The sequence below is a fragment of the Strix aluco genome, chromosome 39, assembly GCF_031877795.1.
Source record: "Strix aluco isolate bStrAlu1 chromosome 39, bStrAlu1.hap1, whole genome shotgun sequence".
NCBI lineage: Eukaryota > Metazoa > Chordata > Aves > Strigiformes > Strigidae > Strix > Strix aluco.
The window spans coordinates 70,899-213,680 of NC_133969.1; the positions used below are offsets into that span (position 1 = coordinate 70,899).

Here is a 142,782-nt window from a genome sequence, read left to right on the forward strand (position 1 = left end):
AGGGGGCGGGTTGGGAGGGGGGAGGGAGAGTTTTGGGGTCTTTGGGGGGGATTTGGGGGTGTCCGGGGGGGGCAGTTCCGAAGGGAGAGCGGCTGCCGCGGGAGGGGGCGTGGCCTGGTCGGGTTTGGGGACGGGGCCTGGGGAAGGGGCGGGGCCTCAGGAGCTGGCTGCGTCCTCCGCCCTGTCCTGGGGGGATGTGGGGGGTGCTGACCCCGCCCCTCCCCCCCGCAGTAGCCCCCCCCGGGCAATATGTCAGAGGACTGGGGGGACTGCCCCGCCCTGGGGCCCGGCTGGAAGCGCCGGGTAACCGTCCGCAAATCCGGAGCCTCCCGCGGCCGCGTGGACATCCAGTACCAGAGGTACCCCTCCCCCCGGGGGGGGCTGGGACCCCCATCCCCCCCATCCCCCTCCAGCCGAAGATCCCCCCCTTCCCCCCAAAATTAGACCAGGGAGTCCCCTCACAAGCTGCCCTTGGGGGTAAGCCCCGCCCCCCACTCTAGGTCCCGCCTCCTCCCAGTCTTGGGGCTCCCCCCTAAGCTTGGACCACCCTGTTACCCCCCCCCCGCATCATCCTTCCAGTCCCAGATGCCACTTTGAGCCCCCTGCCACCATTCTGGGGTTCCCTCCCCCTCCCAGCAGTGCCCCACCCACTCCTCAATATCAGCTTCAAGTCCCCCCCAGCCCTCAATATCAGTTTCAAGCTCCCCCCCAGTCTTTCAAACGCCTCGCAGGCCATTTCGGGGTCCCTGGTGTTACTTTGGGGTCCCCTGGGGTCTGCTGGCCCCCCCCTCCAATCTTGGGGGACACCCCCCTCCCCATTTTCCCTCCTTGATTTCACCCCCCACCCTCCTCTTCCTGTTCCTCCCGCTGCTTCCCCTTGGCTTTGGAGGTCCCTCCCTGAGTCAGCAACCCCCCCTCGGGATGTCGGGGACCGCTCCCCGATTTTAGGGTCCCCCCTGCAGCCCCACAGGGGAGATCCTGCGGAGTAAAAATGAGCTCAGCTGGTTCCTGGGCCCCAGCCACGACCTCAGGAACTTTGATTTTAAGCGAGGGCTGGAGTGCTCCAGGCCCCCCAAGGTACGGGGGGGTCCCCCAAAACCCCAGAGAGGTCCCCAAAACTCTGGGGAGTCCCCCAGACTCGTGGGAAAGCCCCAAAAAGTCAAGAGACCCCAAAATTGTGTGTGGGGTGAACCTCCCGTAGAGCAACACAGGGGGGTGGGGGGGATTGGGGGGGGCACCCCCGTATTGGAGAGTAACCCAAAATTGGGGGGGGCGGGGGTTATTGGGGGGGCCCAAATTAAGGGGGGGATGGCGGGTCCCCAAAATAAGGGGTCAGCAAAATGGGGAAGGGAAGGGGGGTCCCCCAAACTGGCAGGGAATGAAGGGGGGAGGGCAAATTGGGGGAGGGGTCCCCAAAATGGGAGGGATTGAGGGGGTCCAAGCTGGGGGGGACACCCCAAAATTGTGGGGGTCTTCAATATGGGGGTGAAATAAGGGGGCCCCCCAAAATGGGGGGGAGTGGGGGGCCCTAAATTAGGGTGGACAACAGGGGGGTTGTCAGTATGGAGGGGGTGATCACGTTAAATTGGGAGGGTGGGGGTTCCCCAAATTGTTGGGGGGGATATTGGGGGGTTGTTGATGGGGGTTGTTGATGGGGGTTTGACAACGGGGGGTCCCCAAAATGTCCCATCCCCCCATAACCCCTCATTTTCTCTCCCCCCCGGGCAGGAATCACGCCAAATGGCACCTGCTGGCAGAGCCCCCTGCGGAGCGCCCCCCCCCCGGCCCGGAGGAGCAAGTGGGCGGGGCGACAGCGGCCGAGGCCCCGCCCCCACGGGCTCAGACCCCACATCCCCCCCTCCCCCGGCCCACCTGCAAGCGGTCCCCCCCGGACCCCCCCCAGGAGGACATGGCAATGTGAGTGGAGGAGGGGGGCTGGGGGGAGGTGGGGTGTCCCCCAAGATGTTGGGGCCCTTTTCTAGGGGGTTCCAACCAGTTGGGACCCCCCAAAAGGCCTGGGAATAACCCCCACCCCACATTCCCCCCAGGTGCGACCCCCCCCTGCCCCGGCGCACCCACAAGTGGTTCCCCCCGGACCCCCCCCAGGAGGACATAGCAGTGTGAGTGGGGGAGGGGGCTGGGAGGGGGCTGGGGGGGGTGTCCCCCAAGATCTTGGGGCCCTTTTCTGGGGGGTTCCAACCGTTTGGGACCCCCCAGAAGGCCTGGGAATAACCCCCCCCCTCCCCCCCTAGGTGCTGCACCGGCTGCCAGAGCCTCTTCCTGGGCGTGTTTCTCCCCACCGGGTACCGCTGGCTCTGCCCCACCTGCCGCCAGGAGCCATCCCCCTCCTCCTCCTCCTGCGGGCCTTCATCTCCTCACCCTCCGCCTGCTCGCCTTCCGCTTTCTCCTTATGTTTTAATTCGTCCTCTTCCTCCTCCTCCTCCTCCTTCCCCTTCTACTCCTGCTCCTCCTCCTTCCACTCCTACTCCCCCTCCTCCTCCCCCTCCTACTCTCCCTCCTCCTTCCACTCCTAATCCCCCTCCTCCTCCTGCTCCTCTTCCCCCTCCTACACTCCCTCCTTCCACTCCTACTCCCCCTCCTACTCTCCCTCCTCCTTCCACTCCTCCTCCCCCTCCTACTCTCCCTCCTCCTTCCCCTTCTTCTCCTGCTCCTCCTCCTTCCACTCCTACTCCCCCTCCTCTTCCCCCTCCTCCTCCTGCTCCTCTTCCCCCTCCTACTCTCCCTCCTCCTTCCACTCCTACTCTCCCTCCTCCTTCCACTCCTACTCTCCCTCCTACTCTCCCTCCTCCTTCCCCTTCTTCTTCTGCTCCTCCTCCTTCCACTCCTACTCCCCCTCCTCCTCCTGCTCCTCTTCCCCCTCCTACTCTCCCTCCTCCTTCCACTCCTACTCCCCCTCCTACTCTCCCTCCTCCTTCCCCTTCTTCTCCTGCTCCTCCTCCTTCCACTCCTACTCCCCCTCCTCCTCCTGCTCCTCTTCCCCCTCCTACTCTCCCTCCTCCTTCCACTCCTACTCCCCCTCCTACTCTCCCTCCTCCTTCCCCTTCTTCTTCTGCTCCTCCTCCTTCCACTCCTACTCCCCCTCCTCCTCCTGCTCCTCTTCCCCCTCCTACTCTCCCTCCTCCTTCCACTCCTACTCCCCCTCCTACTCTCCCTCCTCCTTCCACTCCTACTCCCCCTCCTCCTTCCACTCCTAATCCCCCTCCTTCTCCTCCTTCCACTCCTACTCCCCCTCCCCCCTTCCTTCCTCTCCCCATTCCCCTCCCCATTCCCCTCATCCTCCCCTTTATCCTCCCCTTCTTCCCCCGTCCTCCTACTCCTACCCCTCCTCCTCCTACCTCTCCTACTCCTACCCCTCCTCCTCCTCCCCCTCCTCCCCCTCCTCCTCCCGGCCATCCTCCTTCCTCCTCCTCTTGAGGCTGGACACAGGACACCGCTTTGCTCCTCGCCTCTGCAACTGTTCTGATAATTTTTACATTTTTACATCCAGTTGTTCACTTCTTTCAGCCTAGAGCCATTCAGCAGATAGAAATGTTCCGGTACAATTTCCTTATTTCCATTACAACAGCAGTCAATAGTACACTTACATCTCTTGTCAGAGAAGGTACAAACCCAGGCTTGCTGAACTGATCAGAGAAAATCTCCATGATGAGGCTCCAGGTGATCCCACCGCTCACGGAACACTCCAGCAGCATGCCTTGGCTGTGGTTACGAGGAGTTATTTCCACACATGAAATAAAACTGGATGAATTCTGCACTGCGGAGGTTCAAGTCCCCTGTAACTAACATCCGGCTGCAGCCCTTAAAAGCCATGAAAAATACGTTGGCTGGTGTTGACTGGCAAAGTTTATGAACCTAAAAAGTGTCAGACTATGCAGTCTCTATTGTTATAACTTCACGTTGTAAAACCTTCAAAACTGTACAAAATTGCACTAATTGTAACAAAGGTAAAGCTACACCAGAGTAATAAACGTACTTCCCTGTTATGTCCATCTGAGAGAGTCCTGTTGTGCATTTATACACGTTGGTACTCGAACCTCCAGCTTTACAAGAGCTGTATTCCCCTTTCTTCCCAATACGAGAGTTACAAAAATCCGGGCTTCCAGTGGGAAACACCAGGTTTTCCAGGCGGAATTAATGAATCGCTGATGAGGTGCTAATGGCTCCATTTATGCAACCCATCACCAGCTCAGCACCACCATCCATCTCCATGGCTTCCTCTATTCCTCAGCGGTGCCGACTTCGTCCTACGGGAAGGAAGTGGGAATGTCACGTTTCTGTTAATTGTAGAAAACTCACATCGGTTTGAACGTAGTTCTACATTTTCATGGCAGAGATCTACAAGCATCATTTTTACATGTTTCTAAAATGCTATTTTGTCATTTTTATAATCCCGAGGTTATGGGTAAGCAAACTGTAATCCAGCAGCAGCCTGGGTTATTTACCTACGCAGGCAGCTAAACCAGGAAGTTTTACTCTGAAAAAATCCAGCAGTGAATACCTGAAGGACGAGGCTGTGCACAGATGTATTCCCAAGGGCCAAGTGCACGTTATACCCACGCAGGTAGCTGGGTATTAACTCACCTTTGCGGTCTGGCAAGCAGCCGCACCAAACTCTGGTCTCTGGAGGTTCCCAGTGCTATGAGAGGCTGTTGTGAGCGAGTGGAACTGAACGTCTGCACACTTAGACTGGGCTTTAATGGACCAGCTCCACCCCCAGAGGCCCCTCTGTGGCTCCTTTCAGGAGGGACACACGCTCTGCCTCAGGGTTCTGGTGCAGCACGGCCAGGGACAGAGCAGCTGCTTTCCTGGAGTGGTTCTGCCTGGCCCTAGTCTGTAGGAGCTGCTGACTCTGACCTTCAGCTAGGAAAGGACATCAGTCGTTTCTCCATGTTATATGTTTAATATGTAATGCTGATATTTTTTAACACCTTGCTATTTAGTTAACTTTTTAAATCCTTCCCGTTCATACTGCCAGAGGGAGCGAATTGGCCCCCATGCTGAAGTGAAGAGCCCTCGAGAGGCGCCGCCCCGCAGCCTCTGCTCCGTGCGCCCCCGTCCAGCCCCAGCCAGTTCTGGTTCCATGGCGAGCGGCTGCAGTTCTCTCTCAGCTGTGTCGGAAGGGGGGTCTCTGGCTCGTCGCAGCTGCAGAAGAAAACAAATGCAAAATTCAGCTGGCAAAGGCTCTGCACGGAGGTTCCATCAGCGCCACGTTATTCCACATTGAGGTGCCATCTTATTCTGCACGGAGACTGTCTGCATCATTTACTGGCACACAACTGGTATGTGGGGGTTTCAAACATCTGCCACTTTTCGTAGTTAATATGAAACAAAAATGACTTCAGGAAGGTCACGGTTATGTATCGTTCAAGCTGCTAACACAGGGTACACTCCAGCAGGGAGCAGAATCAGTGAAACACATTGTACTTGGATAGATGAACCTAAGAGAATGTGCCAAGCCTAAGAATGTCCTGCTAAAGTTAAATTTTAAGTAAGTGTCTGTAAAATTTGAGTGGATGAATACTTTCCTGTTCTTTATATAGTCTGGTTTTTTTTTCTCCTCTGAAAAAACTTCTTCCAACGTGTCAAAGATTGGCTAACAGCATGGCAATGGGTTCTGCTGCTCTGCAGATCTCACCAGGGAGATCACGCCTTGGTACTTCAGCGCTGGCAGGACAGAGAACAACACGAGAGTATGTCTGTGCTGCAGTGGAACGTATTCCTAACAAACGTAGTCAAAGCACAATTATACAACCGTTTTCCCATTTCTGTTACCATTTGTGGCTGGAAAAAAGCAATACATCCACCTGGAAGGTATTTTTCTGTTGCCAGGCAGACCAAGCTGGGGAGATGTGGTTGCTGTCAGCTTTGCAGGGCTCTGTGTAGGTGCTCTACAGACAGTTTGAGGACCAAGCCAGTCTGCCTCCTCCGGCAAACCCTGCCATGGATCAGAGGCATCAAGCCAACAAACACCAGTCCCAAGGCAAAATCTGGCCTCATGAAGAACAGGCACAATATCCTTTTGCTTCATGGATGCTTCCCACCTCCAGCCCAGGCCCTCTGCACCCAGCACCAGGATGAGGGCGCGGGGACACGGCGTGAAACCCCTCAGCAATAAGGAGGAACCTTCTGGGAAGCTCCAGGACTGTATGTCCCTAGAGGGGTGTTCAAACTCAAGCCAACATGCAGCACAGACAACAGCAGAGGTGATGCCCTGCACTGAGGAAAGGACTGGCAGCGTCGCCCCTGCCGTGTGCACAGGCAGAGGGCTGGCAGAGCCAACCCCCCACTTACCCTTCCTCTCATTATTTCTATTCCCAGGAAGTCCTGGTGCCCTGCTCAGTTTTGACAGCAAAATCCACCTTCCTTTTAAAAATTGTATCAAAGTCTTTCCTGCAAATGTGTTAAAATGACAGCAGAGGGGTGAAATGCTGCAGCGCTGGGCAGGATAGGGGACAAATGGCACTTACACACAGTTGCCTTGTGCAGAGTTCCCATGGCCACGCACACGTCTCTGCAGCCACCCCCGGGGCAGACATCGCCCACGTTTGCTGCTTATCGAAAGGAGCAGGCTGGTGCCAGCGGAAACGAGTTGCTTGAGACCTTTAGGAGAGAAAGAAAAACAGAAAGGTATTATTTCTAGCTAAGCTAATCTTTATTTTGACTGAAAGGAAACATCAATCTTAAGGCTAGACTGCTCCTGGAAGATTTGTTTGATATCAGCACAACCCAGGGCTCGTTCCTGATAACGCCAAGGTCCCCGAAAACCCAACAACAGGGGCCCACATTTTGAGAGCAGGACAAAGCACAGATGCTCAGTAACATGCTGAGAGTGCAGGAGGTGGGAAAGGGATCGCTGATGAGAGCAAAGCAAGTGGGCTGTGGATGGTGCAGTGGAGAAGAGGGTAGGAGGAAGGCAGTATGCCCAAAGGGAGGCTCGGACCAGTCATAATCATGTCCCAGCACAAATCCGGACTTGAGGGATAGCTGGGAGCTGGATCAAGCCAGAATCACCCAAATCCTCCAAGCTTCACCCTGAGCCTGAGTTTTATTGCTTCAGTGCAAGTCAACACACTAACCTAACTGTTTCTCTATGAATTCTCCCACGTGCACTTCGGTAAGAGCATCTCTGGAAAGTGAGTTGGCTCGTAGGCAAGGTGCTGCCATGTACAAATCTACAGGAGAAAGCTGAGCGCACCCATGCAGGGCTTGTGGCGTGACCCTGGTTTTGCCATTTCCTCCCTCCCCTCCATCCAGGGCTTGACGGGAAATGTTAAGAAATGATCTGTGGTGTGATGCTGGCTCCTTTCAGGAAATAATTTTCATTTTGTTGACTAAAGGGGGCTTAGCTCGCTATTCAGACACCTTGCTTTGATGTAGCTGTATGTGAATTAATGTCTCAGCTCCCAAGAGAGATGATGAAAACCAAGCTGAACCAGCCAGGGGACACCAAATAGCTATTCAGATCATGCAGCAGTAGACGTCTATATTTGAATAGCTGTGAGTAGATGAATTTCTGTAACATCAAAAATACCCTTTTAAATTCAAGCTAGTCCATGTTTTGCTGTACAGCACGAGATGGCAGCATTGAACTTTGTGTGGTCTGTTTTCTTGTGAAACTCAAAGGGAAATCACAAGTGTAAACACCAAAGCAAATAAACAGCAAAATCCCCCCAATTTATTCAGTGTAAAAATAGACCTTTTACGGTGAGGTCAATGTTATTATTTGAATTATTTATTTATAAACATGTTACGAGGTGAATGAATAACAAGCTTATCCAAGGAGAGAAACCTTCTGCTGTGCTGTCTAGCTGCTCATCAAAGAGCATTTTTAAAAGAAATGCATAAATTGTGAGGAATTCCTTCAGGAATAAAGACAAGCACCTGTATTTTACACTGCCAGCTTTAGGCACTTCAGTAACAATTTATGGAGATGATGCTCCTGGGAGAAGCTTTGTATTTGCATTTGCATTTTAAAATCAGCTCTGAGCCTAAGCTAAAAGGAAGTGTTCACTGTGTTCTACAGGCCAGAGGTTAGCGAGCACACTGGGGGATGAGCCCTAAAAGGCTACATGAGTGTGGGAGTTGTGAACCAGGCCAAGCTACTGACTGTGTAGCCTGCATGTCCCTAAAACGTACAGGCACAAACAACTGGAGACACACACCTGCTATTAGACAACTTGAAATAATAAAGCGGCATAAAAATTCAATCACATCTGGACTAAAGAGCCCTCTAGCTGCACTATTCCTTATTCTAAGCTTAAAGTCTCCCTTGCTTGTGAGCTAAGGTTGTAGTAACCTCTCTCATGCAATCTCTACCTTAATATCTTTGGGAAATGGTATTACTTGAGCCAACAAATACAGTTATTGGACAGGACAGAAGAGAAATCTTTGCCTCATTAGGGCATCAGACGACTTCTTTTGACATATAATGCTCAAAAATCTTCTGACTCTTAAAATCACAGTTATTTAGGAACCTGAGTTTCTCTCGGGCGGTAGGTTCCTTTCAGGTCCAAATTCAGTTGGTTTGGAACATCAACCCCAGTCCTGATTTATCGTATTCAGCCCCAGAGAGCCTCTCCCGAATACAAATTTACAGACTTTATACAAGAATTGCTGGGGTAAGGGATTTTACAAACAATATGTAGTGAAGCAGCAGGAGATCAGTGCTGGGAACAAGTCCTGGAAAAGTCCCGTTACTTGACATGAAGCACTGCACTGAAGATAGGGAGGAGCAGAGATGCCCCAAATGATTGGGAATAAAACAGGAACTTTTCCACTGCTAGTGACAAAACACGTGACACTGTAAGGGCACTCTCAGTACAATCGCTAAGAAATAAAGGTCTCTGTGTCCAAACTCGTACGTGCCTCAGCTGGCATCAGGATAACAACCTTCTCGAACAGGCACAGGCTCTGCCCACACCGTGGTACTTCTGTGCCACCACATCACTGCAAAACCGCAAGAAGGATGCGAGCTGGAAGGCTCAACTACCCAGTTGTCTGTAGATGGATCTTACCGACAAACAAAACAAAAATCCAGCAGCTTCAGGGCACTGTAGGGAACCGTATAGCAGCACTCCCAATAGCTCTGTCAGTCCCAAACAGCTCCTTCCCTGCAACCTCCCAACAGATCTCATTTGTCTTCCCTCACGGACAAAAGGAAGTCGGAAAGGGAAGAGGAGTAAGGAGGAAAGGTGTAAAAACAATGACAAGAGCATCAAAGCTGAGCGAGACCCAAAGGATACAAGGAGTGCACAGAAAACCAAGAAGCCTGAACAGTTAAAACACCACCTCAGAGCCAACACCAGCCAGCACAGGGCGCAGTGGGGATTCAGCCAGTCCAACCAGCCTCCAAAACAACCAGAACTTAGTGAGGCTGACAATACCATGAGATTCTCTAAAAAGCTCCCCCTGTCCCTCCCCACAACAGGACGGACGAGAATTTCCTATATTTAAATAACTAAGAAAAGTAAATGCACATAGTAGCTTTGCAATTTTTATGCAAAGCAGGATGAGGCTTCATTTACTGATACTTATTTGTTGTTACAGACACGGACCAAACAAAAACGGCAAGGTACAACTACTTTAACACTGTTCATTTATCATGCCTTAATACAGAGGTTGCGTTTATATTTATTCTGCGGCAAACCAGAGGGAGATACCTGGTGTAGGGCGGCAGGGGCAAAGTAACCCGGGTCCACTTGTTGAAAGTGAGAACCCTCTGGCGATGGCACTTGTTGCATTCCGCATCAGTGGGAAGAGTCTCTCAGAACTGGGTGCCAGGTCAGCCCGAGGTCCACTGAACACTCCAGTTCAATAGCTAAGGGCGGGAACGTGTTTAGTTACTTATTTCCGAGACTTACCTCCGTAGGTCTACAATAAACTAGTAACCTCGGAGAGCATCAGTCACAAGTTTATGCGAACACAACAACCCCTCAAAACTCTTCAACCCTTTGTCAGAAGCACAAAGCACCCGTGGCAGTGCTGGAGGATACACTCTATGGCGCTGAGCAGGTAGAGCTCAGAGAAGGCTGGAGCGTACTTCTGCATCTGCCACCTACCTCACGGGGCCACGGGTGCAAAGACAAAGTCGTCTGTCAAGTCGCCAGGATTAAGCCAAGCGAGCTCTGTAGCAGCAGCATGCAAGGAAGCGACGTGACAGCATCGTGACCAGCGATCTTTTTTGATTTTCAGGCTGAAGGATGAGACTCGGCTGGATGTAATCATTGTGTAAGGCAGAACAACACTCAAATTCAAACTTCTGGCTCTGTCACAAGATGGTTTAGTCACTCTTCCACCCCGCTCCAGACCAGCTCATCTCATTATCCAGCATAAACAATTTTGAGTTTGTTAGTCGGTGAACTTGGTTTCATTCAAACACAGTCTAGCCACATTAAACTAATGCATTCATTTCTCAGCAAAACCCAGCAATCTCAATGTTTTTATGTTTATGGCTTATAAACTTCTATTATGAAAAAGAGAGGTTAGTCAGGCTCACTCAATACTTCAAGTTAAACTTTTATGCAGCCACTAAAAAGTAAAGAGTGACAGGCACAGAATTGGAACTAAATGCTCCAGCTGCCAGGGATTCCGGCTGTGTAAAACATGGAGCGTGGCTGCAGTGACGGGGTGATCTGTCAATCTTTTTTGATTCCTACAGACCCATTTTTTCTACCCTCACGCACAGAGAATGACCCTTAATCACCCAGTCAGTCCCACTTGGTGTCTCAGCACAGTGCTTCATGAGGAACAAAGAAGGCGAAGTGAATTTTTAGAGAAAATGAAATGCTTTGCTCATCATGACTGGAAGCATGATTAGGTAGTGTCCTGCCTAATTTAATTCTAAGTTAAGATAATGGAAAGTGTAGTAGACACAGAAACCAAAAATGAAGGAACTGATTCTTTGCCAGCATATAGCTAAGCTGCCAAACCACTTTTAAACTGAGCAGGGATGACCTTAGGATGCCCCAGTCTGGTTCACTCTGTGCGTGCACCCTGGCCTCCACTGCACTGAACTAAGTATTTGATTTCTCAGCTAAGCTTCATAAACAGGTATCGTGCCTTGTGTAGAGGACCTGGGATTGTAACTGCTGAATATCATTCTAGTCCTTATCTTTCCAGAGCAGACATACCTTCTGAAGAGAAGTCTCCACTGTCAATCTTTATGACCCTTTTTCCTGTATAAACACATTTTTGAAGAGTCTCACGAGGGAGCAGTGAAGACTGCAAAATCTGAGGGTTTTCTCGGGTTAAAGGAATTACATTTTATTAGAAGGTATGGGTTCAAGCACTTGTTTCTCAGCTCTTTAAGTCTGGGACTTCAGCTGTTTTTTAAAAGCCAGATGTACTTGTCAAACTCAATGTGTAAATTAGTCCCACAGACAGTCCAGTGCACAGATGGTTCACACAGTCCCCAGCACTTTTAAAAGTGGGTACCCAGGTACAGGTACATATCATCGGGCTTTGAAAGGAGCATGGTTTCCTGGGGCCCAAGAACTAAAGATGTTACTCTGCTGTAGTATGGATATATATATCTGATTTTTCTGTCATGTCTATGATAACAACCAAAAAAAATCTGGAGAAAATGGACCACAGTGACATAAATCAAGCAAAAGCAAGAAGAGGACCAGCCCTTAATGTTACATGACATGATATGGCTGTTCTCTTTCATCTTTTGCCTTTATTTGTTCCCCTTTGACAGCTTGGTTTGATGGGTTAAGTGACATGAGGCACACATACAGGCTGGCTGCCCACTGTCACTGAGAATCTCTTCACCCACTCCCAGTGCCTCCTTGGTGCTGTCTTGTTCCTAAATACCAAATAACACACATGTGGAAAACAGTCTGCATTCCCCGTGTGCACTCTAAGTTTCTCCAGGTGAGAAGTGCATGGGCATTCATGACTCCTAAGGCTGATGCAGAGCAGGAGAGCATTCCTCAGAGGTACACAGACGTGAACATCTCGGAAGGAGATGTCTGGGAGGCTTGGAAGAGAGCAGAGGCATAAAGCAGAAATGCCAAAGTACGTGATATCGGAACAGCATCTCGGATGAAACCAAGTTCAGTTCGAGCTCTGATAAAATCCCAGGCAAACCTTGTGCAGCTTTAGACCACCTCACTCTAAAGCTCTCCAGCTTTAGAGCTCAGGTGAGTAGAGCAACGCTGCCTGGTTGTGTAGGGATGGGGTGAGGAAAACCAAGAGGTGGCTTGAGAGGAACTTGGGAAGGGATGCAAAGAATAAGGAGAGCTTCTACAGGTACGTCAGCCCGAAAAGGAAGGTCAAAGAAAGTGCATCCCCCTGATGAGCAACACCGACAAACTAGTAACAGCAGACAAGGAGAAGGCTGAGGTACTCAACAACTTTTCTGTCTCAGTCTTCCCTGGCAGCCTCTCTTCCCACACCTCTCGAGTGGATGCACCGCAAGGCAGGCACTGGGGGAGCAAAGTCCCTCCCGCTGTGAGAGAAGATCAGGTTCAGGACCCTCTGGGGAACTGAACATACCTAAGCCTGTGGGACCTGACGAGCTCCATCCCAGAGTCCTGAGGGAACTGGCTGATGTTGTTTCCAAGCCACTCTCCAGGATATCTGAAAAGTCACGGCAGTCAGGGGAAGTCCCCGCTGCCTGCAAAAAGGGAACCACTGCACCCATCTTTAAAAAGGGCAGAAAGGAGGCCCCTGGGAACTACCGACCCGTCAGCCTCACCTCTGTGCCTGGGAGGATCACGGAACACATCCTCCTCGGAGCTGTGCGGAGGCACACGGAGGACAGGGAGGTGATTCGAGCAGCCAGCGTGGCTTCACCAAGGGCAAGTCCTGCCTGACCATCCTCGTGGCCTTCTAGGACGGGGTGACTACATCATGGACAAGGGCAGAGCTACGGATGTCATCTAGCTGGGCTTCTGTAAGGCCTTTGACATGGTCCCCCACAACATCCTTCCCTCAAAATTGCAGACATCTGGATTTGATGGGCTATTTGGGGCCCATACTGGGACCAGTACTGCTCAATATCCTCCTCAATGACACGGACGGTGGGACCGAGCGCACCCTCGGCACGTTTGCAGATGACACCCAGCTGAGTGGTGCGGTTGACACTCCCGAGGGACGGGATGCCATCCCGAGGGACCTGGACAAGCTGGAGAATCGTGCCCATGTGAACCTCGTGAGGTTCAACAAGGCCAAGGGCAAGGTCCTGCACCTGGGTCAAGGCAACCCCCGCTATCAGCTGCAGAGGACGCAGGGCTACTGGGGGATGAGAAGTGGAACGTAAGCCAACGATGTGCCCTTGCAGCCCAGAAAGCCAACCGTGCCCTGGGCTGCATCAAGAGAAGCGTGGCCGACCTGTCGAGGGAGGGGATTCTCCCCCTCTATTCCACTCTGGTGACACCCCCCTGCAGTGCTGGCTCCAGCTCTGGGGCCCCCAGCCTAAGAAGGACACGGACCTGCTCGAGCGGGTCCCGAGGAGGCCACAAAAATGATCCAAAGGCTGGAACATCTCCCCTGTGAGGACAGGCTGAGAGAGTTCAACCTGGAGGAGAGAAGGCTCCAAGGACACCTTACTGCAGTTTTGCAAAACTTAAAGGGGGCCTAGAAGGAGATGAACAGGGAACCACCGCCCCTCCCAGAGCGGGTCCGCGCTGCCTGTCCACGCTCCTCTCCGGCCCGACACCAAACTGTGCTCTTTGGGGGTCGCTGCTCACGGGAGCCCACCAAGAAGCTGTTTCCTGCTGTGCCTCCAGAACACGGGGTGCCCCGAGGGCTGGCACCGGCTGCCCCTCGCCAGGACACCCCAGTTTGCCCTAAGCTGCCCTTGCCTGGGGCACACGGCGGGTGGGACGGGGATCTCCTCTACAGACCCCCCCGGGCTCCCTCAGACACTCTGCTCATCGCCGAGGGGCAGCCAGAGAGGACGCGGGCGCTGGCAGAGGAGAGGGGACGAGGACACAGCCACGCACACGGCCGCAGAGCGTACCTTTGCTGAAGGGGCTTATTGATCGTTAGAGGGAAACGGCCCAGGGCTGATCATCTCCTCGTGCCGCTGCAGGGGAACAGGACAAGGGTGTCACCACCAGCTCCACTCCTGAAAGACAGAGCCCAAAATGTCACCCCCAGTGTCTGCTGGGACACGGGACGGGCCTTGTCCCCACCGTCTCTCTCTGCAGAGACCTGGGGAAGGAAGGAGAAGGGAACTGGAGCCCTCAAGATACCCAGGACAGGACTTGGCTCTCCTGAGACCCATGAGGCACCCAGAGCCCCTGGCCCAGGGTGTCGTTGCCCCGGGATGCCCCTACATCTCCCAGAGCCCTGCCCAGCCCTCACGGTGATCCCGGGGGTCTGGATGGCACCAGAGCCCCTGCCTGGCCTGCACGGTGACCCTCCGGGGCTGCAGAGCCCCACGCAGCACACGGGAAGGCACGGGGACAGCTCTGTCCAGCTCACCCTGATGGGGACACGGGGCAGGGACAGTCCCCTCTGCCTCCCTCTCCCACACCCAAGGTCTGCCCACCCCTGAGGGCTCAGGGATCCCCCGGGACCCTTGATGGGGGTGGAGACACCCTGATGCTGCTCACCCGGACATCACCAGCACCAGCCAGGCGTTTCTGGTCCGCAGCCTCCACCAGCTCGTCACCCATCAGGGGCTGGGGAGAAAGGGAGGGTTAGGGACACGCCCGAGTGCCCTGGGAGCTATTGGGGAGGAAGGGGACAGCACTGGGGTCCTTGGGGAAGGGGCTTCTGGGACAAACGGCGTATGTGAGTCAGTGGGGTGCTGCGCAGAAAGGAGTGGGGGTCCTGGGGAAGGGACCCACCTGGGTGCGTGGCTGTGTACTGGGGCATCCTGGGGTGTACTGGGGTGTAATGGCATGGATGGGAATGCAATGGGGACCCCGGGGAAGGGGGCCTCCCTGGGAAGACACTGGGGTGCAGGGGTGTTCTCTGGGGTTGCAGTGCGGTGCACTGGGGTGTAATGGGTCACACTGGGATGCCCTGGAGTGTCGTGGCCATGGGAGGGGAGGGTCTGGGGCCAGCAGAACCCGTGGTACCCAGCCCAGCCCTCTTCACTCGCCTGATACCGATCCCCCCCTGGAGAGAGACCACGAGACCTCACTGGTCACTGGGATGTCCCCAGTCCCAGCAAGGGATGGGAGGACCAGTGTGCCCTCCAGTCCCCCACACTGGGTGCCCTCCAAGTCCACCCCACTACCTACCCCCAGGCAAGCACCTCCACTTGCTTCTAATAATGCCTGGGGAAGAAGAGCAAAGGGTGCTCTGCATTGGACCCTGGTGGGGCTGGGGCACAGGTGTCCCCAGTCCCCCCAGGCCCGTGGCTTCCCCCTGCTCTGAGCAGGAACATCCCTTCTGCACCCCCCAGCCCCATTCCTCCAAGTGTCACCTGGGAGAGCTGTCCATGCAGGGACCAGGGGCGGGGACGGCAACAAGGAGAGCGTGGGGAATTCAGGGCCTCCAAACAGGACGGGGCGGCCATGGGGCAGCCAAAGAAGGGCACTGGGGTGAATTAGTGGACCCCAAGGGACTGGGATGGGGATGTTGAAGGGCCAGGACTGTGTCAGATGGAAGTGGGGGGCAAAGAGATTCAAGTGGAGGGGACACGGGGACTTCAAATGCGGTGGTTGGTGGGGACAGAAGGAAGAGGACTGCAGAGGCCAAAAACGAGGGGATTGGGAGAGGGATTGGGAGTGGGGGTTGGAGGAAGGGCATGTGGGGACACCACCACTGTGGACAGGACGAAAGGCAAAGGACTGAGGGGAAAGACAAAATGAAAGGCTTTGGAGGGATCAAAGGGAGGGCATTTGGGTACCCTAGATAGGACACGGAGGAGATCCCGGGGATGAGATGTGTGAGGGGACCAAAAGGATGGCCCGGAGATGCACAGAAGGGATGGAGGGGGGAGCACCGAGACAAGGAACTGGTTGGGGCCCTTCCAGGGAGGACACAGGTCTGACCGTTCAGGGAGGAACTCGGGCTCCAGGCAGAAGAACATTAATTGTGGGGGAAGTGGGGGAAGAGACACAATTGTGGAGGGGAGAAAACTGCACTGCCCGGGGCTGGGGGAGCAGGGGAGCCTGCAGGAGCCCCTCGCTTGGGAAAGGGAGAGGCCAAGGCAAGGGGGTTCGTGCTCCCCACTACGATTCCGTTCTGCAGGAGCTGATGTCCTGCAGCCAAGAGCCAGCCCCAGCCCTGAGCCCCTCCCCGTGGCACTGGGGACTCACCTGAGCATCTCCCGCGGCGCACAGCAGGGTGGGGAAGAGCAGGGCCACGCCGAGCACCGCGACCTTCATCTTCCTCTGCGGTGTGGCGAGTGCTGGGGGAAGCTGGGGAAGGTGAGAATTTCCACTGCCTCACAGAAGTGACGGCAGGAAAAAGAGGGAAACTTCCAGAAGTGCTCTCAGCCCTGTTCAGAGAAGGTGGAGGAAGACAGCACGAGTAGGATTAGCTGCACGTTAGACCAACCTTGTAAAGGTCCTCGTCCATCTCCTTATCAAAACGGAAAACTCATGACATTTTACTTTCTCAATATGCTACTGTTACAAAAACATGAGCACGTCTTTTCAGATGCCGTTAAACCAGCGGACAGGATCTCCCTGAACAGCACCTTCCACGTTAAGTGGCTACCAAACGCCACCCACCTGACTGGCAGCCTGTTTTCAGCGCAGCAAGCACCACCGTAAGCCGGAGGAGTGCCTCCAGCTCCTCGGGGACACTCACACATCAGCACTTACTGACATTTTTCATCTCCTGCAACTGGAATCCAGTGGCTGGGGGCTACGTTGGGCAACCTGCGTCCCTAAACCCGATGCTGCCGCTCGCGGTGGCTCCCGGGCCGAGCCAGCGCAGGGCAGGGCTGTGCCCAGGCTCAGCACCGCGTCCTACCACAGCAGCCCCGCGGAAATACAGCTGCAGCCTCCCGGCAGGGAAAGGAGCAACACAGGGTTCGCTCCCCAGCTCTCCAGGGTAAGTCTGGACCTAAACCGCCCCTCTCCAGCTTTACGCTCAGGCGACACGAGCCAACACCCACCCCGGACCAGGGGAACTCACAGCAGCTCCCGCGGGGACGTCACGGGGCAGCGCAGGGCAAGAGAGAAGGGGCTGGGGAACGCGCACCCGAGCCCCAACTCTGCACGCGGGGCGAGGGCTGGGACTCCTCAGAAAAGCGAAGTCGACCCTTCCCTCCTCACCTCTCCTCGTCCCAAACGCAGCTGTAAGGCCACGCGGTTCTCCAAAAGGAACGGGCCCCTCCTGGTTTGCTCAGCACGTCCCTGCGCGGTGCCACGGCCTGCGGCGCACAGGGACAACCTGGAGGGGTTTCTCCTGGAAGGGAGCGGGGTGGGGAACAAAATCAACATCATGAACAACACCACCACCACATTCAAGCCACCGCTGAGAAACAGGAAAGAAAGTGCTATAAACCCCAGGTGGAACAGTGAAGAACAACAGTGAACTCAAAATTTCCCCCTGTCCCGCTTCTGCTTCCAGCCCACGCAGAGTTTCCTCAAGAATCACCAAGCGCAGGTGACAAAACAAGGGACCTGTGTGTTCAGAGCACAGGAAAGCAAACGGCTCCTCCTCAGCTGGGGCACCCCGCGATAGACCCCCACACCAGCCCAGCCAGTGCCCCTGCACACCGCCGGCTGCTGCGGCGCTGGATCTGCAGGGCCCTGCTGGAGAGCGGCCGGGCCGGGGCCTCTCCCAAGCGCTGGGCACTTTTTCTCCCAAGAAAAGCTCCACGGGAACGACACCGCCAGGGACACGCAGCAGCAGCAGCTCCGAGTCCAAACTCAGCTCCACGGACGCTGCGGGCGCACAGTGACTGAGGGTTTGTGCTGCAGCTTCACAGCGCTGCCTTCGGTCCCGCACAAGTTCTTCAGGCCAGGACAAAATCAGCAGCAACAGCGCTCGACGAGCACAAAAAGCTCTTTTCCCTCCGTCCCCCCCACGAGATGCCTGTCCCAGCCTGCACGGGCGAAGGCCACAGCTCACTGCCCTTCGGCCGCCAGCACAAACCAGCCCTTCGGCGCTGCTGTGACCAGCCCAGCCCAGCGCTGGCAGGCCCAGGGCCCAAAGGTTTCCTTTCTACGGGCAGAACTATTTCTTTCCCAGGCAACAAGAGCCCTGAAGTTTAGAATCTGCCCGAAAGCAACGACACACAACTCCGTCCTTCACCAAACCTCCCGTCTCCTAAACGGGAACCAACACACGTTCAAAGAGCCCGTCCAAGGAACCCTGCCCTCACAGACTCGCCCACGCCAACCCGGGCACTACAGTTTCAAGGTCGAAAAATTGCCCCATTTCTCTCCAGCAAGACACCCGCCTTCTTTCTGCCCATTCCCTCTCTACAGAGAGTCAGCAGTTTCATTTCCGTCAGCAACACGGAGACATCCCAGAAGAATCTGAGGAAAAAACACCACGGTAAAAACAACGGAGGGGCAAAGGTTTTAACAGTTATTTCTTCAAGAAACATCAAAATCCTGGATTTATAGAAGACTGCGCTTAACTGGTTGCAAATACTATTGGGCAAGATCCTTAACGGAAAGCTCGGCTCCCTGCAGTTCAGCTACTGCTATCAAAAACCACGAAGGAGTCGCCAGACAAAGGCGAAGACAACTCCAGGGGAACCCTTCCCTGCTTCCCAACTCCCGCCTCTCCCCCCAACACCACAAGCGGGCTGAGTCAGTTTTACTTTACTTGCACTGGGTCCAACAGCAGAGATCTGATGCCGGGGGAATTCCGTGATGGGGTAACGGCGCCCCGGACTTGCAGACTCGCAGCCTGGGCGCTGCTGCCGTTTGCCCGCGCGCAGGCAGCGCTCCAGCAGCTGCCGAGGAAGAGCGCCTGCAGGCAAAGCTGCCAGCAACGCCGACTGCCAAAGGGCAAGGTTTTTACTGATGGTCCAGTTCGAACACCAGGAGCGAAAAGCAAATTGCAGTAACTTCAGGAAAACAGCACGGGCAAAGGGATTAGACACAAACTGCACAGGGAGGGAAAAGGAAAGCTCTGAGCAGGGAGCACCGAGACTTCTGAGCCAGCCCTGACTTGAGCCGCTGAAGCCCCGTGACACAAGGTCACAGGAACACAACAGCGCTGCTCCTGAGCCCCAGCTGCCTTGAGGGTTTTACTCCTAACACGTGCCATCTGGGAGAAGAGCAATTCAGCAGTTATTATACACAACATCTATGAAGAATCAGACGAATATTCTAGGGGCAACCCTGAAAAACGCCAACCACTTTCATCTCCCAGCCCCAGAGTTCGCTGCAATCTGTATTACAGTCGCCAGCTAAAATTTAAGTCTGGCACAAAGGCTACATGGAACGTACAGCCCCAGCAGAAAATAGATCATCGTTGCTTTTCCGCCTTAAAACGCCGACCTGAACCCGTGCCTGTTAACTGTGACCCGAGGCAGACGTGACCACGGCCCTTCCATCCTTCTGGAGGTGCAGGTGGGACTGAACGGGGTGGGGGCACTCGGAACAGGCTCACCCAGGCAGGCTGGGCACGGTCACCCCCACGTCTCTCCACCAGCACTTGCCAACGCTGTTCCCCTGGGGTATCCAGAGCTGCAGGCAGGGAACGGGAAAGCAGCTCCTCTAACACCAGCGTTCAGCCCAGAACTCTGCCTCCCCAGCGCCCAAACGGGACAAAACTCAAACTGGGCCCTTCTCCTCACGCCGGGTCAGAGTTTGGGACGCCAACGGGATGCCACAGCGTGGGAAAGCTCCAAGGACACAGCCTAAGGGAACCGGAGCTGCCCGGGTCTCAGGGTAATTCTAGAGCTAAAGCGGGGGCAGACATCAACTCCAGGTCAGGTAAGACAGGCCAGCGCTCAGCCCTGGCCCGGGAAGGCAGCCTCCTCCCGCCCGCCCAAGGGGTTCCAACCCAGCACACTTTCTCCCCAAAGCAGGACGCTGCCTTGTTGCGGTGTGACGCCACTCACCCGCTCCTGGGGACGGCACCAGAGGGACACGGCACAAGCCATCAAGCCGCTGTCTGGGAGCACCAGAGCCCTCTGGGGACTCTTCTGCACCACGGGGCCCCTGAGAGAGAAAACAGGAGACAGAAGAGATGGTGAGACATTCCATCCGCGGGGCCCCTGAGAGAGAAAACGAGAGACAGAAGAGATGGTGAGACATTTCATCCACGGCGGAGCTGGCTGGGGGCAGCAAGTTACACTGAGACGGAGCCCTTTTGCCCTGGGGAAAAGCGCACACCAAAGAAAGACCCGCTGAACAGAATTCTCAAGTCAAACAGAGGGAAAAAAAGCAGATTTGAGGAGCACAACATAGGGACAGACTACCACAAGGCCTCTTCTGCGTGGTACTAAAGCGTAAACACCCCCCACACGCCAAAGCTATTCCATAACCGTGTGTTTCATGTCATCGTTCCATCGCTATTTCAACATATTTCAACACGCAGCAATGGCTATTTCTGCGCGGATCAACAGCCAGAGAAGCCAAACCTTTCCTCTCCCTCTGGCCAGACGCACCCTTCACCTCCGCGCACACCGAGAGGCGTTCGGACACCCCAAAGCGATGGGCTACCAAATCCCAGGGGAACCCGCCGCGTTCCCAGCCCTGACACTTCTCAGCAGATGAACCCGAACAGCTCTGCCCCGGGCGGTTTTTCCCCGCCAGGTGCTCATTTAGTTTCTGCCCCTCAGACCGTTCTCGCCGCGTTTCCTCCCCCCGGCCCTGCCGAGGCCGCGCGCACCGAGCTCAGCGCCCGAGCAGAGGCACCGATTCCCCTCCGAGCACCCACCGGTTCTTCCCCCGGCACCCGATCGCCCGCTCAGCCCCGCTGCCGGCTCCCCGCCCCGCTGGGACGAGCGGCCGGGCCCGAAGACCCCCCCGGGCCCAGGCGCCGGCGGCCGCGGCCGGGCCCTTCCCGCCGCAAGGGGAAGAGCGTCCCGGCGCGGGCCGGGGCCGGGGCAGCTGCGGCGAGGACCCCGCTCGAGGGGCCCGTGCCAGCGCCTGACCCGCGCGGGCGCGTTCCAGCGGTGCCGCGGGCGGGCGGCAGCCGGCGGTCGGCCGGGACGCCCTGGGCACGGCAGGACCCCGCCCGGAAGCCGCGGCCCTGAGGAGGAGCCGGGGCCGGAGCCAGCGCCGGGGCGGGGCCGTGCAGCCGCGCTTCCTCTCGGAAATAAACCCTTTTTCTGCCCAATTCAAGCCGTGCGGCCGCGTGCGGTGGGAGCCACCGGTGTTGGGCGCTGCGGGTGTGATCGGTGCCGCGCGGAAACACCCTTTGGGGAGTAGACGGGGCACAGTTTGTGTGACCGGCGGGCGCAGAGCGGTAGGAAATAAGGTCTCTTTGTTTGTCTTTGTCGGGGGGGTATTGGGGGGGCTCTGGCGGAGGGGTTTGAGGCGTTGTGGGGCTGCGTTGGGTTTCTTGAGGGGTTTGTAAGGGGCGGGGGGTGTTTTGTTAAAGTACAGCCGATACTCGTCCCGCAGCAGCTGCCTCCCAGTGCCGGAGGGGCGAGCCTGCCTCTCGGGGGGGGAAGGAGCCTCGTCTCAGCCCGCAGCGGGCACCCAGGGGCTGTGTGCGTCACCCCGAGGGCGGAACTGGCGTTTTCCTCGGTCTGTTTTACATTTGGTTTGTCTTTCGGACATTAGTGATTGCATGCTGGTGTGTCTTCTCTGCTGAAACAGAAAGCTGAAATACGGTGATACTGGAAGCAGATGAGATCAGTTCTTGTTTTATTTTTAACATTGCTTAGTCGAGTTGTATGTGCTCCTGGAAGAGCTGCTTCTCTGCAGGGCGGCCCTGTGAGACTTGGGAGAGTGCTATCCCTTTGTTGCAGAGCACACAAATGAAGGAAGTTTCTGGGATGGCGTCAGTTACACCTGTAGTAACGAAAGAAGCTTTGAGCCCGGTACGTGTAAGGTACATACGGGTCCCCTCGGACTAAAACCAATTAGGTCACTTCAAGAAGACAACTTCCAACTTTTTTCCCATAACTGCAATCCGGTGATTGTAAATTCCAGCGCTGCCTCGTGGTAACAAAGGCTCAGGTTGTCTCAGATACTTGTCTAGATTTTTAAAAAAAGTTCTTGGGTGCTTCTATAATAGTTGCAGTCTCGTCCAGTACGTACTCTTTAAGTAACACCGCTGCTGAGTGAGGAGGACAGCAGCGGAGTGTGGCAGTGCTGTGTTCCCCAGGGCTGCTGAGAGAGAGTTATTTCCAGGCTGGAACAAAAAGATTCACTTCTGCTTTCCAGAAGGAATTATGATGTAGTTCCCGAGCTTCTTTCACCTTGGCAAATAGCTGAACCCGTGCAGTTACTAGTACACCCAAGTAAGCGAGGTTCCCTTAGAACATTTGAAACAAGCAGTGGATTTTTGAGATTTCCCAAGCCAGTTCCAGAAGGAGGTGGTCAAAATCATCTCAGCAGCAGCTGAGGATGTGGCTGCGTACATGCAGCCCTGGCGCTGGGAGCTGCTGGCTCCTTTGAACACAGTAAGCCCAAATCGGTTCAATCGGTTCTTGGCAGACGATGTCATTGTTATAAATGGCCCTACGCTTCCTCTGAGCATTCTGGTGCATTTAATTTTTTTTTTTTTTCCAGGGCTCCTGTAATTGCTGGCATTGTAATACTGTATGAAATGAATTTCTCTTAGAGAGGGAATTGCAATACTTTTTTAAGGTGTCTTCTTCACTAAGCACCCCAAGAGTTGCATGTCTGCACAGCCAGAATTTACTGCAGTGAGAACTTTGTAGATATTTTGCCAGTGTAGATAAAGCTGTAGGTTTCCCATGGAGAGCTGGCCTCCAGTAAACCTTGCTGATTCAATAGTGTGTGCAGCTGCGTCCAGCCCAGCTATTCTGTGGTGGGGTGGCAACATTTCTCTGTTTGTCTTGTTTCAGTTTTGTGTTAGGGTAATTCCTTCATGGTGAAGGACACTATTAAGTGATCAGGTGCTAAAAATGTTAAGGGTAGTTGAAGCTACACAATTAGCAGCAAGAGTTAACTTTCTGAGTTAGAGGTGTTTGGAGTCAAGAGTCTGATTAACACCCAATTCTATCAATTACAGGAAAAAAGAATAATAGTCTATGACCTAACGAAAAGGAAATGAACAGCGCTGGCCCCTGCAAACGTTGAGTTTCACAGCAGATAAAATTAAGAGCAAGCCTGCAGGTTTTCTGTGCGTGAATGGACTCCTATTGCTTTTATCTCTGTGTTAAGCTTACTGAGGAAGCCACATCCTGCCATGTCACATGGAATATTCTGCCCATAAATTACAGTTGTTCAGCACTTTCACTGAGGCATTCTTTAAAGAATGTCCTCCTCCAGGTATCTGAGGAGAGAAGATGGGGTGGTGTTCACACTGTTTGCAGGCACGTTGTCTGCTTTTTCTCTTGATGCAACTGGAGCTTGAAAGAAGTTCAGCACTGGGACTTTGCAGGCTTTGTGCATGCTTTTGGTGGGGATTTTGGTTGGTTGGTTTTGTTTTAAAAAAATAAAGTGTTACATTCACCAGTCTTTATCCCCTTGGTGTTTTGCTAGCAATAGTGGAGATAGAATTTCCAGTCAGCCTGCCAGGTGAAGTCTCTTAAAGAGCAATGTAGTTTTGGAGGGGAAAGAAACACCAAAAATCCCACAACGTGGCTCTTAAAAATAGGTAGAATGTTTGGCTGCACTCCTAGTTTTGTACAGCTCTTGGGGTACAAAACGGTGAAGTAATCTTCTAGTCCTTTTGTAGAATTTAATGTAACTGGAATTCCTTGAGAGAGAGAGATAGGAAAAGAATCTGTTCCTTTTGTTATTTTTCTGGTTTAGGTATCTGTTAGATTACCCCTTCTGGAACTTAAGTATTTGTCTTACATCAGCACTTGTGCTGCTAATCACAGTGCAGCTTTCTAGAAATAAGTATTACAGAAGGGGTAGACATTCAAAAGGCTTTGCATTTCTTTGATTTTTGTCCCTTTTGAAGGCTCTCCCATCACTTATGTAAACAAATAGTCCTATTTAATTCGTTGTTTGACAAAAGGGAATGAATTGATCAGCCTTGGGCAGTCTGATGCTGAGTAACAGAACAACTGATAACACTTTCTTCTGAATTCCGTCTTCTGAAGAAACTCAGTGCTGGGAAAAAGTTAAGGACAAATCTTAGAGTTAAGTTACTGTTTTTCCTGAGAGTCCTGAAGGAATGCCCGACACGCCTGACATCAAAATCATGTTACGTGCTTTTTGATTATTGACTTGGCCTATTAAAACGTGGCCTTACTGTAGAGCTCTGTTTTCATCCCTGTAGCCTGAGAATGATAGGAAGTTTCTGGAAATACTTGTGGTTATGGAGGCTGCAAGTATGTGCTAAGTGGAAACCTCCCTGGAAGGCTTTGGCTGTGTGCACCCAGGCTGTGACTAAAGGAGAGTGGCTTCTTGGGGACTGCCCCCCGCCAGGCTGCAGCTGTGTTCAGCATGAGCCCAGTGTGCAGCAGTCGACGTGCTGGTTGTTGTTTTCAGGAAGAATCACAGATGGATCTTTTTCTGGTCATACTGGACTCCAGAAGATGGAGACATCCACAAGCTGTGCTGACTCAGCCCTTGTACAGCGAATGGATGGAAATCATTAGTAAAGGATGGGAATTTTCTAGAAGAGAGCAGTGGTTGAAAGATTAGGAAGTTTACCTTTAAGCAGCAGGTTGTAATTTTGTTAGGAAGTTCCTTTCTCCAGCTTCTTATTTCCAGTGTTTTTTGGTGCTGAATGCTGAGTTACAGAAAAGCTAACTGGCTTTGCAGATACAGCCAAATCTGTAATTCCTGTTTCGAGCTGCTGAGGAGACTGTAGAAGGGGGGCATCAGAGCTGTTGGGGGGAAGTGGATGGAGACCTGGGCTGTTCTGAGTTTAAGGTACGTTTCTGAGGGGCCAACCCGAGGGAGAAGGCTTGTAGAAACACTTGGGAGAAGTCTGTCCCCGCTCTGACGGATCCAGCCTCTCGGAGGAGTGTGCAAGGAGGGACACACCGAGCCTGACTCAATCCAAGGGCCAGAAATGCTGAAAGCGTTGAGCAGCTGAGTCTGAGCTGGCTCTTCAGAAGAATCTGCCTTTACCAAACTGCCTTGCTGTCTCGGGATTGCCGCTGGGTATGGTACCAGGTGGCAAAGCTTTTCCTGCAGTACTTTAAAAGTAAAAAAAAAAAAGAAAAGAAAAAAGGCTGTGTGAATGTGAACCTAATTCAGAAATATTTCAGCCACTTTGGGAACAGAAGGCCCGTTTGGAATGTACAGCCAGGGTAGCCCTGATGTAGTAACAGGTGATTTTCTAACAAGATGACTTTATCCATTTATCATGCGCCCTGTAACTTAGGGCTGGGGTTGTTGGTCCAGGGCAGCACAGGTGCGGAGCTGGTCGTTACCGAGCTGTGAGGCTGACTGTGATGGTTTGTGTGTTTTCAGTTGGTTGATGTGCACCACTGCATGATTCACAGCAGTGACTGTGCTGCTGACTTCCATGTATAAGCCAAGGTACAATCTGTAAAAAGAAGAAAGTTTTCACTTTCCAGAATGAGTGAAGAAGTGATTTTTTTGTATGAGGGAGAGAGGATCATAACAGGATTGTTTGTAGATGAAGCAGAATGCGTCTCTCGCCATTCCTGGTACTCTTGCAGATACCGGCCAGTGTACAAAAAAAATTACAAATATTCTAGCATACCTTCTAAGAATAAAATGTTGGACTTTTTGTTGTTGTACATCAATTAATACAGCAAACTCTAATAGGGCTTGTGTCATGGAGGAGGTGGAAGAGACAGACAAAACTGTACCAAGTTATCAATAGTAACTTCATACTGCTCGCTGGACTGTGACAGCTATTTCAGAAATGGTGTTTTTCAAGGTTTATTGTGAAGAACTACAGCTTTATGCACTGTCAGGAATATACCAGATCTTCCTTGTTCTAAGACAGTTTTTTGTGGAACAAGGCGTACTTTTCTCTTGTCTTATGCCATATTAATAGCACGTTTCAGATAGTTGTTTGTTATAACAAAGTCAAGGGTTTAACTGAGTGCTTCATTATTTTAAAGACAGAAAAGAAACCCTGCATTTTAAATATAAAAAATGTACTGAAATCAGGTGTTTCTCTTTAATTTTTGTCAACATATCATTGTTTGCTGTGATGATACTACAACTACTTTGGGAAGGAGTGTTCTATACATTGGCTTGCTGCTTTTCAGTCCTCTACGACCCTGATATATTGAGTCAGTATTTCCCTGAGCAGCTGTTGGATGAAGTCCGCAATACGAGTGTATAGGAAGACTAAGAACGTGCCTATATCCAAAGGCCATGCCTGGTTGGAGATGTTTTTCTGTATTCTTAGTATTCTCTTTTTACCAAAGTTTCTTCTTCCTCCTCTTGTGTTTTAGCTATCGAGGAGTGTGAAGATGACTTCTGCAACGGGGGTTGTGTCCATGAGTGGATCAGCATTCCAGGCAACTCCAGGTGTCCGTGCTACGATGGGTTCGTGGGAGCACACGATGGCCACAGCGAGTAGGACATGCTGGCAGGAAGGCTCCTTTCAGGGCTGCGGTAAGAAAGCCTGAGCCGCTCGCTGTGTTTTGTCGTCTGGTAAATTGTTGGGAAAGGCTTGATCCAGATCCCACTGAATAAAGTCAAACCTGTCTGTTGGCTCCGGCGCGGTTTAGACCACACCCTTCAAGTTGGTAGCTGGCCCTGGTAATCCTAACGCACTCAAATCAGTTTGCCCATCTTTAACACTGCTAAAAACCCCCTGAGCTCCAAAGCCTGTGCTGGATGTTTGGGCTGCTTTTTCAAGAAAAGTAATCTGTCCCATCCCCTTAAATATATTTTGTCTGTTTCTGCCAGCTTTTGTAATTCCAGTCATATCTTTAGAGCTCCCCCTCCCTTTTTTTCCCCTTCTAGGGTGACACAGTTCTAGGATACACTGTATGAAGATAAATTACGGGATGTGAAAAGTGCAGGTGGGATGAGGGAATACTGGGGCAATAAAACAGGGCAGAAGTAAACAGCTGTTACTGATAACTGTTTCAAAGGGGAGGGAGGGACACAGTCCACAAACGGTACAGAGCCACATTCGGAGCAGGCTCTTAATTGCGTCAGTGGGCTGAGGATTTGGGGACCTGTTGTTTTGATTCATGTCCATTGCTCTGGTTTCAATAGGTTGGGTTTATCCTATAAGCTACAATAGTATATCTTTTGGGTTGAAATTTCTTCACACCAGTTCCCTGGAAATGAACTTTGACTGCTGTGTCCAGGTTCCCATATTTGCTTACTTGATAGTCATTTTAGGTAAATCCTAGTGCCTAGGGACTGTCTTTCTCAGTATTCCCAATATAAATGCGATGACCAGTGTTTTCTAGAGTCACAAATTCATTTAAAGGTGATGTTTATAAAACAGGGTGGAAAAGGGGTATCTTTTTCTGCGTCACGCAGCCCCTTTACTTTGGTAAAAACTGAGATTCTTTACAATAAAAGTCAAGAAATAAGGTAGTGAACCAGAAATAAAAGTCCAGTAACACCAGTCTGCACTCACTGAAGCTGTGGAACAACTGGAGTTTCTGAGCAAGGCTTTGATTAGCCTTTCAGCAGATGTGTTTCCTTTTCCAATGGAGTAATATTTATTGAGATGGGCTATATATCCTGACCCTTGACAGGCTCTTGACTGAAACTTCCAAATTTCATTTGCTCTAGAACAGACTGAATGGACTTATTCCCCTCAACCTGAGGTGGGCAAATGATTAATTGTGCAAGAGGTATTTCTTATACAAAGAGCAGCCAGCCATTCCTTTAAAAAAGAAAGGAAAACTCTATTTATACTAATGTTCATAAATGTCTCTTAATAAAACAGGACACAAACATAATCAAATAGTTCAACTATTTGGAATTCAAGTAACTGTGCACGTGCGTTGTTTCAGTCAGCCTGCTGTTTTCAACTTTGCTTTCAGATGATTCCCACAGGAGTTGGGAAAGCAGGTTGGCAAGTGTGAACAGCAAGAGGAGTGGCCTGAGAAAGGATGAACCATGCAGGAGATCTGGGGGATTTTTTTTGACCCCTGCTGTCTGTGGTGTTGCTCTCTGATCATGAAGCATACAGGCGGGATCTGCAGAGAGAGCCAAATTCCTCATTTTCATTAGTTTCTATTCAGTGATTTGGGGTTTTTCTGGGGGGGAAGAAAAAAAAAAAAGGCCTACAGTAATAGAAACAGGTGGCTGGGACTGAAAGGGTTGATCCAAAGCTTGCCAAGAGATCTTTCAGGTTTTTTAGCATCGGTGTCTGCCCATATTCATGGCCTACTCTGAGCTGACTTTTTGTGTTACCCCAACAACGTTAGGAACCATGTTGTTCCAGGAAGAGGTTCAGTGAGCAGATGAGTGGGAATGATAGCAAAGGGCTCCCTTTCTCCCACTGTGGAACTTTAGGACACTAGAAGAGGTCGCAGAGGCCTTTCTAATTTGAGATCACGGACTGGGGAGTTTCTGTTCCTCCAGTGCAAATCGAGTATTTGCAGCTAAGGGATGGTCTTTGATATGTCTCAGTAAAACAGCTGCTTTTACTGAAAGACACTGAAAAGGGAATCAAGGCACATTCCTCTTTCGCCCTTCTTTAACATTTGAGTGAGTTTACCAGAGACAAAAGTGTCTGGTTGTGAGGTCTCGGACTGCAGTTTGTAGTCCTGGCAGTGCCCGTGCAAATCTTGCTGTGGCTGCCTGTTGTGTGCGAACTCAGTTTTGGGGCACCATTGCTGGGAAAGGAAAAACTTCATTTTCCTGTCACCATTTGGTCCCTGGCTGGTTGCTGCTGTTCTCAGGTGTCCTGGCTGCTGGGATAGCCTCTTTGTGCCCGTTAGCACGGGGTCAGTTCTGGAAAGGGAGACACGCTAGTCTCTTTGTTCTGGACTAGTTGTGTTTCCCGTCACTTATGCTACCAGCAATGGGTAAATGCAGTTGGCTGTTTTTAACAGGATGCAGTGAGGTCTCAAATCAAAACCAAACTTTGTATTTGCACACATTTAAGTTAGGATTTCTGTAACCTTTTGGGAATCTTTCCTGGCTTGTAAAACTTGGTTAATTTATTCCAAAGATTTATTTATCTTTTCCCCATGAGGAAATAAGGCATTGAAAGGAATTAAAGTTTTGAGGAGTCCACTAGTTTCCACCTGTTCTTGCCTTTTTTTTTTTTTTTCCTTCCTCCTCTCCTCACCCTCCTTCCCCAACCTCTATAGGACTTCCAGAACTGTCAAAATGAAGATTGCTAGTTAGGCAGCATAGCTTATATTCTATGTAACAAGTTCATGTTCCCACTGGAAAAGGCATGTCCTGTTTGATCAGCATGCTGAAATTCAGTCTGTATTCACATTAAGTAGGGCTGTAGTGGATCTTGTATAGAATGATGTGATTTCCATGGAATTTGTAGATAAGCCTATAAAACTCGCAGTAGGTTGATTTTTTGAAAACCCCACCTGCACCATCTTCTCATACAGCCCCAGGGGTGTGTATATGCTTGGATGGAAGATTTCCTAGGAGTGACCCGACATCAGACCACACTGTTCCTACTTCTGCCTCATCCTTTGGCCTCCCGGGCATTACTCTTGGGGTCCATTTTGTCAGCACACAGGGAGCCAGGCAGCAAGAGACCTTAGGGGCCAATTTGGGTGCCTGAACATGGGAGCCTCAGGACAGTGAGAGCACCCTGGGGCTGGGAGATGTAACGTGAGGTCATATAATCATAAAATGTCTCGAGCTGGAAGGGACCTGTAAGGATCATCGAGTCTAGAGACCTACAGGAGCAGATCTGGAGTGTGAGACGGCGGCTAGATGGAATCACATTCGGAATCTCAAATGGCATCTGACTCCGACGTTTAGAGAGCTGAATTGCGCTCTCAGTGACTGGAGCTGCATCTGATCACACGTCACCTGAGGTGTTGTCTGGTGATTTTTAGACAGAAGGCCCAGGGATGGGACCCCGTGGGGGTGCACTGAGAGTCCTGTAGGCCGTCTAGGAAGCAGGTTGTAACGGATGAGACTGTTATATCAGGGTTTCTGCATCTCTTGCTTGACTGGAGCCTATGCAAAATCTTAAGCCATCTCTTCTTGTGAGGGTTTACGTTCCTTTTTAAACCTTCACTGGATGTCTTTCGAGTAACGTCAGTATAGCGTGATTAAAATCTTCTTTATAACTAGCAAAGCTGGAGTATTTGCAACTAATTAGATCAGATGCAGTTGACAGGTTAAGTGTTTTTCCCTGAGTTCTTGTTTTGACATTTATTTCTTTCTAATCAAGTGAAATTTCTTATTTATTTATTTGTTGGGAGGAGGTGTTTGGTTAAGAATTCGTGGTTAAAATTTGTACTGGAAAATGTCCAAAATTGTCCTCAGGGGAACTCAACTTGCTCTCTATTTGACATTTTTATTGAGGAATTTCTCCAATATAGCATGAAATGTCACCACTGGGAATTCAAACTATGATGAGATTCTTGTCTGGCTAAAAATAATTTATTTGAGCACTGTAATCACTTGAAATAGCAGCAGTTCTTTCTCAGAATGGCTCTAAATTCTGCTCAGTGCATGCCAGACTAGTATTTGGTCTCATGCAATAGGTTTTTCTTTATCCTTCATTTGAAACCAGTTATGAAATGTGTTCTCCCCTCTCATATATGAAATACCAGTCTGGGTTTTTTTATAAGCAATTAGCTCACAGGTCCAGATGTTCTTTCTTGTTTGATCATTTTTTCTCCATAATCTTACTGATAAATTGATATTTTTCCCTCTTTGTGTCTTTCACAATGGAGGCACCCTACCAGTTTTCATTGTCTCTTAGGAGAGATGATGGCATAACTGATCATCCTTCCTGTTAGTGCCAAACACTTTACCCATCTCATTTGTAGTAAATCAGAGTCTGTTTGCAGATATCTGGTAAACTCTGTGAATCTGTACTACAGAGTATCAGTGGATAAGACTTAGGCCTTTCAAGCTGGTTATTCAAAATGTGCTTCCTCCCTGCTCTGATTCAGCATGAGACTTAAAGGTGTTCCTAGTCTGCCTAGTTTTTTTCACTTTCTTGGTTGAATGCTAGTAAGGAGACTGGGCTTTTGCATACGTGTGAGTGCATTCTTGATTTGAGGCCTCTTTGGCAGTTGAGTATACTCGTGCTTTGGGAGGCTTTCAGCGGAGAGCAGAGGAGGTAGATGGAGCCTGGTGGTGTCAGCCTGGGTGTTGCACAAAGCGAGGTACGCGATGGATGGGGCTGCCCTGGAGGAGGCTTGAGAATTTGTCTTCCCTTCCAGTCAGAATTTCAGGGGAGCTTGGGATAGCTGCTGCTATGGTGACTCCGGAACATATCTAGGAGGGTAGAAGAGAATTTCCTGGGTTTTTTAGTTTACTTTCAAGCTATTGGAATAGGAGTTGTCATATGGAAAGAAACCCTGTACTCCTTCAGCAGTAAGGCTTCAGTTTAGGGCACTGCACTTGGGTGAAGCCGAAAGAGAGCAGTGAGAATAATGAGTGATCGAGAAAAGGTAGAATCGTAGAACGTCTTGAGTTGGAAGGGACCCATAAGGATCGTGAAGTCTAACATGGCTAATGCCAGAAGAATGAAAGAAAATGTGGTTTTCTTCTAGGGAAGAGAAGATGAAAAAGAAGACACAATAGTCATCAAATCCAAAAAAGGCTGCTGTGAAGAATTAGACTTTTCCTGGTTTGTTTTTGTATCCCTGCACAGAAGTGAATGAGGTAGTGCAGTAGGATTTGGCTACTCCACTTGGGAAGTTCAGAAAGAGCGTTGAATTATTTTTCCTTTCTCCTGGAGGACTCTCGTGTGGAGTACCATGACCTTACATTAATCTCTCTCCTACTGTATAAAGACGTGGCTTCCTGGGAGGGTATTACGTGCTGCGTTGGTCTGAAGCATCACCAAAGAGAGTCCTGAAGCTTATCATGGATTACTAAACCTTGGGATTTATCCAGGAAAAGCTTGCTAGAAACCTTGCTGAAAGCAGTCCTCGCTGGTATTCCTGGCTAAGCGTTACAAATTTATTCAGCATCTGCAAACAGGAATCGGAAGAGAGTGCCATAACTACTGGGATCAGAAAGCGGAGAGCCTTGCTTCGCAAAATTTCCTTGCCAAAGGGCTGGCGTGTCAGCTGATAGCCCAGCTGTTCCCTCCGGGAACTCACCTGCCTCTGACCAGAAGGCGAAAAAATGGGGAATGAAGAGTGTGCAAGAAAAATATGTAGCAACCAAAGCTGACTGTCGTTGGCTCTTGAGAAAACCATGTAATCCCTCCTCCGCACTCTGCTCTTCTGTCCTTTTTTCCTGGAGGTGGACTTTTGTGTACATACAGTTAGGGAATTCTTCCGATAAAACCGTCACAAATCATCGTTTGCTGTTTGTCAGACCAAATCTGGGTGTGACAAATACTTCAGGTTAAAGAATGGAATTGCACGGGGTGATGGTTTTCTTTTGCTTATCTGTTCAGATATATATGAATAGCTATGAAGTGCTGCTCATCTCTCTCTGTTTTGTGTGTTGTGTTTTGTTTTTTTCTTTTCTCCCCAGCTCTGATTTGTGCTGGTTCCTTTCTAATACGAAGGAAGCGTGGCTTTTTGGCAAAAACACTTCTTGCTTCCAGGTTGCACTCATCTCAACTCTTCTTTCTTCTAAAGATTAGCATAGGTTTCACAAAGTCCTCTGCTCTTTATAATTTCTGTAATTAGTAAGTGTGCTCGAGGAGGTTGTAAGTTCTTCTTAGAAACCATCACAAAAGATATGAGAAGCACAGACAAAAAGTTTGTTATCATGTATTCAGAGACGTGTTTATTTTATTTATAGTTTTTTCTGTGGTATTAATTGCTGTAATACAGGAACATATGTGAACACCTTGTAAATACGAGTAGATTTGTCCTCAGCAAATCCTGTAAGGAAAAGAAGTATAATTTTCATTGGTTTATAGATGAGGAACTAGGGCAAACAGATGAAGTTACTTCTCAATCTTCTGGCAGGATGTCTGGATGTCTGCAGCGTAGCCAAGCATAGAATCCTTACCCTTCTGAATCCCAGCTTACATACTCTTATTTCGAATATTCTGTGTAACTTTGGTTGCTCTTACAGAAAAATAGCAACTATTAGATTTGGACATCTATAATATGATATCTCAGTTAATTATCTTGTATGTCAGGCCTCCTGAAGAGAGCTATAGAAGTAGGTTTTGATGATGCAGTGTAGTTTATGGCTCTTCAGCAGTTAATTCTGTGTCTGACTGAGAAGAGTCCTGGGAAGCAGAGTGAACTTCTGATTATAAATTAAGCCAGAAATGCCATTACTAATGTTCATTATGGATTCTGGGGAGCCCTCTGCAAGAGCGGAATGTTCAGTACAGTAGACAAAAGCACAAGCACAGTGTCAGCTGGGAACTTAGTAGCAAAGAATTGAATAGCGAAGCCTTGGTTATGTCCATCCACAGCCTTGAAGGTTGGTACGAAACAGACTGAATGTTTGGTTCTGCTTTTAAAGGCAATCAGTTTTTTTTCTTTTTAAACTTGTTTCATAGGTAATAACCCATCCTATTGTCTAAGATAGTTCAAAAGCACTAACTAAATTTAATAAATAAAACCACCGGTTTGGGGGGAGAAGGAAGCTATGGCTTGTGGAAATGATTTACCAGTCAAAACCAGTATGTGGGCCCTGACGACCCTGAAAGCTGGCTTCAGCGGGCTTGCTTAACTTAGATTGCTTTCGTAATGTTGTGATACTGCCCCAAAGAGTCAGTGCCTCTCCCCTCCCCAGAACATTTCATTACACTCCCTTTCTCCCTCTCTCTCTCTCTTCCATTCTGCAGAAACACGTGCTGTCAGTAACGGAGGCTGTGATTGGACTTGCGAGGATACTGTGATGGGTACGATGCAGTTGCCCAGTTGGATTTGCCCTGCAGCCTGATGGGAAAACGTGCAGAGGTCAGCTTCTGTTTGCTTTGCCATCATTTGCCTTCAGCAGTTCCAGTACTAGAGGTAGATATTCAGTTATTTAATCAAGTTTTAAGTTAAGGCAATACTGCCATAGTGATGGCAGTTGAGTACATTAGCTTTCTCCTTCTGTAATTTTTCCATATTTACCTATTTCATAATTTTTCTCTCTATTTATTAGAGGGTTTTATTACTGCAAAGCAATGAGATACGGAGGTCAAACTGTTCCAATCTGAGCAGAGATTTAAGGGAACAGCTTGGGGCTGCAGAAAGCCTTCAGTTTCAAAGGACAGCCTGATACCCTCGTAAAACTTCAGCCATCTACTGGTATCTGAATTTGTTCATTCAAAGAGCGAGTTAAAATTCTCAAGCAGTACTTTGTTACCTGCAGATAATCAACTGGTTATTACTAAGTGAAGCCAAGCAAAAGATGCAGAAGTATTGCTCAAAAACCCCCAGACAGTTGTCCGCTTCTGCCCCTTCAAAACATAAGTGGCCAGCTACAAAGGAGAACCAAACCAACATTTACTAGGGCTCAGGTCTGAACCAGACAGCTGATGCTCAGGCTCCTGCTCCAAAGGCAGCACAAGAACCGTGGCATTTTGTCCTTCATGAGTCTGTTAAAATGGAAGTCGGGGAAGAGAGAAAAGAGCATCTGATATCACTGTCAGCATCTGTTCTCACTGAGCAGTTAAGTGAAAATAAGTACAGGGCTTGCAGGGCAAGGTTTTGGTAGCGGGGGGCTACAGGGTTGGCTTCTGTGAGGAGCTGCCAGAAGCTTCCCCCATGTCTGAGGGAGCCAAGGCCAGCCGGCTCCCAGAGGGACCTGCCACTGGCCAGGGCTGAGCCCATCAGCCACGGTGGCAGCGCCTCTGGGACCTGTAAGAATGGGAAAACACGTGTGCAACTGCAGCCGGAGAGAGGAGTGAGAATGTGTGAGAGAGCACCTGTGCAGAGCCCAGGGCCGGGGAAGCAGGAGGGCAGGAGGTGCTCCAGGCGCGGAGCAGAGGCTCCCTGGCAGCCCCTGGGGAGGCAGCTGTGCCCTGTGCCCAGGGGTCCCCGGGGCAGCAGAGACCCACCTGCAGCCCGGGGAGGGCCCCACGCCGGAGCAGCGGGATGTGCCCGAAGGAGGCTGTGACCCCGGGGGAGGCCCGTGCTGGAGCGGGGGCAGTGTCAGGAGTCCTCCCCTGAGGAGGAGGAGGGAGCGGCAGAGACAAGGGGTGATGAACTGACCACAACCCCCATTCCCCGTCCCCCTGCGCTGCTGGCGGGGAGGAGGGAGAGAAATCGGGGGGGAAGTTCCCTCCCCTGGGAAGAAGGGAGGGGTGGGGAGAAGGTGTTTCATTAAGATTAGGGTTTATTTCTCATTATCCTACTTTGATTTGATTGTAATAAATTGAACTAATTGCCCCCAGTTGATTCTGTTTTGCTGTGATGGTAATTGCTGAGTGATCTCTCCCTGTCCTTATCTCAACTCACCAGCCTTTTGTTTCATTTCCTCTCCCCTGTCCAGCTGAGGAAGGGAGTGATAGAGCAGCTTTGGTGGGACCTGACGTCCAGCCGGGGTCAACCCACCACAATAAGCCTGATATTTATGGTCTCTAGAGCTGGGAGCTTTCAGAATGCACTTCTGAACACATTATTGAATTAGAGATGGAAACAAATCATTATCCAATTAATAATTAGCAGAATGTTATTCAACCATGATAGAGAAGAGCAAATTACAGAAGTGTGGAGAATTGCGAAGCCCTGAGACATTATTCATGGCAGGTTTTCTTTGAGCAGCTCAGTTTGTCTTGTTCACAATTAGTCTCAGGTGACCTCTTAACATTTGCTAGCCGACCGTATTTCTGGCTAATTAAGCCATTGCCTTACGTAGTGTGCGCCAGTCACTGTCATATGTAGGCATTGTTCTTGCGTTATGAGATGTGGGGGTAAGCAGGTTCCTTTTATTTCTTTCAGGTCTTCTGACTTCTGTTTCCTGCTGTTCTCCTTTTGCAGGACTCTTTCCTTCCTTTCCATTGAACCAGAGAAGTTGTAAGACTTAGACCTCAGTTCTTTGCTGAGTCCTTTTGAAGAACTTTTACAGAATGTAGAAGGACAGATGTAGGGATGCAAACTTTGCCTTGGAAGTAGATTTACGTTTGTCCCAGCCTTGATAATGTCATGACTACAAGGTATAGGACAATGACAGTGGTATAGAATAGGTCGGTTTGTGGCTCTTCTAGAGAGCAAACTCTGGGCTCTTGCCTTCTTGCAGCAATGACTTTCCCTTGCCCTGACTGAAACCTGGCTGTTGAACTTACCGCTGCAGTAGGGTTTAGTTCAGTCGTGTCAGTGTGACTTACGGTGTGAACGTGTCCTGGTTACCAACGAATGTGCTGTGAGTTGGGGTCTGATGCAGAAATTCATCACTGCTGGGAGGGGCTCAGGGTCCGAGACCCTCATCTTACACTGTGTTTTGTGAGCAGTTCTGCGTTTGCAACTCGAGGGGAAGGAAACAAACCAGAAAAAATGAAAATGTATTCATCTGTGTTTGCCATCAGTCTAGACTCCAACTCTCTTAAGCCTATCATCTGCAAATATGTTAACCCTTTAAGCATCCTTTCTCAGCAGGAAATGGATTTTCTCCCCGCTGGCGTAGCTGCCGCATACGGAGTATCCCAAGGTCCAAACCCCGTGCAGACAAAAGCGTTCCAGCTGTGCCTCAATGGAAATGCACTACGGGCCTGCCTGGAGCCCAGACCTGGGCTGGAGGGGCCTCTGCCCTGACCCAGCCCCGCTCAGCACAGCTCCTGTGAATACTCTGGGTCAGCTGTGGTGGGTACACAGGTCACACCCTGACTGAGTTACCGATCTTCACCGAGTCTAGTCTTGGGTTAGCTCATGGTTAGATATGACAAGCTTAAAAATACAAATCCCAGACTTTTCTGAATTCTATCCCTTTCTATACCAAACCTTTTCTCTGATGTCCAGAAAAAACACACTGTAGGGTTTTTTTCCATGACTGGCTCTTGTGATTAGTCTGCTGCTTTATTTTAGTGGTGTCATAATTTTCCTTGATCGCCCATCCAGTAAGGTCAAGAAATGAGTGACCTGCAGTTTCCAAATTGAGCTAATTCTTTTTTCCTGGATTTGGTTCGTTTTTCTTTTCCTTCCTTTAATTTGGAAATGCATTTATGAAATTATGGATAGGGCTAACTATCTCTAACTACATTACAAAAATGTAATTGATAATTTGCCTTAATTTGTCTTCCCACCAGAAGACTGGCTTATATTGCCTTCAGCTCCCTGCTAGTCCAGAGGGTCTCTGTTCTCTGGCTGGTGTTTGCAGCGTCCTCTCTGGACATGAAATGGTCGTCTTAACTGCAGTTCATCCACTTCTCAATCTGTCATCTGAGTTCCTTGTACTATTTTTGAATTTCCACCTCCTTTGTTTTGAATTATTTCGTGTAGTTCCTTTGACTCTCTTTTTTGTGTGCTGTGCCAGTAGGTTTTTGTTTTTTAATCTTAGAGGAACGTAGGGTGCCTCATCTGTTCCAGATCAAAGGCTGGAGATTTCTGTGCTCTTGCACAGAGGTTCTGCTTTTGATCCAACAGGCAGTTGATGGAAAGCAGGAATTTATGAAGAGGGCTTATACTATTCAAATTCTGCTGCGTTCGCAACAACAGGAACCTGGAAGAAAGACACAACAGGCAAAAAGATCCTGGCTTTAAATCACAGAGCAGTGAGCTTCAACCTACAGTCACCTTAAAAAGCTTTAATGATCTCTAAATTTATGAAGGACACGGCAGGGATGCTCATATACCTCCTTATTCCCAACAGCGCTGTGTTTTAGCTGCAGGCGGACAAATCAAAGGGGCCTGGGTTTGCTCAGAGGGTTCCCTGGCACCTGCTGGTGCAGGGGTGTCACCCAGTTCCTCCCAGTCAGGGCAACATAACGCTGCTACTGGGAATGCTGCTGGCAAGGTCGCTCCTTGAAAATGTCCACTCTGATGGCCAGTGGGTGGGATTAGCAAGCAGATGCACCAGGAGGAGTTACAAATTCCGGTGATGTGAAAATTTTGTGGTTGCTGGTGGGATGTTCCCTGCTCTGAGGCACCTCAGGGCAGCGTGTGCCAGCAGTGAGAGTGCTGCTTCTGTCCTGATCAGCCACATCCCCGCGTGGAGAGATTTAGCACAGTATGCAAAGGTCACAGATCAGGATTTCAACTCCTACTGCTGACAGTCTCAGGAAGTTTGATTTTCTGAAAGGCCAGCCCAGAGTAGTGCTGTATTTCTGCCGGGGGCGTTCCTCTGGGGTTTACGCTCCCTCATATGAAAATCCTGGCCACCAGCTTGACAGACATTGCGTGACCTACCTGTGAGTTAACACAGGGGCTGCTCTGAAACCCTGGGCTGTCATTGCAGGAGAAAATGAGCTATTTTCAAGTAGCCTTTAATCACTAGATTTTAAAAATTGTTCTGCAAAATGTTATTTCTGTAGCTTAGAAAACTATAAGCAGAACTTAATAGGTTAAAGAAATGTGAGCCAAGTCTATCCTGGACTGATAGCAAACTTACCCTTCCTACAGGGTAACAATTTTGGAACTAAACCACCTGGAAAACTGACGTTGAATAAATACTTGTTTATTTTTGAAGGTGTATGTATTCTGGCAATTACCATGGTATACATTTTTCCATATCTGGTAAATTTTATTTTGAAGAATGAAATTGCAGAAATCCCTGATTTTGTTTTGAAAATCTTCAGAAATAGAAACTTTTCTGAACAGAAGTTTCACCCGCGTTTTTTGAAATGATTCCTAAGTATTTCATTCTTAGTCTAAATGAAATTTTATGTTGAAACTTCATTTTTTAGCACAAACCATTAATTCCGGAATCCAACTAGTTTAAGTGGCTTCTGTACTTTCATAAACCTCATCCTACAAGCATCTTATGGCGGAGGCCTCATTTCTGGAGGCCTCATTCTTGACAGCCTCTTTTCTTTTGCAAGGAAAACGGGCAGCCCTGTGTAGGCTGTCCTCCTCCCAGCTCCAGGCTCCACACGGGACAGCCTTGGGATGCCTCCTCCTCCCTGGAAGTGTGGCAGCAGTAGGTGGTCTTGGCACTGTGGGTTAATGATAACCTGTAGACCTCGTGTTCAGACTACCCTACCCTTCTTTTGGCACTTGGGTTTAATTAAGTCTTACAACGCTCCTGTTTCTCTCTGTGGTTTCCCCTCTGTGTCTCTGTGGTGTATCTCTCTGTGGCCTTTTTATTACAGGAAAATGACTGTATTGCTTATCGGGACAGAGCTTTTCAAAGACTGCTTGAGGAAAAAGTCTCAGCTAAAAATTGACCTTATTTTCTGCCTATCCCATCCCCTGGCATGGGAATTAAGGCTGGGTTTGGATCACGGGTGGCCGAAAGGTGCTGCCAACTGCAGACAGGGCTGTGCTACCCTTGGGTCCCCACTTCAGGACTCTTCAAGCCACTGTCACCTTTGACTGGTTTTCTGCCATCTCAGAGCTAAAGAGCTTCTAAATTTCGCCCCGAAATCCTGGCTGGGTTCTCCTCTGGACCTCTCTCCGACATTCTACACATCTCCTTGGGTGTGCAGGGACGCTCTTAACTACAGCTGTGGCTGCCAGGGGAGCTGTAAGCACAGAAACGGAGCCTGTAAAGGACCTGCCCTCCTTTTCTTGGGTGACTACAGGATTTTTACATATTGCCGTCATAACAGTGCTAAAATAACATTGATTTATTCCCTTTCTGTTTTCTTTTTTCCAAAATCTCTTTGTGATAAGAACATTTGGCCACAATTCTTCCTTCCTGGATGTTAAAAGATGTATCAGGTGGAATTTGATCACAAGACAACTCTTCAGACGTTGCTGTTCGCTGTGTTTTTTCAGCAACAGAATCACAGGTAAACAACCGTCAAAAACGTTATTTCTGAATGGGTCAAACTGGCTCTCAAAGAAGCTTATTTAAAGCAAGGTAAGACTTTCCCTGAGGCATTAGTACATACAAATGTACATTCTTCTAGATCTTTATCTTCTTACAGAAAGTAAGCATGCATCTTATGAGGAAATATTTAGAGGATTCGCTGTTTGCGCAGCATCCTCTCTAGGTGCTGCAGTTACTCATAGTGATGCCTGTTGTTACTCCTTGGCTTTAAATATAAATCTTTACAGCACGACTTTTTTCCCAGATTTCTTTTATGGTTTTTGCTGCATTCCATAAAATGACCCTTTCAAAGAGGTGGCAGTACCAGACTATGCAAAAGAATGATTTTTTTACTAACCTCAAATGGGCTTTCTTGTGTCTGTTGGTCGTCGTCAGCCTCCACTTGCCAGCCCACCTCTGCCCACCCTTGCTCATGTCCGTGCCTTTTGTTTCTATTATTAGGCTTAGTCACTTTTTCTCTGGTTTTGACAGGTTGATCGAAGCTCTTCCATGGGAGTTGGGAAGGTTGGGAAGTGTAGAAATAGTCTGTTGGAGGTTTAGGAGAGCTTTGGTAGCAAGTCAGTGCACTGGGCAATCTCCTGCCCTGATTTCTGCAGTCGGCTGCACTAAGAGCATCTCTGTGAGGTGTGGCCTGTTCTCTTCGGCCCCAGTAACGCATCTGTCACAAATACAGCCTGCTATGACACCAGGCTCTAATAAAATGTTAGCATACAAAGATGGATTTGGAATTAACATTCTTCTCTCCTTATGTGTCATTCCATTTAATATCTTCTATTGGAAGTATGAAGAAATACCGGTTTAGCCTGAGCCTTTCCATGAATTACATATTCTAGTGTTCAGACCTCTGTGCTCTTCCTGCTTGTGGAGAACTTCATGATCCCTTTGAGACGTGTCACTTCCCAGCCTGGACTGGCGATGACTCACAGTATTCCTCTCGTGTGGGTTTTTTCCCATGTTTTTTAACCTTATTGCCTTTTGTACAGCTCTGATGAGCAGGACTTTCAGGCAAATAAATGGATGACAAATAATTTTTAAGTGGAAAGTCGCAGTTTCATATCTTGACCACTGGTGGGAAGCCCTGTGACAGCTGGACATGGTGTTTTAGTGGATTTCACTGAGGGTTGAAGGGTTTCACATCTGACACATTCTGAAGATCTTCCAAAGCAATGTCATATGTTTCTCCTTGTATGGAACAAGAGTCCTACAAAAATAAGAATTCCAGTTTTGGCACATAGGGCAGTGTCTGAATAAAATGAGCTGACTGCCTGAGCAGCAGTGAGTTTGCTGGAGCTCTGCATGCAGGGATAAAGTTAGAATGGGGGGGCAGATGGGCATGCCCTAGGTATCTTTTAAGGTACCTGACGTAGTCTGCTTGATCAAGGAGTTTGGGAAAGCAGTTCAGAAACATAACAGCTGCATTTAGAAGATTTGAAGAAATGAGCCTGAATTTGGAAACGTGGATAAAATTAAACTTCAGCTCGCCCTGCTCTAAGGGTTATCATAATGGTATTGATGGGTAACTGAGAATTTATCCTACCTTAGTCTACTCCTGCGTCTGAGATATACTTTGAAATCTCTCTGTCCTCCAAGGTTTGCAAATGAGGATGGTGTAAATTAAACTACTGAGAGCCTGGTTTGCAAAACTTCTGGCATTCCTCACTACAGACAGAGATTCCCTCTGTGAAATCTTGGATCTCATTTGTATTTGGTAACATGGAGGAGCGACCATTAAGAAACATATTATTTCCCAAGATTGCTTTGCTTTCTGCTTCTGTCTGAGCTCATTGAAGCCCTCCAGCAGAGGAGATTAAACTACACGACCAGAGTGCTCAAAGTCACGCTGCAAAATTGAACCAAAAGTCGTATCAGGAATTCAGTGTGTCAGTACTCTGTGCTTGGGGCCTGCTACTGTCACAGAAATGTCCCGTTTCCATCTCAAGGTTTTCCATCGTCTAAAGGAGTTGTGCCGCTCTCCCCGTGACATAAGCGGTGGAAAACCAGGACTGTTCCCTTTCTTAAAATCTTGTTTCCATCAGATGTTTTTATCGTACAGCTTGCTTTAAGGATGTGGGATGCGTTTGTACCCCTGCCTCTGTAGCAAGGTGCCCTCTGACAGCAGCAGTGAAGCTCCTTGTCTGAGCAGGCTGGACTTCGTGGCAGCTGCCTGGCGTTTGGAAGAGTGCTCACAGACCTTCCTAATGCTGCTCATGGCCAGTGGCATCTTCAGAACAGCTCCAGTGTAATTACAGCATGTAGTTAGGTTGCTCATTTAGTGTCGACAAGGCGGGAGGAATTGAGGCGGTGTACTGATGTCAGGGTATTGATCTGAGAGGTCACTGTCACTCGCCTCCCGTGGTGGTGGGGAGGGAGGCTGTGGAGGCCGCCACAGGCTCAGAAGCTTCTCCCTGCCTTTCCAGTGCCTTGAACAGAGGCCCTTATACTTGGTAATAAATACTTCTTGAGTTTGTAAATCAAAATACTGGGAACATATATTCAAAGAAAAAAAAAGGGGTTTTTTTGTGTTGTTATGAGCTTTCTTGATAATATTAATTGCATGTGGACTTAATTGCTTTGTGTTCCTTTCTTCTGCAGAGTCATCTAGTGGTTTATTTTGTCTGAAATAAGAGCAGTGTTATCATGCACAGTACATGCTAATTATCAGGATCCAGGGAAACGCATCGGCGATTCCCATTCTGTGAAATGGAAACCATTGCCTTGTTGTCCGAGGGAGTTGTCTGAACGAGGCTTGTCTGTGTTCTGGGGCTGTGGGCTGGCAGCAGAAATGAGATGGCACATTGTGTCGACAGTGCCTAAGGTTGTACCTTTAGAAACTGCAGAGAGATGCTCTCCACAGAGGGCCACAGACTCTGAAACAGAGTTTCTTAGTGAGCTCCAGCAGAGCCTGAAACCACCGACCTTCAGTCCATATGTGATTTACTGATGGGGCAGATATTTTTGGTGACGCTTGGCAGCAGCTTTCTCCCAGTGATGGACCCTGGGCTCTGGAAGACGCTTCTCGCCTGGTCCAAATTGCTCAAGTCTATATTGATCTTCAGAGCTCTCTGCAGCGTACGTCTGGTTTTGGAGCTACTGTGCAGTTGGGCCTCTGAGAGAAGTCAGGTGTAGGAGCAAGAGGGGAACTTGACGGTCTGCGGACAATTTAATTTTGTCTTTGTGATGTATTGTGGAAGACTGTTCAGCCTTTAAAAAAGCCTTATTTTACTATATAAATCTCATAATAATACTAAAAAATAAAGAGACTCTCAGGTTTGTTTTAAAAACCTGCTTTTACTATGAATTGAGTAGCCTGAAGACCTTGTATGCTAAACAACTCAAAGTACAGTGGGATGAGTTTCTTTCCTGGTATACAGAGGATGAGGACACTGATAAACTAAAAAAAAAGCTGCTCAGTTTTGTTTGGACAAAGCAGATGATTTTCCCAGTGGCAGGGTGATGAGCAAAGTATAGATAGAAAACACAGCTGAGCTACTGTCCTAACCGCTGCTGATTGCAGTGGGTGATTTTTTTATTTGAGTAAGGGCTTTCTTAAGACAGGGCTCCCAAGCAGCTGGCCCAGCTGCTGCAGGGGAGCAGCCCTGGAAGAGGGGAATCATTTCTGCAGCTGGTTTTGGACCCCGGACAGATTTGTGCAGTGGATTTCTGGCTGTCTGCATCGGAAGTTCCCTGCGAGGTGGATGCACCTGTGAAGTCCCATTTAGTTGCACTGAGAAGGCAGCAGACGAGTCTCTCTTCTCGGGAAGAGTTCTGGGCTTGTTCTGCAGTCTGTTATAAAGAATGGGCTGATTAATGGAGACTTCCTTATTTAGTTAAAAGATGAAATCTATCAACTATTCTCAGAGTGTAACTCAGAGTGTAAGCTTGCAAGTTCCTTAAGGAAGAGAACTGTAATGCAAAACCAAAAGAAATGAGGAATCATAAGGCAAAGTCAGCACCGACCCGGCTGCCTCATCAGGGTTTATAGAGACTGTGAAACTGAGCAATAAAACCAACCTTTGGATGAATTTCAATAACAATACCATTGAGGTAAACTTGCTAGTGTTTTTTACAAGTCCTCTCTGGTCTGTTTAGAATCTATAATCAGTCTGCTACGAGAAAACGAGAGCATGTGCCTCTCTGTTGAGAAGAGCAGGTGGGAATAAATGAGCTAAGGGTCCGTTATCAGAGCTTTGCAAAACACTTGATGTGAAAGTTGGTTTTGCTGGGGTTTCTGGTTTTGCGTTTACTGAATGTATTCATTAGATTATCTCTTAAATTTCCCAGCTTGCAAACTAATAATGCATAAAATCTCTCAAATCCTTGCTTATTAAAAAAATAAAACTGAACACCTGCTGCATGGCGCTATTACTGCCTTTTCAGATGCAACTGAATTTCTTAGCAACTTTAATGTTCCCAGACTTACTCAGCGTAGTTTCCTTCAGTTTCTAATGTTCTCCCTTGAAGCAGGATCTAAGTGTTTGGTCCTGGATTGCTTAGGACAAGGCGCCGCCCTGGTAGCTCACAAGCTGCTGTAGCCTTCGGTCACGGCATGTGGCCCGTGGCCGCCTCATCCGCAGCACATGGGGAAAGGCCCGGCGGTAGAGCTGCGTCCAGCTGCTGGAGTTCGTCTCTGGACTGCAGTCTGTGCTTGATGCTGAGTTTTAACCCGAGTTAAAACATGAGGTTTGCTTGGTAGGAGATCCCAAAGCTTCAGCAGAGCAGAATCGGGCCCACCGAGTGCTGTGGTCCACCAGGTCTCCCATATAAAGTCTTCAGCTCTTAGACTTTTAGCACCGCGTGGATTTACTGGTGTTATTCTACATATTTCACAGTCAGTAACCAAATGAATGTGAATATTAATTGCAAAATGAACCAACTTTTTTCCTCCACCTTTGGTCTGTGTAATTAGAAACACTTCTCCGGTGTCACTGTCCGCTCTGCTGCTCCCTCGTTAACGGGTGATCTCTTTTATCCTATAGAATCCAAGGGCAATTAGTGGCGTTATTACCAGTGGCAGTTGCGGTGATGCACAGACTTGTCCCTCTCATAGCAATGACCTTGGGTTTTCTGAAGCACCTCAGGGTTTGCTAGCAAGGGTAGAACTGCTAGGAGTTTGTTAATGGCAATGATGAAATATGTTAGAGAGGATACAAATGAGTTTAATGCCAGTTCAATCAGAAGTGCATCTGTTTCCAAAGCTGCTGGAGAATTGTTATTTTCAAATGGCTTTTAAGTCAGCCTCTGGGAATCCTGTTGGCACTGTTGTTTAACGCTGTGTGCAGACCTTACGCCCGCAGCAGATTGATCATCTGCAAGCGCAACAGCCAGGTGGGTGCCAGTGTCCTACGGCAGCTTGTAAAGCTGCTGGTCACCTGCTTCTCCCACTGTCGCGGATGAAAGTATTGACACAGTAATATTTAGTAAGAAATCTAGGTTTATTAATAACTAACAGCAATTTATTATTATAAAATAATTCAGAAATACTAAAAGAAAGGAAAGCGACTTATTCAGATTCTAAAATGACAAGATTCACACTAACTTACTTCACGGTACCTATATATACATATATACACATGCATGCACATAACAAAATGGACAAACATACAGAAACAAAGGTGTTTGGATTCAGTAGAATGAACACAGAACAGACATACACACACAGAAACAAGGGTACGTACCCACACACACACACACAGAGTAAAGAGAAGCTAGCTCAAAAAAAATTTCCCTCTCGAGTTTAGAGCAAATCCTCCCAATGCCTTGGCATTCCTCAACGGGCGATAATTGAGACTCGAGCGGGGGACTTTACCCTGGCCTTCCGTCTGGAGCAGACGACACCTTAAGGGTTTGGTACCTGAGAGGCGTCCCAGCTCAGGGGAGATGCTGGTCACAGGCCGCTGCGATCCAGGAGAGCTCAAAGGGTCTCCCTGGTGGTCGCCATTTATAGGGTCCAAGATAATTGACTTTTGTCAAATGCCTTCTGGTGCCTTCCAGCAGTTACACAAGAATTTGATTAATGTGCGACTCTGTTATTGTTCCCATTTGACCCCATCCCAGGCACAGGTGTGCCAGGCCCTTAGGAGTTGATGGGGCATTTTAACCATTTCCGAGTAAGGATTGCACCACCACAATCCACCCCGTGACTAAAGTCAATTTATCTTGTCCATAGAGTGGCAGTGTGGTTGCCTCTTGCCTCTATGCCTATAAACAGAGGATGCCATAATCCAATTACAGTTGAAGGAAATTTTGTGTTTGATTAGCTTCAAAAAGAAAAAAAGTTATTTTGGGATGGTGTACATATGGGGATACTTCTGTAACTGAGTAATCTGTTTAACCATCCTCCAAACCTTAATATACAATACAATTATGAGCAGTAAACATATTAGAATTAGAATTAAGAAAATCATGACCGGGTGGAACATAGAATTAAACAGTCCTGTTGCGGTGGGTGACCATCCAGATGAGCTTTCCCACCACTGATGTTCTCCATTCCTTTTGACTCTTGTTAATACTTGATGTATTTCTTCTATATCATGTTGGACCGTGATGAGAGTCTTTTGTCCAGTTTTCTGTGCTTGTTGCAGGAGGTCGATTAAGTCAGGATGTTGGAGGAGTCGTATGGACAGTACCATCTATTAATAAGGAATCACATCCTGTTCGCATGCAAACACATCCTTTTCCAACATATATGACTACGCTTTCAGGGGTTTCATTTGGGTGGATCTCAAAGTGACAAATGTTTTGTTCAGTATCAAGACAAATGTCTTGAGCCTCAAGAGTATTTCCTTCACAAATGAAGCCTCGTTGTTCTCGCACAGTACATGCATTTACATCAATTGTTTGCCATTTCCCCTCCTTCTGGTGGGCCCATACTTTATGTTCTGAGGGACAGAGTATGTTTCCATTGTGATTTAGTCCTAATGCAAGGATTGGGTGTATGTTGTACACTGAAGCATTGCGTATAGTGAGGACAAATGCAATAATCCTGTCACCTTCTGTGCAGTGAGGAAAGTTGACCAATTAGACCTGCCTTGTAGTGTTTTGATGCTTCCAGTGTATCTCAGTAATGCAAGATCCCAAGGATTTGATGTGTGAGCCATTGTAAGTGCCTTTACTCTCATGAGCAGAAAAAGGAAGAGAGAAGAAGAAGCCGTATAGACACCATTGTTGTAGCAATCGAGGTATGATGGTGAGGGAGAGAAAGGGTAGGTGCAATGCTGCGAAGAGTCTCATATTGAAGATGAGGGTTGTTCCCACAGTGCTACTGGTGGACTCACTGGGTATGGTGTCTGCTTCCACATTGTCGTTGGTGGAGTCGGTTATTTCTGAAAAGGAAAGAAAAGAGAACGGTCTGGGGGGGGGGGGGGGAGAACTGAACAGGTTACCCCTTAGGATGCTGGATAAATCCATCTAGTACTGATTTGATGTTTTATTCCATTATTATCAATAGCATCCCATGCTAGAAATCCTCATGGTTTGACCAGGATTACTGGTATTGTTCCTACAGATGGTATTTTTGCCATCACGGGCTGTCCTGCTTTCATTGAGGACCAGGTGTGCTCATTATTTAGGTTTGTTTCTGAAGAAGGTGTTAAGAAGGCTCGAGTAATTGGACTTCCATAGGGACCATACCGATTATTTAACTGCTGTAAAATTTCAGAAAGACGTCTGTCCCATTGTCCTTCATGTGGTTTAAGATATTTTTTCAGCAGTCCATTGGCTCGTTCAACTATACCATTAGATTGTGGGTAATAAGGTGTGTGAAATACCCACTTTATTTCTTTTTGCTTTGCCCATTCCTGTACTTCTTTACTAGTAAAGTGTGAGCCATTGTCACTCTGGATAGAATCAGGGACAGGTAGAATTGAGAACCATGAGGAAAGGCCTCGGATAGTATTCTGTGAATTAGCCTTTTGGCACTTGGTAGCTGTAAGGAGTCCAGATATTATCTCTACACCTGTTAAAATATATTTGTACCCAGCAGAGGATTTTAAAGGACCAATGTAATCCATTTGCCAAGTAGACCACAAAGTTTTCCCCTCTTTAATGTGTAAAGGTGGTGCTTTGGCAGGATGGTCCATCTGCAATTTTAATTTACACTGGGGGCACTCAGTGAGGATGGTTTCACATGTTTTCCTACTGAGGGGCCATCCCCGGCTTTGGGCTGAAAAGTAAAGTGCTTCTCGACCTGTGTGGCCTAATTTTTGATGTAACCATTCTCCTAGTCGATACCATGTGGGGTCTGAGGAATCTTCAATGTCTATTTTCCTAATTTTTGTCAATTCATCCACCCTTTGGTTCCAATTTGTAGCTGGTTTATTGTCATTAGCGTGAGCTTTTACCCATCCTATTTGGAATGGTGTTTTTCTGGCTATGGTCAATAGTAATTGCCAGTCTTCAGTTCTCCAGATTGGTGATTTATGTATCTCCCAGTTTAGGGCTTCCCATTGACAAAGCCACTGTGTGGCACCTGCCCAGACAGCATAAGAGTCTACATAAATGGCTTTTGCTTCATTTTGTGCTGCCAAAACAACTGCTCTTAACTCTCCTACTTGAGCACTGCCTTCACCCTCTTCAATAACTTGTTTGCCTGTTTTGATTTCTAATGCAACAGCTTTATATTGCCATTTACCATCCACTCTTTTTGCTGAGGCATCAGAAAACCAGACACCCTCAGTTGGTGAATCTTCAGTGAAGGGAGGTGCATCTAAAATTGGTGAAGGTTTGAATGGTTGTTGTAACGCCAGGGGGTCAGTATTAATAGGCATTTGCAATTTAGAAACTTTTGTGTGTCCTTCAGTTAATTGCATTTCATCTGCCACACCCACTAGATAGGCATACCATTTCCTAATTGTAGGTTTTTGTGCAATTCCCTCTGGGGGAGCAGTCCCTTTTAGGATTGTGTCTAATAAATTAAAGGGACCTCTGGTCTGAACAGCTTGTTCTTGACGTATTTTCTCAACTTGTTTGACTGCACAGACTAGAGACAAAAGACCCTTTTCCCACTCTGAGTATCTTTATTCAGTCTCTTTAAATGCAGTTGAGCTAAACAGTAAAGGTCTCTTTGGCCCATCAGGGCCGATTTGAAATAAGTTACAATAAGTACCATGTTCTGCAAAACCCAGTTCTGCTATAATAGGGTCATGAGGATGGACAGGTCCTAGGGATTGATATGTTTTTAATTCCAGTATTAGTGTTTTAATCGCTTCTTCATGTTCTGAATCCCATCTCCACGATTTTCCTTTTCGTAAAAGTGAATAAAGTGGGCGGGCAATGATGGAGAATCCAGGTACATGTTTTCTCCAATATCCTAAAGTGCCCATTAGCTGTTGTAATTCTTTTCTAGATTGGGGCATTTCTGATTGTTCTATTTTATTTAGAGTATCTGGTGGGATTGCTGCACTTCCAGCAATCCACCAAGTGCCCAGGAATTTCACTTCTTTACTTGGTCCCTGACATTTTTCAGGTGGAATTTCAATTTTTGCTTCATGCAATGTTTGCCAAACTGTTGCTGCCACTTCTCCCACCTTGTCAGGAGAGGGTCCTCCAATTAGAATATCATCTATATACTGATACAGTTTTACATCTGCAGGGAGTGAAACTGTCTGTAAAAGTTCGCCAAGTGCAGCATGAGCAGTTGTGGGTGAGTGTTTATACCACTGTGGGAGTCTGTTAAAGGTATATTGGATACCCTCCCATGTAAATGTGAATTTTTCTTTATCTTTTTCCCTTAAAGGGACCATGAAAAACATGTCTTTTACATCTAGCACTGCCATCCAAGGATGTGCAGCGGCTTGCAGTGTAGCAGTTAAAGCTGCAATGTTGGGGACTGCCGTTGTCAATGGGGCTGTACTGGCATTTAAACGCCGATAATCGACTGTTAAACGCCACCTCCCGTCTGGTTTGCGGACTGGCCAGACAGGAGAATTGTATGGGGAGTGAGTTCAGGAAATAATCTGCCGTTTTTCTAAGTCCGCAATTACTTCAGAAATTCCAGTTCGTGCTGTAGCAGAAATTGGATACTGTGGGACATCAGTAATTTTTGATTCGGGAAGTGCTGGAGCTGCACGGAGTACACGCACTGTGGCAGTTTGTTGATTTTTATTATGGCTGGGGTTGGCAATTGAACCAAAAGACCACAGACCGCCGTCTGGCAAACGCCAGGTCCGGCCGTTCAGTGCATCAAAACCCAGGATATTTTCATAATGCTCCTTGATCGCAAAGCGAAGAGATGTTACACGTTTTTCGCCAGGGAGCAGTAAATTAACTTTTGCTGTCTGGCACACAGTGCTAATTCCTGTGACTCCGGTAATTTTAACCTTTCGCCGGCCAGGTCGTATGCCTAGCTTATCGGCATCTCGCTGTGTAATTATTGAAATTTGTGCACCAGTATCAATCAAAAATTTTATTAATTGATTTTGAGGACCAACTGGAATTAAAATGTAAGGGCCGTTCTCATTTATCCACTGATAAGCTTCTACTTGCCGGACTGGCAGGCCCAGTTGCCATCCGGACCTTATCAGTTTTTTGATCCTGTGCTTTGCAACTGATCCTCTTGAGGGAGGAAAGGGTTATCTTTTTTTTCTCTGGGAGCTGGCGACGGGGGGAGGGGAGGGGTTGGAGCATTTGGAGGGATACCTTTTTGAAATGCCTGAATCAGACTCAGAATGACGCCGCTAGGCTGTCTCTGAATCGCGGCTCTAGGAATTCCTAGTGACAATGCTTGCTTCCACAGTTCATTTCTCCACTCCTGACCCCTAGATTGTCGGTCAGAGGGTTTTTGTTCCTGAGAATTATTTTGATGCAATTGTTTAATTTGCCTAATAGTGCGACCTATATTTTTTGTTTCATTGGGAATTTCATCCCATCCCATTTCTCAGGCATGATTTACAGTTTCATGTACTAAAGTTGCCCAAGTGGGTAATACTCTTGGTTCTAATTCTTCTTCCCCACTATTTCCAACAGTTTGTGTTAGATTTACCAATTCATTATAATTTAAGTCTCTCTGGATCTCATCCCGTTTTGCAATGAGAAAAGGTTTGAGCATGGCAGGGGCTCCTTTTATCAGTACTTTAAGTATAGCAGGAGCTACAGTTGCCGAAAGAGGAACATCAGTAGGTTTACGCTGATGCATGGCTTGAATACAGGCAGCTTTTGTAAAAGCTGCAGAGAGGTCATTTAGAGATTTGATAGGTATTAACAGAGGTTCTCCTCTCTCTAAGGCATCAATGCCACCAGCCCAATATGCCACTCTGCTTGTTAGTGAGTGGGGGTCATTTGGGGGGTTGGGACCAGCATCCAAAAAGACACCAGGACCCCAATATCCACTGGCTTCATTGCCATCTAGTAAAATTCTATCTCCCCCGTTTAGAGACACTCTCCATAGGTATTCAGTTTCAGTCTCTCCAGGCTTACGGCTGTAACGATCCTGTAAATTGGCTATTTGAATTGGATCAAAGGGGGTTGTTTTGCTGATATAACTTCTCACACCACCCCGAGGTCCTGTTGTTTCTTCTGTTTTAATAATTGGTCTGACTGCAAGAGGGGGGGAGACTCAGGTGGCTGGAAATAATTATTTTCGTCTGAGTCGTCATTATGTGTATCACTCCAAATGTTACCATCTCAGTCTTTAGAGGACACAATTAATTTTCTGATTTGAACAATATCAGGGGGGTTCGGAGACTGCATTAGCATCATTTCAACGCGTTCCCCCAGTTTTTGTTGTTTCAATTGGGATTCCTTAAGTTGCTGTTGCAGCTGCTCTATTTTAATCGATAACAGCAGATTGGTGGATTTGTGCCCTGTAATCTCATTTTGTAAATTTTGTATTTTACGATTAACTTTCTCTCGTTCATGACAGGCAGCTTCCAGGCACACTCCCAACATTTTACAAATCATACCTTTATTTTTTCCAAATTTAGTTGCACCTTGAGCAATAGTTAACTGTTTTTCTACTTCTTCCCAGTTGTGCCAATTATTATAAGCCCAATCCTCTGGGAAGGTGGGATTTGGTTGGATACCGTGTTTTTGTAAGTATTTGGTGATTTTGCTTGTCATCCTGCCAACTATGCCAATTTGTCGCAGATGAAAGTATTGACACAGTAATATTTAGTAAGAAATCTAGGTTTATTAATAACTAACAGCAATTTATTATTATAAAATAATTCAGAAATACTAAAAGAAAGGAAAGCGACTTATTCAGATTCTAAAATGACAAGATTCACACTAACTTACTTCACGGTACCTATATATACATATATACACATGCATGCACATAACAAAATGGACAAACATACAGAAACAAAGGTGTTTGGATTCAGTAGAATGAACACAGAACGGACATACACACACAGAAACAAGGGTACGTACCCACACACACACACACAGAGTAAAGAGAAGCTAGCTCAAAGAAAATTTCCCTCTTCTCGAGTTTAGAGCAAATCCTCCCAATGCCTTGGCATTCCTCAACGGGCGATAATTGAGACTCGAGCGGGGGACTTCGCCCTGGCCTTCCGTCTGGAGCAGACGACACCTTAAGGGTTTGGTACCTGAGAGGCGTCCCAGCTCAGGGGAGATGCTGGTCACAGGCCGCTGCAATCCAGGAGAGCTCAAAGGGTCTCCCTGGTGGTCGCCATTTACAGGGTCCAAGATAATTGACTTTTGTCAAATACCTTCTGGTGCCTTCCAGCAGTTACACAAGAATTTGATTAATGTGCGACTCTGTTATTGTTCCCATTTGACCCCATCCCAGGCACAGGTGTGCCAGGCCCTTAGGAGTTGATGGGGCATTTTAACCATTTCCGAGCAATCGGGAGGGGCAGGAGCCAGGCTCGTTAACATTGTCAGTCCTTATCTCCACAGACTGGTGTATAGCTCGGGGGATGTGGGTGGAATCGCACCTAGCACCAAGCAGCCCAACAAAGAGGGGCGGGGGGTAAGGATTGCACCACCACACCCACCACAACCCGTTTGCAAATACAGAGGGGACGTGGCAGGATGCTGCAGCCCCTCGCTGGCTGTGCCTGCTGTGATACAGGCAGTGTCTTGGGTAGGTGGGAAAGAAACCGTGCTACTGCCGAACTCCCCCGTGGCGCTGGAGTGCAATCCATGGCCTCTTCATGCTTCTGTGCCACTGACACCCACCAGCCCATCACCCAGCTCCTTCTCTTGCCTTGGTGCTTTTGGGTTGCACAGCAAAAATGAGACAATAACAGTTTTTACACCACGTATTTGAGCCTTTGCCTCCGAGACCCGCCAGACCATCATCCTCGCTTTATCCATCTGCCCGCTGTTGCGTTGTCTCTTGGGCTGCACAGAAGAAGTGAGACAGGTGACGGTGGCTGTGTCGTGTGTTGGAGCCTTCCCAGGACATCCTGTGCAGTCTGTGGGTGCTTTGTTTGTTAGAGACACTTTAGGGAGGAGACTCCATTTGTGGCTTGTAGAGCAACAAGCACATTGTTCTTAATGAGTAAATATCAGTAAACGAGCTGTGCAGCCTAGGTAAATGCACTTGTTTGTCCCATTATGTTGGCGGTGTCTCAGCAGTAAAACAATAGCGCTTAAACATAGAAAAAGCTTATTTGATCATCCAGCTCAGTTTTTCCTGCTAACTCAGGACTATTCCCAGTGGTACGTTTCAAAGCGCCTGCTTTAGTATCCCCTGCACTGGTGCTGCCTCCTGCGACATCTCTGTGGCGTTCAGCAGCCTGCTGTTGGCTCAGGTAGGACTGAGGCTCTCGTCTGGTGTTTCTAAATTACGTGAGCTTTATTTTAATGGTATTTGAGATTTTGAGGAATTAAAAAAAAAAGTTAAAGGAAGCTTCAAGAAATAATATAAAACCACATTGTTTCTGTTGCGAGTTAGTTACCTCGGCTGTCACACGGCCCAAGGAAAAATGGTATTTCCTAGAGTGGTGGAACAGAACTCTTTGGAGATGTGCCTAAGAAATGCTTCTCATAAACCTGTCATGAGAGACTTTCTTTTACTTACCATAATGTATTATGAATTGCTCTGAGCGGCAACCTAAGCAGGTGGAATAGAATATTAGTGGGATATTTGGGAGTTTCATTTGGGGGGAAAAAGTGAGTCTATTCTGGAAATACTTGTATATGTGTGTGCATGGGTGTAATCTCACCTAGCTGAGAATACAAAGTGTGCAAAGTTGGAGTAGCTCAAACGTGTGAACACCACCGTAATGGATTAGGCTGGGAATGATTAAGATACGCAATTCCAGTGGCTCGGGAGCTGCAAATGAAAAGGCAGCCCAACACATGGAGATAAAAGGTAGCACAGAGAACCAGAGCACACCGTTTGGGGGCAGGTCTGCGGCTTTAGGGGAGAGTTAGAGCGTGAGTTACTGGGGAAATGACTGCGGCTGCCAGGCTGCGGGGTGACAGCCGTGAGAGGGAACAGCACCATCGAGAAGGAAAAGAGAGAAGAAGTGGAGCACCCTCGAGCTGAAGGAGGGAACGGCTGTTGTTCCTAGTATTTTTTAAGGCACCGTTTACAAAAACAACATCACTATTTCTTGTCCTTCTGGAAGGAGGATATTTTCTGGTGGGGGATGCGTAAATAAGTCTGAAACCTTCCTTGGTACTGACTTCAGCATGAGGACCGGGAGGGGGGCAGCGTGTTGCTGCTGCGGGTCGATGCTCAGGGGGTAACGAGTCCTGCTTCAGAGTCAGCAGCAGGTTCCGGCGCGGCGGAGCTGGTGAGTCCAGCCCTGGGCCAGAGTAATGTCAGTGCCTCAGTGTTTCTCACAGAGTTAGGTTCTCGTTGTTTGCAGCTGTCGTCTGGGGGTTTGGGAGGGTAGTTGCTTCTGGGTTGTTTTTTTCTGGGTTTTGTGGGTTTGTGGATTTTTTCCCCTCCCTGCTGCAGTGACTGTCACCTTGATGGAGTGGGGAAACCCTTCATAAAAGAGTAATTGAATGAGCTAATTTGGTATTGTGTAGGTAAGGAGTAGAGAGGGAGTGTTAGCGCGATGAAAAGCAAACAGAAAGAAAGGGCATAAAAATGAGAAACATCAGAAATAGGATGAAATTCAGTGATGCCCATGGCCGTTATTGCCAGAGATGTCAGAGGGTTGAAGCCGCCTGTAATAAAGGCTGATCTTAGCAGCTGCTGACTTTCACAGTCTAACATGAAATCTCGTTTTTGTTTAAATTAAAATGGTACCTACAGACATGACAAGCAGGTAATAGCGACTCAAGGAGAACAAGTGCAGCACGGTGAGCAGCAGGGTGCAGGAGTTACTCCGCACTGCCCACCCGAGACTGCTGCCAGTAATTCCCTGGACACCCCCAAGGCTCGGCCACCCTCCACAGCCAGTGCTGGGCTCTGCAAAATCTCTCTTCCCGTCTGCCAGCTCCTAAGTCAGCTGTGGGCTTGTGCCTGTGTGAAGGAACCTTGTTTTTTCTCTGAGAAAACCTGTTGGGTTTTAAATCAGCATCCTGCCGATGTCCAGATTCTGATTTTAAGAGGCGATGATCTTGGGAGGACTTTTATGTCGTCAGGTTAAGGTGAAGGCAGAGCTTTGAAATGCTGTTTAGGAAACCTAGTGTCTTGCTTTTGTCTGGGATGGAGTTAATTTTTTTTCTAGGACCAGGTATGGTGCTGTGTTTTGGATTTAGTGTGAGAGTAATGTTGGTACCACGCTGATGGCTTCAGTTGTTGCTAAGTAGTGTTTATATTAAGTCAGGGGCTTTTGAGCTTCTCACGCCACCCTTCTGGCGAGGAGGCTGGCGGCGCACAAGAAGCTGGGAAGAGCCAGAGCCTGGACAGCTGACCCCGACTGGCCACAGGGATATCCCAGGCCATACGGTGTCGTACTCGGTGATTAAACTGGGGGGAAAGTTGGCCAGGGGCTCCTGCTCGAGAACAGGCTGGGCATGGGTCGGTGGGTGTGAGCAATTGCATTGTGCATCACTTGGTTTGTATATACTAATTCTTTTATTATTATTACCACCACTATTATTATGATTTTCTTCCTTTTCTGTTGTATTAGACTGTCTTTATCCCAAGCCATGGGTTGTTTTTTTCCCAGTTCTCTCCCCCATCCCACTGCGGGGGGAAGGAGTGAGCGAGCGGCTGTGTGGTGCTTAGGTGCCGGCTGAGGTCAAACCACGACACCCAGAACAGGCAAAACAGTTGGAAAGATGCACAGAGAGAACTGCCAGGAAGAAGTGGGAAGCAGGTTTCATCTGCTTCTCCCAAGCACGAGTCCCACACTGCTCCGGCTGGCGGGCTGCAGGCAGGTCCCTCACACGTCTTGTTGGGAGCTGCCACGAGCGGCGCTCTGGTGCCTCCACCGTCCCCTGGGTCTGTCTGCTGGGCAGGGAGCCGCTGCCTCCCTGCCTGGCCCAGCTCTGGAGATGGCTGGCAGAGCACTAAAGGGCTGCAGAATGGGGCTGTACACTTAGTTCTCCAGAACTGATTACGGCCAGGACCTCACGGGGAAGATAATCCCCACCTGGTGGTGACCACCAGCCTCACAACACATACTCCTGCCAGTGCGTGTCCTTTACATCAGTCAGTTTTATCGCAGCCTTCACTGCACTAAACAAGTAATGGTTTTAGTCACTGCTCTTCTTTCCAAACGATACCGTAATCTCGCGTTGGGAAGTCATTGTCAGCCTGCCACATGTCTCCTCTTCAAGAAGTTCTCATTTTGCATAGATTGCGCAGATTGCAGCGAGACATCAGAGGATCAGAGTTCGTTAGTTGCAGGGACTCAAACCTTTCTTGAATTTTTGGTTTAGGTTACATTGAAGAATCTTGCACGGTCCCTTGCCCGTTTGATTGCAAATGAAGCGATTGGTCCAGTTGGCCCCCTTGCAGCTCTTCTTGTGGACCGGGGGTGAAAGTCTGATACAAGTGGCTTGAGGAGAAGCCTTACAGTGGAGGTCGTCTGTGGTGGTTTGACCTTGGCTAAATGCCAGGTACCCACCAAGTCACTCTATCACTTCCCCCCCCTTCCCCTTTTTTTCTCAATAGGGCAAAGAAGGGAAAGAAAATAAGATAGGAAAACAAAACAACCCTTGTGGGTAAAACAACAGCAGTTTTAATATAAGCAAAGCGAAGCAAAGGTCCGCGCGCGGAAGCAAAAAAAAGAAAACAGATTTATTCTCTACTTCCCATTAACAGGCGATGTCGGGCCTTCTCAGGAAGCAGGGCTCTGATACGCGTAGCGGTTGCCTCGGAGGACCAAGGGTGACCCCACCCCCTTCCTCCTTTCTCCCAGCTTTATACTGAGCAGACGTCATATGGTATGGAATATCTCTTTGGTCAGTTCGGGTCAGCTGTCCTGGTTGTGTCCCCTCCCAAGATCTTGCCCACCCCGTCCCACTGCAGGGGGAAAATGTTGGAAAGAGCCTTGGTGCTGTGTAAGCACTACTCAGCAGTAGCCACAACACCAGTGTGCTATCAACACCCTGCCAGCTCCCAGCATAAAACACAGCACCATGAGGGCTGCTACAGGGGAAAACCAATTCTGGCTCAGCCAGACCCGATACATCGTCCCACCCAAAGCTGGGTCTCAAGAATCGTGTGAGCAGTGCTGAAAGCCAACAGCAATCTCTCTGTGCTTACTGTGTTTTTAATGGTGATCAAAAGGTGCTGTGCTGGTGAAGAAATTAGAAATAGAAGTTATCTCTGGGACCACAACTTGTGTCAGATTTTGTAGGCAATCCTCAAACTTCCTGAGGATTGAGGGGGAGATGCTCATTCAACAGCAGACTTTGACCTGAAACACTCTATTTCTTATGTGAAGGAATTTTTATCTCCTGGAGCGCAGGAAGCCCTGGATGAATAATCCCGCCTGTGTAGGCATCAGAGAGCTCAGATGTTACGGGTACTTTAAAACTTTTTAATTCTTTCTGAAACTATGGTTGCTGCAGAAACATTGATTAAATATATATTGCTATTTTTAGCAACATTTCCCTTCAACAAGTTCCCTTGAACATTCATCTCTGCATGTTCAATACTGAAGTATCCCATCAGCGGAAAGTAATCTCTGAATTGCTACTCTTAGAAGAAGATCAGCATCTGTCTGAATGCTCCTTCGTGCTGTGTGCATTTCTGAAAAACTAAGAGTGATTTCCTACACTTGCTGATTAACTCTCAACACTGATTAACATTGATCAAGTACTGTTCAGTTTTGCCTATCCTTTATTTCAGATTCAACCATGCAAATTGATTACTAGAACAGAAACAGTCATGCTGAAGGGACTAATATATGTTATGAGTGTATGTATGTGTAGAAGGACCTTAACAGCATTCGTACAAAGATTTATTCGTGTAGTGGCTTGTAGGTGCTGGAGCTGGTGGATCCAGTTGTTTTCTGGCGCAACCACTGGTGCAGCAGTCCTGTCCCGGGATGCAGCAGCACTTCTAACACCTGGTTCTGAACTTGCCTCATTTTCTTCACAGGTTTTTTTTTTTTTTTTTCCTGTGAGAAACTTGGTAAATACTTTTTTTTTTTTTTCTTTTTCCTTATTACTAGTTGAAATTCATAGGCCGTGGCCTTACGGAAGTGTCAGGGACTACAGAAATATAAAAGTGCAGTAAAGTGCAGGTTGTCCATACCTCAGTGCTTTTCTTAACAGATCAGGCACATCCCCAGAGAGGCAAAATGAAACGCCCCCAAGTCGTACGCTCCTTTGTCATGAGAAGGTGCTGGGCTTTGTTACCCGTAGCCACAGCAGACTGCTCCCATTAAAAGCAAAGCTCTTGCTGTAGAGCGTTGCCTATTCCCACACACATTAGATCTGCTCATTTCAAAAGCCTTTCAGAAGTTATTAAAGGGAAGAAACTGTTTAAACTTGGAAATGATGTCTCTGTACGGTTTGTGGGTGCACGGTGCTTGCAGAGTGCCACGGCTGGTGGTGTTATAAACGTGGCGGATGCTTTTTGCCTCTTTTGTCTTGATCCAGAACTCACTGAATTCGTTAGAGGGCTTTCTGTTGCGGGCTCTGGTAATGACACCTTAGAATTACATCAAGGTCTGTTTCTTTAGGTTTGAGACTTTTTGGGTTTTGGGGTGGTTTTGTTTGGGTTTTTTTTTAGGATAGAAACAGAAGCTATTTCTAGCTGGTTTAGCACACAAACAGATTATCTTTTTCCAATTTAGATTTATAAGATTGGATCAGATCCTATATATTTTGGAGCTTTTGGGGTAAGAAGAAATTGTGCCTATAAGGGAAGTGTGTGTATGTATGTGTGCACTTAGATTTGTACTCCTGTTGTGTCTGGAATTCTATTCGTCGCCTCCCCAACCACTTCTCAATCCTTTAGGCAGTTTGGGAGGAGTTTTGCTCTGCACCCGCTGGACTTTGACTTCCAGAAACACCGAGGTCCTTGGGCACGTTGCAGCACGCGCAAGTCGCCTGCCCAGAGGGTGAACTGAGTCAGCTGGTGGCACTGCTGCTTAGCTAAGCTGGGTTTACCGTTCATCCGCTGCCAGGCAGGTTGGCTTCTGCTTCCTCTGCTCTGGGCAGTGTTTAAATCCCAGAGCAAAGCTCTATAGATTCTTTATATGTAAATATGTGACGTCCTCATTATTTTTATATAATCTGGGTTAAATACCTGCAGTAAAATACTTGCTTTTGTTTGTTATCAGACATAAGAAAGCTAAATCGCCTTTCTGCTGAGATTTGCTCTGTCTTTCACTGGCTGCCATGCTATGTTGTGTTCTGTGCAATTGATAAAGATGTTACAGAACTCAGTACCAAGAATAAACTCCTCTAGGCACCAGTAGATTCCCTTATTATTTCCTCCAGTATTTTTAGTTGTTTTTTTTTTTTTTTAATTACTGCTTCTGAGCTTGGGTCTTGTTATTGCTGAAGCAGTTACTTTGGAGGACCCTGCATTTTCCAGTGTCTTATAATTAAAGCCCTCAGTCAGTTTGTGTCTTTTTCTCATTAGACCAAATAATCTTTTCACCCTCTTCTTGGGAAGGGTGTTTTCTAGGCTTCTTGGCAGACCCCTTTATGTCTTTTTTTTCAATGCCTTTCGGGTATTGGACATAAAGAGAACTACAGAGAGTGTTACTTGAAGCACTATTCCAACAATTCTCCTACCGTTTCCCACCATGTCCAGTGCCCTGCCAGTACAGACACTTCCGCAAAGCTCTGGAGAGAGGGGCAGTTTGCATGATCAAAACAATTTATTTGATGGATATAAATAGTTATTTGCATCACATAACAAACTGCCCTCCTAGGGTAAGTTGAGTCAGTGTAGCGCAGGTTGCTTGTGTACTTAGGACAGAATTTTTTAGCAGAAGTTTAATTTTATTCAGAGATAATGACACATTCTGCTAGTGCATGATATTCCATGGGGGTTATGCTCTTAATTCTACAGAGTTTTTTGGCTCTTCTGGAGTATCTTGAAGCCACTCCTTCAGATGTGTTCATCCCCCCCGCCCGTAGAGCCTCTCCAGTCCACTCTTTTGCAGTAGATGTGAGAAGTAAACTCAGAACAATTAATTCAGCTTTTATGTGTTTCTTCTTCTCATTGTAGTCGATGGACTAGGTTGAGCCCTTCTGGATCTTGTTCCAGGTTTTGTTATTTTCTACTAGAAATGACAAACAGTTTGCGTGAGCTGTATGCGCTTGGTAAGCACTTGATGGGATACAGTCACTTCAGCCTTAAACCTCCTCTGTGCTGTTGCCCTGTGAAATTAAAAGGTGAATTACAGTATCTGGGGAAGAGATGACAGTATTTTGATGCTGGCCCATGTAATATGTTGAATGACTTTCACCTTGTACCTCTAAGTGTGTGAAAGTTGTGGAAGAGGCGGTGAAGTACGTTTTGCTCCATCTGCTAAAGCAAATGGGCACGGCAGGGAGAAGCTGCACAGCTCTAGGTGAGGACGTGATTGCTTCTGAACGGCCCATTGGATTACGGGGCAGCTGGCAGATGTTCTCGGCTGTGCAGTGCATGTTAAAAGAGGTGTAGCATTGACATTTTTCTCTTTCTGCTCTTATTTGAATGCACTCACACCGCGTGCAGTTGCGAAGCCATTTAATAGGTAGTTCTACATGCTGGAAGGTTAAATATGAGTTATGGGGGGTTGATTGCTTGGATATTCTTTCACAGGTTTTTAGGATTACTACAAGAAAATGCATCTGATTTTAAAGGCTCATGAATTCCAAGGATTGTCTTTTTATTGATTTCTCTAATATATATTCTTGTCAAGATTTTCCCTCCTCCTCCTCCCTCCCCCTCTCTCTCTCTTACTGGATCCTGCTAAAGGACAAATATCATAGCAAGTAGTTTATTCCCTTTATATATACACTGTATATATTTAAGCAAACAGTTTTAAAGGATTGGAGCATTTGTAAAGGCAGAAGGCAGGCATAGCGGGAAAAAAATGTAATGTGTTTGAAATTTAAACTTCCTGCTTCCTTTAAAATGAATATTTTATCCTTAATGACATTTTCCGGTGTTCACTCTAGAATATGAGCTACGCAGCCACCTTGCACATTCCGATTGCAAGGACCTTTAGTGCAGTTGCGCACAGAAGCTGAACGAAGGGGAGAGGGAGGCAGTGGGACATTCATAGAGCAGCTCTCAGAAGCAGATGTTTGGCTTCCTGGTAAGCTTTTTGTAAAAAATGACTGGTTTAGTCCTACTTGTGCTTCAGAGAAATTATTTTGATCAGCAAAAAACCATGTCAAATTTCTTTTCAAAAGTGAAAATCTTACAAAATTCTGGGCTTTAAAAACTCACTGTGAAAATGTACAAGATTGAGTGGGCTGGGAGAGTGCTGGCAACTGCAGAAGTCACCACCTCCTGCGAGGCAAAGCTGGGCTCGGGGCTGGAGGTGGAGCGAGTGTGTGTGGTCCTTCCCCTCTTCTAATCTGTAACGTTAGGAAAGGTCTGTTCGGGAAAGGCCTTTTGTTGAGATGTTTCTAGGACTTTTCACACTTTAATTCCTCAAAAAAACCCACAAAGAAAACCAGCGTAATAGCCTGCACGCTGAAGTCTGACTTGCTGACATTTGGTAGCCGTTTCTGAAGGAACTCTGCCTAAGGAAGAGCAACACAGCATGGCTGTGCCTGCCCCCCCCCCCTTTTTGCCCCTGCCCTTTCTCCCTCCCTTTTGCCCCCCCATTTCTGGCTCCTATTTCTGACGCCCCCAATCTTGCCCCCCCATTTCTGACCCCTATTTTTATCCCCCCATTTCTGACTCCCCCAATTCTGTCTCTCTCTGACCCCCCATTTATGACCCCCTATTTTTGGCCCCTCCCTTTCTGCCCCCCCCTTTCCTGTCCCCCATTTTTCCCCTACTTCTGCACCCCCCTGCCTGACCCCCGCTGTGGGTCAAGGCCCTGCAGGTGCTCCCCCGCCTGCCCCCTGCCCCCAGGGGGGTCCCCAAATGTTGCCTGTGGGTGGCCCTCGACCCCCTGTGCCTCCACATCGACCAGGTTGGGGGGGGGTCAGGGTGCTCCTGTGGGGGGCTGGGGCTCTCCTGGGGGGGGTCAGGATGCTCTTGGCTGGGTGTTTGGGTGCTCTGGAGGGGTCAGGGTGCCCCTGGGGGTGGAAGGGGGCTGCGGGGGTCTCTGGGGAACCAGGGGAGTTTGTGGGCCCCGGGGAGGGGCTTTATGGGGCCCTCCCAGGCCCCCCCCCCCCCCCCCCCGGACGCCCTCATCTTCCTCAGGGATTATGTCAGCATCTTCATCGCACACATACGTCCCCCCCTGCCCCCCCCCCCGATGGTATCAGCACATGGGGGAGACCCCCCTGGGTGCTGGGGGGGGGTGCTGGGGGTCTGGGTGCTGGAGGGGGGCAGTGGGACACCCCTGGGTGCTGGGGTGGGGTGCTGGGGTGGGGGTGCTGGGCCCCCCTGGGTTCCGGGGGGCCCCCCACCCTCCCATTTCCTCCCCATCCCCCCCCCCCCCCCCCCCCCGGGCCAGGCCCCCCCCCCCAGGCTGGAGCTGCTGGTGGACAAGGAGCCCAAGAGCGAGAACCCAGTCTACTTCCAGTCTGGGGATACTGGGGACACTGGGGAATATGGGGGGGGACTGGGGGATACTGGGGGCACCCCTGGAATGGGGATACTGGGGGCACTGGGGGATATTTGGGGGGCACTGGAGGGTACTGGGGCCACTGGGGGGATATTGGGGGTGCACTGGGGGATACTGGGGGCCACTGAGGGATATGGGGGGGGCACTGGGGGATACTGGGGACACCCTGGGTGGTGAAAGCAGCTCCTCAGTGTCCCTGGTGGGGGGGGGGTCCCCAGGGGGGGTGTCCCTGGATTGGGGTGTGGGGGTGTCCACAGGTATTAAAGGGGGATGAAGCTCGGAGGTCAGGATCAGTGTTTGAACGGGGTCTGGTAAGACACAAGACGGGTGTAAAGGTGTTGCACTGGAGGTCGCGAGCTTGTTAAATCCAGGCTGACACGAGTTTAAGCCTTACAAGCTGTCTTGATGGGTCACATCAAACAAACTTGCTTAGGAAATTATTCTAGTTAGAGGTTTTAATTCTGGATGATGTTTACAGATGATTTGTAATAAAAGGAAAGTGTTTATTTAAAGCGAGCTGACTGGATAGGTAAATCACCCGTCCCATAGACAGTCCCATACCCCTGTCAGCTTTCCCTCCGCAGAGGCAATAGCAGGTAACTGGTTCAGTGCAGACAGTGCAGCGATGGCCGGTTTGAGCTGTGGCTGCTGTGCAGAGAATAAAGCAGGAGGTACCCTTAAGACAGCCCCTTTTTCCCAGCAATTGGACAAGTTACCTATTTCAGAAATAGCCCAGTTTCTTCCTCGTACGTGTTTTTACGTTAGAAGCCTTGAGAGAGACCCGTGGGATGGTTTAACCTGGGCGGGTCAGTTCCAGCTGGCAAAGCGTGTCCAAACCTGCCCCTCGCCAGCAGAGACGTGACATCCAGCACTGATAATAAATGCATATACAGCTCTGGTCCAACAGCTCCTCATCTGAAAATGTTATTATTGCTGCTACGGTGAAGCTTCTTAGTTATTTATTTATTTAAATCATATTCAGCTTTTTGGGTTGCAAGCGTGTTTACGATTGTAACTCCCTAATCTTTGTTGTGTTGCTACGCGGTGGGAAAATGTGCTCGACAGTTCATGGGTGGAGAAACAGCAGCGATGCCCGAGATGTCAAAACAGAGTCTGGGGCGGAATATTTTTATATCATTGACACAGTGCAAATACTTTGTAAAGTATTTTGTGGACAATTTGGACGGTAAAGGTCCCTAATTCAAAAGGTTTTCAGCCACTTTAATGTTTGATTCCGATTTTTGAGCATGACGAGCTCGCACGGTGCTGCAGTGCAGGTGGGGAGCAGCACTCCAACGCGAAGGCCGGCGTCAGCGGGGCTCGGAATGCACAGACAATAGTGGCAGGAGCAAACAAGTTGTTCCCTGCGCAGCAGAGCTAACGGAGTCTGCTTTACAGAATCACCTAGGTTGGAAAGGACCTTGAAGATCATCCAGTACCAACCTTTAACCTAGCATTGGCAGTTCCCAACTACACCAGATCCCTCAGCACTATGTCGACCCTACTCTTAAACCCCTCCAGGGATGGGGACTCCACCACCTCCCTGGGCAGCCCATTCCAACGCCCAACAACCTGTTCTGTAAAGAAATACTTCCTAATATCCAGTCTAAACCTTCCCTGGCGCAACTTGAGGCCATTCCATCTTGTCCTATCACTTGTCACTTGGTTAAAGAGACTCATCCCCAGCTCTCTGCAACCTCCTTTCAGGTAGCTGTAGAGGGCCATGAGGTCTCCCCTCAGCCTCCTCTTCTCCAGACTAAACCCCCCCAGTTCCCTCAGCCGCTCCCCATCAGACCTGTGCTCCAGACCCTGCACCAGCTCCGTTGCCCTTCTCTGGACATGCTTGAGTAATTCAATGGCCTTTTTGTAGTGAGGGGCCCAAAACTGAACCCACTCATCGAGGGGCGGCCTCACCACTGCCGAGTACAGGGATAAGATCACTTCCCTGTCCCTGCTGGCCATGCTATTGCTGATACAAGCCAGGATGCCATTGGCCTTCTTGGCCACCTGGGCACACTGCTGGCTCATGTTCAGCTGGCTGGCAATCAACACCTCCATGTCCCTCTCTGACTGGCAGCTCTCCAGCCACTCCTCCCCAAGCCTGTCGCGCTCCTCGGGGTTGTTGTAGCCCAAGTGCAGCACCCGGCATTTGGCCTCAGCCCATTGCTCCAGCCTGGCCAGGTCTCTCTGCAGAGCCTCCCTACCCTCGAGCAGATCAACACTCCCACCCAACTTGGTGTCGTCTGCAAACTGACTGAGGGTGCACTCGATCCTCTCATCTAGATCATCAATAAAGATGTTAAACAGGAGTGGCCCCAAACCCGAGCTGTGGGGGACAGCACTCGTGACCAGAGGTTTGTGTCCTGCATTCTCTACAAGCATGCCCCATGGTAACGCTGCTCTCCAGTGACAACATTCCCCCTGTCTCTGAGCCCAACACTACGTAGTTTTTCTTGTGCCCCGTATCTTTCTCTTTCCTTTACTTTTAGACAGTGTCTGGTAAGAGGCTGGGCAGTGTGTAGTGTGTGTGGCTCAGCAGGCAAACTGGGTGGATGGTTTGAGTTCACATTTAAAACACCCTTTGGCTGGAGACGCTGAGTTTTTCCTCCTTAACCCGTCCCCAGTTTTCATACATCTTTTAGGAATATGATGTGTGAGAACTCTCTTCCTCTTTTACACATGACTGAAGTTAGTTGTGAGCTCAGAAGTTACTGAGAGGAGTAGAAGCAAGGGTTAAGGAAGGAGACCTGACCTGTGCATAAAATGAAGATACATATTTCTTGTTCTGTGAAGAAAACCAGGTTTGTGTTTGTTTTTTTATCACTGTGTAAACATAATGCGACTTCTTGAAATAAACCTCATGCGTGACTGCTGCACGTCAGTTCATCAGCTGTGGTATTTAGGGTGGGATTTACCTCCCCTAGTTTTAGGCATCTACCAACTGAGCAACTCTGGGCTTAGCAGAAAACTAATCAATACAGTCACCAGAGTTTAGAGGACGCTTCCCCCCCTTCTAAACTCTTCACCTAAATTTGGGCGCTGCACGTGTACTCCATCGCCTGCTGCTGATGGTGGGAGTTAGAAATCTGGCTGAGATCTCTACCGAAATCATCAGGTGGGACAAATTCCACTTTGTATTTCTGCAGTAATAGCCTTTCAAAATAATTTGCTTCTTATATATTAATTCTGGCTCATACAGATTTTTTTGTGCTCGTAAACTCATGAAGAAACTGTTGCCTTGTTCCGCCTCAATGCTGTGTTAGTTCTTGGTGTTGAGAGACTCAGTCTAGAATGAAATTTGCTTGCAAGAGGATCAGGTAGGAAGAGTAAGTGGAGCAGGGCAGGGCTGTATCAGAACTAGGGAACAGCTGCGTCTGTCAGCTCTCCGTGTGCCCTTTGCTGTGTTAAAGAGAGGTAGTGCACTAACTGTCTCTCTGAACGGTCTGTAAAACCCATAAGCTTTCTGAGGTCCATTTTGGGGTGACTGTTGTGCAGAATATAAATCATGTTGATATTGGCGACGTGTAAAACCTGTTCCTGCTCCCTTTGAAGTATCGAGGTCTGTTCGTATCGGCCTCTGTCCGTTACCCCGAGTGACCTCCCGTGGTCCTGGGATGCTGTCGCTTCACTGCCTTTGCTCTGCGCGTGGGAAGCGTGGCAGCGTGCGTCGTGTTTCCTGTTTGTGTTCTGAACTAATGAGGAGAGCGTGATGGTCCAGCAAACCAGGCTTCCTAGGCCAGACTGTGAGGTTAGAGATGCCTTTGGCACTAAAGAAAGCGGCCCCCACGAGAGGTTTGCCCGCAGTCCGGCAGCGCTGCCTGGAGCAGGGAGAGAGAACAGGCAGCGGAGGTGGTAGCGGAGGGGCTGGAGGTTTAGAGACAGGCTCACGTTTGAGCCCGTATCTCAGTTTGCTTCGCTGCTCAGATCTACATGGCTGAGGTGGAAAACTGGAGTTTGAAAACTGATATTTCACAGTTAGATTTTTGAATGTTTATTAGGCTATTGCTGCAGTAGGCTAGAAGCTGTCTTACAGCTTCTCCTAACCGGTCACTTGACAGCACGTTTTCCTCTCTCAGCCGTTATCCCAAGAAACACCCAAAAGCCCTTTTTCCCGTTTCCTAACACCACTTCTGAAAGTCAGCCTTACACCGAATTGCAAAGCTTTTGACTTGACCAAGGTGAGTGTAATTTTTCTTAAATAATTTGCTTATTCAAGTAGGCAGCAAACACTATAAAAATACAGGACTGACTAACAGCTGAAATGGTTTGTGATCTTTCTGTGCAGTGCTGCGTTATTCTGGTCTTCCTTGGTTGTTAAAGGGCCAGAGCTCTGACACAGGGAATCGTTAAGGTCTGGTATCCACATGGTTTACTATAAACAAGGCTTAAGTTCCAGCTGTTCCCCTGGTTAGACTCTGCCTTGAAAACCAACCTCTGACATCAGATCTCGTTTCTTCATTCCGTACTTTAAGGCTGTTACCAAACTAGTTTGTTCAAGAGGCTTTGGCATCTTGGGGTGGTTTTGTTTGGTTGTTTTGAAAAAGCAAGCCTTGCAACTTTTTTTCTTGGGGGTCTGATGAAACATGTCTGTCGTGATGTTTTGGGTGTTTTTCAGTTACTCTGAATCACTTGGTACCTAGGGCTGGAGGGGTGTTTCCTCTCTGGCAGCGTACTGCTGTGCTGCTGGACATGGAGCCTGTTTCTGCTGAAATTTGGGAATTTATGTTTGGTAGAGATTTTGCCAGTAGTTTGACCAGCAATAGCTTTGGGCCTACTACTGGAGAATCAGTCTGAGATTTTGATTTTCCTGAAAGCTGATTTATGTGCTTTTTTGAGACCAGGTTGTCTGCATTATCATTGACTGCTCCACTTTGCTCTCCTCCTTCTGGGATCAAACCTGCGTAGCCTTCATACTTAACTGTTGATTAATTCCCCTGCCCCTGCAGAAGAAATACTGTCAAGAGAATTTGTGGAAAACTACTTATTGCTTTGCTTAAAACTGCTTCTTGTTGTCTTGGTAACAATAAATTTATGGGGTGACTTCAGAAGCTTCTGCATGAACAGAAGATACAAACTGCTGAGCGGAACTCAAAAGCATGAAAACCCTCCAACAAAAGAAACGTATTTTCTTTCAGATACTCTTAACTCCTTACTCTTCTCCTTGAGGTGGTTAAAAGAAGGAGCTCAGATACCACGGTGGTATTCATCACTTAAAAACCAAACTGAAGTAGAACATGAAAAAATAAGTCTTAAGTGTAATTTTCTCTAACTGTGGAAAAATCTGTATAAACCCTTTAATCTTTGTACATTTAGAACTACATTAGCCTTTTATTCAGTTGTTTATTTCAGGAAAAAAAACCCCTAATTTGCTTTAAATGTCTCCTAAGTTTCTATTCCAGGCTAACGCTGGCATCTGCTGTTGCCTTCCATGAAGAGGCCTCGTGCAGGAGCCCCCAGTGCTGGGACCCTTGAGCCCAGCAGACAGTGTGCCAGTTCATTACGTTGCTGTTGCTCCGCTGTGAAAGCAGCAGAGTTTGAGTAACCCGGGTCACATCCTGGTTTGCCAGGATGTGTAGAACCTCCTGTTTGGTCTGTGCTGGCAGCACTAGTGACAAATAACGCATTCTGCATGAGAGCTGGTGACAAATACGGAAATATTTCTAAAATGCAAACAGCTGATGGACTGTGGCTGTGTACTTCCAGCTCTGGTAGATTGATAGGATTATTTAACACTTCAAGATGCTTTGCTGTTTACTCCCAAGCTTCACTTGCCTCTTTTTAGCTGCGCTCCTGGAGCAGGGGGAGCTCTGTGGATTAAGGGCTTGTCTGGGGGCCAGCTTGTGGCCAGTTTCTAGTGACTTACCTAATTCTAGTCAAAATGATGAAAGACTCAGGTAGTTATGCTGAGTGTATAGATACATTTTGTGGCCTTAAGCCACAATAAAAGCCTAGAGCTTTTACTCTCGAAAGGAATTCTTAGTCTGTAGACTTGAGCTGTATTTTTTGACCTTTCCTTAAGGCCAGCTGTGCCCGTTCAGGTTACTCGAGGTAGTACTTTATCCTGGGATACGGCCGTTGGCCGTGGGTACCACCTTAGCCTGCTGGGTTTGGCCCGTGTGCTCAGCAAGCAGTAAATAAGAAGCAAGCTGTTGGATTTTGCATTCATCAGCTAGCTTTAGCTGCACCGGTGTCCTGTACATTGAATTTCAGTGTCTGAGTTTTATTTGCCCTTCTGTTGTTTCTCCTTTCATGAAGAAACCACTGGCCTGCCCTGTCGCACACTTGCTTCCTTGGAAATACCTACCTTGATTATTTAAAATTAACTATTTAGAGTACTTAAACTGAATCTGTTGCTCTCCCAGTTCTTCTGGCCCGCGGTTGGGATGTGCAGCAGGACAGCTTTCTGGCTCACGTCCAGTCTTGCTGCAGTTTTTCGTGGGGCAAAGAGGGTGCTGGTAGTTGGCCATCAGATTTTCTTTCCCACTTTTAAAAAGTACATCCTTGATCTTTGAGGCACTGTGTGCATTAGCTTTTTCTTCCAGAAAGCAATTTATGAAACGACCTGGATATAGTGCCAAAAAATCCCATTGGGCAATAACATTGCTTCAAGTCCTGTATTAGTGTTGCCAGATTATTTTTTTTTTATTGCAGTGGAGCAAATTTTTGAATAATCATTAAGACATTTGCATAGAATTTATTTTTATCCCACACAGTTGTGGTCTGTGTAAAACCGTGAGGAGTCAGACAGTTGTAACTATTAAACATCTCTCTCTACATCCATTTGTAAGGCCTGATTGTTGCTGGGTGATTTCTTGGAGCTGTGGCATGGTAATTTTCTAGTCGGTGAGCTTTACATACAGTGACAAAAAGAGCAAAGATCCTGTGCTTTTAATTCTTAGGGGGGAGAGGGGCAGGGGTGGGCTGTCTCAGCTGCAGGCAGAAGAGAGAATCCCTCAAGTGGCTGCAGTCTTAAAAAAATAATAATTAAAAAAGCATCCCCCTGAACAGGGCAGGGGAAGGTTGTTTGGCAGCGTTGTGTTGCCAGGCAGGTTTGCCTTTCCACAGGCTTCTCCCTTGACCATCAAGGTCCAGCTGTGTATTTCTATGAGGTTTGGTTTGGAAAGGGTTATCACCGGGGCTTTGCTGTGCTGTACAGGCATGGCGCCCTGAATTTCTTTCTTGATTTCTTACCTGTGCTTAGAGTCCCTGTTCAAACTTTTTGCTTTCCGTCTTTTCCTTTTGCTGGTGCCTGGATTCATATTACTCTGTTTACCTTCTAATTTATGCTTCGTGTAATTGTTCACTTTGCCAGGTCTTTGGGTTACTGGTTCTACTAAATAAACTGTCCAGGTAGTCAAGGCAGGGAGATTCGCAACCTTGAGAAAATAACAACAGAAAAGCCCGAACACCTAATCTGAAAAGAATGCTTAGGGCAAAAATTGCTAGTGTAGTAAATGACTGCTGTCAGCAAAGTCTGGGTAGGAGTGAGGGCTGTACTCCTGCGCGTGTGTATGTCCAGGTTGTTCTGCTCTCTTCCGCAGCTATTTCCTAGCCGTTACTCTTTTCCTATCTTCCCCTCCCTGCAGCCATTCTAAATTTGAGCCAGCAGTGTGCCCAGGTGGCCATGAAGGCCAATGGCATCCTGGCTTGCATCAGCACTAGCGTGGCCAGCAGGGACAGGGAAGTGATCCTGCCCCTGTACTCGGCCTGGTGAGGCCGCACCTCGATTACTGTGTTCAGTTTTGGGCCCCTCACTCCAAAAAGGCCATTGAATGACTCGAGCGTGTCCAGAGAAGGGCAACGGAGCTGGTGCAGGGTCTGGAGCACAGGTCTGATGGGGAGCGGCTGAGGGAACTGGGGGGGTTTAGTGTGGAGAAGAGGAGGCTGAGGGGAGACCTCATGGCCCTCTACAACTGCCTGCAAGGAGGTTGCAGAGAGGGGGGATGAGCCTCTTTAACCAAGTGACAAGTGACAGGACAAGAGGTAATGGCCTCAAGTTGCGCCGGGGAAGGTTTAGACTGGATATTAGGAAGCATTTCTTTACAGAACGGGTTGTTGGGTGTTGGAATGGGCTGCCCAGGGAGGTGGTGGAGTCCCCATCCCTGGAGGTGTTGAAGAGTAAAGTTGACTTAGCGCTGAGGGATATGCTGTAGTTGGGAACTGTCAGTGTTAAGTCAGTGGTTGGACTGGATGATCTTCAAGGTCTTTTCCAACCTAGATGATTCTGTGATTCTGTAAATCACTTCCTCTAATCCACTGGCACTAATTGCACGATCTGAGATGAGGTAGGTGTGCTGCTGGCAATATCTAAAGAAAACAGACTCTGTTGCATGGACATCTCTTACTTTTGTAAACGCCAAATGACGTCTAAGAACTGGTGTTACAACTGCCGTCGTGATAGAGGTAACATCCAGAAACTCGAGATGGCAGAAGAAGTTATGAGATACCCCTTCAGTCTTATTTTGTAATCCTGTACCAGGGAATGTTCCCCACAGTATATTTCTTAGCACGTGAAACATGCTTTACTGAAAAGGACCTGGTCGTTGAGGTGCTAAGGCTTGGACAACCGGCCCAAGCCAGAGTTGACCTAGAGATGAATCCTGTATATTTTATAACTGATAACCATTGTGCTGACAGGTATTATACTGAGTTATAACCAACCACCTATGCTGATGTAAGAGGTGGAAGTATTGAAGCCTGAACAACAGGCCCTGAGCCGCTGACTCAGTATGTAATCATTAGTGAGATATGTGTGGCAGATGTAGCTGTCTTGAATGTATCTTTATCTTTCTTTGTGTGTGGATAAAATAACAGGCCCGCAGAGACCGTTGTCTGGCCCTGTGACCAGATGTGTGATCCTGCTCATAATCCAGTAAGATAAGCAGGGAAACTCCCTGAGCTTCTCCCTTGAGCCCTGGCCAGGCTCTGGGGGAATCTGATGTGAGATTGAAACCAGATATTTCCGCTTAAAACAAAGGTGCCAGTTATTCTGACTTGCTGATTTTTGGGTACATAAGGCCGGACCCGCTCACAGCGACTCTGGGTGCCTCACCTATGGTGGATGCACCGCGTAGGATTTCCCACTCCCCGGGACAGGCTCCCCAAATCCTCGCTGCACCCGGGGCTGCCCAGCGCCTGCGGGTCTGGATGGTGGGAACGGGTGCGAGTGGGGATGGATCTGCCTTAATCACTGTTCTCTCTCTCAGGTAGCAATGATGTGATGCATTACCCTGTATTTTCCTGTTTGTTTGCGTGCACTGTTCTGTCTTTTCTTACTGTATGTTTTCTGTATTATTCTGTTACATTATTTAGTTATTTCTAGTAAAATACACCTGCTCTTTTCACTCTGGTGTCTGAGTTTAATTGGTATCCCTAATCAGCCAAACCATCGTGAATTCTGACTGTAGCCATATATTATGGTGTGGTCGGACAAAACTGTGTATTTAGAAAAGTAAAACAATTACCTTTTATTAAATAAATAAATAACGTTGTTTTTGCCTTCCAGTCTGCAGAAGCGTGGACATTTGCAAATCTGACCCGGCTGAACATGCTTGAGAGCTGCACTGTGATTGGGGGCCACTTGCAAATATTGCTGATGTTTAAAACCAGCCTGAAGGTTTCCGTGAGCTCAGCTTTCCTAAACTGACTATGGTTACAGACTACTTGCTGCTTTTTCGCGTGTGTGGCCTGGAGAGTTTAAAGGGACTTTTCTCAACCTCACTGTGACTTGAGGAACTCATCTGGTTTTTAACTCCCCGCTGGTCATTTCTGAGATGGTTCACCTGAAGGAGATGGGCCTCTGTAACCTGATGGACGTTCCTCGAGGCGCTGTGCGGATTGAGAAGAACAGTGAATTATGTGACTTGTCCACGGTCGACTGGTCAAGGATTTTAGATTCTGTAGAAGATAATTACATCGTGGCCAACAAGGATGACAAAGAGGAGTGTGGAGATGTGTGTCCAGCAGCTGTGAGAGGGAAGAGCAACCGCCCACCCACTGTGATAAATGGGATTTTCATTGAACGCTGCTGGACCCGCGATCGCTGTCGGAGAGGTGAGTCTGGGGAGTGGTGTGTGTCAGCTGTGGGTTTGCTGTCAGTTTTTAACCTGTCAGACCTGTTGGAGGGCTAATAGGTGCCTGTTAACCTGCTACCTTTAAGCACAGCTTCCTAAAAGCAAGGCTCAAAATTAGTGTGTCAGGTGAAGAGAGGACCCATGGGTGGGGCTGTTTTAGCAGTTCTTTCACCCGTGTGAATAGTGTATCCCAGAATGTTGTCTTTGGTTTCTTTGGACAGTTAGGGACTGCCTAAAGCTCACAAGTTTGACTGTGAGTGTATCTGGTATCTTGTGTAATATTTAAAGTGGTATTAGTGTCTCTGGTGGGGTTTGGGTTGAGGATTAAAAGTCCGCATTGACTGAAAGGCTGCAGCAGGCAGACACAGAGCGGGGGAGAAGAGTCTGGTGGAGCAAACCCAACTCTGTACAGGTGCAGTTACATTTTTACTGAAACATGACTGCTGTAAGAAGGTGTAAGGCCTGTGGATGAGTGAGCAACGCTTGCACAGAGCAAGAAGCTGGAAGCCAAGTCAGACCCGAAGGGAAAAGGAGAAGGAGGAGAGAGGACCTGGGTGGGGGTTGCCCACAGCAGGAGTCCTGGGGAGGGTGAAATAACGGGGCTTTGAGTCTGGGGCTTTGTTCAGGGGAGAAGGTGTGTTCAGAAATTTAGCTGCTGCTGCAACCCCTGAACTCCAGTTCTTAGACTGTATTAGCGTTGCTTTTGATTTCATACAGCTTTGTTTTTTCCAAACTTGGAACTGACCTTAAGTTTAGTTTTAATTATGTATTTACTTTGATTTGTGTTAAATCTGACTGACAGGGACCAAAGTGAATTGAGGTAAAACTGACACATTTGGAGCTGTCTGTCTTCCTGGAGGTGTTGCATCCAAATGAAGCAGCGTGTCCTAAGATGAAATGAGGAAACTTGCGGGCTGGAGAGAATTTCTGGCCAAGCTTTAAAGGGCAACTCAGAGTGCTAAGTGCCAAATTTGAGAAGGAATTCCTACCGGTTTCCCTTCTGATACTCCTCACCCCAAAATCGTCTGGCTTCCTTTTAAAGAAGGTGGTTGGTTTTGTCGCCAGAATAACAGGGTATGAGCAAGAAGATGCAAACGTCTATGTTCCTGTTTTAAAATGAAAAATAAGGTTTTAAGGCATTTGAGTTTGTAAACTCTTCTGGTATATGGTTCAGCAGCACTAAACCTGGCTCCTTATACATCCGTGGTTTATGTTTTGCACTATTTCATAACGTTAAAGATCTAACTGAAACTTTTTCTGTGGCTAGACCACTCATAATGTCCTTCGTTCCTGTGAATTTTCTGGGGCTGTGCTGCAGCAGGCTGGAAGGCATGGTTTCTCTCCTTTCTGTGACTGCCTATTTCCATGAAACCTGTAGGAATGTAATATTTTTACCACTGGGGCAGAAATCTCAGCTCCTGAGCCTCTCATACAAATTCAGCTGAATTTACTGGAGGATACCTGTGCAGTATCACACGCTCTCTTAGCTTAGTTACCGAAGGAAGTCAAATTGACTTGAATTTGAAATTGAAATTTGAATTTGAAAATGATTTCTAGAGTAATGATATACAGAGGCTCCCATCTGGTTTTCTGTGTTCCTAGTAGAAGATGTAGAGAAGCAATGCTCTGACATGTTTTGGCTGTAGTTGGTCTGCATTTTCAAAACACTCGACAAGCCACACTTATCTTTGTTTTGCATGTTAAGATTTGTACTTCTATTTATTGGGAGCTGGTTCTCAGCAAGCTGCTATCTGGATTATACTGTGCCTCGTGACACCTGCCTGTGTGCCTCTCGAGTTATTTTAACAGCTTGAGGAGTCTTTTAGACTTTTTAGACTTTTTTGAGTAGTCTTTAGACTTTGAACACAGATGCACACTAGTAACTGTGGTAGAGATGAAGTGACGTTTATTTAGTGAACCTGTTCATCGCTGTTTGCTCTGTTCTCTGCTCTTGTGCCAGCCATAACATATCCTTAGCGTGTGTAATTGTTCTGTCAAGATTATTAAGCGCTGGTGTGAATTGTACTTTGGCTTTCCTCAGCCTGAAGAGCCTCACGGCAACTGCCAGAACTGAGGGTATGAACGTTGTGAAATCTTTCCCTCTGCATTTTTGCAGCTTACCTGGGAATCTTCAGCAGTTAATTCTGGGCTGAAGTTCCCATCTCTCTGGTTTTAAGTGTATTCTCCTCTTTTAGGTTTGCTCTTTGGCTTTTAAGCAATGCTGGAATGAGTTGTAGTAATTTCAGTATAATTTTCTTGGGGGAGGTTTGGTTTTGTGTGTTGTTTGTTTTAACACAGGTTATTTGTACCCCTGGTTTGTTTTATAGAACTTGGTGTAGAATCTCCTGTTGCTATTTTTTGTTTTGCATCTCTGGATGGGAAGTTGTTGCTGTAAGCTGAGAGCGCTGCTGCCCTGGGACAGTGGGCCAGGATATTTTGTTTGTTGTTTTGTCTACCAGAAAAAAATCTTAAAGAATATGTAAATAATAATTGTTTTGATGTTACAGAGTGTGTCTCAAGGACAGAGACAGGTCCCAAGTTGTCAGGCTGTTCCAGCCCGCTGAGCTTTGAGTCTTGCTGGGGAGAATAGGAGACAGGCAAGAATTTTGAGAAAGCACATGTGGGAAGGTGGAAAGATGTCACAGCAAGGTCTCGTGTGAGTGGGAAGGGAGATGGTCACGGTTGGGGTTGGTGTGGGGTCCCTGGGTGTAGAAAAAATCCAGAAGAGCTGTAAAAGTCAAAAAAGAGAACTTCCTAATTCTGGTAAGAATATTTAATTATTAATTCACGTAACAACAACAAAAATCGTGAATGTTAAAGAACCTTCTACTTCAGTAAACTTTAGTTCATACTTTGTTAAAATCCCTATTTCTCAGATTTCTGTATCGTCACGCACGATGGACAGCACTTCCCATCTTCAAAGCACACACCGATGTGAAGGGATGTTGCCTGCAGGAAACGTGACCGGGGACACCCAGCACAGTGACTGCAACGCCAAAACAAGCAGTGACACGGGATGGGAACAGCTGGCCAGGGAGCAGCCCTGCAGGAACAGGCCTGGGAGCTGCAGGGAGTCAGAAGCTGGATGTACACTGTGTCTCATAAAATGACAGCAACGGTCCCTGGGACGTTGTCGCGGATGGAAGTATTGACACGGTAATATTTAGTAAGAAATCTAGGTTTATTACTAACTAACAGCAATTTATTATTATAAAATAATTCAGAAATACTAAAAGAAAGAAAAGCGACTTATTCAGATTCTAAAATGACAAGATTCACACTAACTTACTTAACGGTACCTATATATATATATACACACATGCATGCACATAACAAAATGGACAAACAGACAGAAACAAAGGTGTTTGGATTCAGTAGAATGAACACAGAACAGACATACACACACAGAAACAAGGGTACGTACCCCCCCCCCCCCCCAAAGAGAAGCTAGCTCAAAGAAAATTTCCCTCTTCTCGAGTTTAGAGCAAATCCTCCCAATGCCTTGGCATTCCTCAACGGGCGATAATTGAGACTCGAGCGGGGGACTTTGCCCTGGCCTTCCGTCTGGAGCAGACGACACCTTAAGGGTTTGGTACCTGAGAGGCGTCCCAGCTCAGGGGAGATGCTGGTCACAGGCCGCTGCAATCCAGGAGAGCTCAAAGGGTCTCCCTGGTGGTCGCCATTTATAGGGTCCAAGATAATTGACTTTTGTCAAATACCTTCTGGTGCCTTCCAGCAGTTACAAAAGAATTTGATTAATGTGCGACTCTGTTATTGTTCCCATTTGACCCCATCCCAGGCACAGGTGTGCCAGGCCCTTAGGAGTTGATGGGGCATTTTAACCATTTCCGAGCAATCGGGAGGGGCAGGAGCCAGGCTCGTTAACATTGTCAGTCCTTATCTCCACAGACTGGTGTATAGCTCGGGGGATGTGGGTGGAATCGCACCTAGCACCAAGCAGCCCAACAAAGAGGGGCGGGGGGGGTGGGTGGGGGGTGGGGTGGTGTGGTGTAAGAATTGCACCACCACAGGGGTCCCCAAAATGGGAGGGATTGAGGGGGTCTGAGCTGGGGGGGGACACCCCAGAATTGGGGGGTTCTTCAATATGGGGGTGAAATAAGGGGGCTCCCCAAAATGGAGGGGAGTGGGGGGGCCTAAATTAGGGGGGACAACAGGGGGGTCGTCAGTATGGGGGGGGTGATCACGTTAAATTGGGAGGGTGGGGGTTCCCCAAACTGTGGGGGGTGATAATGGGGGGTTGTTGATGGGGGGGACAAGGGGAGGTCCCCAAAATGTCCCATCCCCCTCCTGTAACTCCTCATTTTCTCTCATCCCCCCCTTCTTTCTACCCCCCGGGCAGGAACGTCCCCAAATAGCACCTGCCCATGTGTCCCCCTACGGAGCTCCCCGCCCCCAGCCTGGAGGAGCAAGTGGGTGGCGGATGCCCCCCCTTCCCCAGCGCACCCACAGGCGGCCCCCCCAGAAGAACATGGTGGTGTGAGTGGGGGGGTGTGTCCCCCGAGATCTTGGGGCCCTTTTCTGGGGGGTTAACAGCCTCCTTTTCATTCTCTAAACCCTCATTTTTAGAGGCCAAACCCTCCTTTTTACAGTACAAACCCTATTTTCGGGTACAAACCCACCTTTTTAGGGGGCAAGGCTTGATTTTGCTGCTCCAAGCTCTCCATTTTAGCTTCCAAAGTTTTGATTTTATGGTTAACAGCCTCCTTTTCATCCTCCAAGCCCTCGTTTTTAGGGCCCAAACTCTCCTTTTTACGGTTTAAAACCTATTTTGGGGTCCAAACCCACCTTTTTCAGGGGCAAAGCCTCATTTTTCTACTCCAAGCCCTATATTTTAGGGAACAAACCCTCATTTTTATGTTGAAGGCTTCATTTTTAATGCACAAACCCTCAACTGTAGGGCACAAACCCCCATTTTACCTCTCAGAGATTACTTTTTAACGTGCAAACTTTTGATTCTACAGTGAAAATCCTCCTTTTTGTGCTCCAAGCCCTCGTGTTTAGGACCCTAACTCTCCTTTTTACGGTTCAAACCCTATTTTGGGGTCCAAACCCACCTTTTTAAGGAGCAAGGCTTGATTTTTCCACTCCAAGCGTTCCATTTTAGGTTCCAAAGTTTAGATTCCGTGGTAAACAGCCTCCTTCTCATCCTCCAAACCCTCATCTTTAGAGGCCAAACCCTCCTTCTTACAGTACAAACCCTATTTTGGGATACAAATCCACCTTTTAAGGGAGCAAGCCAGGTGCCCCATTGGGAGCGGGAGAGGGGAGGGGGGGGAGCCAGGAGCCCCATCGGGAACCGGAGGGAGAGGCGGAGCCAGGAGCTGATAAGATTTATTTGATGAGATTAACAGCAGCTGATGGAATACTAGAAACGTCAACTTTCTCCTTTCCTTGTTGATTTTTCCTCTTTCAGCTCTCAAGCAAATGCTTCAAAGTGTGTTGGATTTCCACATTTGGAAAGTCAATTACCATCTAATCCGTTGGGTTAAAGCGGTGACAGTGGGGAAGGGGGGAAGCACAACAGTTTTGGTGTTTTCTTTCTTATGCAACCATCTTGATAAAAAATAGTCGGTGTCGGTACCCAACTGCATGCTACACTAGCACTATACAAGTGACATATACTGCCACCGCAGACAGGTAAAAAAAGGATCAGCAGAAATTATTCTAGAATGTCTGTTTTTCCCTTCTAATTCCTGCCCCTACACACCCATATCGTTTCTCAAAAACCAGCATTCACTGCCGGGTTTAAAAAAAGAATGCCAAGACAAACAAAACTCAAGGAACTTTGAATCAAAACGTAAGCACTAAGTGTTTTATCAATTGTAATAAAGAATTTTAAGGGCCGATTTGCGGAAACAGACTCTACAACTCAGTTAGACAGCAGGTGTGGTTACTCTGGCGCCAGGGTGCGAGGGGATTTCTCCACAGATCTTGTACCCCGACAGCACATTGTACCAAAAACTGATCGAGTGTGGATATACGTATTCATGGATTACATAACACAAACATACATGTGCATGAGTAAGGCTGATGTCAGCAGTTTATGTTCCCTTTGCACCTGCCTGTTGCCTCCCGGGGGGTGTCTCCAGGGGCTTTGGGAGGAAGGCTCGGAGTCCTCCTCTCCTTGTGCTTTTCCCCGGAGCACGCACGGATTCTCTTGTCAATTTCTTGAATAACAAGAGTGTTTTCAGCTGGTTTACTCATTCTATCTTACCTAAAAGTACCAGTGTATCTGCTCGTTCCGTCCCCATGGGCTCTCTCTTCATCCCAAGACTAAACTCGTCGGGAAGCAGATGTGCTCGAAGGATAAACACACAGTATTTTGCTGAGCACTGCAGTTCTTGGGAGATTTTCACAGTAAACTGCTTTGTTTTGATGAACTCGGTAGTCCTTAGTAAAATTTCACAGAACGGTCTGGGCAAGCAGGATTATTAATCAAAATTAGCAATATTCAAAAATACTCGAAGTAATCCTGTAAATCGCTAGAAGTAAAGAAGTTGCAAAGCAGTTTGCTGTAAGTAAATCAGTCTCAAACCAAGTAATCATTTCCCTGTATCGAGGCACTGAGGCCACTGGGATAAGTGTACTTGGGAGCACTGGGACGAACTGGGAACTACTGGGAGCGCTGGGTCCTTCCGCCGGGGTGGGGGTTCCGCCACACTTCCCGTCGTCCCCTGCGGCCGGTTCATCTTCCGCATTGACCAATGGGAGCGGTTGTCTCCCGCCCTTCCCCGCTCGGACTGGTGGATCGCGGGCCAATGGCGGCGGGGCGGGGCGGGCGGCTGTGGCGGCAGAGGCGGGGGATGAGCGCGGAGCGGGAGATCCGCCGTGAGTCTGGGGCCCCCCAGAGACCCCCCCCTCCCCTCGGCCCGGGGCTTCCCAGACACACCACCCCCCCCTCCCCCACTTCGGGGTCCCCCAGAGACCTCCCCGTCCCAGGCCCCTTCAGGCGGCTCCTCACACTCCCGCCCCCCCCCTGTTTCCCTCACGCTGCCCCCGTCCCTCTGTGCTCCCCCCCCCGCTCCATTTCCATGTCCCCCCATTTCCACCCGCTCATTTCCATCTCCCCTCCAATTTCCATCTCCTCCCCCCATTTCCACATGCCCCCATCATTTCCATCCCCCTCCATTCCCCCCGCGCCATTTTCACTCCCCCCCCCGTTTCCACACCCCGCCCCCCATTTCCACCCCCGACCCCCTCAACAACCCCCCCTCGGGGTGTGGGGGGGGAACACGCCGAGGGGGGGCTGCAGAGAGACACCCCAACCCTCCCTCCCACCCCGCCTCCCCCAGTTCAGGTCCAGGCCCTGGGCACTGGCTGCTTTTTTTGGGGGGGTCCCTCAGGGAGGTGTTGCGGTACACGCAGGGTGGGGCACAGCTGTGTGTGTGGGGTCACACCAGGCTGAACACCCCCCCCCCCCCCAAACGCTCCCCCGAGCTGCAGAAGGAGAAGGAGAAGGCACAGCGCGGCGGGAACCTGATGGAAGAGGCGGCAGTTTGTAACCGGCTCGGCGAGAGTTTGGCCAGTCATGGTGAGTCCTCACGGCCCCCCCCACAACCCCCACCTCAGTTTTACACCCCCCCCCCCCCCCATTCTAACCCCCCCGGTTGCCGTCAGGACGCTATGAGGAGGCTTTGAAGGAGCATCGGCAGGAGCTGCGGTTGCTGGAGGGCGCCGGCGATGACTTGGGCTGCGCCGTGGCTCCCCCCAAAATCGGCAAGTGCCTGGCCGAGCTGGAGAGCTACGAGGCAGCGCTGAAAGTGGGGCTCAAATATTTGAGGGGGGGCACTGAAACGCTTCGGGGGGGCTCTCAGCTCTTTTTTTTCCCCTTTTCCAGCACCAACGGCAACACCTGGAGCTGGCCCAGTCCCTCTTGGATGACACGGAACAGCAGCGAGCCTGGGCTACGCTCGGCCGCATGTACATGCTCGTGGCCGACAGCTGCTCGCTGCAGGAGGGGGCGGCCGTTTTAGCGCTGCACGAAGCCGAACGGGCTTTTCGCACCAGTTTGGCCATCGTGGAGGAAAAACTGGAAGGTGAGGCTGCACCGGGGTGGGGGAATCTCAGTCCCCCCCTTTCCCCAGGGGAGCTTCAACAGCTCCCAGCGTGTTTTTTTTTTTATCCGCAGGAAGCGTGGCACAGCGGGAGATAACGGAGATGAGGAGCCGGTTGTACCTCAACTTGGGTTTGGTCTACGATAGCTTGAAGGAACCAGTACATCAAAAAAAGCATTTTTCTCTTGGAGTAAGGACGGGCAGGGCGGGCAGCGAGGGGGTTTTTGGGGCAAATCCAGCAGTGATGGCAGCTCCATTTGCAGGCAGGGTCAGCTTTACGAGGATCTTTACCCCGCTTACTTCAACCTGGGGTACATCCAGCTGCGGGAGGGCGAACACTCCGCAGCTTTGCGTTGCCTGGCCCAGGCACGCGACTGCGCCCGGCAAATGAAAGAGAAGGGGATGGAGAGCGAGTGCTGCGGCAGCATGGCCCAGGTGGGTGCTTACTGGGAGGATGAGGAGCTTTTTCCTGGTGTTGGGTGCCCCATGCTCTGATGGGTGTCCCCTCTGTCACCCAGGTCCTGCTGAGTTTGGGGGATTTTGCAGCCACCAAGCGCTCGCTGAAGCAAGCTTACGTGCTGGGCTCATGGCAGCCGTGCAGTGAGACCTCATCTGCTCTAATCTCCGCTACGGTGAGCCGGTGACGGTGTCCCCAAGGGCAGGATGATGTCCCCAGGGGCAGGATGGTGTCCCCAAGGGGGTTACAGAATGCTCCAGCTCTGCCCTGTCCTCCCTTCCCCTTCCCCTTTGTGTTGCCGCAGCTCAGGGCCATGAGGACGCACGGGGGTGGCCGGGTGACACCGGAGGGGACACCAAGCCCCCCCTCTCTGTCAGGGTTGGTGACTGGGGGTCCCCGGCATGCCCTGATTGTCACCCCGCAGCCACCAAGGTGACGCGGCTGCAGGAGGCTCTGGAGGAGGCAGCAGCTAGTGACCCACCAGTAGCCCTAGCCCTCTGCGGGCAGCTCGGGGACACCTTCTCCAACCAAGTATGGCGACTACATCTGGGCCATGGACTACTACCAAAAGCAGGTAAGTGGGGCTGAGGAAGGGTTTTGGGGGGTTCTAGGGGGTCATTCCCACTGACGGAGAGCTCCCCGGGGTCAGCTGAGCTTTGCCCAGGAGCTGGGGATGCCAGCGGGGGAGCTGGCTATCATCCATGTCTTGTTGGCCACCAGTTTTCGGGACCTGAAGGACCATGCGCGGGCTGTCCACCATTACCGGCAGGAGCTGTCCTTGCACCAGGGCAATGCGCTGGAGGTGAGCTGGGGCTTGGGGGGGGCTATGGGGGGTCCTGGGGGGCTCCCCAGCTTCTTTGGGGGGCTCCTGGTGTCCTGGGAGGGCTCATTGGCTCAAGGGGCTCTTGGGCGTACTGGAGGCTTCCCTGGGTTCTTTGGGGCGGTCCAGGGGGGGTTCGTTGTGTCCCTAGAGAGGCTTCCTGGGTCCTTTGGGGGGTCCCTGGGGGGCTCCTTGGGCTCCCTGGGGGGGTTCCCCACATCCCTCAGCTTGGGGGGTGGGGGGGAGATGTGCTTAGCAAAGCTGTCCCCCAAGTTGAGGTGGGGGGTGACAACGGCACCGTGGCTGGGGGGGGGGGTCACACCCATGGGGTGGCCCTGGCCCCCCTGGGAGGGTGTGGGAGTGGGGGGTGCCCCTGCAGGAGGGTTCATGGCTCAGTGTAGCCCCCTAAGGAGGTCTGGTGGTTTGGTGTGGCCCCCCCCCGGGGGAGGTTCATGGCTCACTGTGGCTGCCCCGGGAGGTTCCGTGGCTCGGTGTGGCCCCCCAAGGAGGGTCCATGGCTCGCTGTAGCCCCCTGGGAGGGTCCGTGGCTTGTTGTGCCCCCCTGCCGAGGGCCAGGGACTGACTCCGGGTGGTGGCCAGGAGGGGAAGATGTGGCTGAACGTGGCGCTGGCCATGGAGGAGGCGGACGAGCCCCGTGCCGAGCTCCAGCCCTGCCTCCACACTGCGCTGGAGTGAGCGGAGGCGGCCGGAGACCCCCGGTTGCGGGTGAGGAGGGGGTGTAAGAGTGGGCCAGAAGATCAGCATTGCCTCAACATTGTCCTCAGGGACATGGACAGGAAGGTACCCGACAGCGGCGTGTCTGGAACACAGTTGCCGATCGCTGGAGTGGAATGTGGTGCAAGGGCGCCTGAACGCAGAACTGTGCGGCACAGTGAGTGCAGTGCTGTTCTCCTGAGCACTGACCCGTGTGGTGCAGGCAGTGCAGTGCTGTTCTCCTGAGCACTGACCCATGTGGTGCAGGCAGTGCAGTGCTGTTCTCCTGAGCACTGACCCGTGTGGTGCAGGCAGTGCAGTGCTGTTCTCCTGAGCACTGACCCGTGTGGTGCCGGCAGTGCAGTGCTGTTCTCCTGAGCACTGACCCATGTGGTTCAGGCAGTGCAGTGCTGTTCTCCTGAGCACTGACCCGTGTGGTGCCGGCAGTGCAGTGCTGTTCTCCTGAGCACTGACCCGTGTGGTGCCGGCAGTGCAGTGCTGTTCTCCTGAGCACTGACCCGTGTGGTGCAGGCAGTGCAGTGCTGTTCTCCTGAGCACTGACCCGTGTGGTGCCGGCAGTGCAGTGCTGTCCTTCGGTGCCTGAGCCGTGCAGTTCAAAGAGTGCTGTGCTATTGTTTGGTACCTGGGCCCAGCCGGAGCTGTTAGAGATAATTGCATAGCCACTGTTAGAAAAGATGGATCGCAACTGTTGCCATAACATCGATGAAGAAATCATTAACCTTAGATGAACTTTGCTTCATTATAACACCAAAACACACCTCCTGGTTGAAGGCTGCCCGCCTCCAGGACTGACCACACCTCGGACACTCCCCCCTGTGCACCGCGATGGCCTCGCTCAGGAAGGGCGGAGAGATGATAATTGAATTCTGAGAAGGGTGGAGACCCCTGAGGCAGAGGAGGAGCAAGGTGTGTTACTGAGCATAAAAGATGACTTCTGGACAATGAAAATTGGAAGCTTCCCCACCAAGGATCATGACGATCGACGACGGAGCATTAGCTGGACCCGGGACCGTTGGGACATCTTGAGGTCAGCGGTGGTAGCTATAACCTCTCTTCTCTCTGAACTTAACTTTGCTTTTCCCCTTTCTTTCACCCATCTCTAACTATCACGTGCCGCTTCACAGGCAACACAATAAAGTTTCACTGTTTGATTGATGTAATCCCCTTTGGTGTTGGTCACCTTAATTTTGCACTTTTGAGATCGTAGTAAACGAACCATCACGAGTCCACCAAGTGGACCGTTATGGGGGGGGGCACACAACAAGGACCCCCCACAATGTCCCCCTCAAGCCTTGTCTGGCGGCTGACCTTCCTCCTCCTCTTCTTCCTCGCCAGCGGCAAATCCTGTGGCATCTCCACTCGCTGCAGCTGCGGGACGGTGACGCCGAAGCGGCCACCAGCACCGTGGCCTGGCTGGGGGGCTCCAGCGAGGAAGAGGAGGAGGAAGAAGAACCAGGGACAGGACAGGGCAGCAGGAGCCAAAGCCAGAAGAGCAAAGCCCCACAGCTCTGCTCTGCAGCCGGGGGCCCTGGGAGGGACAAGGCTGAAATCTCCTGGATTTCCGGCATGGAGTTAACCAGCGATGACTGCGGGTTGGGGCAGAGCAGGACTGACTCTGCAGAGCCCACAGCAGAATCCCCACTGCCCCCTCAGCCAGCAAACACCAGAGCTCCAGCCCGGGAGCTGCCTGAAGGTTTCTGGAAGGACAGAGGCTGGGGGCGGGGGGGGGGGGGTGTCTGTCAAGCATGTAGAAAGTGTTGCCCAGAGCAGTCAATCCTAAACTTTCACTAACTTTTCTTCATTGGGCAGGGCCCCATGACCCAGAGGAAGCAAATGACCAACAGAAGCTTCATAACTGATTTTTTTCTGCTGGCATTTGCAGAAAAGTGGGAGCTGCAGCTCTGGCACTTCTGGCTCTTCCTGGGCATCCCCCTGGCTGCCCTCCTGGGCCACGGCCTCATCATCACCGCCATCGCCTGTGACCACCGCCTGCACACCCCCATGTACTTCCTCCTCAACCTCTCCCTCCTCCACCTGGGCTCCAGCTCCACCCCTCTCCCCCAACCCATGGCCAATTCCCTCTGGGACACCAGGGACATCTCCTGCTTAGGATGTGCTGCCCAGGCCTTTCTCTTTCTCTTCTTGGTCACAGCAGCGTTTTCTCTCCTCACCATCGTGTGCTACGACCGCTACGTTGCCACCTGCAAACCCCTGCACTAGGGACCCTCCTGGGCAGCAGAGCTTGTGTCCACATGCAGCAGCTGCCTGGGGCACTGGGTGTCTCTGGGCTCTCCTGCACACGGCCAACACATTCTCATTATCATTCTACCAAGGCAAAACCCTAGAGCATTTCTGCTCTGAAATCCCCCAGATCCTCAAGCTCTCCCGCTCCTACCTCAGGGAAGTTGGGCTTATCATGGTTACTGCCTGTTTATCTCTTGGATGGTTTGTTTTTGTTGTGGGGTCCTATGTGCAGATCTTCAGGGCCGTGCTGAGGATCCCCTCTGAGCAGGGACGGCACAAAGCCTTTTCCACGTGCCTCCCTCACCTGGCTTTATCAGCACTGGCACCTTTGCCCACCTGAAGCCCCCCCCATCTCTTCCCCATCCCTGGACCTGCTGGTGTCATTTCTGTACTCAGTGGTGCCTCCAACTTTGAACCCGCTCATTTCCAGCATGAGGAACCAGGAGGTCAGGGACGCCCTGAGGATCCTACACAAATACAGATTATTTCAGCATCAATAAGGTGTTCACCATCCTCATCCCAGGAATTCAGTAAAATCCCAGCCTGTCTTTTGTTCTTCTGTTTATCTACGTTGTATTTGTTTCTTACACATGGGATAATATTAATTGTAATTATAGAGTATTCATACTTTTTTTAAACTTGAAACGGTTTTTTTTTCTGTCTGTAAGCATAATGTTCATAAGGAAGGAGGCTCTTTGCATAGCTAAAGAAGCCAGAATATAATCCTTTCCCTCTCCATCCATCTCGTAGTTCTCTGGAGCTGGGGCCCAGCCCCAGCAGGCAGAAGGGATTCAGGAGCCAAGGGCCCAGCTGCCCCATGGAGGAGCAGCCCCAGTGCCCCTCGGGGCTGCCCCTTGCTGCCTCTCTGCTGCCTGTGAGCTGGGGCTACTGCTTCCCTGCAGCCACTGCCAAGGTCAGCAGCAGGACGTGGCCTTTTCAGTGCTGGTCCCTCCTCACTTCCACACTGTCCCGCTGTGCCCTTGCATTTGTGTCACCCCCAAGCTCTTGTGTAGCTTTGGACGGTCCCGTTGTGTCCACAGTGGCACCCCTGTGGCTGCAGGCAGGAGCAGGCCATGGGCACCGCAGTGTCAGAGCTGGCCTCTATGCCAGCACCACCATCACCAAAGGGGCTCCTCAGGGCAGGGTCAGAAGGCTGGATGCTCCTTCCAACGCTCGAATACACCCAAGTTGTTTTTCCCTCCAAAGGAATTTTACCCTTCTGGGCTACTTGATGGATTCAGGGGGACAAGCCCAGAGTCCCAGGGGGATCTGTTAGGGACCAAGGGCTGGACCAAGACCTCTCTTCCTGGTTGCCCATGTCCATGCAGACAGCAAGTGGTCTTTGATTGACCTGCCTGGCACTGTCCCACCTGCAGCAGGGCTGGTGGCAGATGCCATCCTGGAGAGGAATCAGGAGCTGCCAGGAGAGCTCAGGGGATCTCCAGGAACAGTCTGTGAGTCTGGGGGGGCAGTGATTGGCACCTCAGAAAGTGAGTGACCGCCCAAGGTGGAGTCTCCTGGAGGCAAAGGTGACCCTGAGGATGCCATGGGCTAACGAGGGCCCTGCAATGCCAGGAGAGCTGTGAGGAGCCAGAAGGCAAAGGGACACAGGACTGGAGAGTGGTTCAGGACATCTTTGAAAGCCCAAGGGTTGGATCTAGTGCAGCCCTCCCTTGCCTTTTGTGCTGTTGGAGACACCCCATTGTCCTGCCCAGCCCTGTTCTTGGCCCTTGAGCCATACAGGGAAGATGAAAAAGGCTTCAACAGCAGTTATCCCCATCTGCCTGGGTCTGCTCTCCACCCCCACTAGCATGGCCAGTGGAGGGTCACCCCATGTCCCCAGGGCACCATAGTCCCCTTGCTCTGCATGGCTGCTTGGGACTGTGCAGGGAGCACAGGGACAGAGCCAGGAATGGCTGGGCAGGCCAGCACAGACATGCTCATGTGTGAAGAGGCTCTGGGGAGCAGGGATGTCGCTGGAGAAGAGCAAGGGAGCATTTTTGTGCCTGCAGGGAGGAAACCATGAAAAAGAGAAACGTCTTTCTGCAGACAGGCGGGCAGGGCAGGCTGCTCTGTCAGCTGGCCAGGACCCTTCTGCTCGCCTGGGGACAGAGGATGACACTGAGGGGTCACCGTCAGTCTGTGGTGTCTTGTTTCAGGATCTTCTGGACCTGAGAGCTGGAGTCCTGCAGTTTCACTGACCTCCATTTCCTCATGCCATGGTGAACCTTCACTCTGGGGCTGATGCAGAGACCCCTCTCTGCCTCCCAGCTTCTGCTGGGCCCTTCCAAGGGACTGGGGCTGTGGGGTGAGCGCCCAGAGCTCTGCAGCACCCGCCAGCCCAGACTGGGCTTTGCTGTGGGGTTAAGCTGGGCAGCGGGCAGGGGAGATGGGAAGAGCTGGGGAGGGGCTGGGCTGGGCTGGACAGTGCCCGGGAGATGACACCACCAATGTTAGCTGAGCTGTGTGACCATGTGGGGAGAGGACACGCTGCGGTGGGCGTGTGGTGCAGACCCAGATATTGTGGAAGGGAGAAGAGACATGCAGGTGCAGAAGAGAGGAGGCTAGTCTGTGCCCTTGGTGGCATGGACACACTGACAAGGTGCCCCAGGGCATTTATCACCCCCCAGCCCTTCCCATCAGCCATTTCCAGCACTGGCCACTCACCCCAGTTTATGGGTGGTTTTGCTCTGTGCCCATCTCCTTCCTCCTGCCGGGCTAGGTGCCTGTGTCAGGGGAAAAGCCAGCCCTGCCCCAGCCTCTCCCTCTTGCCCAGACCTTGGCAGACCCCAGAGCAGGGCTGTCTGGGAACCCTTGGGTGGGACAAAGCTGGGGCTTGACTGGGGCCAGGCTCTGGGGGGCTGCCAAAGCAGGACAGCTGGTGGGGATGGACACTGAGGTCTGGCAGGGGGGCTCTGGCAGGGGACGTTTCCGCACCCCAAACACACCCTGTTCTGGGCAGTGTCTGATGAGGGGGCCGTGGGGGCATGTGTTGGGCAGTGGGGCTGCACTGGTGCAGGGATGGGTCACAGCTGGGGGCCACAACACAACGATCAGGAGGTGGAAGCAAGGACAGACTATGAAGGAGGCATTTAGAAACATGACCTGAGTGAGAGAGCATGTGTTTAGGAAAGCCAAAGCTCCCCGGGAGCTGACGGGGGCTGCAGGTAACATCCAGAGCAAAATGAAGAGCTTCAGTCACTGCATTTGCAGTAAAAGGCTGAACAAGGCCCATGCCAGTTGCTGCTGAATGGGGACGGGGTTTCATAGCAGCAGAGACAGATGGGGATTGTTATAAATTGGGGAAAATAACTTTCAGAAGCCAAATCAAGTGACTTATAAAATTTATTAATTCAGCAAGCAGTTGAGCAAGTAAAGCAGCGCTGGGTGGCCGGGGAGTCGCTGCTCCGCCAACGGCGCACACCCCTCCTCTTTGGCAGTCTCTTTTTATAATCTTCAGGTTCTGGGCTGACGGGGCCTTTTTGGTTTCAGCTGCGGCTGCGCCTTTTGTTGCTAGGGGGGTCATAGTCTTCCTCTGCGTTATCTTCTGCTGACCCTCTCGGGTTTTTCCCTTACATGGCATAGCTCATCTCTATGACTACTTTACAGGATATCGCTAATTGCAGACTTGGCGTAAATCCCATCAGACATGCCCACACTCAGGCCTTCACCCTTTGTAAACTATCTGACCACCAAATGCCATTTGCCTCTTATCGCAATTGTAAATCCCATCAAACAGACATGCACATACCCAGGCTCCCACCCTTTATCTGATTGACAAATACCGTATGTCTCTTATCACCTCACCCTTTATCTGATCAACAAATACCATATGTCTCTTATCACAGGGATGAGTGACTCAACACCACCTTTTCTTTAGTCTTTACTGAAAAGGTCTCCCAGGCCTGGTACCGCCACCGGACCCGGAGACGGGTAGACCTGACGGCCGCCGCTGCAACATACTGCCTCGTGCTGGAGCTGTCATTTTTGGTTTCGATAGAAGATATCAAAGAAGTATGAAAAAGGAAATGAAAAGGAAAAATATGGTTTTTTTAACGCCCTCCCCCCACCGCGCTCACGCGCGCACACACCACCCCCAGCCCCCTGCCCCGACCCTTTGGCCGTCGTGCGGTCGCTGGCATCACCCCCCCCCTCCCCAGGCAGCACCTCGGCTCCGCTCCGCTGCGCTTTTCGCTGTCCCGTAGAGGCGGGGGGACCGGGCGCCCTTCTCTGGCTCCGGGGGCGGGTCCCGGCGTTGCCAGGCGCTCGCTGGCTTTGGCGTTTGGGTTTTTTCGAGGTGGGTCGGGAGGGGGGGCCCGGGGGGGGGGGTGGTGTTCGGCCTTTTTTTCCCCTTGCCATCGTTTGATTTTGATTTTGACTTTGTTTTTAATAAAACACATTTTCTGAACTAGATGTCCGCCATCCTGCAGCCCCCGGCGCCCCCGCCGCGGCACACGCGCGCTCGGAGCCCCCCGCCCAGCTCCAAGAGCCGTGGGCCCCCGCCCCCCGCTGCAGCTCCGGAGCTGCGGGACGGTGGGTGCGGCCGCAGCCGACCGCGGGCTCCCGCCGCCGCGGAGCACCCGGGCCCCGCCCGCGGGAGAGGGGCGGAGGTTTCCAGCCCAAACCAGGGTCCCGCGCTCAGCCGCGGCGGCGCAGTTGCCTGTCGGGGGAGGCAGGTGGTCTGCGACAAGGTGACCGAAGAAGAGTTTGACCTTGACAGATTCCGGTGTACCCTGGAGATGAGGAAGCTGTGCTTGAAGCAAGTAACTTTCCCTTAAGGAGCTGCTGACTACACAGCAGGATGAAGCAAGCAGGGAGGAAACTGGAAAAGTTATCCACGTGGAATGTTAAAAACAACTTCTTGACCAATTATATTGTAGTACTCTGGCACCTGAAATAAATAAAAATGCCTGCTTTTAGTAATAAAAAAACTAGGCGCTTGTTCACCCACGTGAGTGTGTGTCGCCTTGTCCGTCTCTACAGCCACACTTGCCCTGATACCATTGGCCACGAGAGCCCAAGGGAAAACCCATAAATATAATATTGGTGGCATTCCTTAATTCTTGGATTTGATCTTTGAGGTGTTTGTATTTTTTGACTTTTTCTGTTGCAGCTTCCTGTAATGTTTCCAATTTACTTTCATATCTAATTGTGACATCTACTACTATAGCTTTGTCGTCTTTTAGAAACACTAGGTCTGGTTTATATAACTCATTTTGCTTATCGTTAATTATTGGTTCTTGGAATATCATCCATTCTTTCTTTTCCACTCCGTCAATTAATACACTGCAAATTTTGTTGTGCCTCTTGATTCTGGCATCTTGTACTATGGGACAGAAGCCAGTTATATGTGCGCATGTTTCATTTTCAGCCTGACAGTGACAATATGAGTTTTTATACATCGTTTTTCTGCCTCTCGGTAGGAATTCCCTGGTGGGATAGACATTTGCTCTTAATTGTAGGGCAGTGATAAGTTTCCTGTGAGGAATGCCTCTATAATGTTCAATCCAGTTGTTGATAATTTTATCTTTTTCAAAATTAGTGATTCCCCGGCTTTGGGACAGCAGTTTAGTCCAATTTTGGAATTCTTGTCGTCGCCAATTACAGGGTTTAGGAAAGACTGTTTTTGGTGTAGGTCTTTCCCATTCTGAATCTTCTTTGTGTATTATACCATCTGTTAGTGTTGTGACAGTTCTTGGGTCCCAAAGTGATGGAATCTCATCTTCATCTCCTCCAGTGGCAACTCATAGGTGTTCAAAATCTTTTTTGATATCTTCATTGCTGACAATTGTTTTTATTGTTTCATCAGAGGACTGTGCAATTCTGTGCAATCTTCTGGTTTGTACACTGGGGATTAGAGCAGAGAGTTGTGTTAGTCCTAATCCTCCATCTGTAGTGCTGGAATATAACACGGCATCAGATGTACTTGGGGGTAGGTGTGGCCACTGTTTAACTTTGCTTCTAATTGTTAAGTCTAATGTTTCTAAGTATGTGAATTTGATGTCTGAGTGATCTGCCAGGTAGATTATTCGGGGGATAGTATAAGTCCTTAGGATGTCAATTTTTTGGAATGGTTTTAGGGGGTATCTTTCTATTCTTTGTAGCCAATCTTTCATTTTATCTAGTAGCTTTGGTTTTGATATTCCTACCCAAGGATCTATAAGCAGGCCCAGGTATTTTTCGGAGTTACTGGGATGTATCATGTTGAGAGGAGTGCCTTTGATGGTCCAGGGAGGACAGTCATTGATAGTGTACGAGTCCTTAGGTGGCTGGATGTAAAAGCCGTGGCACTTTTCTTCTTGTATTTTAAGGCCTGTTAGTTCACAGAATATTTTTACAATTTCAAGATTCTTTTGCATTCCTTCCCAAGAGCTACTTAGTAATACCAAATCATTGGCAAAGGCCATTGAAGGCTGTGTTGTCTGCTCCTCCCCTTGTCAGGAAACCACCTAGACCCTGAAACGTTCCCATTGTTTCCCATCTTACTTTGAAGATCCTGTGCATGTCTTTCAGAGGGATGTTGCATCTTAGGGATTCCATGTCATCCAAGATGATACCGGCCAGTTTTCTTATGTCCTTCTGGAAAAGACGTTGGAATCTTAGAAATTGCCCTCTTTTCTTCCTCGCTTCTTCATCCAATCCTGTGATGATTTTGTGGAATGGGCTCTTCGGGTCGTCTGGTGCTTCTGATCTTGGGTGGCCTTCATTTCATGAGATCTTGCATATAGAAATGAGTAGCAGCTTTCAAATGAGTCTTCAATTAGTGCTCCCTTGTTGTTCTCACCTTCGAGTAACTTTTTAAATGTTCCATGAAGAATGGGCAGCTTTTCTGTTGTTATCCATCTCCCAACTGTTTTCCTGTATTGTGATGTTAAGCCCTCTTCTACTGGGTGTCCAGTGTCCTCCAGATGTTCTCCTTCGAGCTGTTTCATCCACTCTAGGTCATCTTCAATTTCTTTGGGTGTGTTCTTATATAGGGCTCTTCTCTTGTCACTTATTTATTTTGCTGTTTTGATGGAATATGTTCCGCAATTAGTTTATTAATGTTTTTAGTCCCCCTGTATTGCTGATCTAGTTGTATTAGTAGGGTTATCTCGTTTGGTCCAGCATTGGTTGTGGGCTCCCCTGGCAGAATTTGTATTGGGCTGCGATGCCGTGATATGTTCCTGATTACGGAGTAGGGGGTGGGCTAAACGTTTGTGCTGTCCCAGGTCAATTTTAGTTTCAAATATTTTTCCACATTCCCCACACGATAAACCAATCACTGGCTCCCTATTTGTAATCCCTTTACATTTTGGTACATGGCATGCGATACTTTGATGTTTTTCATTTACTTTACCGCATTTATTACATTCAAATAAGATCTATCTTTTCCCATGGGTTCTCTGCAGGTGTTCTATTAGACCAGACATTTTGTCAAATTTGGTCTCACAATATGGGCATGAATGATTTTTAGATGGAATTTTCACTATCGGTGCTTCTGATAGTGGTTTGCCCTTAGGTTGAAGAGTAGGGGTTTCTGGGGATACAGGTTGAACCATGGCCATCGGTAGTATGAGTTCCTCCTCCTCTTCATTCACCCTTCTTTTATTAGTCCTGGGCTCTGAACAGGAAGGATTGTCATATACCTCCCGTAGCATGGCTAAACCGTCAGATTGCGTGAATGAAAAATAGTCATCTGAGTATTTTTCTTTGGTGTTTAGTATTTCTATATTCGTTAAATTTACTGTTTCCTCTGTTAATATAGTCCTGTTATAGATGTTATTTTGTATTTGTTTTTCATGTATGTCGCCATTTCCAGTCTGGGTGCTCACCAAAATGAATGGTATTTTAATCGGTCGCACCATTTTGTGTCACAGTCTTGTAAGGGTAGTCAGAGCCAGTCAACTCCCCCTTATAGAGTGGTTAGGCTGTGCTCAACGTAGCCTGTGGGCTTGGCTTTGGGCAATCAATATAATAATTGATGCCTATATTATGAATCACCTAATTATACTATCAAGCAGTCGGTGAGGTCGCTTGATAGGGCGAGGAAACCATAACTCTGATTAGTACTGGGGCAGAGGCCAGTTTGGTTACCCCGAAGGGCATCCAGCGGGACCACGAGGAGGTATGACCTCTGCAGCTGCGCCCAGTTAGCAACTATGATCCCGTCTTAAGAGAGTCATAGTTACTCCTGCCGTTTACCCGCTCTTCATTGAATTTCTTCACTTTGACATTCAGAGCACTGGGCAGAAATCACATCGCGTCAACACCCGCCGCGGGCCTTCGCAATGCTTTGTTTTAATTAAACAGTCGGATTCCCCTGGTCCGCACCAGTTTTAAGCTGGCTGCTAGGAAGGAAGATTTTGTATGCCGTCCAAGTAAGTGGACCACTATGGAGAGAGGCATTCAATACCTGACAGAGCTAGCTGTGCAGGAGGTAGTTTACTATGACCCAGATAATGCAGGGCTACCCACAGATCCAGATGAAGTCCGATGCACCCAGCCCATGTGGAGGAAGTTTGTACAGAGCACACCCTCATCATATGCCAGTGCAGTAGCAGTAATGGACTGGAGAGACGAAGAGGGACCAACAGTAGATGAACTGGTTTGCCAACCACAACAATATGAAGAAAGTCTCTCTTCCTCCCTCATCGCAGCTGTGGAGAAATTATCTCAAGAATTCCATCAATTTAAAGAGGACGTGTCCTACTCCCCACCTGCACAGACTAGAATCTCGGCTATCAGGAGCAATCATTTCTCTACTCGAGAGAACCGGTACACACCACGGGGGAAGCTGTGGCATCGCCTGTGTGACTATGGAGAAGACATGAAGAAATGGGATGGAAAACCTACCTACCTCCTAGAAGAGCAGGTATGTGAGCTGGAAGGAGGAACAAGTACAAAACGGGGTTCTTTTAGGAGAAATGCTGCTCCGGTTTCCAGTAATCAAGTGCCCAAACAGAGCAGAAAGGTTGACTTTGCTCATGATCCTATGATAAGAACTTCTGACTTTTATTCATGAGAAGTGAGTGATCAAGATGCGGCTGAAACCCGTGCACACCACACTAACCCGTTTGTCGTTAGCAGGTATTATGACCAACATTAGAGGGGCCCTGCCTCCAGCCAGGTGGAGGACAGGGACAATCGAGTTTACTGGTCGGTGTGGATTCGATGGCCTGGCCCATCTGACCCCCAGCAGTATAAGGCTCTAGCGGACACTGGTGTGAAATGCACCCTAATGCTGTCACATTTTGAAGGAGCAGAACCCATTTGTATTTCAGGAGTGACAGGGGGGTCTCAACAGCTGACTGTATTGGAGGCTGAGGTGAGCCTAAGTGGAAAAGAGGGGGAAAAACACCCCATTGTGACTGGCCCAGACGCTCCATGTATTCTTGGCATAGATTATTTTAGAAGAGGGTATTTTAAGGACCCAAAGGGTATCAGTGGGATTTTGGTATAGCTGTCTTGGAAACAGAAGGAATTAAACAGCTGTCTGTGTTACCTGGTCTCTCAGAGGATCCTTCTGTTGTGGGATTGCTGAGGGTCGAAGAACAACGGGTGCCAGCTGCCACTACAACAGTGCACCGACGGCAATACCGCACCAGTCAAGACTCTGTAATCCCTATCCATAGACTGATTTGTCAGCTAGAGAGCCAAGGAGTCATCAGCAAGACGCGCTCCCCCTTTAACAGCCCCATATGGCCAGTGCGAAAGTCTAATGGAGAGTGGAGATTGACAGTGGACTATTGTGGCCTGAATGAAGTCACGCCACTGCTGAGTGCTGCCGTGCCAGACGTGTTAGAACTTCAGTATGAGCTAGAGTCGAAGGCAGCCAAGTGGTACGCCACAATTGATATTGCCAATGCATTTTTCTCCATCCCTCTGGCAGCAGAATGCAGGCCACAGTTTGCTTTTACCTGGAGGGTGTCCAATACACCTGGAATCGCCTGCCCCAGGGGTGGAAACACAGCCCCACCATTTGCCATGGACTGATCCATGCTGCACTGGAACAGGGTGAAGCCCCAGAGCACTTACAGTGCATTGATGACATCATTGTATGGGGTAATACAGCAGAAGATGTTTTTGAGAAAGGGGAGAAAATAATCCAAATCCTTCTGAGACCTGGGTTTGCCATAAAGCGCAGTAAGGTCAAGGGACCTGCACAAGAGATTCAGTTTTTAGGAGTAAAATATCAAGATGGACGTCGTCAGATTCCAATGGAGGTGATTAATAAAACAACAGCTATGTCCCCACCGACTAACAGAAAGGAAGCGCAAGCTTTCTTGGGTGTTGTGGGTTTGTGGAGACTGCACATTCCAAATTACAGTCAGATTGTCAGCCCTCTCTATCAAGTGACTCAGAAAAAGAATGATTTTATATGGGGCCCGGAGCAATGACAAGCTTTTGAACAAATTAAGCAGGAAATAGTCCATGCAGTAGCCCTCGGGCCAGTTCAGACAGGGCAAGATGTTAAAAATGTGCTCTACACTGCAGCCAGGAAGAATGGCCCTACCTGGAGTCTCTGGCAGAGAGCACCAGGGGAGACTCGGGGTCGGGCCCTGGGGTTTTGGAGTTGGGGATACAGAGGATCCGAGGACCCCTCTACTCCAACTGAAAAGGAGATACTGGCAGCATACAAAGGGGTCTGAGCTGCTTCAGAGGGGATCGGGACTAAAGCACAGCTCCTCCTGGCTCCCCGATTGCCAGTGCTGGGCTGGATGTTCAAAGGGAGTGTCCGCTCTACACACCATGCAGCCGATGCCACGTGGACTAAATGGGTCACATTAATCACACAAGGGGCTCGAATAGGCAGTCCCAGCCGTCCGGGAATATTGGAAGTGATTACGAACTGGCCAGAAGGCAAAGATTTTGGAATGGCGCCAGAGGAAGAGGTAATGCGCGCTGAGGAGGCCCCACCATATAACAAACTACTGGATAACGAGAAGCGATGTGCCCTGTTTACCGACGGGTCCTGTCGCATTGTGGGGAAACATCAAAGGTGGAAAGAAGCTGTGTGGAGCCCCACACGACGGGTTACAACCAACAGGCGGATCAGGCTGCCAAGATCAAGGTGGCTCAAGTAGATCTGGACTGGCAACACAAGGGTGAACAATTTATGGCTCGCTGGGCCCATGACTCCTCAGGCCATCAGGGAAGAGATGCAACATATAGATGGGCTCATGACCAAGGGGTGGACTTAACCATGGATGTTATTGCACAGGTAATCCACGAATGTGAGACATGTGCTGCGATCAAGCAAGCCAAACGGTTAAAGCCCATTTGGTGTGGAGGACGATGGTCAAAGTATAAATATGGGGAGGCCTGGCAGATTGATTATATCACGCTCCCACAAACTCGGCACATCAAACACTATGTGCTTACAATGGTGGAAGCAGCCACCGGTTGGTTGGAAACTTATGCCGTGCCCCATGCCACTGCCCGGAACACCATTTTAGGCCTTGAGGAGAAAGTCTTATGGCGACATGGCACGCCAGAAAGAATTGGGTCAGATAATGTGACACATTTCTGAAACAACCTCATAGACGCCTGGGCCAAAGAACATGGCATTGAGTGGATATATCACATTCCCTCCCATGCACCAGCCTCTGGGAAAATTGAACGATACAATGGGTTGCTGAAAACTACACTGAGAGCAATGGGGGGGCTGAAATTTCAAACACTGGGACGTGCACTTAGCAAAAGCCACCTGGTCAGTCAATACCAGAGGACCTGCCAAGCAGGCTGGCCCTGCTCAATCAAACCTCCTACATACCGTGGATGGGGATAAAGCCCCCGCAGTGTGCATTAGGGATATGCTGGGGAAGACCCTCTGGGTTACTCCTGCATCGGGTAAAAGTAAACCCATGCGTGGGATTACTTTTGCCCAAGGACCTGGGTGCACTTGGTGGGTAATGCAGAAGGATGGAGAGGTCCAATGTGTGCCTCAGGGAGATTTGATTTTAGGTGAGAATAGCCAATGAACCTGACTGTCAAATAATGCTGTTACTGCAATTGGTGCCTTGCAACATCCCTGTGCTGTGGAATCGTTGGAGAACAACGAACATGTTGTGAGCGATCCAGACCAAGGGGCCTCACTGTAACAGCAAGCTGCAGCTGTGTTCAAGGACATAAACAAGGCCGAGATGGCCTGAGAAACTACATTCCTGGCCAAGAGATAAAGATATTGGAATGTCGAAAACAGGGGGTCTACCTGGGAGGAGAGCAGCATGTGGACACCACACTGGGACCAATCATAGAGGGCAGAAGGGCTCGTGTACAAGTAGCTTTAGCCTATTAGCAATAAGATACCGGCGCGTGAAGCTTGTGATAGAGTGTAAATTGCTGTGTAGCCTTTAATAAATTGGCATCAACTTGATCACATTGGTCGTCTAAGTTGTGTCCGAGACTTCCGCATCGGCACCGTGCCACATCCAAAGCTCCACTGACTGAGACAACTCCACCTTGTTCCTCAGCCTTATAGACTGTCATGACAGATGGAACCCAAAGTTATGGACTAAATGAACTCAGCAGACATTGTGGAGGGATGGCCCATAGACTAAGGGAATGATGCCTATGAGACCTGGAAAAAAAAAAACAAAAAAAAGGGGTGGTGATTTCTTAAGATGTATTTGGAAACCTGAGCATAACATCAATGGTATGGAATAAGGGGTGGAGACTGTCCTGGTTTCGACCAGGATGGAGTTAACTTTCATTGGAGTGTTTCATACCATGTGATGTCATGCCCAGGGATTTAGGTGGGCGGGCTCTCGCTCGGGCTTGGGGTCGCGCCATTTGCTCGTTGGGTCATGTTGTTTCTGAGGGGGGGCGGTCACCGCGCTCGGTAAGCCACTGCTGCATTTTACCCGTTTCTTTTTGAACTCGCTATTGTTACTGATGTTCTCTTGTTATATTTAGTAAATTCTTTCTTTTTATTCAACCTATGAATTCTCTTCTTTTTGTCCCTCCCCTATTTTACCAGAGGGGGTGGGGAGGTGAACGGCTGGCCACATGGCATCTGGCTGCCAGCTGAGTTCAAACATCCACACCCTGTTATTAGCAAGCACGGGAGCATCCATGAACACTCTTGGGTCCTCTAGGGGAAACTCAGGCTGAATAACTCCAGAACAAGCGACCTCATGTGGCCGTGACAGATCCCATCATCTTGACCCAATTTGGGAAAATGTCACCTTCCGGTCAGGGAAATTCAAGGGAGTCATGTGAAAAGACCCATCAGGTCAATGCACATAGTAAGGGAAAGGATTATTTATTATGCTGTAGATGCAGAAGGCGATAAACATTGGGTTGTGCCTCAGCATATTCAAGGGGAATCTCACCAAGCTCATCCATGAGCTGAGGCAAACACTCTGAGCAGAGTGAAGGACAGTGAGTGCTGGCCTAAGACGAAGAAGGATGTAGATCTCTGGGGCAGGAGCTGTCTGTCTTGTGCCGTGACCAGTGCAGATTACACTGGAGTAAAAGCCCCAGCCCAGCACCAACAGAGTGGAGGCCCACGGGCACAACTGCAGATTGATTTCATGGGACCTCTGCCAGTGACAGCTTGAAACACCAAGTGCATCTTGGTAGTAGCAGATCCTTTTAGTAAATGGAGAGAAGCCCCCTTGCAAAACCAATATGGTGGCCACCACTGCAAATCCACTGTTGAATGCTGTTATTTCTTGCTGGGGTCTGCTCCACAGCACTGAGTCTGATCTCAGCACCGACTTTGTGGCAAGAATTCTGCATGAGCACTGCAAAGCCTGAACGCGACACGTCCTGCCCTGGCTCTGCCAACCCGTGGGGCAGGGGAGAGGGAAAGGCCAGCGAAGGGGCTGGGTTTGACTGTTGAACGTGGGGTCCAGCAGTGATGAGGAGTCAAGGGATGGATGGGGAGAGACGGGCAAAGGCACCACAAAGTGTGATGTTGATTGTGAGGCCACTCCTGTTACAGGAGCCTGATTGGCCAGCAGCTGGCCCCAGCAATTTGGGGACAAGACCTTCATCACAAAACTGCTCATCCCAGCAGAGACAAGACAGGGACAGAGAGGAAGGGGAGAGGCAGGCCAAGGGGAGCTGTCTGGATTGGAGATGATTATGCAGTCACTGACCTCGTAGGTGCTGCCAGGCTGCATGGAGGTCCCCCTCAGCCCTCCCTTCTCCAGGCTGAACAAGCCCAGCTCCCTCAGCCTCTCCTCACAGGCAAAGTGTTCCAGGCCCAGCCTATCTTGGGGGCCCTTCACCAAACCCCCTCCAGCTTGCCAACATCATTCCTGTACTGGGGGTGTGCAATCCAGACGCAGTAACCTGGACAATGCCCTCTCTTGATCTCCTGGCCACACTCCTGGCCGTAAAGCCCTGGGGGCAGCTGGCCTCCCTTGCTGCTAGGGCACACGGCTGCCTCCTGCCCAACCCACCAAGACCTTTCCCACGGGGCTTCTCCCAGCCAGGCAGACCCCAGCCTGTGCCATTGCCAGGGGGAGGTGTCACGGTCCACTTGATGGACTCGTGATGGTTTGTTTGCTACGATCTCAAAAGTGCAAAATTAAGGCGACCAACACCAAAGGGGATTATATCAATCAAACAGTGAAACTTTTATTTGTTGCCTGTGAAGCGGCACGTGATAGTTAGAGATGGGTGAAAGAAAGGGGAAAAGCAAAGTTAAGTTCAGAGAGAAGAGAGGTTATAGCTACCACCGCTGACCTCAAGATGTCCTAACGGTCCCGGGTCCAGCTAATGCTCCGTCGTCGATCGTCATGATCCTTGGTGGGGAAGCTTCCAATTTTCGTTGTCCAGAAGTCATCTTTTATGCTTATGACACACCTTGCTCCTCCTCTGCTCCAGGGATCTCCACCCTTCTCGAGCGGGGCTACCACAGATGCACGAGGGGGAGTGTCCGAGGCGTGGTCGACCTTAGAGGCGGGCAGCCTTCAACCAGGAGGTGTGTTTTGGTATTATAATGAAGCAAAGTTCGTCTAAAGTTCATGATTTCTTCATCGATGTTATGGCAGCAGTTGCGATCCATCTTTTCTGACAGTAGCAATGCGGTCATCTCTAACGGCTCCGGTTAGGCTCAGGTACCGAACAACAGCACAGCACTGTGCACCACACGGGTCAGTGCTCAGGAGAACAGCACTGCACTGCCGGCACCACACGGGTCAGTGCTCAGGAGAACAGCACTGCACTGCCTGCACCACACGGGTCAGTGCTCAGGAGAACAGCACTGCACTGCCTGAACCACACGGGTCAGTGCTCAGGAGAACAGCACTGCACTGCCTGAACCACACGGGTCAGTGCTCAGGAGAACAGCACTGCACTGCCTGCACCACACGGGTCAGTGCTCAGGAGAACAGCACTGCACTGCCTGCACCACACGGGTCAGTGCTCAGGAGAACAGCACTGCACTGCCTGAACCACACGGGTCAGTGCTCAGGAGAACAGCACTGCACTGCCTGAACCACACGGGTCAGTGCTCAGGAGAACAGCACTGCACTGCCGGCACCACACGGGTCAGTGCTCAGGAGAACAGCACTGCACTGCCTGCACCACACGGGTCAGTGCTCAGGAGAACAGCACTGCACTCACTGTGCCGCACAGTTCTGCGTTCAGGAGCCCTTGCACCACATTCCACTCCAGCGATCGGCAACTGTGTTCCAGACACGCCGCTGTCGGGTACCTTCCTGTCCATGTCCCTGAGGACAATGTTGAGACAATGCTGATCTTCTGGCCCACTCTTACACCACCCCCTGTCTCTCAACATGGTCGTCAGGACGTCAGGACCGCTTGGTGGTAGCATAGTAAAGAAGAGGAAGAAGAAAAGGAAAAGAAGTGGGGGGGGGGGGGGCGGGGGGGGCGGTGTGGAGGGAGAGAAGAGAGAAAGGAAACAACAGTGATCAAGCAATTTACAAAAAATTAAATTGTTGAAACAATTACATCAATTGATTTGGGGATATCCACGTTGGATGGGACATCAAGCATATTATGTGCATTCAATACAGACATCAAACGTGTTAACCGATTCATCATTCTCCAGGTTAAGACACACAATACTGCTGACAAAACCAAGCTGATCAAAACCAATATGAAGAGAACCGCGATGGGGTGACACAACTTGTTCAGGATGTCTGCAGCAGTAGGTGACCATCTGAAAAGTGTGTCCCACCATCTATGTTCTGCATCCTTTTGCACTCTTTCCAAAACTCGGTGTATTTCTTTCACGTTATGATGAACAGTTATTAAGATTTTCTGCCCGTTTTCCCTAATTTTTTCCAAAATCTCAATCAAATCCTTATGTTATAGTAATTGCTTTACCGAAGTGAGATTCATCCCAATGGGTGCAGGCAGTAATTCATGAATCAACGTGTAATTAGATTGCAAAAGTTGGTGAGATGTGCCCGAGGCTAAATAGGAAAAGTCACATCCAATAATCTCAGTAAAATTACAAACACAGAAATTTGAATGATTTTTAGTCTCTACAACTACCTTATCCATGGATAAAAAAAATCACAAACAGTGCTCAAACATACACAGCCTTTGCCAATCTATGTGAGTACTGTTTCAGGGTTTTCATCAGGATGAATCTCGAAATGACAAATACTTTGTTCAGTATCTAAACAAGTATCTTGTGCCTCAATTGCATTGCCTTCACAGATAAATCCTTGTTCTTCTCGTACAATGCAAGATTCCAAATTGACAGTTTGCCATTTTTCATCCACCTTTCGGGCCCATACTCTATGCTCAAAAGGACAGAGTATAGTTCCGTTGTGGTTCAACCCTAATGCAATGACGGGATAAATTGGGTACATGGTAGCATTATATATAGTAAGCGCAGAGGTTGTAGCTGTGTTTGTGACGGGGTCATAGGTAAAGTTTACCAAATTCCAGCAGGATTGGAGTTTCTTCTTGAAATCAGTGGCACTGTCCCAAATTATTTTCCGAATTTCAGTGGGGAGAGTGCCTTCTTCACCTTCTCTTCTAATTGAGTCGGCTACCGACTGCATCCACATTTGAGCCTGGATACAACTGAGAGCCAAAGAGAGGTTATTTTGGATCACACCAAAAGCATCTGCAATCGACTCGTGGTACTTTACTTTTCCCATTTTGGTAATATATTTGACAACAGCCACTGGTTAGTCCCCAAAGCCAATAAAGATGATCGCAAGGGCCGCTGTAAGTTAGCCAAATCACTAATTGAGGTAGCCAATTTGTTCATTATTACCTCCAAATCAATACTATTTAAAACTCCCAATCCTGTCCCCAAAACACTTGTTAGGTCGCTCCGCGTTCATCTCGTGTGAGGAGCTCGTTTTTGCAGCCAGGTTGTCCATCCCTCGTAAGAAGTCTTTAGGAAAGGTGAGCAAGCTGGCTGAATTTCCGAAACATTGTTTTGCATCAGCAGTTCAACTCGTTTGAGCGACCATGCCAGGTTAAACAACATTTGTTGTTGGCCTGTATTTCTGATCCCATACGCTCCAATTCCAAAGATTTTTGGGCGAAGCACAACAGTTGGTTAGGTAGTAGGTATTACAACATCTATTTTGAGTTCTCCCCAGAGTTTGGTGTTATTTTTGCCACACATAACTTTATGGGAGTACTGCACAGCAGTCAAATTTAGCCAACAATCTAGGTTTTGATTTTTACACAACAAAATAGGGCCATGTGGTAACTGTCTGTGGGTTCACCGAGGGATTCAGTGATCAACCTGCATTTTATTGTGATGTCGTCCCCTTGTACCACTGTAAAAGAGGGTATAACTTCATCTCTGTCAGTTAGCGTGAAGACGGTGTCTATGCCACGGTGTGTGATTACTGCAGCAAGCATCACTGCAGGCTTGTTAGGCCTGATAGTCCTCCTGCCAGTGGATTAGGCTGCCAATTGCACACCACATAGACTGGCTTAGTCAAAGTGAAGTTATACCAACAATCCCCTGGTTAGTAGGACAGAGTTCTGCAGTGATGCTAGAATTTGGATCCAACAGATTTCCAGAGATAGTAATTGAAGAGGCTTTCTCATGAAGAGATCCTTCCACTTTTCTGCATCCCACCTGAATTTTTTCTCCAATCTTTCCAGTCAGGACACGGACCCAATCTTTTCTGTCCCACTCCCATTCAGGTGGGTGGTACACTTCAGTATCATGCATTACTACAGTGGCTACGTTTGGGAGACGGTCTTTGGGATACTGTCCTATAGCGCTAGTATGCTTGATGGCAGCTTGGGACCATGGCCATTCTGTAGTCTTTTGGTTACAGGTTAGTGGTAGGATGCAGAAAAGTACTACCAATCCAATTAAATGATTCATGATTCATGCTGTTCTTGGCATCCCTCGGAGTTCTTCTGCAACAATAAATAGAACTTGCCTCTCTGAGGCAAAAATTAAAACCAGACAGAAAATTAGAATGACGGAATTATCCAGCGAGTATTTATCCGATGCTCCTTCCCTAGGGCATTGGTGGCTAACCTCCCACTCATTTTGCTCCCAGAAAGGGAGCCATTCAGTACATCCTTTAAACTCTGCATAGGAATCAGTGTAAATGTGGACAGGGGGAGTGATTTGTCCTTCGCGCTGGAAAACACTCCATACTGCAATTAATTCTCCTCCCCGGGCACTCCCTTCTCCCTCTGTTATTATCTGTTCATCAGTGGTAGCGTGGAGAGCTACTGCCCAGTATTTTCACACTTTCCCTTCTCGCTTTGCAGAAGCGTCGGTAAACCAATCATTCACTGACTGACCGTGGGTAAAAGGAGAGGCCACTTGAATAATTGAGATAGGTTTGTCTTGGCTGCCGTCCAGGCTCTCTGTTTCTTGGATAGCTAAGTTTTTTAAAGCTCCTTCAGTCACTGAGAAAGGGTTACAGTAGTGTTCACTCTGGACATACCACTTTCGTACCGAGGCTCTCTGGGCCACCCCGTCAGGAGGGGGGGTCCCGCTAGTCACTGCCTTTGTAACTTTGAACGGGCCTCTTAGCACGATTGGTTGCTGACGTGTAATTTTCTCCACTTCTATGAGAGCCAGGCTAACCACAAACAAACCTTTCTCCCATGAGGTATATCTCTTCTCGGCATCCTTAGAGCTGTGGGAGTAAAATCCTACGGGGCGGGTTGGACCCTCAGGACCACGTTGCCAAATGTGTACTGACAATCCCCTTGCGGCAAACCCCCATTCTACCTGAAAAGGGGCTGTAGGGTGGATAGGGCCAAGAGCCCGGTGAGCTGTTGCTTCAAAAATTAACAATTGCATTGCTTCTTCCTGAGGAGCAGTCCACTCCCATTTGGCCCTTTTTCTCAGCAAATCATAAAGAGGTCTGGCAATGATAGAAAAGCCCGGGATGTGTTTTCTCCAGAACACCAATAACCCCAAAGCATGCTGCAAATGCTTTTTGATTCAGGCATTTTGATCTGATCTAGGGAAGTGAGGGTGTCTGGTGGGATACACATCATTCCCCCTTTCCACCAAATTCCCCAAAACTTTACATCTTGCGAGGGCTTTTGGACCTTTTCGGGGGGAATTTGCAAACCCAAGTTCTCCAAATGAGAGATTGCATTCTGTTGGGTTGTCCCCACCTCCCCTTCTTTATCTCCCCCCAGGAGAATATCATCAATGTACTGACAGACAGCTGTGCCTTCGGCTTTTGGTATTTTCTCCAGCTCTTGGGCTAGAGCATGGTGAGCTAATGTAGGGGAATGTTTGTATCCCTGAGGCAGCCGGGTAAAGGTAAATTGTTGTCCCTCCCACGTAAAAGCAAAACGATCTCTGTCTTCTGGTCACAAAGCTATCATGAAAAACATATCTTTAACATCTCTGGTTGCCATAATTGGATGAGCTTTCTCCTGAATTGTTATTACCAGTTCAGGCATGTTAGGGACCGCGGCAGTTAGGGGCTCTGTGTTAGCATTCAGCCTTCGAAAATCTACTGTGAGCCTCCATTTCCCGTTAGGTTTTTTCACTGGCCACACCAGAGAGTTGAAAGGAGAATGGGTATTTATCACCACTCCTTGCTCCCGCATCTCCTGCATGACTGGTTTGATGTCTTCCTTTGTTCCCAGGGGGAGGGGATATTGTTTAACATTAGTTACTTTGCTAAACGGCAGAGGGGGTGCAGTTTGAAGTACCCCGATATTCAGCTGTGGTGTCCGGAAAGTCCACAACAATCCTTCTGAATCCTCCCACCCCCTTCCTTTAAGGGCAGCTTTTAACAAGTGATTTTCTTCCTCTATCTCTTCTTTTTCCTCTATCTGCTGTTTGAACAAGCAAATTACTTTCTCCTTCTCTGCTAACTGCTCTTCTTTCTCTGCTAATTGCTCTTCCAGGTTGGAGATTGTTTTCTGCAAAAGTTGCACCAAATTTTCAAGAGATTCTGTGATTTGCTTTTCATGACTACGCTGCTTACAGCTGTCTTCAACTGCTGTGACCAGGCTGGCTCCTAGAACTGCACAGATTATCTCTTTGCCTTTTCCTGACTGTATTTTAGCCTCATTCTGTAAAGAAATCACTCGGTCTAGTACACTCTGCAAATTTTTCCAATTATCTCGAGCCCAATCTTCCCCGGGTGGGGAGGGTCGAGCTCCATACTTTGCCAAGAGTGCATAGAACAAGTTAAGATTTTTCACTAACGGAGAGTCTTGGTAATCATCCTTCTTAGTCATTCTTATTGCGAAGGAGCCAAACTCGCGTCGGGGAGGCTGAACTTAGTTACACACACACACAGAGCCACTGCTGCGTCCCCCTTCTCTTCCCCGAGTGACTGAAGGGACCAAACCCTACCATGGGGAGTCAAAACTTAGTTACACACAAGTGCAGACTTTCTCTGCTTGTCTCTTCAACTTCCCCGGGTAGTCAACCTCATCTTTTTGAGGACAGTTCCCCCTTTTGCACTAAGAGATCCTTATACTTGATCCTGATAGACAGAGCCCTCAATGCGACTCTGGGGTGCAATACACCGAGGCGTGTGCGGTGTGCAGGAATCTCGAATCACCCCCCTTGCTTTCTGGACACCTCTCACCCTTTCGCATGTAGGGCCAGGTGCGGCTGGAGCAAAATGTTCTTCCCCTGTTACAGACCACACACAACCTGCACCCCCCTGTCTCTCAGGATCCTGTCCATGATGCCAGTTTAATGTCACGGTCCACTCAGTGGACTCGTGATGGTTCGTTTGCTACGATCTCAAAAGTGCAAAATTAATGCGACTAACATCAATCAAATAGTGAAACTTTATTTGCTGCCTGTGAAGCGGCACGTGATAGTTAGAGATGGGTGAAAGAAAGGGGAAAAGCAAAGTTAAGTTCAGAGAGAAGAGAGGTTATAGCTACCACCGCTGACCTCAAGATGTCCTAACGGTCCCGGGTCCAGCTAATGCTCCGTCGTCGATCGTCATGATCCTTGGTGGGGAAGCTTCCAATTTTCGTTGTCCAGAAGTCATCTTTTATGCTTATGACACACCTTGCTCCTCCTCTGCTCCAGGGATCTCCACCCTTCTCGAGCGGGGCTACCACAGATGCACGAGGGGGAGTGTCCGAGGCGTGGTCGACCTTAGAGGCGGGCAGCCTTCAACCAGGAGGTGTGTTTTGGTATTATAATGAAGCAAAGTTCGTCTAAAGTTCATGATTTCTTCATCGATGTTATGGCAGCAGTTGCGATCCATCTTTTCTGACAGTAGCAATGCGGTCATCTCTAACGGCTCCGGTTAGGCTCAGGTACCGAACAACAGCACAGCACTGTGCACCACACGGGTCAGTGCTCAGGAGAACAGCACTGCACTGCCGGCACCACACGGGTCAGTGCTCAGGAGAACAGCACTGCACTGCCTGCACCACACGGGTCAGTGCTCAGGAGAACAGCACTGCACTGCCTGAACCACACGGGTCAGTGCTCAGGAGAACAGCACTGCACTCACTGTGCCGCACAGTTCTGCGTTCAGGAGCCCTTGCAACACATTCCACTCCAGCGATCGGCAACTGTGTTCCAGACACGCCGCTGTCGGGTACCTTCCTGTCCATGTCCCTGAGGACAATGTTGAGACAATGCTGATCTTCTGATTGACTCTTACAGAATATCCTGCAGGGTCACACACTGGCACTTGTCCTTGCTGCATTTGCTGAGGTTCCTGCCAGTACGTGCTCTCCTGCTCGTTTAGCCCTCTCCCTGAGCACTGAGGCCTGGAGACCTTTTCAATAGAGACTCAGGCAAGGATGGCATTGAGTCCCCCAGCCCCGCCTGTGTCTGCTCCTGTTCAATCCCCCTCCCCATTCAGTAGCAGCCCTGCACTTCCCTTGTTCAGCCTTGCTCTCTAATGAGCCACTGAAGCTCATCTTTTTGTTCTTGACTTTCCTTGCAACGACCAGCTCCAGGCAAGCTTTACCTCCTTAAAAACAAAGAAGTCAATCTATATAAATTTCTCCTTCGCAAACTGTCCTTGCTGTCACCTCCTGGCAGCTGCTTCCTGGCCCCTGTCACAGCCCGCCCTGTCCCTGCACTGACCCAGCCTCCCTGCCCCACACAGGCATTATCGTCAAGGGAAGACCCGTGGTGCAGGGAAAGGTTTCTAGGCCGATGAAAACCATGGTCAGTGGAGAAAGGGAAACAAGGGTGGGCTGTTGGTACACTACTGCAAGATACATATCTCTGTCTTCCCACATGGTGGGTTACAAGGGGGGGTGAATCTTTTGAATTCCCCAAGAGCCTGCGTGCCAGTGGAAGAGCCGATCACTGCTCGGCAGAGCCGCAGGGCGGCCGAGTCACTAAAATGACTCAGAGGAACCATTGTGCTGGTGACTTCATTAACTGACCACTTTAGTGCATGAATGGAGACAATTTGGCAACAATCAACTGATAACTGTCCGGAGAACAAATAAAGGCACTTTGGTGACGAGACTATTCTCCTATTAACCCGTCAACGACCAACTGACCGCAATTCAATTCATAGAAAGTTTATACACATGAATATATGTAAGAAAGAGAGAGAGAGCAAAAAGGAAAGAGAAAACAGAGAGGGAGGGACTAGGAAAAGGGAAACGACCACCCTTGGATCCCACGTTGTCGCAGAGTAGCCAGCTTGGTCCGTAAGTGGTTGGTCGACAAGGACACATGGCGTATTGCCTTTATAAAGTCTTTCTTACGCATGCGCAATAGGTCGTGCCAGAAGCTTCTCATTTTCTCTGGCTTGTACCTGCGCAGTGAGGCAAGTTCTGTCTCTGGGCAACAACAGGAGGCAGGGGGAGAGAAACGGCCCACCACCCCACCACCGCAGAGCTCGCTCTGCTTCTCCCCCACAGGGCATCCCACGCGCATTGTTTGAGACATCCTCTTTATGAACAGTTTCTTGTTTAGGAACAGTTTTTGACATACACCTACATAGACACACAGACCAAATGGATCCCTCCAAGATCTTGTCTTACATCTTCCATCTATCCAGCATGTGGCCCCGGGATCCCCTCGTCCCCCACACACAGACAAGCACACACACACACACACACACCCCCTGCAATGGCTCATTCCAGCACGGTCACAGAACCGTTGAGGCTGGAAGGCAGCCAGCTTCCACCTTCGCTGTGCTGCCTCTTCGTGCTTCATTTCAGTCAGGAGCTCCTTTCTCATCCCTGCCAGCCTCCTGCCGCCTTTGCCTGACTTCCTGCGTGTCGGGGTGGAGCCTTCTGGTGCTGGAAGAGTTCCTTGACCATCAAACAGCTCTCTGCACCCCTCTTCTCTGCAGGGTGGTATCCCATGGGATTCTTCCAATCAAGTCCCTCAGTAGGCCAAAGCCTGCTCTCATGAAGCCTTGTTCCCTTCTCTCAGGAGACTCAGCTCTACCTTCTCACCCCTGACTGTTCCATCCCTGACCACCTCTTCCTTGTTTGGAAGTATGAAGTCCCACAGGGCACCTCACCTCACTGCCTCCTCAGTCACCCTTCTCAGGACAAACCAGCAAGCTCCAAAAGCAGCCTGTGTGGCTTGCACCTTGCTCTCTTGCCCCTTTGGCAGATATGGGGATAGTGTAAGTCCTCCATGAGTGCCAGGGCCTGCAACATGAGGCTTCCTCCAGTTGTCTAAAGAAGGCCTCATCTACTTCCTCTTCCTGACCAGGAGGTCTGGAGCAGACATCCACCAACCACAGCATTGCCCATGTTGTTCTTCCCTCTCATGTTGACCCCTCAGCTCTCAGCTGACTCCTCGTCCAACCCCAGACACAGCTCCATGCATTGCTGATGCTCTCTTCCATACAGGACCATTTCCCCTCTGGGTCAAGACCTATGGCCTCATCAGCAACAGATGCCCAAGACCCCACAGTTTTCCCAGGAGGTGGTTTGGGCAACATTACTCCTCCAGTGGCTTCTTGCAGAGCCTCTGGGCTATCTAGTGCCCAGTCCAGACCAGGCTCTGAAAAATACCGGGCTCCCAGCTGTCTTCTACTCACTGTTTGCCCTGCTTTGATGTTCACTAGTGGTTACACGCACCCACATCCCCATCAACATCACATGAACACACACCTGTCTCGCCAGTCGCTGGCCTCCCAAAGAAGAGTTGGAAGAGCAACGGATGTCATCTACCTGGACTTGTGCAAAGCAGTAGACATTGTCCCAAACTGTCCCAAGGTCAATGAGGGGACATGTTGTTGAAAGCCCTGGGGGGGGTGCCCGCTGCCCCTTTGCACACCCACAGTAAGGCTGAGGACTGTCATACCATTGTCCTTCACTCAGCATCACCCACCCCACATCCCACTGCCCCCGGAAGACCCCAGAGCAATGCGTGAAGGACACGATCTACCTTCCCAGGGGCTGGGGGTCGGGGCTTGGCCTTTCTGCTTCATCAAACAAAACCTGGGTTTTCTCAGCATCTGAGCTGCCTGCATTTACCTTTGCCTACCTGCAAACATGGCCTATGCTTATATGTCCTAACGAGTCCCTAGGGAGGCTCTCCTGGAAGCGTTCCTCAGAGGGACTCGTTAATGCTTCAAGGTACTTTGGGTTTTGCTTTTTACATTGGACAATTTGAGGGGTTTGTGCAACCTCCTCTCAATACCTGAGGTTCAAGGACTCAGCATCAAATACACCACGGACTCACTCAAATAAAGCAAGCCCTAAGGAGACATGTCTCTTCCTGTACTTTTCTTCAAGTCTTCAAGACTCGTACAGATAATTGGAGTGGTTTCCTAGTGTAGTTATGGGTCAAGATTTCAAACAGCTTCAAATCCATCACACAACACCATCACACAGCACAGGTGGGAACCAGACACCCAGCGACGGGGAGCCAGAGGGTTCCCGAAGAACCCGCAGGCCCGCCTCAGCCGGTGCTTAGCAGCCGGCTTAGAACTGGTGCGGACCAGGGGAATCCGACTGTTTAATTAAAACAAAGCATCGCGAAGGCCCGCGGCGGGTGTTGACGCGATGTGATTTCTGCCCAGTGCTCTGAATGTCAAAGTGAAGAAATTCAATGAAGCGCGGGTAAACGGCGGGAGTAACTATGACTCTCTCAATTGGCCTAGGACAGCACAAACGTTTAGCTCACCCCCTACTCCGAAACCAAGAACGTATAACGGCAGCACACCCCAATATAACTTCTGCCAGGGGAGCCCACAATCAATGCTGGACAAAACAAGAAATAGATCAACTAATAGATTTAGATCAGAAATACAAAGGGACCAAAACCATCAATAAACTAATTGCGGAACAGATTCCATCCAAACCAGCAAAACAAATAAGCGACAAAAGAAGAGCCATATATAAGAACACACCAAAAGAAATTGAAGATGATCAAGGATGGATGAAAACAGCTTGAAGAAGGGGAGGCTCTGGAGGACATTGGACAACCTACAGATGATGGATTAAGATCACAGTACAGAAAGACAATAAATAAATGGATATCAATGAAAAAACTGCCCATACTTCAAGGAACATTTCAAGAAATACTCGAGGAAGATATCGACAAGACGACACTAATAGAAGACTCCTTTGAAAACTGCTACTCATTTCTATATAGGCGATCCCAAGAACAGAAGGCCACTGAAGACCAGAACCACCAGAAAAACCGAAGACCCCATTCTGCAAAACCATCAAAGGAATGGATGAAGAAGAGAGCGAAGAAAAGAGGACAATTTCTACGATTCCAACATCTGTTCCACAAGGACAGAAAAAAACTGGCCAGTATCATCCTTGACGATGTGGAATCCTTGAAATGTAACATCCCTCTGGAAGAACTACATAGAATCTTCAGGGAAAGGTGGGAAACATCGGGAACGTACAAAGGACTAGGTGGTTTTCTAACAAGAGGACGAGCTGATAACACAGCCTTCAAAACCATGATAACGGCTAAGGAGATCGCAAAAAACATCAAAGAAATGAGTAAGCACGCAGCACCAGGACCAGATGGATTAACCTTAAGGCACCTTGCAGACCTTGATCCCGACAACAGTCAACTAATGGAGCCATTCAATCTATGGTTACTATCAGGCACTATTCCAGACATTATCAAGGAATGTAGAACAGTGCTCATATCTAAATCGGCTCTGCCTGAACGCCAAAATAACATCAATAACTGGCGCCCAATTACAATTGGATCTATTGTATTACGACTATTTTCTAAAATTTTAACTGCAAGACTAACAAAAGCATGCCCAATTAATCCACGACAAAGGGGCTTCATACGATCATCAGGTTGCTCAGAAAATCTAAAACTACTAAAACTCATAATTAATAATGCGAAAAAAGAACGGCAGCCTTTAGGTGTAGTCTTTGTTGATATCGCCAAAGCATTCGACACAGTAAACCACACACACATAATTGATGTCCTTAAACAAAAGGGGGTGGATAATCACATCATTAACCTCATTTCAAATATGTATAAAAATACAAAAACACACATCGATAAGAAGAATGAACAGTCAGAGCACATCAAGATTCAAATCGGAGTTAAACAGGGTGATCCAATGTCCCCCATTCTGTTCAATCTAGCCATGGACCCCCTACTGTGTAAATTAGAAGAGGAAGGCTCTGGTTACCAACATTGTTCTGCACATATAACTACCATGGCCTTTGCAGATGACCTCGGACTTCTTAGTAGTTCTTGGGATGGAATGCAAAGAAATCTTGATATAGTTAAGATCTTCTGTGACATCACAGGCCTTAAAACACAGGGAGAAAAATGCCACGGCTTCTACATCCAGCCAACAAAAGATTCCTACACTATTAATGATTGTCCAGCCTGGACCATCAAGGGCACTCCCCTCAACATGATACACCCCAATAACACGGAAAAATACCTGGGCCTGTTTATAGATCCATGGGTAGGAATATCAAAACCAAGACTACTAGATAAAATAAAAGACTGGTTGCAAAGAATAGAAAGGTCCCCCTTAAAACCATTCCAAAAGATCGACATCCTCAGAACAGACACCATTCCGTGGGTAATCTACCTGGCAGATCACTCGGACACAAAAATCACGTACTTGGAAACACTGGACTTGACAATTAGAAATACAGTTAAGAGGTGGCTACACCTGCCTCCAAGTACATCTGATGCCGTGTTATACTCCAGCACCAAAGATGGTGGATTAGGCCTAACTCGGCTCTCTGGCCTAAACCCAAGTGTTCAAGCTAGAAGAATCCATAGAATAGCACCATCCTCAGATGATACAATTAAAACAATAGTTAAAAACGAAAACATTGAAAAAGAATCCGAACATCTATGGATCGCAGCTGGAGGCGACAAAGACAAAAAACCATCAGTGTGGGACCCAGGAACCGTTACAACAAAAACAAATGGTATAGTACACGAAGAAGATTCAGAATGGGAAAAACCCACACCAAGGAGGATTTTTCCCAAAGCCTGTAATTGGCGAAATGAAGAATTTCAAAAATGGACTAAACTGCTGTCCCAAGGCCGAGAAGTTATAAATTTTGAAAAAGACAGTACAAGTAATAATTGGATTGAGCGCTATAGAGGCATTCCCCATAGAAAACTTATCACTGCCCTCCAGTTAAGAGCAAATGTCTATCCCACCAGGGAATTCGTGGCAAGAGGCAGACAATCGACGTGTAATAAATCTTGTCGTCACTGTCAAGCCGAAAATGAAACCTGTGCCCACATAATTGGCTTTTGCCCGGCAGTTCAAGATGCCAGAATTAAAAGACATAATAAAATTTGTAAAATTCTAATTGAAGAAGCAAAAAAGAAAGATTGCATTATCTTCCAAGAACCACTGCTTATATAAACCAGATCTGGTTTTCCTAAAAGAAAAAACAGCAGTGGTAGTGGATGTAACAATTAGGTATGAAACTAAATTGGAAACGTTGCAGGAGGCTGCAACAGAAAAAGTTAATAAATATAAACATCTTAAAGAACAAGTCCAAGAACTTACGAATGCCACCAACATTAAATGTATGCGTTTTCCCCTGGGTTCTCGTGGCAAATGGTATGAAGGCAATTACACACTGCTCACCGACCTGGGTATCTCTAACTCCAGACAAAATAAAATTGCACGGACATTATCGAATATGGCATTATTCTCCTCAGTAGACTTAACTCATATGTGTTTGCAAGTAAATCACGGTCTACCATTAGCTAATTTTCTTGTAAATAGTTAATACTTATAATGAATTTTTCACTAAGTTTTAAAGTTATTACAGTTAAATACAACTTGTAAAAGTGGGAAGCTGGAGAGTGGACTGGGAATCAAGTTCCGTTACAAGACGCGTCAATACGTCTGAATATTAACACCTAAATTGACCTACCAAACTGATTAGTCAATTACTACTGATTTAGACTGAGGTGGACGGGCCACCTTTACTTAACCTGGAAAAGAGACCCACATATATACATGTATATATGTGTGTTTGATAAATAGCCAAATGCCTCGTCATCTAATTAGTGCCGCGCAGGAATGGATGAATGAGATTCCCACTGTCCCTACCTACTTGTACCTGAGGTTCAAGGACTCGGCATCAAATACACCACGGACTCACTCAAATAAAGCAAGCCCTAAGGAGACATGTCTCTTCCTGTACTTTTCTTCAAGTCTTCAAGACTCGTACAGATAACTGGAGCGCTTTCCTAGTGTAGTTATGAGTCAAGATTTCTAACAGCTTCAAATCCATCACACGACACCATCACACAGCACAGGTGGGAACCAGACACCCAGTGACGGGGAGCCAGAGGGTTCCCGAAGACCCCGCAGGCCCACCTCGGCCGGCGCCTAGCAGCCGGCTTAGAACTGGTGCGGACCAGGGGAATCCGACTGTTTAATTAAAACAAAGCATCGCGAAGGCCCGTGGCGGGTGTTGACGCGATGTGATTTCTGCCCAGTGCTCTGAATGTCAAAGTGAAGAAATTCAAAGAAGCGCGGGTAAACGGCGGGAGTAACTATGACTCTCTTAAGACGGGATCATAGTTACTAACCGGGCTTAGCTGCAGAGGTCATACCTCCTCGTGGTCCCGCTGGATGCCCTTTGGGGTAACTGAACTGACCTCTGCCCCAGTACTAAAAAGAGTTATGGTTTCCTCGCCCCATCAAGCAACCTCACCGACCGCTTGATAGTAATTTAGGTGATTCAAAATATAGGCATCAATTAATTAATATTGATTGCCCAAAGCCAAGCGCACAGGCTACGTTGGGCACAGCTAAATAACTCTATAAGGGGGAGTTGATTGGCTCTGACTACCCTTGCCAAATTGTGACAAAATGGTGCGACCGCTTAAAATACCATTCATCTCGGTAGGCACTCAAACCGGATATGACATATATACAGGTCAAATAATAAACATTGGACATAAAAATAAAAATATAGTATTAGAGGAACCATCTTTCAATTTAAAGAATATAGAGATAATAAACTCAAATGAGAAAGATGATAATGAACATTCCGATTACATCAGAACTGATAGTTTAACTATGCTACCGGATGTATATGTCGATCCCTCCTATTCTAAACCCGAGATCAATAAAGGAAGGGTAAATGAAGAGGAGGAGGAGCCCATATTACAGACGGCCATAGTTAGACCCAATTCCCCAAAATCTCCTACACAGCCACCCAAAAACACATCACGATCTGAAACGCCTATACTAAAGATGCCATCCAAAACTAATACTTGCCCATATTGTGAAATTATATTTGGCAAACTATCCAATCTCATAGAACACTTACAAAGAACTCATGGTAGAAGAAAGATCCTATATGAATGCAACAAATGTGGTAAAAAGAATGAAAAACATCAGAGTATAGCATGCCACATACCTAAATGCAAGGGAATTATAATCAAGGAGGCAGTAATTGGCTTACCATGTGGGGAATGTGGAAAAATATTTGAAACTAAAATTGGCCTAGGACAGCATAAACGCCTAGCCCACCCCCTAAAAAGAAATCAAGAACGTATAAATACAGCACACCCCAATATAACTTCTGCCAGGGGAGCACACAATCAATGCTGGTCAAAACAAGAAATAGATCAACTTATATATTTAGATCAGAAATACAAAGGGACCAAGAACATCAATAAACTAATTGCTGAACAGATTTCAACCAAAACAGCAAAACAAATAAGTGATAAAAGAAGAGCCTTATATAAAAACACAACAAAAGAAATTGAAGATCAAGGATGGATTAAACAGCTTGAGGAAGGGGAGGCTCCGGAGGACATTGGACAACCCATAGATGATGGATTAAGATCGCAATATAAAAAGACAATAAATAAATGGATATCAATGGAAAAACTACCCATACTTCAAAAAGTATTTCAAGAAATACTCCAGGAAGATATCAACAAGACGACACTAATAAATAGTGCCTTTGAAAATTGCTACTCATTTCTGTATAGGCGATCCCAAGAACAAAAGACCACTAACTTGGACCAGAACCACCATAAAAACCGAAGACCCCATTCTACAAAATCATCTAAGGAATGGATGAAGAAGAGAGCAAAGAAGAGAGGTCAATATCTACGATTCCAACACCTGTTCAACAAGAACAGAAGAAAACTGGCCAGTATCATCTTGGACGATATGGAATCCTTGAAATGTAACATCCCTCTGGACGAACTACATAGAGTCTTCAAGGAAAGATGGGAAACATCAGGAACATACAAAGGACTAGGTGGCTTTCTAACAAGAGGAAGAGCTGATAACACAGCATTCAAAACTACGATAACAACTAAGGAGATCGCAAAGAACATCAAAGAAATGAGTAAGCACACAGCTCCAGGACCAGATAGATTAACTTTAAAGCACCTTATAGACCATGATCCTGACAATAGTCAAATAATGGAGTTATTCAATCTATGGCTATTAACAGGCACGATTCCAGACATTATAAAGAAATGTAGAACAGTGCTTATATCCAAATCAGCGCTGCCAGAGCACCAAAACAACATCAATAACTGGCGCCCGATTATGATCGGATCGGTTATATTACGTTTATTTTCTAAAATCTTAACTGCGAGACTAACAAAAGCATGCCCAATTAATCCAAGACAAAGGGGCTTCATAAGATCTTCAGGGTGCTCAGAAAATCTAAAACTATTAAAACTCATAATTAATAATGCAAAAAAAGAATGACAACCCTTAGGTGTAGTCTTTGTTGATATGGCCAAAGCTTTTGACACAGTAAATCACACACACATAATTGATGTCCTTAAACAAAAAGGAGTAGATAAGCACATCATTAACCTCATCTCAAATATGTATAACAATACAAAAACACACATAGACAAGAAAAATGAACAATCAGAAGACATCAAGATTCAAATCGGAGTTAAACAAGGTGATCCAATGTCCCCCATTCTATTCAATCTAGCGATGGACCCCCTACTGTGCAAATTAGAAGAGGAAGGCTCGGGCTACCAACATCGTTCAGCACACATTACTACCATGGCCTTTGCAGACGACCTTGTACTTCTCAGTAGTTCTTGGGATGGAATGCAAAAAAACCTTGATATAGTTAAGACTTTCTGTGACATCACGGGTCTGAAAACACAGGGAGAGAAATGTCACGGCTTCTACATCCAGCCAACAAAAGACTCATACACAATCAATGACTGTCTACCCTGGACCATCAAGGGATCTCCCCTTAATATGATACATCCCAACAACACAGAGAAATACTTGGACTTATTTATAGATCCATGGATAGGAATATCAAAACCAAACCTACTAGATAAAATTAGAAATTGGCTATTAAAAATAGAGAGGTCCCCCTTAAAACCATTTCAAAAGATAAACATACTTAGAACATACACCATTCCAAGGGTAATCTACCTGGCAGATCACTCAGATACAAAAATTACGTATTTGGAAACATTAGACTTAACAATTAGAAACACAGTTAAAAAATGGCTACACCTGCCTCCTAGTACAGATGATGCACTACTATACTCCAGTACCAAAGATGGTGGATTAGGCCTAACTCGACTCTCTGGCCTAATCCCAAGCGTTCAAGCCAGAAGAATCCACAGGATAGCCCAATCCGATGACAATACAATTAAAACCATAGTTAAAAGTGAAAATATTGAAAAGGAATTCAAACACTTATGGATCGCAGCCGGAGGTGACAAAGATAAAATACCATCAGTATGGGACCCAGTAATAGTTACAACAAAAACAAATGAAATAATTCGTGAAGAAGATTCGGAATGGGAAAAACCCCAACAAAAGAAAATATTTCCAAAACCGTGTAACTCGCGAAATGAAGAATTTCGAAAATGGACAAAGTTACTGTCCCAGGGCCGAGGTATTGTAAATTTTGAAAAAGACAACATTAGTAATAACTGGATTGAAAACTATAGAGGTATCCCCCACAGGAAACTTATTACTGCACTCCAATTAAGAGCAAATGTCTATCCCACCAGGGAATTCCTAGGAAGAGGCAGACATTCGACATATAATAAATCTTGTCGTCATTGTCAGGCCGATAATGAAACTTGCGCCCACATAATTGGTTCCTGTCCGGCAGTCCAAGATGCCAGAATCAAAAGACATAATAAAATTTGTGAAATTCTAATTGACGAAGCAAAAAAGAAAGATTGGATTATTTTTCAAGAACCACTGCTTAAAGATAATAAAAATGAACTATACAAACCAGACTTGATCTTTTTAAAAGAAAAAACAGCTGTGGTTGTAGATGTAACAATTAGATATGAATCTAAATTAGAAACATTACAGGAGGCTGCTACAGAAAAAATTAACAAATATAAACACCTCAAAAATCAGATCCAAGAAATTACAAACGCCTCCGAAATTAAATTTATGGGCTTTCCCTTGGGTTCCCGGGGCAAATGGTATGAGGGCAACTATACCCTGTTATCTGATATAGGGATTTCCAAATCGAGACAAATTAAAATTGCTAAGAGACTAGCTAACATGGCACTATTTTCATCGGTGGATCTAATACATATATTTGCAAGCAAAGCAAGATCTACCATCAATTAACTTATTATGTATATAGTTTAAAGTTCTTTTTATTATTATTATTTTTATAACTATGAAATGTTCCACTTTACACTGTTGTTATAGTTAAATCACCGTTTGTAAGTGGTTAGCTGGAAAGGACTGGGAATCGAGTTCCATTACTAGTCGTGTCAATCAGGTCTAATTTAACATCTTAATTGACCTAACAAACCGGATTAGTCCTAAAACTACCGATTTAGACACAGGTGGACGGGCCACCTTTACTTAACTCGGAAAAGAGACACGCATATAAATATATATGTGTGTGTTTGATAAATAGCCAAATGCCTCGTCATCTAATTAGTGACGCGCATGAATGGATGAACGAGATTCCCACTGTCCCTACCTACTATCCAGCGAAACCACAGCCAAGGGAACGGGCTTGGCGGAATCAGCGGGGAAAGAAGACCCTGTTGAGCTTGACTCTAGTCTGGCGCTGTGAAGAGACATGAGAGGTGTAGAATAAGTGGGAGGCCGGGCGCGCGCTCGGCGGCGTGGGGCGACCCGCCCGCCGGCGTCCCGGCCGTCGGTGAAATACCACTACTCTGATCGTTTTTTCACTTACCCGGTGAGGCGGGGGGGCGAGCCCCGAGGGGGGCTCTCGCTTCTGGCGCCAAGCGCCCGGCGCGCGCCGGGCGCGACCCGCTCCGGGAACAGCGGCAGGTGGGGAGTTTGACTGGGGCGGTACACCTGTCAAAGCGTAACGCAGGTGTCCTAAGGCGAGCTCAGGGAGGATGGAGGGGTTAGTAAAACTGCCACCTTAGACTTCCGGAGGGCTAACTTCGACCTGTTCAAGAGACTGGTTAACCAAATCCCTTGGGAGGCTGCCTTGAAGGATATGGGAGTCCAGGAAGGCTGGACATACTTCAAGAGCGAAGTCATAAAGGCACAGGAGCAGGCTGTTCCCGTCTGCCGAAAAACAAGCAGGCGGGGAAGGAGACCGGCCTGGCTAAACAGGGACCTTTGGCTGGATCTCAAGAACAAAAGGAGAATCTATTGCTTTTGGAAGAGGGGCCAGGTCTCTCATGAAGACTATAAAGTCGTAGTGAAGTTATGCAGGGAGAACAGTAGGAGAGCCAAAGTGCAGCTAGAGCTCAACTTGGCTGCAGCTGTTAAGGATAACAAAAAAATCTTTCTATAAATTCGTTAACAGCAAAAGGAGGATTAGGGAAAATCTCCCTCCCCTACTGGATGCAGAGGGAAACATGGTAACTAAGGATGAGGAAAAGGCTGAGGAGCTCAACACCTACTTTGCCTCAGTCTTTAGCAGTGGAACTGGCTGTTCCCTGGACACCCAGCCTCATGAGCTGGGATATGGGAGGGGAAGCAGACTGAGGTCAGCACAGTTGAAGAGGAGGTGGTCAGAGACCTGCTACACCACTTGGATGCACACAAGTCTGTGGGACTGGATGGGTTACACCCAAGGGTGCTGAGGGAGTTGGCAGATGTGCTCGCCAAGCCGCTGTCCACGATTTACCTGAAGTCATGGCTAACTGGGGAGGTCCCAATGGACTGGAAGGTGGCAAATGTGACACCCATCTACAAGAAAGGCAGGAAGGAGGATCCAGGAAACTATAGACCTGTCAGTCTGACCTCGGTGCCAGGGAAGGTCATGGAGCAGGTCATCTCGGGTGCCATTAAAAGTCATATAATGGACAACCAGGGGATCAGGCCTAGTCAGCATGGGTTTATGAAAGGCAGGTCCTGCCTGACAAACCTGATCTCCTTCTACGACAGGGCGACCCGCTTATTGGATGAGGGAAAGCCTGTGGATGTTGTCTACCTTGACTTTAGTAAGGCCTTTGACACCGTTTCCCAGAGCATTCTCCTGGCAAAACTGACTACTCACGGCTTGGATGGGCACACGCTTCGCTGGGTAAAAAACTGGCTGGATCGCCGGGCCCAAAGAGTTGTGGTGAACAGAGTTAAATACGGTTGGCGGCCGGTCACGAGCGGTGTCCCCCACAGCTCGGTTTTGGGGCAACTTTTCTTTAATATCTTTATTGATGATCTAGATGAGGGGATTGAATGCACCATCAGTAAGTTTGCAGACAACACCAAGTTGGGTGGGAGTGTTGATCTGCTCGAGGGTAGGGAGGCTCTGCAGAGGGATTTGGACAGGCTGGAGCGATGGGCTGAGGCCAACTGTAGGAGTTTTAATAAGGCCAAATGCTGAGTACTGCACTTCGGCCACAACAACCCCCAGGAGCGCTACAGGCTTGGGGAGGAGTGGCTGGAGAGCTGCCAGTCAGAGAGGGACATGGGGGTGTTGATTGACAGTCAGCTGAACATGAGCCAGCAGTGTGCCCAGGTGGCCAAGAAGGCCAATGGCATCCTGGCTTGCATCAGAAATAGTGTGGTCAGCAGGGACAGGGAAGTGATCTTACCCCTGTACTCGGCACTGGTGAGGCTGCACCTCGATTACTGTGTTCAGTTTTGGGCCCCTCACTCCAAAAAAGACATTGAATTACTCAAGCGTGTCCAGAGAAGGGCAACGAAGCTGGTGCAGGGTCTGGAGCACAGGTCTTATGAGGAGCAGCTGAGGGAACTGGGGTTGTTTAGTCTGGAGAAGAGAAGGCTGAGGGGAGACCTCATTGCCCTCTACAGCTACCTGAAAGGAGGTTGCAGAGAGCTGGGGACGAGTCTCTTTAACCAAGTAACAAGTGATAGGACAAGAGGTAATGGCCTCAAGTTGCACCGGGCAAGGTTTAGACTGGATATTAGGAAGCATTTCTTTACAGAACGGGTGGTTAGGCGTTGGAATGGGCTGCCCAGGGAGGTGGTGGAGTCCCCATCCCTGGAGGTGTTTAAGAGTAAAGTTGACTTAACGCTTAGAGATATGCTGTAGTTGGGAACTGTCAGTGTTAGGTCAATGGTTGGACTGGATGATCTTTTAGGTCTTTTCCAACCTAGACAATTCTGTGATTCTGTGATTCTGTGAAAAGGAAGTAAAAGAGGGTGAGAGAAAAGCTGAGGGTAAGTCCAAGTGAGGGCAAGACCGGATTGGCCTCCATTTTTGCTGTTAAGAAAACACAAACCCGACCGTTGGCAGCAACCCAATGGGTCCAGGGATAAACAGAAAAATGTGCCATACCGGACCTCACGATGGTGGCTGGCTTTTTCTCCTCATTTTGTGTGTTGGCTCACGATGGCTAAAAGGGGTCAAAATACTACCAACTTGTATGACCCCTTTGAAGATAATGAGTTTGTTCTGTTAGCAAAAACTATAAGTAAAACTTTCAACTTAAGTCACTGCTGGGTTTGTGGGGGACCTTTGGGATTGTCAAGTTGGCCGTGGGTCTCTGTGTCACTTTCCCCATCACAAATTGTAAGTAACTATAGTGACGTTAATAACACTACCTGGGAAGATGGTGAAAAATGGCCAGTTCAATTCCCTAACAAGGGTAAATTTTGTCTGAACCGAACTCAGAAAGGAGGAGTTGATGTGGGGGAGAGTAAGTGTCAATGGACACTTACACATAAATTAGTTAACAAAGATAGAGGTATCTATATATGGTTGTGGCTTAGTGAACAAGGACGCGGCAAAGGATTCAAGGGGTTCTGGTCAGACAAAAATGAAACTGAATATGCCAAACTATGAGGAAACAGTTTTTATAATCGAACTTGCAAATGGAAAAATGACACTGGGTCCCGGTATTGTACTATATGGATAAATAATAATTTAAACGAAGTTTTCAGCCCTTTGGGAGACAAAAATACGACTTATTTTCAAACCCCAAGGACTGCAGAGGGACCATTTGCCAAAGGTACGAAGGCCAAAAAAGGCCACTATTGGATATGCAGACATACTGCCTACAAACAATTACCGACGAACTGGTCAGCAATTTGTTATATAGGGATTATTCGACCTCTATTTTTCCTTCTTCCAGAGGCGGATGGCCCCCAATTAGGAATAAAATTATATGATAAATTAGGAAATAAGAGTGTTACCCGTCGTAAGCAATCTGTTGATTTCAAAATAGGTGGAACACAAAAGTGAGGGGAAGATGAGTGGCCTCCCAAGAGAATAATTGAACACTATGGACCTGCCTCCTGGATCCCTAATGAACCAATATCAGGGGCAAGAGAACCAATTTATAATTTAAATCGTATAATTAGACTGCAAGCAGTTTTGGAAATCATTACTAATAAAACTGCTAATGCTATAGATCTTTTAGCTCAACAGGCTCAACAGATGCGCACTGCGATCCTCCAACATCGTATGGTTTTGGACTACCTGCTCGCTGAAGAGGGAGGGGTATGTGGAAAATTAAATGTCTCCAATTGTTGCCTAGAAATAGATGATGTAGGAGAAGTGGTCCTTCAGCTGACCACAGATATCAGAAAACTGGCTCATGTCCCTGTCCAAACATGGAGTGGCTGGAATGGCGATCTATGGTCCTGGTTACCTGGAGCCCCGTGGGTAAAACAGCTTTTATTTTATCTGTTGTGTGCATTTGCTGCCCTAATGTTTATACCATGTATGATTCCATGTTTTATTAGATTGATTCATTCAGTCGTTCAAGGGATGCAAATCTCTGCAATACCAATGGATCCTGAATTGGCCAGAGGAGAAAGGGTACACCCACTAATGATAGTTAAAATAAAAAAAACAGAACACCCAAACCCCATACAACAAACCTTAGCCCGTTTTGAAACCCAAACACGAATCAATTTAATAAAACAAAAGGCGAGGGATTGTGAAGAATGTGGTGGTGATTCGTGTTAAAAATACGGTGACTTTACTGGTGTTTGCCATGTACGTAAGTTAAAGGAGATTTATCATGGGTTTATGGTTAAAAGGGGTTTGGAGGTTTTTTTTTTCTCAGTGACTGTTGTTAGGCAAGTGGAAAATTACTGGCGGGACCCCCGTCAGAAGACCCCAGCAACACCGGATTGCGCAGGTGGAAAATGAGTGGAGGGACCCCTGTCAGGAGCCCCGGCAACACCAGAAAGCCCGGGAAAGTCTGAGAGGCCCTGCTGCGCATGTGAAGCCCAGGATGGGACTATAAAGCGAATGACGCAGCACCACCTGGTGCCCGTCGGTGCGGAGCAGAAAGCCCCCCTGCCCCCCGAGCCTTTTTTACTTCTTCTTATTGCAAATAAATTTATAAAAGATATTTTCGACTCTGCCTCTGCATTTATAACAAGCAGATTGGCCGCTCCGGGGAAGGAAGGCGGGAGACTTTAGGACCCAGCGGCGTCCCCGCCGGCTCCGTGCCCGGGCGCCAGAGGGGGGTCCCGGCGGGGGGGGGGGTGTTTGGGGCTCTAACCCCGCTGCCGAGCCCCCGCCGCGCCGCGCCCGCGCCCCGGCTCCCGCCTTTCTCAGTCAGTCCCTCAGCCGCCCGCCCTCCTGCCCCTCCCCGCCGCGGGTTAAAGCCAAACGCGACGGGGTGGGGGAACCGCCCCGCAACCCCCAACCGCCTCGCAAACAGAAATCCTCTCCGGAAAGAGCCGCCTCCCTCCCCGCGCCTACCTCTGCGCCGAGCTCCCCGCCTGCCCGCCGTCCGCTCGCAGCTGCCTCCGCGCCGGCCCCGCCGCCGCCGCGGCTGAGCGCGGGACCCTGGTTTGGGCTGGAAACCTCCGCCCCTCTCCCGCGGGCGGGGCCCGGGTGCTCCGCGGCGGCGGGAGCCCGCGGTCGGCTGCGGCCGCACCCACCGTCCCGCAGCTCCGGAGCTGCAGCGGGGGGCGGGGGCCCACGGCTCTTGGAGCTGGGCGGGGGGCTCCGAGCGCGCGTGTGCCGCGGCGGGGGCGCCGGGGGCTGCAGGATGGCGGACATCTAGTTCAGAAAATGTGTTTTATTAAAAACAAAGTCAAAATCAAAATCAAACGATGGCAAGGGGAAAAAAAGGCCGAACACCACCCCCCCCCCCCCGGGCCCCCCCTCCCGACCCACCTCGAAAAAACCCAAACGCCAAAGCCAGCGAGCGCCTGGCAACGCCGGGACCCGCCCCCGGAGCCAGAGAAGGGCGCCCGGTCCCCCCGCCTCTACGGGACAGCGAAAAGCGGGGGGAATAAACAAAACACACCCACCCACCCCCCCAGAGAAAACCTGAACTCACCCCGCGAAACCAGCAGCTGAAGCCGGGGAGCGCCCGGCAGCGCCGGGACCCCGACCTGGCGAAAGGCGCCCGGTTCCGACGCGAACTGGCCCCGGGGAGCCGGGCGCCTCCGCCGGGGGTGGGGGGGGGCCGCCGCTTCTGCCCGGTCCCCTGGCAGCCGGGGGAGGCGGGGGGGGGCGGCGGGCGGGGCGCAGCAGAACGGAGCCGAACGGAGCGGAGCGGAGGGGCTGCCCGGGGGGGTGATGCCAGCGACCGCACGGCGGGCAGGGGGGTGGGGGGCGCTTGGCCCCAGGAGCGAGAGCCCCCGTCGGGGCTCGCCCCCCCGCCTCACCGGGTAAGGGAAGAAGCGATCAGAGTAGCGGTGTTTCACCGACCATCCAGAGGATCTGCTACAAGCCCTTTGTCTTGACTCAATTGGACATGCTGTGGGAATTCAGGATTCCTGGTTAGCGAAATGTAAACTGACCTTGAGGTTAGAAGAATGATTGTGGGAAACTGAGGCAGCATTATGTAACACCGTGTTGCGTGAAAAACAGCAGTAAAAAACACCACCTGCAGCGTGGTGAGCGTGTGAGCAATAAACAGGCAACCCCAGAGGTCAGTAGGATGTAAAAGTAAAAACGAACCTCTGTAAACAGGGGGTAATGAATTGGCAGCTGGCACATAGTGCAGCGGCATTTGCTCTTGGCAGTGCCCCCCCCCCCAACAAACTGCTGTGAGTTTGTCTTTCTTCTGCGCGTCGCCCCGATCCCAGCTGGACGGAGACCGGCAAATGGTGCCCGTGGGAGCTGGACGGAAGACTGAAGCAGACGGCGGCGTGCTTGTAGGCGAAGGAGGAAAGCAGCGTCCGGACATCAACGTTCATTCCGCTGGTAAGGACCAGAGAGCGGCGCCCAGCCTTGGGGAAGCTGCCGCCATACGAAAGTACAGAAGGGTTTTTTCTGTAACTACCGGACAGCAGCGCCTGGCTGTGGGAAGCTGCTGGCATACGCTTTTTCTTCTCCTTCTCTTAAATCATAAGGGGTTTTGTCTTTCTTGCTCTCTTTCTTGCAAATCATGGGATCGGGGGTTTCTAAGCAACAAAAGCACTATATGCAAGTTTTAAAGCAGCTAGTGAAGACTGCCAAATATTCAGTAACAGATGACCAACTGCAGAAGATACTGCGCTGTATCTTCAAGTATTGTAAATGGTTCCCGGTCAACAAACTTTTGATTTAGCATTATGGTGGAAGGTCGGACAGGAGTTTAAAGCTAATGAAGACCTGGGGAGTGCATTGCCGACCTCTGGCTTGCTCACATGGCGAGTGATTTACGTGGCTTTACACGCACTGGTAGGAGACATCCCAGAACCTGTCGGTACCTCATCCCGACAGGGGAAAGAACTAACTCCTACTGCCCCCCCGGCAGAAGCAAGCGGGGATGAAAAGGTTAAAGATGAGGAATTACAATCTGTACCTTCTGATTTTCCACCTCCCCCACCGGAGGCATTCCCGGTAGAGATTCAGGGAGGAGGACCTAGGATAGAAACATGTTTTAGGGAGACATTAAATAATGGGGACCCTGTGGCGTTTCCAGCAATCTTAACGTCCAACCAGCAGCCGCACACAAGCCCCTGCCATACCAGGTTTTTAAAGAACTACGTAACAGCGTTAATGAGAATGGGCTTCAAAACTCATTTACAAGAGGTATACTGGAGGCAATCACTCACGGGTATCAGTTGGTCCCATGGCATTGGCTGGCTCTTATAAAAACGGTATTAACGCCGGCACAGTATTCTATCTGGAAAACAGAGTTTTCAGAGCTCTGTACAGTGCAATCCGTGAAAAATTTGGCTGACGGTACGCCGATAGGCTATGACATGCTGGTCGGCAAAGGACAGTATAGAGACCCCCTTGTACAAGCCTGGCAAGATCAGCGCTTGTTTACCCAGGCCTCCCGAGCGGCTTTAATAGCGTGGGAAAAGGTACCGGCTGGGGAACGCAGAACGGGTTCCTTTGCAACCATCCGACAAGGGTCTCAGGAGTCATCTTGGCAATTTATCGATCGTTTACAGGCGGCGATCTCCCGTCAGGTAGATAACCCTGAGGCAGCCAAAGCTCTAACGTTACAACTGGCGTATGACAGTGCTAACGCTGACTGTCAAGCGGTGCTTGCACCGCTCAGGGGAAAAACCCAGGAGCTTGGCGAGTATCTGAAAGCTTGCCAACATGTAGGTACCGAGGGCCACAAGGCGCAGCTCCTGGCCGCAGCCGTATTGGGAGTGCGGCCGAGCCTGGCACCGTGCCCCCAGCCCGTGCCCGCCCGCCCCGCCTCCCCCGAACACCAAAAGCGGCAGTTTTTATAGAAGGTGCTGACACTATGATGCGGCATCTTTTGTCTGCCACCATGAGGAATAAACTGATTAAGGCTGCTCCACCGGTACATAAAAATGTAATCGTGACTCTTTTGATTAATAAGACAGAAAATCCCCTTCGTAATGTGGTAGAAAAAAATACAGCAGCTGGGTGACCTTGGAGAGTGAGGCCCCGAGGGAGTGCAGGGAATCGAGACACTCGAGACAGCCCCAAAGGCAGTGAAACAGGAGTTCTCGTAAGGAAATGTTTACAGCTTTGTTAAAAGACGGCATGTCTCGTGAAAAAAAAAAAAAATTGATGGTGTTCCAACTGACGAGCTGTGGCAAATATATAGACAGAGAGGGCTGGGTAAACCTAGCAAGAGAGTGCAGAGTTCTAAAACTAAGGATCCAGGGACAGCTCAGCCTACAGCGCCCCTTCTCAAACCTCAACGGGACCCTCCATCTGCCCACGGAGGGTCCCCGTGGGTGGATCAACTGTTCCCACTTGCAGGGAAAGGGACTCCAAATCCTCGCTGCAGCTGGGGCTCCCCAGCAACTGCGGATCTGGATATTAGCACCCTGTTGTGTAGTAATGATTAGGTGCATTTGCCTTGTTTAATCATATGTAGTAATAAGTAAGTGTACTATTCCGTATATTTCTTACTGCTTATTTTTGTAGTACTTAGTTATATGCTTTATTTATTGGTAGTGAAATCAGCCTACTCTTTACACTCCGATGTCTGAGTTTAATTGAGTAGGTGGTAGGGTAGGTGCAGGGTCTGGCTTCTGCAGCTGCTTGTGATGTCATCTGTAGCTGAGTAGGTGGTAGAGCAGGAGCAGGCCCTGGCTCGGGCAGCTGCTTGGCATGTCACCTGTAAAGGAGTAGGAGATGAGGGATGTGCAGGCCCTGTTTCTTGCATCTGCTTCTGTTGTCCCCTGCAGGTGAGGAGGCGATCAGTGTACGTGCAGGCCCTGAAATCGTCAGCTGCACGTGACCTCCCTTGTTGCTGAGTGGGTGATAGGGCAGGAGCAGGCCCTGGTTTCTGCAGCTGCTTGTGATGTCCCTGTGGCTGCGTAAGCCATAGGGAGGTGCAGGCCCCGGCTTGTAGAGGCTTTTGTCATGTCCTTTCAGTTGAGTATCTTTTGGGGCAGGTACAGGCCCTGCCTTGTGCAGCTGCTTGTGACGTCACTTGTAGGTTCTTAGGTGACAGGGCAGGAGCAGGCCCTGGCCTGTTTAGCTGCTTGTGATGTCATCTGTAGCTGAGTAGGGCATTAGGCTGGAGCAGGAACTGGCTGTTGTAGTTTCTCCTGACGTCAGTTGCAGCTTTTTACGTCACAGGACAGGAGCTGGCTGTGCCTTGCGCAGCAGATTGTGATGTCACCTAGAGATGAGTAGGTGATAGGGCAGGAGTACGCCCTGGCTAGTGAAGCTGTTTATGATGCCACCTATACCTCTGAGCTTGATAGGGCAGGAGCAGGCCCTGGCTTGTGCAGCTGCTTGTGATGTCACCTGTAGGTGAGTAGATGATAGGGTAGGAACAGACCTTGGCTTGTGCAGCTGCCTGTGATGTCATGGAGAGCTGTGTGTTAAAGGATTTCACCAGACTGTGGGTATCTCCAGGCTTGCTTTATTAACAACTCAGAGTTGGGCCATCACCTCAGGGAGTGGCAACAGCTAACAAAAAGCGCCCTCTATATATACGATATAACATACAATACAAAGAGTCTTTGGTGATTTTCCAGGAACTTTCAGCTCTTAATTCATCATCCATTTCAAAAGTCCATTATATTCCACAGTTTCGGCTAGTTCTTATCGTTCCGTTCTAATTCCTCTTCGGACACCACTGCTCACTGATGCAGTCTTGGGTCATCATGGTTACTTATCTTCAGTATTGTTCCTAGAGCACCTGTGCTCTATAAAACAATATCTATTTATTAATTATTCCTGCTATTAATAATATCTGAAGAGAAAAGAGTTTTCTAAAGCTTGTTCCTTTTACACTGTGTAGGTGACAGGGAAGGATATCCCAAGCTTCTGCGACTGGTTGTGATGTGACTTGTAGCTGAGTAGGTGATAGGGCAGGAGCAGGGCCTGGCTTGTGCAGCTCCTTGTGATGTCACATTTAACTGAGGAGGTGATAGGGCCGGTGGAGGCCCTGGTGTTTTGGTTTGAACTCAGCCAGTATCAAATTTTCACATGGCCAGTTGTTTACTTCCCCCCCCGCCCGGTGAAATACAGGCGGGACAAAGGAAGAAATTTTAGGTTGAATAAAAAAAAAATGTAGTAATAGTAACAAAACCAACAGTAACAATAGTAACTCCAAAACGGGTAAAAGGCAGCAGTGGTCACCGAGCGGCGACCGGTACAGAGCCCGTCCCCAGCAGCGATCCGACCGCACCAGAGAATCCCGCCCCGACGATCCGGAAACCGAAAACAAAAATCGCACATGAGAGAGCACACGCCTGCCTACATGCTGAGCTTGACGGCACATGACATGGAAAGCTCCAATGATCAATCGAGACCCGGCCCTTCAGCTGTGCTCCCTCTCAGCCCACGGAAAGTTAACTCTATCCTGGCCAAAACCAGGACATCTCCACCCCTTATTCCACACCACTGACGTCATGCTCAGGTTCCAAATCCATTCTAAGGAATCACCGCCCCTTTTCCCAGGTCTCACAGATCTCATTCCCTCAGTCTGTGGGCCATCCTTCCACAATGTCTGCTGAGTTCATTTAGTCCCTAACTTCGGGTTCCATCTGTCATGGCAGTCTTTAAGGCTGGAGGAATGAGGCGGAGTTGGCTGAGTCGGTGGAGCAGGAGGCTTTGGATGTGGCAGGAGGATGTTGTGAGGCACCAATTGCAGTAACAGGGTTATTTGACAGTTTGATTTGTTGGCTATTTTCACCCAAAATCAAATCTCCTTAAGGCACACATCGGACTTCTCGGTTCTTCTGTATTACCCACCAAGTGCACCCAGGTCCTTGGGCAAAAGTAAGCCCACACATGGGTTTACCTTTACCCACTGCAGGAGTAACCCAGAGGGTCTTCCCCAGCATATCCCTAATGCACACTGCGGGGGCTTTATCCCCATCCACGGTATGTAGGAGGTTTGATTGAGCAGGGCCAGCCTGCTTGGCAGGTCCTCTGGTATTGACTGACCAGGTGGCTTTTGCTAAGTGCACGTCCCAGTGTTTGAAATTTCAGCCCCCCATTGCTCTCAGTGTAGTTTTCAGCAACCCATTGTATCGTTCAATTTTCCCAGAGGCTGGTGCATGGGAGGGAATGTGATATATCCACTCAATGCCATGTTCTTTGGCCCAGGCGTCTATGAGGTTATTTCAGAAATGTGTCCCATTATCTTCTTTCTGGCGTGCCATGTCGCCATAAGACTTTCTCCTCAAGACCTAAAATGGTGTTCCGGGCAGTGGCATGGGACACAGCACAAGTTTCCAACCAACTGGTGTCGCAGATGAAAGTATTGACATGGTAATGATTTAGTAGGAAATCTAGATTTATTAATAATTAACAACAATTTATCATTACAAAATAATTCAGAAATGTTGAAAGAAAGAAAAGCAACTTATTTACAGATTCTAAAATGACAAGATTCACACTAACGTACTTAACAGTACCTTAATTTATACATATATACATGTGCATACACAAAACGTACAAACACACACAGAAACAAAAGTATTTGGATCCAGTAGAATGAAGTACGTACCCACGCACCAGTAAGCAGAGAAAGAGTGGGTGAAAGAGAAGCTAGCTCAAAGTAAAATTTCCCTCTTCTCGAGTTTAGAGTAAATACTCACAATGCCTTGGCATTCCTCAACAGGCGATAATTGAGACTCGAGCAGGTGGACTTCGCCCTGGCCTTCCCTCAGCTCTGGCAGCAGATGACACCTTAAGGGTTTGGTACCTGAGAGGCGTCCCAGCTCAGGGGAGATGCTGGTCACAGGCTGCTGCGATCCAGGAGAGCTCAAATGGTCTCCCTTGTGGTCACCATTTATAGGGTCCAAGATAATTGACTTTTGTCAGATCCCTTTTGCTCATGCCCAGCTCGAAGAACGAAGTATTCTGGTGCCTTCCAGCAGTTGCACAAGAACTTGATGAATGTGCAGCTCTGTTATTGTTCCCATTTGCCCGCATCCCTGGCACAGGTGTGCCAGGCCATTAGGAGATGATGGGCTGTTATAACCATTTCATGGCAATTGGGAGGGGCAGGAGCCAGGCTCGTTAAGGGGGTGCCTTAACGTTAGCAGTCCTTATCTCCACAGATTGGTGTATAGCTCGGGGGAGGTGGGTGGAATCAGACTTAGCACAAAGCAGACCAACAAGGAGGGGTGGGGAGGGGTGAGAATTGCACCACCACAGGGTGATTACAGCAGTGGAAACGGAGCAACTGGCAGCGCAGAGGCAAACCCGTCTGGGCTGCTGAATGATAGCAAGATATTGCTGCTCGGGTAGAGAGTCTGGTTGTGAAAGTATGTCATGTAGACACTCACGTACCCAAGAGCCGGGCCACTGAAGAACATCAGAACAACCAACAGGCAGATCAGGCTGCCAAGATCAAGGTGGCTCAAGTAGATCTGGACTGGCAACACAAGGGTGAACAATTTATGGCTCGCTGGGCCCATGACTCCTCAGGCCATCAGGGAAGAGATGCAACATATAGATGGGCTCACGACCAAGGGGTGGACTTAACCATGGATGTTATTGCACAGGTAATCCACGAATGTGAGACATGTGCTGCGATCAAGCAGGCCAAATGGTTAAAGCCCATTTGGTGTGGAGGACGATGGTCAAAGTATAAATATGGGGAGGCCTGGCAGATTGATTATATCACGCTCCCACAAACTCGGCACATCAAACACTATGTGCTTACAATGGTGGAAGCAGCCACCGGTTGGTTGGAAACTTATGCCGTGCCCCATGCCACTGCCCAGAACACCATTTTAGGCCTTGAGGAGAAAGTCTTATGGCGACATGGCACGCCAGAAAGAATTGGGTCAGATAATGGGACACATTTCCGAAACAACCTCATAGACGCCTGGGCCAAAGAACATGGCATTGAGTGGATATATCACATTCCCTCCCATGCACCAGCCTCTGGGAAAATTGAACGATACAATGGGTTGCTGAAAACTACACTGAGAGCAATGGGGGGCTGAAATTTCAAACACTGGGACGTGCACTTAGCAAAAGCCACCTGGTCAGTCAATACCAGAGGACCTGCCAAGCAGGCTGGCCCTGCTCAATCAAACCTCCTACATACCGTGGATGGGGATAAAGCCCCCGCAGTGTGCATTAGGGATATGCTGGGGAAGACCCTCTGGGTTACTCCTGCAGTGGGTAAAGGTAAACCCATGTGTGGGCTTACTTTTGCCCAAGGACCTGGGTGCACTTGGTGGGTAATACAGAAGAACCGAGAAGTCCGATGTGTGCCTTAAGGAGATTTGATTTTGGGTGAAAATAGCCAACAAATCAAACTGTCAAATAACCCTGTTACTGCAATTGGTGCCTCACAACATCCTCCTGCCACATCCAAAGCCTCCTGCTCCACCGACTCAGCCAACTCCGCCTCATTCCTCCAGCCTTAAAGACTGCCATGACAGATGGAACCCGAAGTTAGGGACTAAATGAACTCAGCAGACATTGTGGAAGGATGGCCCACAGACTGAGGGAATGAGATCTGTGAGACCTGGGAAAAGGGGCGGTGATTCCTTAGAATGGATTTGGAACCTGAGCATGACGTCAGTGGTGTGGAATAAGGGGTGGAGATGTCCTGGTTTTGGCCAGGATAGAGTTAACTTTCCGTGGGCTGAGAGGGAGCACAGCTGAAGGGCCGGGTCTCGATTGATCATTGGAGCTTTCCATGTCATGTGCCGTCAAGCTCAGCATGTAGGCGGGCGTGTGCTCTCTCATGTGCGATTTTTGTTTTCGGTTTCCGGATCGTCGGGGCGGGATTCTCTGGTGCGGTCGGATCGCTGCTGGGGACGGGCTCTGTACCGGTCGCCGCTCGGTGACCACTGCTGCCTTTTACCCGTTTTGGAGTTACTATTGTTACTGTTGGTTTTGTTACTATTACTACATTTTTTTTTTATTCAACCTAAAATTTCTTCTTTTGCCGCTCCCCTATTTCACTGGGGGAGGGGGGGTGGGGGGGTGGGGGTGTGTGTGTGAGAATAGCAAAACAGTGAGAAATCTGTAAATCACACATATTTCCTTGACACAGGGTGCCCAGAGCAAGCACAGGACGGGATGAAGGTCTAGTGATTTGTGTTTGTCGTGGCACCAAGGAGGAATGCGGAGTGGGGTGTAGGCCACGCAGTCCCATTCTTTCACTCCTCTCAAGGACAGATTTATCTCCTCTTCTACCCCTTTGTCTCAAGGGATGATTTTTGCAGTAGCCTGACAGCCTTGTTCCTCATCCTCCCTTTTTTCTCACAAAACCCAGCTGTACCCCTCGCACCAAGGAATGTACTGTGCCGTTACTCAAAAGACAATGACTTGACTACAGTCTCACCTGCTCACCATAACTACTAAGACAAATAGTACCCCAAGTTTGTACCTAACTTGGAGGGACAATAATCCGACACCAAATTGGAGGGACAGATCAACGGGTTTGTGCTCTCGCCCCCCCCCCCCCCCCCCGAAGGGATGCCTTTTGGTAAGATGTCTTCAGCTACGGCGAGTGTATACCCGGGAACTGTGTGTGTGATGGCAATCCTTTTTCTTTTGTGTAGTGCTATACAGCCACCCTGCAGTCTGTGCATTTAGCGTAGGCAATCTTAAAGAATCTGTAGATGTTGCATAAAAAATAAACCATACTATTCGTGAAACTGACGGCTTCTTTTGAATGCAGCCGGACCTACCGCATATGGGCTGTTTGTGTGTGCGGGTCAGACCTATAGTTACGGCCCCAAATGACATACCGATTAAGAGCTAACTCCAGCCGCCCCTAGCCCCTCTAATCTCTGAGGACCGGCTAGAACGCAAGGGGATTCATCTCTTACCAAATTTATTTATTTTAACCCTAAATGCAACGGGGGGGGAAGTAAACAACTGGCCACGTGGCGATTTGCTAACGGCTGAGTTCAAACCACAACAAGGACTCATACACTATCAATGATTGTCCTCCTTGGACCATCAAAGGCACTCCCCTCAATATGATACATCCCAGCAACTCTGAAAAATATTTAGGCCTACATATAGATCCATGGGTAGGAATATCAAAGCCAAAGCTGCTGGAAAAAATGAAAGATTGGTTACTGAGAATTGAGAGATCTCCCTTGAAGCCATTCCAAAACCAGACATTTTGAGAACTAATACTATCCCCCATATAATCTACCCAGCAGACCACTCAGATGTTAAAGTCACATACCGAGAAACACTCAATCTAACAATTAGAAAAGCAGTAAAAGAACAGTTACATCTACCTCCAAGTACATCTGATACTGTTTTATATTCTAGTACCAAAGACGGAGGCTTAGGTCTAACAAGGCGCTCTGGTCTAATTCCCAGTGTGCAAACTAGAAGATTACACAGAATTGCACAGTCCTCGGACAAAACAATAAAAACAACTGTCAGTCATGAAGGAATTGAAAAAGAATTCGAACATTTGTGGATAGCTGCTGGAGGAGATAAAATTCCATCAATTTGGGACCCAAGGGCTGTCATAGTAGTTAGAAATGAGATAATAGCCAATGAAGATTCGGAATGGGAAAGGCCCATACCAAAACCAATATTTCCAAAACCTTGTAATTGGTCACAACAAGAATTTCTAAATTGGACTAAACTGCTGTCCCAGGGCCGGGGAATCTCTAATTTTGAAAAAGATAAAATTAGTAACAATTGGATTGAACATTATAGAGGCATTCCTCAGAGAAAACTTATCACTGCCCTACAATTAAGAGCAAAGGTTAATCCTACCAGGGAATTTCTAGCAAGAGGCAGACAAAAGATGCATAATAAATCATGTTGTCATTGTCATGCTGAAATTGAAACACGTGCACATATTACTGGTTTTTGCCCCGTAGCACAAGATGCCAGAATTAAAAGACACAACAAAATTTCAAAATATTAATTGATGAGGCGAAAAAGAAAGAATGGGTGATATTTCAGGAACCAACAATTAAAGATAATCACAACAAATTATATAACCTCAGCTGGTTGGAAGTGCTTAGACCTTCCTTGTGGGGAAGGGATGGGTGGCAACCCCATCTGCAAAAGGTGTACTCGGGTGGAGGACCTCTTGAAGCAGGTGGCAGAGTTACAGCAGACCACTACAAGAGTGCATGACATCAGGGAGGCAGAAAAGGAGATCGACAACTGGGTCCAGGGGTATGTAGTAGTGGATTCACAGACTCTGGACAAAGAGCCAGAAGTTCCACTGGCACAACCAAATACTGGTGAAGCTGACAATAGAGAAGAATGGGAATTTGTGAAGGCAAGATCCAGGAGGAGGAGAAGGAAGAACCCTCCCTCAAAGCCTGAAGTGCCCTTGCAGAACTGCTTTATGACTCTGTGGAAGGATAAGGGTGAAAAGAAGGAGATAGACACCTTAGAGCAGGGGAAGACGGCCAGAATAACAAGTGCGATCAAGAAAAAGCGGCAGGTAATAGTAGTGGGAGAGTCTCTTCTGAGGAGTACTGAGGCATCCATTTGCCGACCAGACCCACTATCTAGAGAAGTTTGCTGCTTACCGGGGACTAGGATAAAGGATATAATGGTAAGATTACCAAACCTGGTGCTTCCCACGGATTACTACCCGCTGTTACTGTTTCACGTGGGCACCAGGGATGCAGCCCAGGTAAACTAAAAACCATCAAGAGGGACTACAGAGCCCTAGGAGAGGCAGTGAAGCACTCGGGGGCCCAGGTAGTCTTCTCATCAATCCTCCCAGTCAAAGGTTGGGGGCTTGAAAGAGAAAACAAAATTAAGAAAATCAATGACTGGCTCCAGGAGTGGTGTCACAACCAGGGTTTCGGATACTTGGACCATGGGTCTCGCTTTGAGAAACCTGGGCTTTTAGGGGCTGATGGGGTACATCTTTCAGTTAAAGGGGAGAACATATTTGGACAGAGACTAGCAACCTAGTAAAGAAGACTTTAAACTAGATTTGTCAGGGGAGGGGATCCTCATTCCATCCCGCTTTCAGGCCAGTGCTGGAAATAGATACCCTGGCTCCCGGGGTCGTTCGCAGGCCAGTGAGAGAGCACATGAAGCACGAGATAATGGATTCCAGGTAGAATGTATTTCATCCGGCAAGTTGGCTTCAATGGGGGCCCCACTTAAATGCCTCTGTGCAAATGCACGGAGCATGGGGAACCAGCAAGAGGAGTTAGAGATGTGTGCACATCTACAAGGTTATGATGTTACAGGTATCACTGAGACGTGGTGTGATGGCTCCTATGACTGGATCGTAGGTATAGATGGGTATAGGCTCTTAAGGAAAGATAGACAGGGAAGAAGAGGAGGGGGTGTTGCCCTTTATGTTAATGACCAGCTGGAATCCATGGAGCTTGGCCTGGGGATGAATGAGGAACAAACTGAGAGCTTATGGGTCAAGGTGAAAAGAAAGGCAGGGGAAGGTGATATCATAGTGGGGGTCTGCTACAGGCCACCCGACCAGGATGACCGGGCAGATGAGGCCCTCTATAGACAGACAGGAGAGGCTTCACGTTCACAAGCCCTGGTCCTTATGGGAGACTTCAATCACCCAGATATCTGTTGGGGGGACGGCACAGCAGGGCACCAGCAATCCAGGAGGTTCCTGGAATCCATTGACAACAACTTCCTTCTCCAGGTGGTGGAGGAGCCAACAAGAAGGGGTGCCATGCTGAACCTTGTTCTCACCAACAAGGAGGGGCTGGTGGATAATGTGAAGCTGAAGGGAAGCGTTGGCTGCAGTGACCATGAAGTGTTAGAGTTCATGATCCTCAGGGCATCAAGGAGAGTGTGCAGGAAGCTCACCACCCTGGACTTCAGGAAAGCAGACTTTGACCTTTTCAGGGATCTGCTTACTGAAGGACCATGGGATGATGCCCTGAAGGGGAGAGGGGCCCGAGAATGCTGGTCCATATTCAAGGACCACCTCCTCCAAGCCCAGGAACAATGCATTCCAAAAAAGCAGAAGGCAGGTAAGAATGTGTGGATGGACAAGAAGCTCCTGGACAAGGTTAGAGATAAAAAGAAAATTTACAGAAGGTGGAAGGATGGACAGGCAGACTGGGAAGAATATAAAGAATTTGTCCAAGTAGCTAGGGATCAGGTTAGGAAAGCAAAAGTCCAGATAAAATTAAACCTAGCCTGGCACATCAAGGGGCGTAAGAAAAACATTTTTAGGCATGTAAATAAAAGGAAGGCTAGGGAAGATGTGGGTCCTCTCCAGAAGGGAACAGGAGAACTGGTCACGGAGGATATGGAGAAGGCTAAGGTTCTCAATGATTTCTTTGCCTCAGTCTTTACCAGCAAGGGCTTCAGCCACACTGCCCAAGATGTAGAAGGTGAAGGTGGGGAGGACTGGGAGAAGGATAATCCGCCCACTGTCAGTGAAGATCAGGTTCGAGAACATCTAAAGAACCTGAATGTGTACAAGTCTATGGGGCCTGATGAGATCCATCCACGGATCCTGAAGGAACTGGCAGATGAAGTTGCTAGGCCACTCACCATCATATTTGAGAGGTCATGGCAGTCTGGTGAAGTGCCCACTGATTGGAAAAGGGGAAATATCTCCCCATTTTTAAAAAGGGAAAAAAGGAAGATTCGGGCAACTACAGACCAGTCAGTCTTACCTCTGCCTGGTAAGATCATGGAGCAGATCCTCCTGAAGGCTCTGCTAGGGCACATGGATAATGTAGAGGTGATTGGTGGCAACCAACATGGCTTCACCAAGGGAAAATCCTGCCTGACAAATTTGATGGCCTTTTATGATGGAGTGACAGCATCAATAGATAAGGGAAGAGCAACTGATGTCATTTACCTGGACTTGTGCAAGGCCTTTGACACTGTCCCGCATGACATCCTGGTCTCCAAGTTGGAAAGACATGGACTTGATGGATGGACCACTCGGTGGATAAGGAATTGGTTGGAAGGCCACACTCAAAGGGTTGCGGTCAATGGTTCAATGTCCAAGTGGAGACCGGTGACAAGTGGTGTCCCTCAAGGATCGGTACGGGGACCGGTACTGTTTAATATCTTTGTTGACGATATGGATAGTGGGATGGAGTGCACCCTCAGCAAGTTTGCCGATGACACCAAGCTGTGTGGTGTGGTTGACACGCTGGAGGGAGGGGATGTGCCATCCAGAGGGACCTGGACAGGCTGGAGAGGTGGGCCCAGGCCAAACTCATGAAGTTCAACAAGGCCAAGTGTAAGGTCCTGCACCTGGGCCGGGGCAATCCCAAGCACAGATACAGGCTGAGTAATGAGTGGATTGAGAACAGTCCTGGGGAGAAGATCCTGGCCGTGTTGGTGGATGATAAGATCAACATGAGCCAACAGTGTGCGCTTGCAGCCCAAAAAGCCAACCAAAAAGCCAAGCACAAGAAGTGTGGCCAGTAGTTTGAGGGAGGTGATTCTGCCTCTCTACTCTGCCCTTGTGAGACCCCACCTGAAATACTGTGTCCAGCTCTGGAGCCCCCAATACAAGAAGGATATAGAACCATTAGAACGAGTCCAGAGGAAGGCTACCAAGTTGATCAGAGGGCTGGAACACCTCTCCTATGAGGACAGAGAGTTGGACTTGTTCAGCCTAGAAAAGAGAAGGCTCCGGGGAGACCTCATAGTGGCCTTCCAGTACCTGAAGGGCGCCTACAAGAAGGCTGGGGAGGGACTTTTTACAAGGGACTGTAATGATAGGACGACGGGTAATGGGTGGAAGCTGAGGGAGAGGAGGTTTAGACTAAATATAAGGAAGAAGTTTTTTACTGGGAGGGGGGTGAGGCACTGGAACAGGTTGCCCAAAGAAGTTGTGGATGCTCCATCCCTGGAAGTGTTCAGAGCCAGGTTGGATGGAGAGTTGGGCAACCTGATTGCCGGGGTCCTTACTTCTCCATGCGGGAACAGAAACGACACAACACCAATATGATGATCAGATCGTCCGTTTATTTCCCAGTCCTGGTTACATTTATATTCTACTAAGTTCCGTACATGTTGAAAGAACGCAGAGGGAGCCCAGCCATCATATAATGCACAAAGGCTCAACTTTATTAGTACTCACACTTCTTTTATATCCACAATAATTAGTTCATACATATTGCAAAAAGCAAGCTCCTTATAGGTTGCTAAGGTTAGATACATTGGTTGCTAAGGTTAAATACCAATCTCTCTCCTTATGATTTCTGCAAGGCCTTCTACATAGTCCTGCTTCTGTTCTTTGTTCTTCTTTGATACTTTTCGGTATTCTCCCATCACGTTGCCGTTGTCAGCAGTTCCTTGGTGCTGTGCCCTTTCTCACGTAGCCAGTTGTTAGCAAACTGCTCCACATCTCCCCCGTTTTCTTTTTGCACTTGTGCTAGAAATATTGCAGAGGCAGTCTTCTGCAGGGCCCTTTGCAGAAGACTGACAATACATGGCAACATCAAAAGCACAGTCACAATTACCAAGATCATGACCCCTATAGACTTGATTAGAGATATTAACCATCCTGAAAGTCCCCATCCTTTAAACATCCTTGTTAACCAATCTAATCCATCTTCTTCTGTTAAATGTTTGACACCATCCTTTAGCTGCTGTATGCTTTTAAAAATAGATTCTGAGTGGTCAGACAAATTCATGCAACACATTCCTTCAAAATCTTCACATCCATGGCCTTGTGCTAAAAGCAAAAAATCAATTGCAGCTCTGTTCTGTAAAGTAGCATGTCTAACACTATCAACATCAGTTAAAAGACCACTTAAAGCTAAAGAAGTAGCGTTAGTCTGTTTGCTAAGCCAACCAAAGTTACCCAGATATTCTGCTTGGGTTGTGGAACTACCCATCCTTCAGCCTGATGCAGGTTCCAGCACAGGCCGAACACACCGAGCAGGAACCCAGCGAGGGCCGGCATCTGTAGAGACACAAGCATAACCCCTGCCCCAGGTTAATCAGTCGCTGTCGATGAGCTTGTCTCTCCTCTGGCGTCATTGGGAGGTGCGGCAGGTTTCGCCCATCTCGCTGGAACCCATACGGTGCCTGTTGATGTAGAAACACAAAGATATCCCCTTCCCCATATTACTACTTTAGCTGGTCCTTTCCACAATCCATCTTTTGGATCCTTATAATTTACCCATATCTCTTTCCTTCCCTCACTTACTTTTGCCTTTTCATAATGTAACATAGCTGGTGGTTGTTCTGCGTCTCCAAATATACACAAGTGATTCATTACAAATACTGTTTTTGCTAATCTTTCTTGTACATCCTGTATTTCCTGATATTTTGTTACATAACGTTTCAAGGTACCATTTGCTCTCTCAACTATGGCCTGTCCTGTGGGAGAATGCGGTATCCCTGTTACATGCTTCACTCCCCACTTGTTTAAAAATCTTTGCATTCGACTTCCAACATATGCTGGTCCATTGTCTGTCTTTATAGTATTCGGGACTCCCATTATTGCAAAACAACATGTTAAGTGTCTGATTACCTGTATGGCCTTTTCCCCACTCTGTGCAGAGGCCCATATATATTTGCTATAAGTATCTATAGTAACATGTACATATTTAAGCCTACCAAAGCTTTGTATGTGAGTCACATCCATTTGCCATACTTCATTAGATTTCGTCCCTCTAGGATTGACTCCTATTCCAATACCAACCCCTTTATTGTGAAAACTACAAACAGGGCATGTTTTTACTATGGCCGTGGCCTCCGCCATCGTGATGCCAAATTGTGTTTTTAGCCCTTTTGCATTCTGGTGGAATATGTCATGTGCTTCTTTTGCCAATTTGTCTTTCGGCATGGGAACATGTACAACAGTGGATACCAACTTGTCCGCTCGAGCATTACCTTCCCCAAGTCCTATATCCCATTTATGACTCCTAACATGGATGACAGCATACGGTTGTTCCCTTATTTTTATGGCCCTCTGTAATTGTAAGAACAACTCATAGAGACGCTTATTTTGTACTTCCCTGACTTCTGCATCTTCTATCCTTGCTACTATTCCTGCTACATACATAGAATCAGTTACAATATTCAATGGTTCATTAAACTTAACCATCACCCAAACTACTGCCAACAGTTCCAAAGTTTGTAGTGTGTCTTGTGCTGTGGCTTTTAATATCTCGTGTTTCCATGTATTATCTTCTTGCCACGTTACAGCTGCTGTCCGAGATTTCTTTCCTGCATCTGTATAAACTGTGATGGCATTCAGGATCGGCGCCTGTTGTCTTTTTGGCTGTTCAATCCAATGTAATTGTCCTAACCATCTCAAAGGTTCCATAGATAATTGATCAGTTGACAACATCATTGGCCCATTTAACATGGCTTCCTGCAATGCTGTGCTATTTGCCAGGTACCATTGCATGGTTTCCTTCTGCATTGGACAGTATATGAATTGAGGTTCTCTTCCACTTATTTGAATAACTCGCACACGACCTTTCTTTACTAAATTTGCTAGTGCCTCAATTCTTTGAAGTAGAGATTTTGACTGTTGTAATGCTGGCGTGATCCATTCTAGCACCCATGTCTCCCCCGTTTTCTTTTTAGACTGCGTAATAGCTCCGAGCAAATGCTGTGAACCCATCCACACAAGTATGTCCAGGGGGAGCTCAGCATCTCTCCGACGCACTTGTCCAGAAGTAATACGATCCATAATCTGTTGTAGTACTCGCTTCTGGTCTGCTGATAAAGACACCACCTGTGCAGGGTCATTTCCTTTTAACAGTGGTCGTAATTGCTGTAAAAGTTCGTTTGGAATGCCCACTATAGGTTTTAGCCATTGTAAATCTCCTAATAGCTTCTGAGCATCGTGCAGTGTTGAGATTTCAGGATTAATTGTCAATTTTTGTGGTGTTACTATTTGTTTCATCAAAGACAATCCCAAATACTTCCATGGAGCTGTTTTTTGTATCTTTTCTGGTGCAATTACCAATCTTTGCTTTGCAAGGGTGTTTACAATTTCTTTTATCTGTGTTTCTGTAAATGGTTCTTTCTGCGCAAATAATATATCATCCATATAGTGATAAATTATAACATTAGTCCATTTTTGACGTAATGGCTGTAAGGCTGCATCTACAAAAATCTGACATAAAGTTGGACTATTTCTCATTCCTTGTGGTAAAACTGTCCATTCAAACCGTTGATCTGGCCCTTCTCTATTTATTGTTGGTAAAGTGAAAGCAAATCGGCGCATGTCCTTTTCATGAAGCGGAATCGTAAAGAAACAATCTTTTAAGTCCACAATCAATATAGGCCATTCATAAGGTAACATAGCTGGATTCGGCATACCTGGTTGTAAAGCCCCCATTGGTTCCATTTGTTTGTTTACTTCCCTAAGGTCATGCAAAAGTCGATATTTGCCTGATTTCTTTTTTATGACAAATATCGGAGTATTCCAAGGACTAGTAGATAATCTCAAATGTCCTTGCTGATATTGTTCTTGTACTAGCAAGTGTGCTTGCTCAAGACTTTCCCTTTTTAATGGCCACTGCTTTACCCATATTGGATCGTCAGAT

At 48.6% G+C, this 142,782-nt stretch overlaps 3 protein-coding genes and 2 long non-coding RNA genes across 10 annotated transcripts in view; 4 read left to right on the forward strand and 1 right to left on the reverse strand.

Moving 5' to 3' along the window:
* The window catches only part of LOC141917531 (uncharacterized), an 18,142-nt gene extending 14,704 nt beyond the window's left edge, over positions 1 to 3,438 (forward strand). For 3 of the 6 annotated variants that reach the window (XM_074810787.1, XM_074810786.1, XM_074810785.1), the window contains 4 exons: positions 232 to 359; positions 1,729 to 1,917; positions 2,049 to 2,120; positions 2,253 to 3,438. In XM_074810787.1, the coding sequence (XP_074666888.1) occupies positions 250 to 359; positions 1,729 to 1,917; positions 2,049 to 2,120; positions 2,253 to 3,435 (1,554 nt within the window). In that variant the 5' untranslated portion in view covers positions 232 to 249 and the 3' untranslated portion in view covers positions 3,436 to 3,438. Of the gene's footprint in view, positions 1 to 207; positions 360 to 962; positions 1,078 to 1,728; positions 1,918 to 2,048; positions 2,121 to 2,252 lie in introns of those variants that run through there. The other 3 variants (XM_074810789.1, XM_074810790.1, XM_074810788.1) reach the window with 3 other exon arrangements.
* Positions 3,439 to 21,070: 17,632 nt separating this feature from the next.
* Positions 21,071 to 76,672, forward strand: LOC141917532 (insulin receptor-like). Its single transcript, XM_074810791.1, has 5 exons — positions 21,071 to 21,315; positions 26,384 to 26,546; positions 33,832 to 34,000; positions 72,429 to 72,976; positions 75,873 to 76,672. Exons 4-5 carry the CDS (start codon positions 72,697 to 72,699, stop codon positions 75,932 to 75,934), a joined length of 342 nt encoding a protein of 113 aa, XP_074666892.1. The 5' UTR covers positions 21,071 to 21,315; positions 26,384 to 26,546; positions 33,832 to 34,000; positions 72,429 to 72,696; the 3' UTR covers positions 75,935 to 76,672.
* LOC141917530 (uncharacterized) lies at positions 21,542 to 23,501 on the forward strand. The gene is made up of 2 exons (XR_012621296.1): positions 21,542 to 21,895; positions 23,056 to 23,501. It is a non-coding gene; the product is annotated as an uncharacterized LOC141917530 (long non-coding RNA).
* A 3,103-nt stretch (positions 76,673 to 79,775) lies between the features above and the next one.
* LOC141917535 (tonsoku-like protein) lies at positions 79,776 to 85,517 on the forward strand. Its single transcript, XM_074810793.1, is given in 12 exon segments — positions 79,776 to 79,845; positions 79,940 to 80,548; positions 80,635 to 80,777; positions 80,855 to 81,053; positions 81,146 to 81,224; positions 81,226 to 81,261; positions 81,335 to 81,506; positions 81,590 to 81,703; positions 81,838 to 82,102; positions 82,249 to 82,330; positions 82,949 to 84,110; positions 84,419 to 85,517. Coding segments are annotated over 10 exon segments (1,701 nt in total). The 3' UTR covers positions 82,263 to 82,330; positions 82,949 to 84,110; positions 84,419 to 85,517.
* Positions 85,518 to 88,654: 3,137 nt separating this feature from the next.
* LOC141917533 (uncharacterized) lies at positions 88,655 to 89,361 on the reverse strand. The gene is made up of 2 exons (XR_012621299.1): positions 89,174 to 89,361; positions 88,655 to 89,129 (listed from the first exon to the last, which is right to left on the reverse strand). It is a non-coding gene; the product is annotated as an uncharacterized LOC141917533 (long non-coding RNA).
* Between the last annotated feature and the right edge of the window lie 53,421 nt (positions 89,362 to 142,782).

What these genes read in the sequence shown, in the direction of transcription:
- LOC141917532 (XM_074810791.1), top strand. Translation starts at nt 72,697, where the DNA reads ATGGTTCACCTGAAGGAGATGGGCCTCTGTAACCTGATGGACGTTCCT. An exon ending in CCGCGATCGCTGTCGGAGAG is followed by an intron (nt 72,977 to 75,872) that starts GTGAGTCTGGGG and finishes CCTATTTCTCAG; the next exon opens with ATTTCTGTATCGTCACGCAC.